Here is a 106666-nt window from a genome sequence, read left to right as displayed (position 1 = left end):
TGTTTACTTTGTTCCAAATGCCACGTTTTCATCTTTTATCCTTTACACGAGGGTCTATCCGTCCGTTCAGGCAAAAAAGGCAGTTTTCGCTGTCGAGCACGGACCTCGGACATGTCAACAGTCATATCTTTAAAATACAAAGTGGTGATAATTTATCTCCATGCATTTCCACTGAGTATTAGCCACAAATAAGAATTTTGAGCCAAAAGTAGGTAGCTGTATGACGGCCAATGAGAATCGAAATATACAGTCATCTGAGACAATATGAAAAGAAGGAGGTAAACCCTGAAAAGGACTGTTGTGCCGGCAAAGGACCTGTCTTTCAAGCAGGTATTCTGTGCTAGAGACATATGCACCCTAGCACTCCTCGTCGTCCCTGCCTACTTTTTAGAGTCACTTCCCGGACATCGGCAAAGCGGACTGTCTGTTTTCGAAACAAAAATATCAAAATATGAAATTTCAAAAGCGACATTACGATTTCTTGCAATAATATACAGCGATAAACATACTGGGTCTACCGTAAAAAATCCCTAGTTCTGCAATATTCAAAATATACGATAACGTGTTTAGATTATTATAAGCATTACAACCTTAAATCAATTATGCTTAAACTTCCCATAATGCTGGAAGACGAAGCATTATGATGCCCTGAAACTTGTCACACCCATCCTTTCATAGGCCTTAATTTGTTTTTCCCGAGTCAAAAATAACATTATTAGAAGATCTCCACAAAATATATGTGTAACTATTTACAATACATCGGACCTATCACCCTTCATCTTATACTTTGGCGCAGCTTCCCCACTGATGTAAAATTTCACTTAAAAAATGCTTTACTAGTCGTATCTATTTACAGCATAAAATATGAAATCTTTTCTCTCTTTCAATGTTCTAATTAAACTCATTAAACGTACAGGTGGTTGAGATCATTTGAAAATCAGCCCAAGCTATGTATACATGCAATGTATGTCACGTCGCTTTATACACGAGACACCTTTGTTATTATAGCAACTTGCAGTCATAATATGTCATTTAAAATGTATTTTAAATGTACCGTATGATATTAATGATATGCATGACACCATGTCGGGAGACATTTAGTCCGGACAATGACATGGTCAAATGACCCTTGTCTGACCTTTCTGAAATTTAACACTACGGTATTGTCAAACTAGAAAATGATTAAAAAGTTATTACCGTATAAAGGAAAAAATATGAATATCAAATATGGATCAACTGTTTAGTTCGGTTAAAATATTTTTGTGCGTTTATTTACAAATGAATCTCTACACTAATTTTTGCAAACTTATTCTGACGCGAACGGGCATATTACAATTTAACAACCAGTACTTTTGTAACTAGATTTAACGTGTGTAAGCATTTAACGTCAGTGGTATAATTTGGACCCACGTAACTATCAGTTGGTAGCGTTGATTTTGATTAAATTGATTGATAAGTTATCGATACCTTATCAATCATAAGGTAAGATATGTAGCTTGGATGCGATAATAGTTTGAAGTGCCGCATGCCTTGCTGGAATATTTGTCAGAATATTACCTGCGGTCCTATGCCCTAACAGAGGTGTACGGATATAATCCCCTTCGGACAAAATCCCATCCGTGTATTTTTGTATATCTGGTCATAATCCCCTCCATGGGTGGACATAATCCCCTTCATGTGTGAAATTTTGAAGTGGACAAAATCCCCTTCATAAAATTGCTTCCTAGGACAAAATCCCCCTCGGAGGAATTTTCGGTTTATAAAGTGGGCACGATAGCGACACTGCATTATGCTGTGTGTAAAAATCTTTATGTATAAATAAGTAGAAAATATTTCAGCAGAAAAGCACATTGAATTAGCATTCAATTAGCACATTTTAATCACATTAAAATTGCTTTGTTAAAGCATTCATAACAATCAATCAAGTAGTGCAGTGATCTTGGTTTGATTAAATTATCACTCTTTCATCAATAGAAATTGTAACAATGGATAGTATATATCTATTAGAATTATCAACTTATACAATCAATGAAACAATTATTGGCTAATAAAAATGTTTTTCATACAAAAAAATTAATTAAAGAAATTGCCTTATCAAAAAAGTGTTATGCAGTTGATAGGATACCTTAATTTTAATGAAAGCTTCTAAATTAAATAAAGGTTAACTATTGATACATAATTATAAAAAAAAAGTTCATTATTCATCAATTTTTAGGGAGTATAATACTACATTATTCATCCATTTTTGTGGAGCATTATAATACATTAGAAACCTATGAAAAAGGGGGATTTTGTCCGTGTAGTGAAGGGGATTTTGTCCGGCCTTGCAGAAAAATGAAGGGGATTATGTCCACCCATGAAGGGGATTTTGTCCGGGTAGGCGAAGGGGATTTGTCCGAAGGGGATTATGTCTGACATTCCCTAACAGAAGCTAGGCAGAGACAACGTGGGAGGGTACTAGGTTTCGCGGGCCTTAAGAACGATTTATAGACGGTTTGAACGCCGGCCCTTTGTTTGCAACAAAATCCCTTTTCAGGACTACCTGACTTCATATTTTCTCGGGTTATTGACCACTAAAAAGTTACCTACTTTCTGCTCAAAATTCATCTCTTTGGCTTATACTCCATGGAAATTGCACGGAGGTAAATTATCACCACTTTGGGCTATAAAATTTCGCCATTACAAAGTCATTTATCTTATTGACAAGCGAAGCAAATAACAGCCATAATTGCATGATATTCTTAAATTGAATTTTGTATTTGTCCTTAACAGGTTAGCGTTGTTATCGCATGAGGGACTCTTGTTTAAAGATACTTCTTCTCTTTGTTGTTCTCTTATTCATTTTTGCAGACACATATTTGTTCCAGCCTTTAGTTTTACGAAATACTATATTTTATCATAGCAATTTACAAAAACAAAACATATTTTGGTATATTTTAACAAGCCACGATGTCATCAAAAAGTTCATCATTTCTAACTCCATAAAGACCAAAATAACATAACACGTTTCAAATATTAAATATATTCATAAAATAATGAAACAATTTCAATTTCTAGCGTAAATTTTATTCTGTGAAATAAATATCAGAAGAACAAATTAATTATGTTAAAAATACATATCTCATACATAATTAAAACAAAATTTTATAACAGTGCTTAATATGAAGGATATATAACATATATTGTTATAAACAAACAGCAGTGCTGATTTTTTACTATAATACATGTATATACAATAACACGATGATATAAGACATTACATGCCCTTCACAACTGAGACATAGAATTATGTGCATTCGAGTAAATATATCACAAAAATGTTTCATATTATTGCATATGCCTATTCATGCAGACGTTAGATAAACATGAAAACGGATAAGACATCATTTGATTTTGTTAAACAATGTCATCATATCTTCCGCCCTTTAAGCTCTTACATAAATAATCAGGTTTAAAATCAATAATCGATGAGACAAATGAAATATTTTCAGGTGATTATGCAATATTTACCAACAACAGTACATAAAGACCATCGCAGTGTAAAAAGTATTTTCACAGTGTAAGAAATAGTTCGTTGCAGATTGAGAAATAGTTCGTTACTGCCATAGAAATAGTTCGTCACTGCCATAGAAATAGTTCGTCATAACGTGAGAAATAGATCTTCAAATGGGAGAAATAGATCGTCAAAACGTGAGAAATAGATCGTCTCTGCGTAAGAAATAGTTCGAAACATATTCCTTTGCATTAAGTACGTATGTTGCATATTATTTGGCTCACATGTAACTGCAATGTAAATGCTTCGTTTCGACGCACTTCAATATCTCCAAAAGTAGCGACTTCGTCACGCAGTTTTGTCATTCCCGTTTTGTGGTTTTCTGCAAAGCGATTTCATAAACAAAGAGTTTATTCGGCTAAATAAACTCACATGATAACCATACAGAAGAACAAGAAAAAGACAAAAGCGAGGAAGAAGTAAGACGTAAGATATTTTGGTACCGAAATCACAAATTTATCTACAGATTCAGGTAAGCAGGAGTTCTTTGGCAGTAGCCTCGTTTTCATTGGTGCTAATGACCTTGACATCGTGCCTGTAATGGCGGTTTTCGCGCCTTCCCATTTTCCGGGGCCTTGTAAACGGTACTGTGTTGGAACACATGGACCGAAGAGACATCTAAGGGCCAGCATCGGGTCCTCAATAAACATTTCCTTTAATTTTGGTTTTACACCAATTTCGGTCGCAATGTCGTCCATATATTGAATCCAGAAACACTGCAAGTAAAAAACCCGTCTTTTTAAAAGATAACAAGAAATTTAAAACATAATTCAAGACAAGGACAAGGAATACCAACAGCAAAAGCTTAACCAGCACTAGCAACAGCAGCAGCAACAATACCAATATCAGGTTTTAATATTTCAGCTATTAAAAGTTAAAATTCTAAAATTATTCGTACTTAACTCAAAGAACATATGAAATGAAAGAGACGTCACAGACGTGAGTATAAGACTTTTTGGATTTTTTATCAAGGCTGTAACAACTAGAGTGCAATCTGAAGAAATTAAGTATGTAGTGTAATATTTTATTGCGTAGTTAACACGTTTTTTGTAACAGTTTTTAAAACAATCACGTTTTTTTGCGCCTGTGAAGTCTGGGGAAATATTTCGGGGTCAGAGCGCTGACCGCTACTAACCTGTAAAGTATGACGTTGAGAGGAAACGTATGTGCTAGCCATGGTCACTCGTTTGTCTTCTATGTCTGCCATCATTACGTCTTCAGGCGGCAATTTGTTTTCACCTGACAAATATTAATGCTGATGTCACTATATCAAAGTTACAAGTATGTTTCGATATTGATTTTCGTGCATTAGGAACACATGAAAAAGGAGGGCATCATTGTATGTATTCTGTAGTTCGTTTTAAATAAATGAAGAAACTATATTTAGCAATGAAGGCTACATAAAAATTCTTAGCAACCATTAAACAGTCTGATAAAAATACATTCAACGCCTCTAAAGCCTAGCAAAATAGCTGAAACTATCAAGATTTTAGGCAGATAGGTACATGTACATTTCTTTCTGATAACCGTAAATTGGAAATCGTTTTTCCCACTAGGAGCAAGGTCACCATAATTCTATTTGAAGACCTTCTGTGCGATACATAGACCAATGAAAGTGTCTACCATATCCATGTACCACGCGGTCTAAAATAATTCTTAAGTTGTTATAAGACAAAATATTTAATGATATTGATGCTAAAGAAAATGTCTGTTTACCAGCCATTTCGTTACCTTTAATTATTCTAGTAAACCATCTGCATTGCATTTCTGAGATAGGCATTACGGCGCCTATTGCCTGGACGAGACCAACTACTGCCAAGGTAGGATGGGATAGGTGTGGCGGAAACATATACTTGTACAATGACGTTTTGTTTCCCTCTACTCTCGTGATTGACTCGTCTACGATTCCAATTTTATATTCATATCCGGTAGCAAATATCACAGCATCTACTTCCTGTAAAGAATGAAAACCATCTGACTCAGTCAAACGCTTGTAATGCTAATCAAACTTCCGGTTTTTCTTGGTGATATATTTAGTCATTTCCTGTCAGATAAGTCTAAGTTCATTCAACTGAAGCATGCAAGTTAACTTTTTATTTGTTATGGAATAAGGGTGTGCATGCTTATTTCAATGTTGAATATTTACGGTTTGATCGTGATTATTTATTGAGCTTGCTCTACGTCACTTGTTCGATTTGATAAATATCAGATCCGTTTATGATAAGTCAGTGAGTCAATGAAACAGCTCGTTTCTAAAACGTTTTGTTTGTGATAAGCAACATTAAAACATCATAAAAATAGCTTGTTTATCAGTTTATTTACCTCGACGGAGCCGTCATCAAACTGGACTGAGTTTTCGTTGAAATGATGAATGTTAGGTTTGACTCGTAGACCGCCTGTCATTATTCGATATGGAAGCTCGTCATTTATTGTAGGGTGCGCCTGTAGAGCTCTGAAAGAAAGTAGTTCAAATATGGCGTAGTGATACAATGCTGAGAAAGGGCGTTTGAAATAAAAAAAGAGAGCAAAAGTCATATCAACATCTAAATCCGATCTTTCTATTACTAATGCACTTATCAAATGTTTTGAACTTATTTACATTTTAAGCTGCATACCTATGTCTTGGTTTTATTCCGTAGCTTTCATGATCGAATCTAAAGTTGGCCATCTTTTCAACGCTCCATTCGAGTGCAGAGTGCGGAAGTGAGAACAGGAAGCGATTATTTGCCATGGCATCCGCCGGAAGTCCCCAGAATCCCATTCTGCTGATAACCCACGCGCCTCGACGTGTCGACAAATACACCTGAGACGCAACGTGACTAAGATCAACGGCAATGTCAACTGCAGAATTACCAATACCTGAAAGTAAATATATATTTTCATTTAATTATACTCGTCCATATCAACAAGATGCACCACTATCATCATCATCATTATTATCATCATCATCACCACCACCATCATCATCATCATCATCATCATCATCATCATCATCATCATCATCATCATCACCACCACCATCATCATCTTCATCATCATTATCATCATCATTATCTTCATGATTATCATCGTCATCATTGTTACTATCAAACTCATCTGAAGCATTACTTTGTTTTTACTAATAATTATCATCATCTCATCATCACTATCATTTTATCATCATCATGATCATCATCATCACCATCATCATCACCACCACCACCATCACCACAGTATCCTCGTTTGCACCACTGCATAAAATGATTATTCATTAAAAATAAAAATACAATTTCTTATACTTTTTATTATTTGGTTATTTGGTTATTTCATAATTAATTCTTACATCATTATACTTTTCATATTTGGTACACAAAGTTATTTTTTCTTTAACTAAACCCCGTTTAATAAAAACCATTATGTTTAATCTGTTGTATTAATGTTGAGATTTTTATATCAAAAATCTAACAAAGAAAGAAGTATAAAATTTCAGAACGAGCGTCTGCCCCCGTCCATCATCCGGTTCATTACAAGCCGGACAAAAGTGACTGGCCTTCAGTATTGTCATGTTAATGAGAATTGGCTAGCTATCAAGGACAACTTGTCTAAACCGGTGGCCTTGGCATATTTTCTTTTTCTTCTGCTGAACAATCGGTCAACTCGATTGAATGAGACGCTTCGCAAAATTTTTTTTATAAAGAACACAGTAAACTTGATTGCTGATGATTTATTTTCTTCTGTTTGAAATTTTCGATTAAGAGATATTCGGAGTCAGTGGGGGAATAGGTCAGTCAATACCGCCCCCACACGCTGATGATAATTTGGAACAGTAAAGTATTAGACATTACATATTGCACAGATTAAGAGCATGATTTCTGTTGGGCAAATTCCCCGAGAGCCGGCTATAAAACACCATATAATTGCAGCTGTTGTCCGGTCAGCTGTGATATGGCTCATGGCTCATCTACTAAGCTGTCGCCCGACACCCCACCATTATTGCCGACCAAGGTCATATTGACGGTTGCATATATAACGACTGTTTGGGTAATGTTATGCCCAATGCATTAAGAAAGATGTGTCATTTATATTATACACATGTACATGGTGTGACTGACCAACTGGCCGACATACAACAGACGATTTATCTCTCAAAATTTAGGTCAACGTTTGACCCATTTGATTATGAAAATAGAGACTTGCATATTTTTATTGCATAATAAATAGCTTTTTAATAGATAAAAACTGCGAAATATATATTAATACTTATGGCGTTGGCATAAAAATTAATACAAGACAAGATGTATATTTTCAGATGTATTTCTCAAAACTTTTAACTTGCCGAATTAATAAACATGTACGTATTTGCCCAACATTGAAATTTAAACAGCTCATTCAAAATTATCAAGATTCATAACAAAGAGTTACCAGGAGTCGAGTCTAGTAAAGCTTATCGCTTTCGACTGGCAATGTGGAAAGAAACAAGTGTTATGGTAAAAATGGTTATCGGGAATAAATGATGAAAAGTTTTAAGTTTAATACTTTAACAATTATTAGCATTACCAAAAATGCTTGGAATCGCCGTTTAGCCATGAATATAGACATAATTATGAGTAAAATTACGTATTTTTTAGTCCTCGGGTCCTGGCACCGCTTGAAACAACAAACAAACAATCGCACGCACGCATGCACGCAACAAATCCGCTTTCTTCCTTCAAAAACAATACAATATTTTTAACCGCAAATGGGCTCTTAATAGGTTAACGACATTGTGGGTTTCCGGTTATGTGCGTAAGAAAATGTAATAAAAATCCTTTTCTTGATAAACAACAATCGTATTTAAATGGTACAACAACAAAAAACAATAAATTGCAAATTTTAATTGCCAAAGAATGTCTTATTTCTTTATTTATTCAGGTTTTTAACCTTGTTTTCATCCATTCGTGGTCAAAAATGTTTTAAAAATAAAAAATAATGATTAACCAATAATTTTATTATTAAAGGGACTCGACTGAGGTTTTCCTTTTAATACGAAGGGACTTGACATATTTTCACAAGACTTGTATATACCATTTAATGTAGGTCTGGACTTATAATTTTTTTGCATAACCTCATTCCGTTTTCTCAGAATAAATATATTTATTGTGCAAAATGACCAAAAAATAATAATAAGTAATAAAATGAAATAAATTAAAAGCGTTGCACCCTTCAATCAAACCGTGTTAAAATTCTTGCAAATATAGATTTGTTTTAGCTAAATATACTGAGTATATTTTTACATACATTAATTCTCTTTGGCAGATTTTTCCGTAATTTAATCGGTGAAAGAATTTCATTTATTTGCATCAGTGGAACTCCTTGAAATGTTATATTCCGGATGTTTGACGTTTGATAATTTGTTTTAATTAATATTATTTTGATAACCATAGTTTCATCATTGACGCTACAACGATTTGAATAAAGAAAACAACAAAAAAGAAAACGCACACTACACACTTAAAATCAAAGACATCCACTAAACACACACATCAACACATCAATAGAGCAGCATAACAATATCTCATAACATAACTGCTTGAGAATGCCTCCCTTTTTCTTACCACCTACAAGGTATTTTACTAGATAGAAAGATTCAGTCCTTTTTTAAATCTTGGAATAGTTTATTGATAAGTCATGCCTACTTCTATTCATGAATTTTCATCATACAAATTTGACAACACACATTACTGCTATCCTGTCGGGTTATGGATTGATAGGCAAGTTGTGCCGCGAATCGGACAACGCATCAGTCTTAAGATGATGTTTCCTTAATGCTGCATGCCTCCAGATGAGACAAAATATTTCAAGAATATGAAAAAAAAGATTTTCAGAAAAATATTCAAGTAATAAAAATTTACTTGCGGTAAATGGCTGATTTTCCAGTATTTATCACCATATTTTTCTGTGTGACTAAAACAGTAAGGGAAATTTTGCATATTTTGACTCTTTTTGTAATTGACATGGATTGTAAGTGGTGTTTGCAATGTGTAAATTACTTTCTTTGCTCACTTCATAATATTTTACTTTTAAATACATTTTCAAAACTTTCATGAAAATTAGCCGGAATCTGGGGAACATGCTGCTTTAACCATAAACAGTTTGTTGACGATCAAAGACTTAAAAGTTTATTAAGCCGGTTCTATAGATATACTATTTATGACACACAATAAAACTTGTCTGGATGAAAAGTTTAAGCATTATGATTTAACATTTCTTTTTAGTGTAAGTCGATCATTGTTAAAACTCAAAATAAAATGTTTTCATTACAAGAAGTCTACTGACTAAAGTTTTCTTACACTAAAGCTGTCCTAATATCACTTTGTTAACTATATGAGAATAATAGTTATAGAATCATATGTGACATTGATAGTTATATTAATTAATTTGTTAACTATATGAGAATACTAGTTTTAGAATCACTTTGTTAATTTTATGAGAATAATAATGATAGAATTTTTTAAAATATATGAGTATCATATAGTTATAGAATCACTTTGTTAACTATATGATAATAATAGTTATAATCACTTTGTTAACTATATGAGAATAATAGGTATATAATCACTTTGTTAACTTTATGAACATAATGGTTATATAATCACTTTGTAAACTTTATGAGAATAATAATTATATAATCACTTTGTTAACTGTATGGTAATAATAGTTATAGAATAATTTTGTTAAATATATTAGTATAAAAGCTATAGAATCACTTTGTTAACTTTATGAGAATAAAAGTTATATAATCAATTTGTTAACTTTATGATAATAATAGTTATATAATCACTTAGTTATATGAATAATAATTATGTAAGAAATTATTCTAGCATGACAATTACAGTTACTTACCTACGACAACGACCCTCTTGCCGATGAACTGAGAATTTTCCTTGTATCCATGGGAATGTAGTGTTGTGCCTTCAAATCGACTTAAACCCGAGAAGTTTGGTTGATAGGGAAATGTATGATGTCCAGTGCATATTAACACTCCGTCGAATGTTTCTGTCTTTATGTCTCCACCTTCCCGACGAACAGTGATGTCCCAACTTCCGTCAGATTCGTATTTATCTGATTGCACAACCCGCAGCACTGATGTGTTGAATTGAATATGTTTTAACAGTCCGAATTTATCAGCGTACATTCTAAAATACTGTAGTACGTATTTGTGAGGCATGAACATAGGGAAATGTTCCGGCGGCGGAAAATCGCTAAATGCCATCATTTCTTTACTGGTATTAATCACACATGATTTATAGATGCTGCCCTTTCCGACCTTAGCATCGTCTGAATAGTTCCATAGACCGCCTATGTCCGGTTCCGTTTCGAAGCAGACGGGTTTTAAACCGTCCTCAAGACAACTTTTTACCGCCGCTAAGCCACTGCAACCGGCGCCAACAATTGCAATTCTCTTCATACCTGATAAAAAATAAATTTATTTCAATTTGAAAATACAAACTCTCGACTGTATAAACTAGAAAAGATTTATTATCAAAATTACAGCGCGTGAATATTTTTTTCACATCGACTCTGGTCGCATTATGCGGACAATGACTGGCTTGCTGTATTTATACGCATATTTTACATGTGACCATTTTGACAAAACAGCTGACCAAAATTTGAATATTCATGAAGCAAAACGAAAGAAAACATTTCAGATTTACATGAGAAACTTTATAACGGCTAAGCATTGGATAAGAATTATGCTCCGCCCTCTGAAATTCGGGTTCCCCTGATAAACTGACGGGTATGATAACGTTTCGTAAGTTTTCTTTTTTTCTTTTTTTTTTAAGATGACGTTGTATTTGAAGTATCAGTTTCGTAATAAATTAGTTTTTAAAACTCTGACGTAAATCTTTGAAATTTCGGATAAATCATATTTGGATTTGTTGCTAAACTCTAAATTTGATAGTTTGTATCTCTTGAAGTTGATAGGTAATATATATTTATATATATAATGATTTCAAATTCGTCCCACTGACCTACTACCACACTGCCATAGTGACACGTTTAAGTAAATAAATCCTTAGATACTCGTTATATTCAAGGGTGCAAGTTAAATATATGATATTATAAGTATACGAAAAATAGATTTAAGCTTCCCAATAAGGTGCCGAGATATATACCATATACCATGTATTAGAATTGATTTAAAGCTACATGCCTCCAGATGAGCCAAAATATCTCAAGAAAATTAAACTTGAGAAAAATGTACTGAGATTTTAAGAAAATTTAACAGATTAAAGCTTAAAAAAATATTTATTTACATGTTAAATGCGACTGATTTTCAGTATTTATCATTATATATCTATTGCGTTACTAACGCAGTACTTAACGTCTCCTTCGTTACTAACGCTGTAAGAGCTATTTTTGCTTATTTTGACCTCTTTTTGTGTTTTATTTTGATTGCAAGTGCTGTTTGAAATGTGTTAATTATTTTCTTTATTCGCTTTATAATGTTTTACTTTAATTCTTTTTTTATAATATTCATAAAATTTAACTCGTGTAACCTGCGCTGTAATTCACAGTAACCTACGGATACAAGTAGATCATTTTGTTAGTACAATGCGGGAAGGAAGCACCCTCCCTAACAGAGATATTTCATGCAAAACATATATTTTAAGCGAAATAATAATAATAATAATAATAATAATAATAATAATAATAATAATATTATGATAATAACAAAAACAACAACAACAACAAAAACAATAATGATAAAATTAATAATAATAATAATAATGATGATGATGTTGATGGTGGTGGTAGTGATGATGATGATGATATTAATAGAACTGAACAGAATAAATACATGTAGTACAGCTTGAGGATAACAATGCATCTTAAATCATTTGTTCGAAAAAAATAATTGCACAAAAAGTTTCATTCTAAAACAATTTTTGTTATTTTTTATATAAAAAGATACAACGGACCAGCTTAATTATGTCATTATATAGATATATACAAAACACTAAACTATTTTTTATTATTCTGGGAAATGGTCAGGATTGAGGGCAATGTTTTTAACTTTCACTCTTTTTTCCCCATCTAGACACATTTTTCAAAATGTCAATGAATTCGGTCGAAGGACTTGGCAGTTACGGTATTCCGAAAGAATTCATAATTTATTAAACGAATCATCTTTCGTAACACCCATTTATAACTGACCACTGGTCACTAATGTACGCAATTACTTAAACACAAGGCACGTACGTTATAATTTGCCACTGATGTGTATGTATTTTATGTAATAAACCCTCTATGCGGTGGATGTATATACATGGATATTTTTATGTTCCTTCCTTCCTTCCTTCCTTCCTTCCTTCCTTCCTTCCTTCCTTCCTTCCCTTCCTTCCTTCCCTCCTTTCCTTCCTTCCCTTCCTTCCTTCCTTCCTTCCTTCCTTCCTTCCTTCCTTCCTTCCTTCCTTCCTTCCTTCCTTCCTTCCTTCCTTCCTTCCTTCCTTCCTTCCTTCCTTCCTTCCTTCTTAATTACTTAAGTCGTCTAATAACGAATAATGCTCTATTTTCAGAATTTAGATATTTAGCCAAGCCACCGGATAGCGTGAGATAATTTTTGAAACAATTTCGGGTAATGTTATATACATTTGTGTAATACGAATCAAAATGATTTCAGTGATAATTAAATTATTATATGATTATCTTACAAGATGCTCATACAGAACCGATGACTGGAAGCTCGAGTTGCCACTTTCAAGATAATTTGAGCCGTGTCACGACAAAACCAACATAGTGGGTTTGCGACCAGCATGGATCAAGACCAGCCTGTCCATCCGCGCAGTCTGATCAGGATCCATGCTGTTCGCTGTCAGTTTCTCTACTTGTAATGCGGGTCAATTATTTTGTTCGAGAACTGTAAAGTACGAATACCTTTTTAAAGTTAAGCGCTATACCGTTCTACAAGTTTAGGGGCCACCAGAGCAGTACTTGTGCTATACACTTGGAGCAGCAACTTAGAGACATCGTCTTCATATTAAAAGGTTAATAAGTACACATTTTTTATTCCTTTACTAAAACATCAGACATACAAGTCGACAAACACGACACTATTTTCAATGATAATTAAAATCATCAAATAAAAAATTAAAGAAAGCAGAAGAATTCAATAACGTTTCTGTTTCCTTATTGCCGAGGTCGTGTAGTGTTAATAAACAAGAGGGCTTTGATGGCCTGGTCTGGATCCATGCTGGTCGCAAACCCATTATGTTGGTTTTGTCGTGACGCGGCTCATTTATACATGTATAATACACAGATATGCTAATTATTATGATGTCCTTGATAAGTGTTCTAGTTCTACCTATGACATTCAGACATTATACAACTTAGGTAAGTATGATACTGCGTAAGTACATCTTGGACAATAATAAATTGTTTACTTTTGAAAGAGAAATATTAGGGTCAGACAAAGTCTGGACACTGACCATTAAAATAATTAATGGTTCACGAATTAAATATGTGATACATAATGTTACTGCATTTGTCAAGGTTAGAGGAATTTTGAAACATTATTTCGCGAGTGCTGTGCGGTTACAGGTCAAGCTCTCGTTTTGTAACATGGCCAGCGATTGGCTTTAAAAAAATACAGGAAAACCCGTAAGATTCAATTGGACATGAGGTGATTGGATGAAAATGGAGTATTTTTAAGTATGAAACATAATTAAGAGACTAACACTATATTGTTTTCTGAAGAAAATTGAATTTTTCATAAGTCTCTATGATAAGTTGTGACTTGGATATTTGTATTCACAAAAAGTGTACGTCAGTCCTGTGATCAGCAGAAAATTTCAATGAAAAAGTGTGTGGGGTCGGGGGTTGGGGTGATCCTCTTAGAAGTCATTATGCGGAAAAAATGGTTGGCTACCTTTATATAATATGATCATTTTTATGTGTCAGGCATTTCAATCTGCAAGAAAAATCACTTCATCAGGATGAAAACTCGATTTTAAGGTAGGATTAGGGACCATTTCTTTTATTGTAAGTCAATGGGAAAATCAATGTGAGTGTCTGACGTACAGTGGAGGTAAACGTTCAGGTAGTGTGATTTTGGAAAGGCATTTTGTGCCTAGCTTGTAAGGAAATGAAGACGGCATCCAGTCATGTGTTTATTCAGGGTTTCAGACTCTGACACATGATATGATCTCTATATTGGTACATTCATGTGTTTCATTTGAATCAAGAGAACGTTGCATTCTTTTACCTTTTAGTATGGATGCCTTCAAAATATAAAACCACTAAGTATATTACTGTAAATGGCCAGAGAAACGTATTTTCCTACTCATCAAAAGCATTTAATGAAAATATATAATGTTACAGAATAGAAACAGGAGATTAAATTAAGCCGGGGTAATAGATAAGGCCCTGCGCCTTTGTGCCAGTTTTGTTATAGAATATACCACGTATCTTAATTACATCCGAGAATATACCAAGACTGTGGTTCCAGTTGAAGTATTTGCCAAATTTGCAAGAAAATCTTTTAGTATTAAACTCCCCGGTCTTTACTACTTACATTGGCAACAGACCGCTTTTGCTCCAATTTACTTAACCAAATAACAGATCGCTTTGGCCTTCATATAATTACTTGACAAATAGACTGGTTATCTTTGAACACAAACCCTTTTGGTCTATTAGTTAACTTGACACATAAACCTCTTTTGCATCTATAAGTAGACTTTACTCATATATCACTATCATCCATTAGTTAACTTTACACACAGACATTTTTTTGTAGACTTCAAGCTTAATCATCATCATCGTCATCATCGTCGTCGTCGTCGTAATCGTCATCATCAGAATTATCATCAATCAATAAAAATAAAGATGTGGATGCATGCCGTGGTCACAGACTGTGAATTATCTCCCTTGTACTTTTTGATGATTTTCCTCTCGTCTATAGAGCAAATATGTGCATATTATATATGATATCTAGGGGAAAATAATCATCCATTTTTATTAAAGGTCTTCGCGGTACAATATCTTAGGTTTTACTTATTTGGACGCATTATTCAGAGTTACCTGTTATCTCCCGATAAAAATATAAACGCAAGTTTAAAAATACCGGTAACGTTATAAATGTTTTGTCTTATATGTTAAAACATAAGACACTCATTAAGGCCTTTAATTACATTTTAAACGTTTTCTCTTACATATAAATGTTTTTAAAAATTCGTCATTCTTGTCCGCTTCTAGCTCACCAGTGCAAAGATGTTAAACATGTCACTGATGTGATGCAGCGTTGTTTCATATGTTACCGATCTAAACAAAGTTAACAAACAAACAAACAAACAAATAAAAAAAGAACAAAAAAGAGCTGTCGGTAGGACAGCAACGCTCGACTATTCTCAGTGCTTGATAGTAAAAAAGATGCTTGATACAGTTACCCCCTCCTGTTTACAGGTTGGGGTAATGATGGTGAACAAGTGTGCAAAGTTTCAAAGCCATATGTCAATGAACTTTGAAAATATTTGGGGTATTACAAAAACTTTAACATAAATTTTAAGTCGAAAAAGGGGCATAATTCTGTCAAAATGCTTGATAGAGTTATCTCCTCCTGTCTACAGGTTGGGTCATGATGGTGAACAAGTGTGCAAAGTTTCAAAGCCATATGTCAATGGCTCTACTTATTCTTATCAAATAGTCGAGCTAACAAAAGAACAAACAAACAAAAGAATATATAGAGTATATAGTCTGCAAAACTTAAAAATGACGTAGACTAATGGAGAAAGGCAAGGCCATGTGTAACGCTGTTAATTAAATTTTGTAAAATGCCCATCCACGAAGAATTATGTTTTGATATACAAAAAAAAAATGTTTCACAATTCAGCAAGTATATGCTATCACTATTGATTATGTCCCGAAACACGTCCCCAGCTTGTAAGTAGTGAAAGTGTTTGACGCATCGTGGACAATCTTACTCTGTAGATCTATAAGGTGTGTCAAGAATTGTTCATAATTATAATCATGCTAACATGAAATTAAACAATCAATATTCAGTTCTTCCGCCAAACAATGTGTCATTTTTATAGCAAGCTCAAAGAGCAGACCTGCTCGCAAAGTGAGCTTTACGGTGCTAGATAGTGATGGTTTTGAAAGGTAGCACAACATAGTAATGTAAGCCACAGTTTCGAATGACTAGGATTTCTTGGATATTGTGACTATTATTTAAATGACTGGTTTTCTTTAACCCATTAAGCGATATAGACGCCTTTTAACGCCTTTTTCATCCCCCTTTTTTGTTGTCTCAAATGGTGAAAAAATGCATTATTTGGGCCATCAACACTTGTTTTTGTTTGAGAAATGTTGTTTAAAACAGTGACCACTTTTTCGCTCCCCCAATCAAAAGATACACCAAGGGCTTGCCATAACTCAGAAGGGGGATGTGTCCCCTTCTGTTTGGGTGGTTTGAAAGGGGCGGCAGTCCCCCTCATCGCCACGATAATTTTGGACTTGTGAGAGGCAAAAAATGACCCCAGATCGATCATAAGATAACGTGTAACCAACGCGGAAATGCATTTGACTCTTTCTCAATCCATTGAGAAGTTGCACCACTTTAATCAATTTTGATGGAAAAAAACAACGCAAAAGCGTGATTTTTTTGGCAATTTTGAGATGTCCCTCGTTGCCATGGTAACAGGAAATTTAAGCCTGAGCATATTGTTACAAAATCAATGGTCCAGTCAACATGTGTGCCAAGTTTGATTAGTATTGAAGCAGGTTTTATAACAATTTTTATATTACAGTAAGAGACTTTTCAATGACAACAGCCATTTTTCACAAAATGCTCATGAAGTAATAGGCAAAAGTGCATTTTCAGCATGATTTTTTTAGTTAAATCTAATTAATCATTGGCAAATTCGAAAACATGGTTAGAAACCACATCAATTTTCGTAAACATTGCTTTTAAACAGGATGCGCGGTAAAACAAATAATTTTACAGGGGGTACAAACTTTAAGCAGTAGCAAAAAGTCTGCACGGTTGAGCACCAGTCCTGTTTCTTTGTGATAGTTTGCATGTATTAAGAAGTTGCCAAAGCAGAGGTATTTCTTTAGCCTGTATATTCGCAGGTAATTTTTGCCAGAGGGACGAAACGTGTTGTGTTTGGTCTCGGTCCTCCGTAGATTTTGGGCTTCAATAAAATGAATTGCAACTTTTTTGACTGCCTGACTATTGTAGTTGGAATAATTTCATTGTAGATTTGCAATCTTATGTCATATTTGTTCTCAACAAAATGTGTTTTCTTTTTCCAAGTTGTGATATCAGAAATATTAAACATATTGCTTGTATGACAATGACGGCAGGAACTTAAAATTTACTGTGGAGTGCTACCTTAAAACTTTCTCCAGTACTGCACTATTATGGGTAATAGATCAGTCGCAACTTTTCGACTTACAAGATAAGGATAAAAGCCATGGAATTCGTATTAATAACGGATGCGTAGACTTGTCTCCTATGTGCTTCAATGGGAACCATATTAGGACGGGGAATCAGAATAAACGGAAGGAGTGATGACAATTTTAATATGGAAAAAACGAATGATTATTTTAACCGACTTCCCCGTTCATAGGCTTTGACTAATTTCATATTACCACACCTATTATCTGGTTCCCTGTCCTATTATGATTCCCTTGGAGGTAGGAAATGGGTCTTGGACGTGACACGTCATCTTGATGTGGTAGACGAATCCGTGGTAGACATATATGCTAGATAATAAATCCTTACATGCATGACAAAGTTACAGTCCGGACTCGATTTTGTGTACCTTTAAACTCTTATTGTGAGAAAGTAACCCTTCAAACGGTACGTGTGACTTCGACTTTTGAAGAAAGGACATGGGTCTTAGACGCGACATATCATTATGCTGTGGTAGAACTTTCAATGCATGACAAAGTTACAGTCCGGACATAAATCTGTGTATGTGGGAACCCACAGAAAGAAAGCAGGACGGACAGACGGTACGATTTTAATATGCTGCCCTTTGGGACATAAAAATAGAATACACGTAATTAGAAACTTTGTTTTAGAGGAAAGCAAAACTAATTTGCAAAATGCCTTAAATGCTATTCAGTGTTTACTGTAATGTATGGAATCTTGTTGTTAATGAAGCTAAGACTAATAGATAGTGGGTTTTAGTGAGTCAAAAACTTAGGAGGATTTTGATTTTATGTATAATGGTAAAAGCTTGATTTAGTAGATAACTATACTTACATTGGAGTACTATTAAATTTTTGAAATCAAAACAAATTCTTGTTGATGATGCTAAAAGAGCAATGTTTTCTGTGATCTAAAAAGTCCCGTAAATAATGTTTACTAATTTCTGTGCAACTGCATTTATTTAACGATATAGTTGAACATATCCTTATTTGTGGAGGTGAAGTTTGGTGATTCAAACAAGTTCAATTTTAGAGAAAATTTAGTTGTATTGTTGTAAGTTTATTTGCATTTATAAGCTTCCACGCCTAATTGTTTATGCTTTATGGTGAATTTTGCAAATTTCTATTAGTCTTGCAATGGAAAGCAAGAGTTTTGTAGTGTTTCTGGAGTAAAATTATTAATGCTTTTCTGGAGTAAAAATATTAATGCTAAGGAATATGTACACTTCTATATAAAACAATGTTGTCTTTGTCCTCTAGGAATATTGTCATTCTAAATGGAAAAGATTTGTGAAAAAAAAAAGCTCTTAGTAATCTTGGTATGTCAGAATATTTTCATCTACATAAGTAGAAAATATTAATGACCTTAAAAATATTGTGAAGATCAATTTTTACAAGATTGGCATAGTACTATTGATACATTTTCTAAGTGCTAAGTGCATCGTACATAAAAAATACTCATTGTTTTGAAAAATATCTAGATGTACTTCCATTTGACTTAGGCAAATATTTATGTAAATTTAGAATAATGAATCACCTTTTACCAATTGAAAAAGGCCGACAATTGGCTATTGATCATTATAATAGGTTCCGTTCTTTATGTCCGTGTCAAGCTATTGGTGATGAATTTCACTACTTATTTGGGTGTTCGTATTTTAATGACGTAAGACGTAAATCTCTTATTCCCAGTTTTTTATATTCATCCCAATATTTTTAAATTTGACAGATTAATGAATAGTTAATTATGATCTTTATTTTGTAAAAAACATCATGTTAAATTTTAGATTATTAATACTCCCATTTGTTACAATGTAAAATACATGTAGTACTGAATTGAACAATATGATCTCCTTTTTTGTTTATTTATCTAGTCATAATTGTTTTCTTTTATTGTGATATCAGTTGATTGTTTACCGTTATTTTTCTGTTTGTTTGTTTGTTATAACCAGTTGCATATTATATGCCTTGGTTTAATAAAAACTGAAACTGAAACTGTTTTTGCACCGTCTCACGAGTTCGCCTAACTAAAGATTTTGTGTAACTATAACTAATCATGACGGAGAAGTATTGTATTTCTTGTACGTGGGAAATTTCATGCCCTGCAAACCCACTGACTTATTAATGATGAAATATAATTAACATTGACACACTAACCCTAATGTGAAAATAAATTTAGTAACGAAAAATAAAAAAACCCGGTTGATTTATTACATTTAAAAGTCATATTAAATTTCAAACTTCAGTCGAAAACCTTTACATGTTTTCCTCATTCATCTGTCAGTTAGGCACTTAGTCATAATGCAGGGGCATGGGTCCTAAAAATGAACATTGGTCGAACACACATATTATAATATTAAGGAATATTTTCACACAAGCAGTTGCTCAGCATTGTCAGGATAGAGGTCATACAGATATTATTTTTAAATTATTATTTACATTCATTGCTCCTTTATATAAAACTGACAGCAAATTTAATTGACTCCACCCATACACAATCATAGCTGTAATATAGTAATATGGGCTTTCTCCAATAAGGTGCAAAATATTTCAGAACTTGTCCCACTCCCCTGAACTAAATACATGTAGCGACCCGTCTTCCAATCACTGCCGATTATATATTCATTAAACTTTTCCAAGAAAATGTCAGCTCTAGATTTGTTAAGGCGATTCAAAGTATGTACATGTTTGTGAAAGCGGCAATTAAATACAAAAACTCTGTATCCAACTTTTTCGAATCTAACATAGGCGCAAAACAAGGGGATCCCAGCTCTAGCTTACTTTTTCTCTATTTCGTAAATGATTTAGTTAATAATATAAATAATAACATTGAAGGATTGTTTACCATCGATGAGATAAAACTTTTTGTTATTTTGTTTGCAGACGACGCAGTATTTTTTGCGCACACACCGGTAGCCTTACAGTCAATGCTCAATGATTTACAACTTTATTGTTTCAATTGGGGTATGAAAATTAATACAAAAGAAGACAAAAATAAAGACATTCTTCTTACGATTTCAAACTAAATAACGAATCATTAGAAATTGTAACACAATTCAAATATTAAGGACTGACTCCATTCAAGAACGGTCATTGGAATCGCACCCAAAAAACTCTTGCGCAACATTCCCTTTACGTTCTCCATAATTTATTTATTGTATTCAATCAGTTAGAATTAAAAGTCGTGGATAAATGCAAGCTTTTCGACAGTCTTGTAAGTTCTATTCTTAATTACGGGGCAGAAGTATTTGGATATGACGAAGCAAAGGATATTGTATTAGTTCATTGTAAATTTTTACGAAAAGTACTTAATGTTAGGAAGTCAACAAATTTAGAGGGTCTATACGGAGAGCTTGGCCGACATTCAATGAGAATTCAAAGAAAAATTATACTTGTTAAATATTGGTTAAAGATTATAAATCTCGAAGAAAATTGTTAACTTAAACAAATGTACAACATACTTAAAATTGACGCTGACAACGAAAATTCATATAGAGGGAAAAATTGGGCCTATCATATCAAATCTATTCTTCAGGAGATAGGGATGTCTAATTTATGGTTAACTCAGTATGCTAATCAAAATAATTTCATTTCTATAAAAAAACAGAATTTTGGACATATATAAACAAGACTGGTATAGAAAAATAAATAATTCAAATCGATTATCTTCCTGTTGTACTTTCAAACATGAATTTAATCAAGACTTATATCTAAGTGTTATAAATACGAATAAATTCAGAATAGCTTTAACAAAATTTAGACTGTCAGCACATAATCTTGCCATTGAAACAGGTAGACATCAAGGAACGCCTAGGGAAGAAAGAAAATGCCAAAAATTTACCATGAATGTAACTGAAAATGAGTTTCATTTCCTCCTTATATGCCCAAATTATTGTAACTTAAGGAAACAATATCTAAAACCATATATTTGTAGGTGGCCTACTATTAAAAAATTCGAATTACTGATGACAAATAGAAATCTGAGAGAAATTATCAATTTATCAAAATATTTATACTTTGCATTTCAAAAAAGAGAATTAAAAAATAGTTAGAATGAAATAAACTGAAAATATATAACTTTTAAGAGGTAAATTTATTGTTCTATTCTGTTCTTTATTAATTTTTGTTTTGTACCATTCTTCTGTAAATTTTTAAATATTGTACAATGTTTGTAACACGTTTATCCCTTTTCATATGTAATTGAAAGTATATTGGCTATATGTATGCTCATGCTATTTTATGCCAAATGAAGATTATGTTATATTATGTTATGTTATGTTATGTTATGTTATGTTATGTTATGTTATGATTAAAAAAGCCCAATGAAATATTAGCCATACGTTTATTGGTTTTTCAGGAAGGGAAATAATTGACCAAAATTACATTATCTACCTCTTTTTATTTATTCATTGTTTTTGATACTTTGGGGAAGAATTATAATTGAATGTCTATGATACATTTTGAATAGTAAAAATAATAATTATAAAAAAAAGATTGACTATGAGCTTGTTATTTAGGATCAGAAAAAAAGGGCATAGCAGGGTATAGATGATCACATGGTCACCTACACTTTTGAAATACATTCTATTTTTTTTATATATTATATATGTATAAACAAGTAATATATTAAAGTTGCATATTACGTTTAAAAGTTTTTGAGAAATGTACATTAGGAAAAACTATTTATTAGCAACAATGGCAAAGGTTTAATTGCCCTTTCAACATAACGTAGGACAAGTGTGAAGTGATACATGTATGAATACATATATTTCATAAAAAAAAAAGACAATAAAAATTTAAAAAAAAAAAACAAAAAAAAAACAACAACAAAAACAAAAACTATTCTTAACAAAAATGTATTCCAGGTTCCAGGGACAAAAAAGCAAGAAAAAAAGCATAAATTTGCTGAAAGAAATTCAAGAATTATCTACCTTTTTGATGACACAATTTTATATTGAACATAATTATATGAAAAACATCAGTTTCTGAGAGAACTGACATTATTGAAAAGGTCATTTATTATTTAAGGTCAAATTCAGTCTGGTCTACACGAAAGTCTAGTCAAAGGTCTAGTCCAAAGGAAGTATGAGGACAATAAAAAAGGAAAATTAATGGCCAACGTTAAATTTTCCGGACGGCAACGGCAACTTTAGCTTCACAGAAAAAGATATAAACGTGTTTTCAATGTCTATATAAACTAAGTGACCCAAGCGGTTGGGCTAATTTTGACCCCATGCACATTATCTAAATAATTATTAAAGAAGACAAAAAATATGATGCTACAAGCCAAATGTCTAAGCTCTACACATTGTAGTTTCTGAGAATAAGTTTTTCAAAGATTTCATTTTTAAAATCTATGATAGCTCTTGTGACCGACTTAACAAGAGCAAAGTTTAAAACTTTTGTAAAATGCCATTCTAGGATCAATCCTGGGAAAGTCTGGCTAAAGTACATCTTGTTGTATTAGTGAAATAATGGACAAACGACGTCTGTCGACGAAAAAAGGACACACTAACATCACAATAACTAACCTCTGAGCACTTTATTCTCAGGTGTGCTAAAACACTTGTATTACATAAAACCTGTATAATACCATGAGGACATTTTAAGTACATATTAATCATGTAATACTATAACATGACCGAGAAGTTCGTTCATTTTTACACGTTATACAGTTTTTATTACGTAACGAATATTTTACCTATACTCAAATTATTAACAGGTTAGGTTTTTTTCCCTATGTCTACGTAGCCGGTGTACACACATGATACACAACTCAAAACAACGAAAACACAAACGGTGAAAAGTTGAAATAACGAACGAAACCACGATGGTGAAGAGCCGAGGATGGTGAAATGCCGAGGATGGTGAAATGCCGAGGATGATAAAATGCCGGGGGTACGATGATGGAAAGCAGGAAGCACGATAGTGAAAAGTCGATATAACAAAACCACGGTGGTTAACTCTATATAATTCGTGTGTTCATCAACGTACTTTCAATTTTTCACCATCGTTATTTCTTGTCTGGCATGCACACAGAGATCATAACAATGGATATACCAAGGATAATATAAGACAAGATATTCTTTATTTGAGCCGTGTCATGACAAAACCAACATAATGGGTTTGCGACCAGCATGGATCAAGACCAGCCTGCGCATCCACGCAGTCTGATCAGGATTTACAGACCCTATAACAAGTAAAGAAACTGCTAGCGAACAACATGGATCCTGATCAGACTGCGCGGATGCGTAGGCTGGTCTGGATCCATGCTGGTCGCAAACGCATTACGTTGGTTTTGTCATGACACGGCTCATTTATAGTCGGTTACATCAAACATATAAACATTAGCTATTTAAGACTATCCTTTACAATTACAAAGAGATAATAATGTTAATGGCTTTGGTTGGAACATGAAGTTATCATAAGATTTGTACATTAATTGGTGAAAATCCGGAATAACGAAACAATGAAACCAGAAAGGTCGAAAGTACAATGGTGAAAACATGAAATTATATCGAGTTTTCACCATTTCGACTTTCACTATCGAATGCCCGTAATTTCGTTATTTTTTTAACTTTTCACCATCGTTATTTCGTGTTTTCGTTGTTTCGAGTACGTAAAGTGTCGCAGTGGCCCTTACCGCACATCGCACATTTGTAATGCTGGAGTCGGCTTGACAATAATACCACCCTTGGACCAAAAAAACGACACATAAACCAACAAATAAAAAGCAAGGACGGAAATTATGTCAGTTTGTCATTGAATGACTTTGTCCTAAAAGTTCAAAAATAAAATAAATTTTACAAACGTCTTTTAACAGCATGTTTTGTATTGTGTTACAGATTCATTTTATTGAAGTTTGTAACTTAATAAATTTGTCCCAGTGACATACTAGTACACATATAAAAGCTATATCATTTGTGACATATTTGGTTCAAGTTTGAAGCAACCTGATCACCGTTTAGGTTTCCTTTTTCGTGTTTTTGTATGGCCTGACTAATAAGAAAACAATTAGTGATGGATTTTATTTACTTATTTCATTGCTGTTTTGTTCATGACTTTAAGTGGATAGGTCTACAACGAGCACATTTTCCATAATTATTTCAAATATTGATTAAAACAATATAAATGTATCATTTGGATATTCTTATGAAATGCTGCTTGAGTAAGTGATATAGAATGAACAATTATACGATAAATAATAATATTTTGTTCGGATACATTTTAATATCCCCCTTAATAAATATCACATCTTTTATCTCACACTTGCCAAAAAGTTCCAAATATAATTCTTTCGCGGTTTGTTGTTATGTCTAATACAAAATACTTTCAGAGTAAATCATTCGTTGTATTAACAAACCTTCAATTATAAACCAGTTCTCTTTAATTAAAGAATAAAGACAATTCTTGTTTTCATTAACCAAACATTTTCCTAACTCTTATTTTTTCTATGGTCCTATTTTTTATGTAGATATGTTGACAATAACGCCATGATTTCAGTATTTTATATTTTTACTGTTTGCTTAAAAAGAGAAATTTAACAAGAAGCGAAAAACTGTGCTATTTCAAAAGATTGAGGTAATTGGATCTGGACTTTCAGTGCAAAATCTTGATCAATGCTAGAGCTGCATATGCAAGTAACAATAAATTCACAAAAGAAAAAGAATGAAATAACTCCTGTGTATGTTTCAACCAGCAGTCAACCATAACTTTAATATATTATATATTGTTGGCAGAGGCTATTTAATCACCAGATCCTGCAGGTTATAGGTTAAAGTAGAATGCATCTATCTTCTGTTAACTTACTACTGTTACACATACAAACACACCACGAACACTGTTTATATTTCAATTTCATATATTTCACAAATATTGCATTTATTTATGAACAGTATTTCAATATTATGACATATCAAAGTTTGGATTTTCTAAAGCACATTTTGTAAAACTAACCAATCAGTTAACACCATTTGGGGTGTTACATTGTTCTGGTGTCTTATAATAAATACATTACAAAACATAAAGTTATCACAGACTATTGTTTTTCATTCTGAAATACATTATTTTACATATATACGTGTATTCTTTACAAGTATACAATAATACACTAGTAAAGTATCACTAATGTTTGAGTTCAAAAGTCTTAACATTGAACAAGATGTGCCTTAAAGTGGATTGGTCTATAACGAGTATAATTGAGCCGTGTCATGACAAAACCAACATAGTGCGTTTGCGACCAGAATGGATCCAGACCAGCCTGCGCGTCCACGCAGTCTGATCAGGATCCATACTGTTCGCTTACAAAACCCTATAACACATAGAGAAACTGATAGCAAACAGCATGGATCCTGATCAGACTGTGCGGATGTGCAGGCTGGTCTGGATCCATGCAGGTTGCAAATCCATTATGTTGGTTTTGTCATGATGCGGCTTATATCTTTATAAAGTTATTTTTTCAATATTGATAAAATGTTAAATCTTAAAACAATAAGTGTATAATTTGGATATTCTTATAAAAATATTTCTTAGGAAAAAATGTTGATAAAGCTCTTCAGTTGTTTAGTATGAACAACACATGAAGAATGATAATGTTTGGTTCCAGAACAACCGATGGGACTTCATCAAAGTGGACTATCACTACTATTGGATCATGCATATCACAGTTACCAAACCATTCATATTTCCTATTTTGTTATCATTTATGGCATTGTAATCATATATGGCATTATAATCATTTATGGCAAACAACCATCCATAGTGGGCAAATCCACTTTAAGACTGTTAAAATTCAAGAATTTTGAAAACTTGTTATTTTGGAAACGTCTGAAAACTGATTACCAAATTTATAAAAGCTCTTTACCAAAAGTAAAAAAGCTCTTTACCAAAGGTATAAAAGCTCTATACAAAAGGTATAAGTGCTCTTTACCAAAAGATATAAAAGCTCTTTACCAAAAGTATAAAAGCTCTTTACCAAAGTTATAAAAGTTCTTTAGCAAAGTTATAAAAGATCTTTACCAAAGGTATCAAAACTCTATACCAAAAGTAAAAAAGCTCTTTACCAAAAGTAAAAAAGCTCTTTACCAAAAGTAAAAAAGCTCTTTACCAAAGGTATAAAAAGCTCTTTACCAAAGGTATAATGAGTCAAATATCATGGCTAAGATTAATGTAATCTGCAGACAGACAGGTGGACAAACAAGAGGTACAAATCATCACACACCCATCTATGAATACATTTACAGGCATATAAATAATATATTTTGTTACTGAAAATGCAAAATAAGAAACATTTGTGATATAGATGGCTGTTTAGAGTATTTAACAATGTACCAAAACTATGTGAAAAAAGAAGACAAGAGGGCCATGATGGCCCTGAAGTCGCTCACCTGTATATAGGCCCCCCGGAGCGGGGCAAGTTTAAACCCCAGGGCTTTTATTTGAATAAACTTGGTAGACACCCATTAGAAGATGTTTCATGCTAAACATCTGATAAGGTCTAGCTTGATGGGTTTTTTAAAAAAAAGATTTTTTAAGTTTTTTCTTTACACATATACTAGTATTTTTAAACAAGAGGGCCATGATGGCCCTGAGGTCGCTCACCTGTATATAGGCCCCCCAACCCCCCCCCCCCCCCCCAACGTTGCAGGGCCAATTTAACCCAAGGGCTTTTATTTGCACAAACTTGGTAGAATAATAAGATGTTTCATGCTAAACATCTAAGCTCTTGCTCATTGGGCTTTTTAAAAGAAGATTTTTTTAAAAGTTTTTACTATACACATATAGTTAAAAACAATGACACCCCTGGGGCCGGGCCAGTTTTGACCCCAGGGCTTTTATTTGAACAATCTTTGTAGACACTTACTAGAAGATGTTTCATGCTAAATATCTAAACTCTAGCTATTTTGGTTTTTTCAAAGAAGATTTTAAGTTTTTGCTATACACATATAAAGAAAATCAATGACCCCCGGGGCTGGGCCAATTTTGACCCCAGGTCTTTTATTTGAACAAACTTTGTAGACACTCACTAAAAGATGTTTCATGCTTAATATCTTAACTCTAGCTATTTGGATTTTTTCAAAGAAGATTTTTTAAGTTTTTGCTATACACATATAAGGAAAATCAATGACCCCCTGGGGCGGAGCCAATTTTGACCCAAGGGCACTTATTTGAACAAACTTGGTAGACATCCATTACAACATGTTTCATGCCAAATATCTTAGCTCTAGCTCTTTGGGTTCTTTAAAAGAAGATTTTTAAGTTTTTACTATATGCATATAGGAAAAATCAATGACCCCCTGGGGCAGGGCCAATTTTGACCCCAGGGCTTTTATTTGAACAAACTTGGTAGACACCCATTAGAAGATGTTTCATGCTAAATATCTTAGCTCTAGCTCTTTGGGTTCTTTAAAAGAAGATTTTTTAAGTTTTTACTATATGCATATAGGGAAAATCAATGACCCCCTGGGGCGGGGCCAATTTTGACCCCAGGGCTTTTATTTGAACAAACTTGGTAGACACTTACTAGAAGATGTTTCATGCCAAATATCTAAGCTCTAGCTCTTTTGGTTTTATAGAAGATGATATTTAAAGTTTTTTCTTTTGGTTGCCATGGCAACCAGAGTTCTGCATGGAATTAAATTCTTTGAACAATTTTCAAAGGTGACCACCAAAGGAACATTCCTGTGAAGTTTGGATGAAATTGGCTCAGTGGTTTATGAGAAGATGTCATTTAAAGTAAAAGTTTACGGACGACGGACGGACGCCGGACGAAAAGCGATCACAAAAGCTCACCCTGTCACAAAGTGACAGGTGAGCTAAAAAAATTTACTCACTAATATTTACCAATTTACAGTAAATCACCTGTTCAATAGACATTTGTGTAAAATGCTAAAAATCAGGACAAAAACAAGAAACATTTCAGTAACATAAATAATGAAATGGTATGCAAATACAATCCTTACATTTAACCTAATAAAAACACACAACTTACAATTTGCTAAAAAAATATTTCTTTGAAGAAATTTGAACTTTTGACAAAAATAAAATTTCATCAAATTGTTTCAATGGTATTTGAATTTTCACAAAATATTTAAAAAATATGTGCTTGAAAAAAATGCTTTTCATAACAAGTTTTAACATTCAATAACATTTGACATGAATTGTAGACATTTTTCTTATTTTTTTTATATAAAATACAATACATTTGTTAATATAAAGTATCATGGAATGCATTTATAACATTACAAGAGAGTCATGACAGTCTTGCATTGCTCATCAAAATCAATGTATTAATTTTGTGCCCAAAATTTTATATCTCTTTGATTATGATGTTTTTTTTTAAATGGATTTTACAGTCTAAGTTTGATTGTAACAATAGTATATCTAATGGTTCACAAGTAAAATTTGTTATGTTTTTCTACTAGCAGTCCCTAAATGTGGCCAACAAAAAATGCATAAATTTGGCAGAGAACAATCTTATGATGTCACATACCAACTAAAACTATGATCTAAAACTTGATATCTTTAAAGTTTAATCGAAAAAAATTGTGTTAAAGTTTCTCTATCTTTAGCTTTGGTGACCTATAACAAGGGTCAATTGCTAAAATTGCAATAAGAGGGTCACATGGATGCTTCACAGCAAATTTGAAGAAAATGTCAACATTAATTTCAGAGAAAACCATTGTTGAACCAGGACAGGATAGCAGACTAAAGTATCCCCCTTTCATACTCAAAGCTCATCTTTGGTTCTGGTGAGTAATAAATAACAACCAAGTTTAAAAATAAATAACAATTTATAAAAACTCTATTTTATGGTATATCAATGTCAGGACACTAACATGACAACACTTATGATGTTTTAAGCATAAAATTATATGTATATGGTGCATGGTGGCTAACTTAGGCCAGGTCATATTTTCCCCCCTTGAAAAATGGCAAAAATACAAAGATACAGCAAAGCTCAACTTTTTTGTATCTATGTCTTTTGACATTTTTGCATTTTAGAACAGCAAGATTAGGCTTTTGAAAATTCTGGGAATGCTTCATACTTTTTTTAAATATATAATTCCTTAGTATTCAAAAGCAAATAACAGGGAAAGAATTCTTGCATCATATTTCATCTACACGATTACAGCATCCTATCTCCAACTGCCTTCACTAAACAGGTACAAGTATATCGATCTACCAAAATATGAAGATTATAATATAAATGTAATGAAATTGTTCCCCTTTTTTAATATAAACCGGTCATGTGAAATTTTGAACAACAATCATTGTGTCAATAATATACATGTATATATATATATATATCTCTATGGCACATAAAAAGCAACAATATTTATCAAAATAACAACACAACAAACAAATATGAGTAAAATTTACAACAGATATGGGATGACATAAAATCTCTAAGCCTCTCTCACCAAAACCTCTCTCTCTTTTAAATATTTAACATTGAACTTCCAGCACCACACTAAATACTGTATTCCGGTATTTACCGGACAAGGTGCTTGAATGATTTAATCTTTCCTTTTTGCCCACTGAAATGCACTTTAAGATCCTTACCCATCTGTTCACACCTATTTATATAATTATGTTAATAAATAAATATTGTAAGAATTAGCAAAATAAAGTGATTTTTTTTTTCTACACTGTGATCAGGTTTTCTGTAAGCATCTGCTTTGCTTAACAGTTACTCGAGAGCTAGATATTCCCATCTGTACTGACAGCCAGTGTTTGATTCTTTTTCTTGCTTATTATATATCAATTATTTTCAGAACAGAAATTAAGAAAACTGATATTCTCATTAATGTCTTAACTTCATCTAACAAACAATATGTTCCGTTCAATTTTGGTATACATGTACTTGACATTTTCAGTAAATTTAAATGCCAGCAAAAAACACAACTGGATTATGAACAAGAGTCAGATCTAGATTAGAGATATTTATACTATTAGAATCTTACATTGGCTGCCCTTACAGACTGGAAGGTAACTGTTTACTGCGGTAACGATGCTCTGCAAAGTTAGGCTCTGCAAAGTTTCTGCTAAATAATTACCCTAGAGCTAGATATTCCTGTCTGTGACAACAGCTGGTACATGATTCTTTTATTGCATTATTACATATCAATTATCTTCAGAATGGAAATTACGAAAACTGATATTCTCATTACCCACTTACATTTTACAATAGCGTATGAACTTACAACTTCACATTTATTACAGTAAAATGACGACATCCTTAGAAAGCTCTTTATTTATAAAAGGTGCGCAGCAATGTCATTTAAAGCACGCAACTTGTCTTTCATTGGGGTTGTAAGACAGCTTTTTCTAGCACTGGTGTAAACGGTCGATAATCCTGTCGGATATGCAAGAAATCACTGAACATAATTGAATGACATTGTAACATGTTAAAAGACACTTTAACATCTGGAAACATTCTTAAATATGCTCTGTCTGGAAAATCATATGAAGCTTCGACAAGAAAAAATAGCTCTGCCTAGAAAAAATGAAGCTCAGCTCTGAAAAAAGAATAGCTCTACCAAGAAAAAAAACAAAACAACAAAATCATACCTAATATAATAAATAAGAAGTTAGTTCTTTACTAAAGTCAAAATTTAAAAATTAAAGAAATGATTGGACAGTTGCTATCTGACTTGTTGCTGTAACATTTAATTCTTACTTGTGAAAATTTCAACATTGTTTTAAAATTAATAGTAAATTTCCTTTTTTAGTGAATAAAAGTTAAGGGATATAAGGCACTTTAATCAACATAAACCATTCACTAAACTTTGAAATCATAGGAAAAGATAGCATTTTCTATTTTCATAAATGTGCAGATAAAGTTAGTAAATTCACCATATTTTTGCACATTAACCAAGCTGCAAATACATTGCATGGATAAAGAGTAATATTTTTCATTTTTTTAAATTTTCATACATAATTGTTAGATAAATTTGATTTCTCAAAAATTTACTTGCTAATCTAAAGGCGGGTCATCAAACATCAACAAAAACTTTTTCATACTAGTGCATATTAACATTGTGTTATAATAATGAAACTAAACCCCTTACAAACATATCAAAGTGATTTTAAATATTTTTTTTTACACAAAATGTTTGCTAACTTTCATCATCTTCATTGTCCATTCCCTGAAATTAAAAAAGTAAAATCTATGAATCAAGTACATTCAGCACTCCTAAGAAATACTTGATTAAAATTCTTGCAAATTTCATCTGCAGAACATATCTGCAAACTTTTCAAAATTCTTATACTTATAGGAAACAATAAATCATGCGTAATTATTTTCTAGATAACTTTTCATTTATGTTTTAACTTCAAGGCTTGAGCAGAACTATGATGTTCAGAAAACTAGTATGTGTGTTTCCTATTAATGTTTACATAAAATTTACTAGCAGTAACTAATATTTCGGTAACATGTTCCATCTCAAAGCAGTAAAAAGCAGCAAAAATAATTTTTTTGACACAACAGTAATTAAAGCCTTGGTTTTGATAATCAGATTTTAAGTTAAATTATATACAGAGTTTCAATGATATGAATGCTAAACTGATTTCTAAAGGTAACGATCTCTGTGCAAATAAATGAGTTTGAAAGTGTTCAAAAGGTACACTAGTCTATTTGTTACATATGGGAATGGTTTCAAAAGTGCAACAGAGACCAGACTAGGAATAAACTCTAGCGATTGGTCAATTCAATATGCTTTAAATCAATATATCAAATACAAGTTATCTTTCTCTAGCATGATATTGCAAAATCAAGGACAAAAGTGTCGATATGGTGCAATAATAAAAGCATGGATGAATTATTCGGGTAATACATGTATGTGCTATTTTCTGCTTACATAAATAGCACTGTTCAACTATGTTAATCCCTAAAATGGAAAGAAGCTTGCTATTTTGAAAACAATTCTATTCATGAATTTATTTTTGCGAAAAGGCAACATTAAATATGACAAATAATTAAAATGGTTTTGTCCAGATTAAAAAATGGACAAGTTCATTTAAGATTTTAAGCACAATTATTAGGGCAAAGAGTGGCCTCAGTCTTATAGAACTCTGTCATATGCCTAGGTCACAAATAAAACGGGCGCCGTCCGATTAAACGATTTTTATAAAATCGGCAGATTTTTTGATGTCCGTGAACGCCGGGCGATTTTAAATCTGATACCTTGCGTGGTCATGAATGAAACGGTCGTCGGGCGATTTTTGCCGATTGGATTTTACAGAAAGAATTGAACGGATCGGGCGGTCACCGCCCGATGTCCGTACGGCGCCAGTGCGATTTAAAAGTGAATCGGACGGTTGCCGCGCGGGCGCCGGGCGACAATGACTTTACATTTAATGACATCCTAGATAAATCAGCCAGCTGTAATTATGCCAGCAAAGAAGTCAGCTGCCAAAGCCAAGGGGAAGGCCAAGGAGTTGGTCCGTGTTGTTGACAACGAGTCACCAACGGCCAGTATCGAGGCCGTAGAAGGCGAAAATCAATCAGACATTCGCATGGACATTGAAGAAAAAATTCATGTTTACTAGTATTCAAAAGAAATTCACAAATATATTTTTGAGGCAATTACAACTTTTTCAAGCTGAAATTACAACAAATTCAAGCAGCCCGGTCGCCGGATGACAAAACGATGACCGCCCGGTGCCTGTACATGAATCGTCCGGGTACCGGGCGATAATCGTTTGACTACTTAGCTCTATTCAGGGGCCCGGCCGATGTCCGCCCGGACGCCTTTTAAATCGGACGATGTTTTAGTAGAACAAAAAATCGCCCGATCAAAAAAATCATCGCCCGGTCGCCGCCCGGCGACCGAACGATGTCCGCTCGATGATATTTATACTCAGTGACCCCAAAAATTATCGTCCGGCCGCCGTTAGCTTTTAAGTATTACTTAAAACTCGAAGGTGCCCGCCCGATGAGCAAAATTTTCAGCTGCTGCCGTCCGATAGTCACTGCCGCCGGACGGACGCCGGCCGATATTGCGATTTTTTGGAGAAACAGACGCCGCCCGGCGGCATTTTTTTATTTGTGACCTAGGCTATAGGTAAGTTATTCTAGCAGCCATATAACTAAGGTGGGGTTTCTGTGATTAATGATCAAGATGAATTATACAGAATATGTTCATTTGAAAAACAATACTTGAAATTTTATTTAGAAAACTGGTGCTTATTTGGTATCCAATCATATAGAAGAAGAAAATAAGAATTAAAAATCCCATTAATTAAAGACACATTAACATTGTTTTATTATTGAAAAAGCACTTTATTTCTGGTATTTCGTTGCAGTTTCCAAACTATGACTCATTGGGCATATAAGTGAAATATGATTTGCTTCTTTTTTGCTAACTGGAAATTGGTATAGATATAGTAAATGGAAGTCAAAATGCTTCTTTGTATATTTTTTATTTTTTGTTTAAAACATTTAATTCTTTTTTCTCATTTGAGTATTTGGTAAAATTGGTCTTTGACTGAGAAAGCATTATACAGTAACAACAAGGTCAAATTTTCTTTTTAGATTTATCCGAAAATAAGTTGAGTTTTTTTTTATACCAGGTGTTTTGTACAACAGTTGATTACCATTTAATACAAACATTTTGACATTTTGAATAGTGTCTCTCAAATGAAAACAATTTCATAATATGATTTATACCATGACAAAAAAATTATGCTCAATAAAGATCTCTTATTTCTTTTAGAGATTTTATGAACTTGTTTACAAATTGTAAATATTTAAGCACACAAAAAAATCCAAAAAAGAAAAGAATTCCACTCCCAAGGTAATTGTTTTGTCACAAATAAAGTCCATCGACAGTATACTTATGAGAAATTTGAACAAACATTCTATTTTAAAGTACATTTTGTTACAGTATCCACTTGCTGCTTTATTTCTTTGTTTATAAAAAGACCTAATAAATTGTTTATAAAAAGACCTAACAAAATATCAGGGATATATTTGTGCCTTTTGAAGTCTGATATCATTTTCAAGACGAAAATACTCCACAATTGCTATGATATCAAAGGTAAAGACCTTATAAAATATCAGGTATATACATTGTATTTGCCTTTTGAAATCTAATATTATTTTTCAAATGAAAATACCCTACAACTGCTAGATATCAAAGTTTTACCTAACGGGGCTGGATTTCAACACTGGTATTCTCTTACAGTAAGTACTGTTTTTCACCGTGCTAAAGAGTACATAAAATTATTTTAAATCTCACATTTTGGCCTAAATATAAGCGTTGTCACATTTTTCTGTTTTAACATGCCTTTTCCCCCCCCCTAAAACCAGTTATAAATTTTAACTAGAACTGCCACTGTCATGGCGTGAATACCCCCGCATACCACTTTGTAAGAATCAACAGAGGCCATTTAGAACTCAAGGACAACCACCCAGCCAAATCTTAGGTTACTAAGCCAGTGCATTGCTAAGATATGTATTCTCCATGCTTCAAATGTGAAAATTTTAAAATCAAGTGTTTTTAGTCAAGGCCCCTGTGACCTTGACCTTTGACCCAGTGACCTCAAAATCAATAGGGGTCATTTACCAATCATGACTAACCTCCATGCCAAATATGACAACTGTGGGTCAAAGGAATCTCAAGTTATTGGGAGGACAAGGTTTTTTTAGGCCCCTGTGACTATGATAAAAAAAAATATGCTCAATAAACATCTCTTATTTCTTTTAGAGATTTTATTAACTTGTTTACAAATTGTAAATAGACCTATATAAGCACAAAAAAAATCCATAAAAAAAGAATTCCACTCCCAAGGTAATTGTTTTGTCACAAATAAAGTCCATTGACAGTAAACTTATGAGAAATTTGAACAAACATTCTATTTTAAAGTACATTTTGATACAGTATCATTACCCACTTGCTGGTTTATTTCTTTGTTTATAAAAAGACCTAATAAAATATCAGGGATATATTTGTGCCTTTTGAAGTCTGATATCATTTTCAAGACGAAAATACTCCACAATTGCTATAATATCAAAGGTAAAGAACTAATAAAATATCAGGTATATACATTGTATTTGCCTTTTAATCTGATATTATTTTCCAAATGAAAATACCCTACAAATTCTATAATATCAAAGTTTTACCTAACAGGGCTGTATTTCAACACTGGTATTCTCTGACAGTAAGTACTGTTTTTCACCATGCTAAAGAGTACATACTAATTTTAAATCTCACATTTTGGCCTAAATATTAGCGCTGTCACATTTTTCCCTTTAAACATGCCTGGTCATTTTTTTCCCCAAAAACCAGTTATAAATTTCAATAACAGGTGAGGCTAGCTATTAACATTAGAAGCTTTAGATTGATCTAAAGTTTTAAACATACATTTCTTTATTTATGTCAAGATATGACATTTTGTTTTTTTTTAAATCTGTTTTTTTACGATTGCATGCTATCATATCTTTTACAGTCTAGTCCTTACTAACAACAGTCACGCCATAATAGAATATGTTGTTAAAAAATATGTACCTGTTGTTGAGTACAACAAAATAAAAGCAAAATGTGCTATCTACATTTCAATAAAACTTGTTAATGTCAAAAACCCTATGTTCCAACTCGGTCTAAATCCTTAAAAGACACAGTCAAGTACTTGATAGCTGCAGGGAAATGGTTTGACCAATCAAATAAACTTCAAACTTTTATCAAATTCACACAAAACTTCACCAAAGAGTGACACCAATGCATGGGTGAGTATATAGCTCTCATAATTCTTCGAAAAGTCATACTAAAAATCAAGTGCAGCAACAAGTCCTCAGCAGGTCAAATTGAATTAAATGAAATACAAAATTCATTAGGATGACCTAAACATTTAAAATGTAAACAATGTCACAGTACATTACCTTGTATGCGTCATCACCAACAACTTGAAGATATTTCTTTTGACGATATGTTTGTCTAGCTTTTAATACATATAATACCATAATATCACACAAAACAGTTGCCTGCAATAACAAATATATATATACTCTAAATATTTATACTCTAATAATAAATATCCCTCCCCTTATAAATGCCCAAATGGTTTGCTAATTTCCTAAGTTTAAAACTGCTTTTGGAAATTGTAATGCCCTCTATATTATTTTTAGAGAATAACTAGAAATTATAACATTATATAACATATGAGTGCACCAGTGACTCAATCTCTATAACTGAAACAAGAGAGATCAGTGATCACATGTGTCACATTTTTGTGACAGACGGACAGACAGATAGACAGTGCACAACTAGATTTGGTACTGATCATTCCTGTAAAGTTTGGATAAAATTGCACCAGTAGTTTATGAGGAGTAGTCCGGACAAGCTTTTGTGTATCTGGCAACACACAGAAAAAAACACCTTTTTATCAAAGGGCCATAACTCGGCCAAAAATCATTCAACTGGAAAGCCCGTGCAATATGCGCAAGGACTTGAGCTATAGATCAATCCTGTAAAGTTTCATTGAAATTGCATTAGTGGTATAAGAGAAGTAGTCAGGACAAACTTTAAACATAAAAATTATTAAAGGGCCATAACTCTGAAAACAAGAGCCGGTTGAACCGGGTGATGCTCCCCGAATAGGTTTTGGACACAGGAAGGTATACCTCTTGTAGTGTCAGAGTTATGTCACAGACAAAGTTCAAAGTGTAAAAACAACCCAAATGTTGTGCACGACACATTGTCTCAATATGGTGATTGGCGTCCGCGCCGAAGCGCGGCGCCTATTGGAATGAAATGAGATTTTGTGAAAGGGCGACAGCAACTTCTCGAGCCTTTTATAGTTGCCAATAATAAAAGCCGATCATTCCGATCGGTATGAGGGTGCTTGATTATTAATAAGTCGCGATATGTACAATGAATGGCGAACTGGAGAATTTTCGCAATGCAAACATTTTCAAATTAAATAACCTTTTCCGTCAATAAATCGCGCTCTTCGGGGTATTTTTGCTTATCATTTTGTAGTACACAGCTGGGTTATTATGGTATGTTATTCCGAAAGCTGTTAATAGAATGATGAGTTGATGACCTAAATATTCCGAAAATCTATTTATAGAGGGATGTACTCCTATTGGTAATTCCCGGTCTCCTCCGGGATTTACTAATGACTGGCGAATAGTACCACACGTTTATTGTCCGGTCTCTCCCGGTTTTGGAGTAGATGTTTGATATCGTTACAGAACAGAACAAATATTTTACAGATAAATAAGCTTTTTTTCAAAATGAATGTTTGTCACTTAGTTTGGTTACAATAATTAATAAACACAGATCAACTCTCGAATTGATTGATTATTATTATACATAAACATACAATTCGAAAAAAAAACAAAAAACAACAACACAAATCGCATGTTATATTTTATCTATATGAGATAAAAACAATAAATATGTACAATAATTGAGAAAAAATGTACATTTTTATGGCATTAATATGACACTATCAACTTTAAAACATTTTATTTAATTTGTTATTCGTGTTTAGTAAAGATTCCGAGGAATTATTCAAAGTTACAAATCAGATTTTATGAATTATTCAATTGATTGATAATTTAAAAAATGATAAAGAAAAATACAAATCTACATGTATATGGTTTAAGAATAAACAATATTATATATTGAAAGTTTAACCATGAATTACTGACTTTTTCCAGTTAAGTTTTGACTTATAATCGTCGATCATTATGACAATTGAATTCTTAAAATAGAAGTAAACGTAAAAACTCAGTATTAAAATAGCGCATAAAACACACACAAAAAAAGAAAAGAAAACAATATTCATAAAATCTGTATTTTTTTATTAAAATAGAAATTACATTTATTGAATAATAAACAATTATGCTCAACATGATCAACATGGTAATATAACAAGTGTCATATTGTTACTTAGTGTGAACAGATACCTTAAGAGGGGGTCCTCGCTAATAGCGATAACATAATAAGGGACAATTACACAAGTATGGTGTTGATCATGCGTTACACATATGGATTATAAATGATTGTATACATGTATATCCGTTGCTATTAATAACCACGATCATAAAGAAATAACAAGTAATATTCTAATTTCTAGCATGCCGATCAAAGTTATAAATAATGAACAATGTCTTTCGTCCGTTCATTCAAAAGTGATATACAATTCTGGTAAAACCCAATGAACCATTGAAAAGTTTATAAGAATATCTTGTCATCATATATCTACTAGTTCATCTGCACCTGCTGTTTGGACGCCCTTTGATGCTTTGCATCAATGCTTTTCTTGTCATTTCTGTGAAATAGTTGTAAAATCAGACTTCAAATAAGGAAGTTATGGGCTAGACACGATTTTGCTGCAAGGTCATGCTGTGACCTTGACCTTCAAGGTAGCGCCCCAAATATTGCATGTGACACGTCGATTCAATATGGTGATCATCCCTGTGTGAAATAGTTGTTAAATCCGACTTCAAGGAACGAAGTTACTGGCCGAACGCGATTTTGCTGCAAGGTCATGCTGTGACCTTGACCTTCAAGATAGCGACCCAAATGTTGCGCGCGACACATCATCTCAATATTGTGATCATTTCTGTAAAAAAAATTTAAAATCTGACTTCAAATAACGATGTTATGGGTTGGACAAGATTTTGCAGCAAGGTCATGCTGTAACCTTGACCTTCAAAGTAGCGACCCAAATGTTGGGCGCGACACGTTGTCTTAATATGGTGATCATTTCTGTGAAATAGTTTTAAAATCTGACTTCAAATAACAAAGTTATGGGCTGGACATGATTTTGCTGCAAGGTCATGCTGTGACCTTGACCTTCAAAGTAGCGACCCAAATGTTGCGTGCGACACGAAGTCTACATATGGTGATCATTTCTGTGAAATAGTTTTAAAATCCGACTTCAAATAAAGAAGTTATGGGCCGGACACAATTTTGCTGCAAGGTCATGCTGTGACTTTGACCTTCAGGGTAGCGACCCAAATGTTGCATGCGACACATCGTCTCAATATGGTGATCATTTCTGTGAAATAGTTTTAAAATCCGACTTCAAATAAAGAAGTTATGGGCCGGACACGATTTTGCTGCAAGGTCATGCTGTGACCTTGACCTTCAAGGTAGCGACCCAAATGATACGCGCGACACGTTGTCTCAATATGGTGATCATTTCTGTGAAATATTTTTAAAATCTGACTTCAAATAAAGAAGTTATGGACCGGACACGATTTTGATGCAAGGTCATGCTGTGACCTTGACCTTCAAGGTAGCGACCCAAATGTTGCGCGCGACACGTCGTCTCAATATGGTGATCATTTCTGTGAAATAGTTTTAAAATCCGACTTCAAATAAAGAAGTTATGGACCGGACACAATTTTGATGCAAGGTCATGCTGTGACCTTGACCTTCAAGGTAGCGACCCAAATGTTGCGCGGGACATGTCGTCTCAATATGGTGATCATTTCTGTGAAATAGTTTTAAAATCTGACTTCAAATAACTAAGTTATGGGCCGGACACGAATTGGGACGTACGGACAGACTGACGGACGGACGGACAACCCGACGACTATATGCTCCCTCGAAATTTTTCGGGGAGCATAAAAATCATTGAACCAGAAAATGCTGACAATATGCACATCTATACTTGGTACTGATCATTCCTGTAAAGTTTGGATAAAATTGCACCAGTAGTTTATGAGGAGTAGTGCGGACAAGCTTTTGTGTATCTGGCAACACACAGAAAAAAACACCTTTTTATCAAAGGGCCATAACTCGGCCAACAATCATTCAACCGGAAAACCTGTGCAATATGCCCAAGGACTTGAGCTACAGATCAATCCTGTAAAGTTTCATTGAAATTGCATTTGTGGTATAAGAGACGTAGTACGGACAAACTTTAAAAATAAAAATTATTAAAGGGCCATAACTCTGACAAAAATGATTGAACTGTAAAATGCTGACAATATGCACAACTATACTTGGTACTGATCATTCCTGTAAAGTTTTGATGAAATTGCACCTGTAGTTTATGAGGAGTAGTCCGGACAAGTTTTGTGACGGACTGACTGACGGACGGACAGACAGACAACAGAGAAGTGATCCCTATATGTCGCCACTACTCAGTAGAGGGGACACAAAAATACTTCGGCTTAATGACTTTCTATCATGCTGTAGTAAAGTGTGGCATAAAATGAGCCAAGATATACTAGTACCTGGGACTTAAAATTAATATTGTTAGTTGCAGAGGAAACTCACTTCAGAACTCACGTTATTAAAGTGACCTCCAAGTCAGCCCTCAAATATTATAGAAATTCAGTCACCGGCTTGGGTATGTTAATGACAGAGTTGTTATTATAATGCTAGGCCCTTAGTGTTGAGTGTAATTTCATAAATAATTGACCTTGCCTTCCAGTGAGCCCAAACACTGAACAGTCTTCAGTCTGTGGCGAAAGCCTGTTAAATATTTGTGTGCTGACTGACCTATTACCATAATACTTGAAGGTCCTGAATACTGTGAAATATTTCTTTTAAAACAGTAACTAATAAATTAACAGTATAATATATAATAACTTACAACTGATAATATGGCTACACCGCTGCCGATGTTCAGAATGAGAGGCACTGGACTGAATTTTCCCGCTCTGCCTTGTAATGTCAAGATAAACTTTATACCATAGGCTTTATATAAGGTTCTGGTTTCTATACCATTTTCATCCTTGTAATATTTTGCATACCTGAAATTAGATTAATTTACATAAAGATAGATTTAATCTGCATAACTAAAAATAGATTAAATTTGCATACCTAAAAATAGAATAATTTGCATACCTAAATATAGATGTGTGCTGGATTACAAAATTGTTTAAAAATCATAAACATTAACTTATATAACAACAAACATACTAGGCAAAGTATAAGTGTATTGACTTAAAGGAGCTCCATTAAGGTCCAAATGACTATTTAAATTAACCAATTCTTTGTTAACATGACAATTTTAATGATTATCATTTAACTTAACTCATTTTATTATTTGATATCATTTTTTTGTCCGATAAATTTGCAGTATTTCAAATAAATCGTCACACCATTACTTTAGTAAATGGCTAAAAAAGTCACTAACTTTCAATCATTTGGTAAATAACTTTAAATCAGTTTAAAATAGGCTTAAATTTGGCCCCATATGTATTAAGTAACCTTGACACCATCAACCTTAAATGACCTTGACACCATCATCGTTAAGTAACCTGGACACCATCAACCTTAAATGACCTTGACACCATCAACCTTAATTGACCTTGACAACATCAGCCTTAACTGACCATGACAACATCAACCTTAAGTGACCTTGACAACATTAGCCTTATTGACCATGACAACATCAACCTTAAGTGACCTTGACAACATCAACCTTAAGTGGCCTTGCAAAATCAACCTTAATTGACCTTGACACCATCAACCTTAATTGACCTTGACACCATCAGCCTTAATTGACGTTGATAACATCAACCTTAAGTGACCTTGACAACATCAACCTTAAGTGGCCTTGCAACATCAACCTTAAATAACCTTGACACCATCAACCGTAAGTGACCTTGACACCATCAACTGTAAGTGACCTTGACACCATCAACCGTAAGTGACCTTGACACCATCAACCATGAATAACCTTGCAACATCAACCTTTTGTGGCCTTAGTCCCATCAATCTTTAGCGACTCTGACACCATCAACATTAAATTTTGTTATTACTATATCTTTAATTAATCACAGAAAATATCACATGAACTTTTAATTTGATCCATAACTGAGGTAATCATGTATATGACGAGCAAGACATGGCCCGTCCTTTCACATTTACACCTTCCTGTGTGAAAATATCAATAATTAAAGAAAATGAATCAAGTAAGGTAACCTAAATATTGCAATTCAATATTTTAGGTAGTCTATAACTTCAAGACTAGTTTCGATGGAGGGAGACTTAACAAAATCTGTTATTATTACAGACTTGAAATTACAGGTGTCATGTGATATTGAGTGGTTGTTATCTTATATGGCTCTAACCACACAATCTTTAGCATGAGATATTCAATAGGATCTAATTAGGCCAACTCTCAACTGTATGATACATAACTTAACCTTATTAAACTCAACATTCATTTTATGATATACAACTTAATCTTATTTAAGCCATAAAAATGATAAAAGACAAACACACTGTCACCTCTGAGCACTATGCTCAGGGGAGATAAAACAAATTAAAGCCTTTGGACAGTAATTTTTACAGTCTCATGCTTATCTTATGTTGTAGCCTTTGGACAGTAATTTCTAATGTCACACTTACCTTTGAACAGTAATTTCTAATGTCACACTTACCTTTGAACAGTAATTTCTAATGTCACACTTACCTATGGACAGTTATTTCTAATGTCACACTTACCTTTGGACAGTAATTTTTAATGTCACACTTACCTTTGGACAGTTATTTCTAATGTCACACTTACCTTTGGGCAGTAATTTCTAATGTCACACTTACCTTTGAACAGTAATTTCTAATGTCACACTTACCTATGGACAGTTATTTCTAATGTCACACTTACCTTTGGACAGTAATTTTTAATGTCACACTTACCTTTGGACAGTTATTTCTAATGTCACACTTACCTTTGGACAGTAATTTCTAATGTCACACTTACCTTTGGACAGTAATTTCTAATGTCACACTTACCTTTGGACAGTAATTTCTAATGTCACACTTACCTTTGGACAGTAATTTCTAATGTCACACTTACCTTTGGACAGTAATTTCTAATGTCACACTTACCTTTGGACAGTAATTTCTAATGTCACACTTACCTTTGGACAGTTATTTCTAATGTCACACTTACCTTTGGACAGTTATTTCTAATGTACACACTTACCTTTGGACAGTTATTTCTAATGTCACACTTACCTTTGGACAGTTATTTCTAATGTCACACTTACCTTTGGACAGTTATTTCTAATGTCGCACTTACCTTTGGACAGTTATTTCTAATGTCACACTTACCTTTGGACAGTTATTTCTAATGTCACACTTACCTTTGGACAGTAATTTCTAATGTCACACTTACCTTTGGACAGTTATTTCTAATGTCACACTTACCTTTGAACAGTAATTTCTAATGTCACACTTACCTTTGGACAGTTATTTCTAATGTCACACTTACCTTTGGACAGTTATTTCTAATGTCACACTTACCTTTGGACAGTAATTTCTAATGTCACACTTACCTTTGGACAGTTATTTCTAATGTCACACTTACCTTTGAACAGTAATTTCTAATGTCACACTTACCTTTGGACAGTTATTTCTAATGTCACACTTACCTTTGAACAGTAATTTCTAATGTCACACTTACCTTTGGACAGTTATTTCTAATGTCACACTTACCTTTGGACAGTTATTTCTAATGTCACACTTACCTTTGGACAGTAATTTCTAATGTCACACTTACCTTTGGACAGTTATTTCTAATGTCACACTTACCTTTGAACAGTAATTTCTAATGTCACACTTACCTTTTAATTTCTAATGAACAGTAATTTCTAATGTCACACTTACCTTTGGACAGTTATTTCTAATGTCACACTTACCTTTGAACAGTAATTTCTAATGTCACACTTACCTTTGGACAGTTATTTCTAATGTCACACTTACCTTTGGACAGTTATTTCTAATGTCACACTTACCTTTGGACAGTTATTTCTAATGTCACACTTACCTTTGGACAGTTATTTCTAATGTCACACTTACCTTTGAACAGTAATTTCTAATGTCACACTTACCTTTGGACAGTTATTTCTAATGTCACACTTACCTTTGAACAGTAATTTCTAATGTCACACTTACCTTTGGACAGTTATTTCTAATGTCACACTTACCTTTGGACAGTAATTTCTAATGTCACACTTACCTTTGGACAGTTATTTCTAGTGTCACACTTACCTATGGACAGTTATTTCTAATGTCACACTTACCTTTGGACAGTAATTTTTAATGTCACACTTACCTTTGGACAGTTATTTCTAATGTCACACTTACCTTTGGGCAGTAATTTCTAATGTCACACTTACCTTTGAACAGTAATTTCTAATGTCACACTTACCTATGGACAGTTATTTCTAATGTCACACTTACCTTTGGACAGTAATTTTTAATGTCACACTTACCTTTGGACAGTTATTTCTAATGTCACACTTACCTATGGACAGTAATTTCTAATGTCACACTTACCTTTGGACAGTTATTTCTAATGTCACACTTACCTTTGGACAGTTATTTCTAATGTCACACTTACCTTTGGACAGTAATTTCTAATGTCACACTTACCTTTGGACAGTTATTTCTAATGTCACACTTACCTTTGAACAGTAATTTCTAATGTCACACTTACCTTTGGACAGTTATTTCTAATGTCACACTTACCTTTGGACAGTTATTTCTAATGTCACACTTACCTTTGGACAGTTATTTCTAATGTCACACTTACCTTTGGACAGTTATTTCTAATGTCACACTTACCTTTGGACAGTTATTTCTAATGTCGCACTTACCTTTGGACAGTTATTTCTAATGTCACACTTACCTTTGGACAGTTATTTCTAATGTCACACTTACCTTTGGACAGTAATTTCTAATGTCACACTTACCTTTGGACAGTTATTTCTAATGTCACACTTACCTTTGAACAGTAATTTCTAATGTCACACTTACCTTTGGACAGTTATTTCTAATGTCACACTTACCTTTGGACAGTTATTTCTAATGTCACACTTACCTTTGGACAGTAATTTCTAATGTCACACTTACCTTTGGACAGTTATTTCTAATGTCACACTTACCTTTGAACAGTAATTTCTAATGTCACACTTACCTTTGGACAGTTATTTCTAATGTCACACTTACCTTTGAACAGTAATTTCTAATGTCACACTTACCTTTGGACAGTTATTTCTAATGTCACACTTACCTTTGGACAGTTATTTCTAATGTCACACTTACCTTTGGACAGTAATTTCTAATGTCACACTTACCTTTGGACAGTTATTTCTAATGTCACACTTACCTTTGAACAGTAATTTCTAATGTCACACTTACCTTTGAACAGTAATTTCTAATGTCACACTTACCTTTGGACAGTTATTTCTAATGTCACACTTACCTTTGAACAGTAATTTCTAATGTCACACTTACCTTTGGACAGTTATTTCTAATGTCACACTTACCTTTGCGACAGTTATTTCTAATGTCACACTTACCTTTGGACAGTTATTTCTAATGTCACACTTACCTTTGGACAGTTATTTCTAATGTCACACTTACCTTTGAACAGTAAATTTCTAATGTCACACTTACCTTTGGACAGTTATTTCTAATGTCACACTTACCTTTGAACAGTAATTTCTAATGTCACACTTACCTTTGGACAGTTATTTCTAATGTCACACTTACCTTTGGACAGTTATTTCTAATGTCACACTTACCTTTGGACAGTTATTTCTAGTGTCACACTTACCTTTGGACAGTAATTTCTAATGTCACACTTACCTTTGGACAGTTATTTCTAATGTCACACTTACCTTTGAACAGTAATTTCTAATGTCACACTTACCTTTGGACAGTAATTTTTAATGTCACTCTTACACCTTTGGACAGTTATTCTTAATGGCACACTTACCTTTGGATAGTTATTTCTAGTGTCACACTTACTGGAAGTCTTAGCCTTTGGACAGTCATCTCTTTAAGTGTCACACTTACTTGAAATTTAAGCCTTTGGACAGAAATTTCTAAACAGTCACACTTACCGGAAGTTGTAGCCTTTTGACAGAATGTCTTGATCACTGTCCAATCTACGGAATGAATACTCTGGTATACAGTCTTCAACATTATAGTCTAAATTACAGTCCCAGTTGATTATTATCTGAACAACACCACCCTACAATATTGACAATATCAAAGTTATATTATAATAAGTTATAAATATTTTTGACAGGTTAATAACATTATCTTATAAACTGTTGTTTTCATATACCTTACTCTAATCTTTGTTTTTGAATTATATTGCAAATAACTTTATTTATGGCCATAAAACCTGTCAAGAATATTTATCATGAATTTATAATATAGAAACTTCCTTATTAGAGAGAAAAAATAAATTTTCTTAATATTTAATTAACAAAGTCGTATATATTAAGTTAAGAATATCCAGTAAAAAACTATGTTACAAATGTGTAGTACATTTGTTTTACAAATTTAAATAAAATGGTTATATTTTCATCATAATAATTATTATAACCCAATAACTCAATGACTCTATGCAGATACTTAAGGTATCTCTTGACTACCTTAAGACTTAGTATCTGCAAAGAGTCCTTTTTTTTACAATTTTCTTAGTTTGGAAACAAGTGACCCAGAGGACACTGAACAAAAAAACAATAAAATCTATACATTCTAAAATATCATAAACAAGAGCCGGTTGAACTGGGTGATGCTCCCCGACTAGGTTTTGGACACTGAAAGTATATCTTTTGTAGTTTCAGAGCTATGTCCCAGACAAAGTTCAATTTAGTGTGATAAATCCAAACTTAGGCAGGGCAGAGTTACTTTTCTGCACTTCTACTCAATGAGGTCTATCTACCGACTTGCACGTGACACACCATCTCAATATGGTGATCAAGTTATGGGCCGGACACGATTTTGCTGCCAGGTCAAGCTGTGACCTTGACCTTTCAGGTAGCAACCCAAATGTTGAGCGTGACACCTCGTCTAAATATGGTGATCATTTCTGTGAAATAGTTGTAAAATCCAACTTCAAGTAACAAAGTGATGGACCGGACACGATTTTGCTGCAAGGTCATGCTGTGACCTTGACCTTCAAGGTAGCTACCCAAATGTTGCGCGTGACATGTTGTCTGAATATGATGATCATTTCTGTGAAATAGTTGTAAAATCTGACTTCAAATAACGAAGTTATGGGCAGGACACGAATTTGGGATGTAGGGACAGACTGACAACCCAGTGACTATACGCTCCCCCCAAATTTTTTTCGGGGGCATAATAAATAATTTCATTGTCAGCATTTAGTTCATCTACAAATACTTGAATTAAGACAAAAATGCTGACTGATAATTAGTAAAGTTTTTTCACAGGAATTTCATGCTGATATTATATTTAACATGTTGCCAATATAAACAGTCATGCTTATGTGTTTTATGGTTTAAAAAGCAGTAAAAGGTTATATATTTATTACAAGAGTATAATACTGGTTTCAAACAATATATTCAAAAGTATTTCATGCTTGTGTGTACATAATTATTCCCAGTTTAGCAGTATTTCATGTTTGAACTGTATTTCATACTTTTTGTCCATTTTTGTATTCTTTGTATAACAGCATAACCAAATCATATGTATTTCACTTTTAACAGTATTTTATACACTAGTGCCTTTTTGTACTCTATTATAACAGCATAACAATAATGCATGTATATGTATTTCAATTTTAACCATATTTCATACTTTTTTTTCCTAAATATAACAGTATAACCAAATCATATGTATGTATTTCAATTTTAGCAGTATTTCATACTGTTGGTGCATTTTTGTTTTCTAAATTTAACAATATAACAATAATATATGCATTTCAATTTTAACTGTATTTCATACATTTAGTGCATTTTAACAGTACAAGAAGTATTTCATCCTAATGTATTAATTCTTTTTTCAACAGCAATACCTATTATTTTTATTCCCATTTTAACTGTATTTTATGTTTGTACGAATTTTCATTTTAACAGCAATACACGAGTTTATATGTTTATTACTTGTTTTTCCCTATTAACAGTACAGAATGTATTTCATGCCTGTATAAATTCTTATTTCAACAGCAATACAGGAATAGTTATTTCTTTTTCCATTTTAACAGTATTGTAATTAATATTACATTTATGCTTGTATGAATTTTCATTTTAACAGAAATACAAGAGTTTATAATTGTTTATAATATTGACGTAATCCTCTCTTAACAGTATAATTCATGCTTGTGCAATTATATTTCATTTTTAACAGCAATACAGGTCTATACATACATGACTCAGGCTGCTCCGTGATTGTAAGCTCACTAAGTCTTTACATTAAATTTTCATCTTGATATCCCCAAACATGATAATGGAACAGTCCCAAATATGGAAGCTGAACAAGTCCATTTACAAAATTTAGCAGATGAAGGGGTTAAACAAAATTAGAGTATGCAAACATGAGTGCAGAAATGCAGGTCATTTAGCAGACAAATCAGATCACTGAGACACCTTCACCGCCTAGTTGATTCATTAACTCCAGTAATCTTATATCGTATGCTTCATATTACTTGGAAACTAAAACTGTTGCTTTTTTCTTCTATAATTTCACTGACGCAACTATCACAATCCTAAAATTTGCATCTAATAACAACAATATATTCGATTCAGGTATAGTATTTCTATATAACAACAATTTTCTATTTGGCCTTTGTTTGTTTGGTGGTTTTTAGAACACAATTAGCCGATTTAAAATAGGGTATGTCTTGATCAGCCAAAGTTCCTAAACATATGAAAGATAAAAAGATAATTTAATTCAGTTATTCTAATTTTTGACAAATTTTAACACTTTATTTTATTTGTATCTCTATGGTAAGTCTTCTTGACAGGGTTTACATTTTTATGTTAGACAACAGAAGTGCCAACAAAAACAATCAATTTGGACAATGGTCAATGGGGAAATTTTAATCTACACTGAGGCTGAAAATACAATCGATTTCAACAGCATTTCAAGCAATGATACGGATCAACAATCTGTTAATAATTGAAAACCCTGCTTGACCAGCTATCCAGGTTAACTTACCAGTAATAAGTACTAATAACAAATTTCTCTGCAAATGAACTAAGTTAACTACTTTTTACATGATTTTTCAATCAACAGTGAGAGACAAATGACCATAATTATTAGATTCAATTGTCCGAGTTCACGATTGTCATGGAAGAAAGTTTCACCTCGCTCAAGGATCAAAACTACAATCCCTGCATTACAAAACAAAGCTTCTCCATAGAACTAAGTTCAGGCAAACCAATCCTTTCATCCAGGACTAATATTTTCTATTTCCAATTGAATTTTAAACATTTCAATAAAACATTTAAATATTAAACCACCTTGAAACTTATTGCTGGCTTTAATCTATCAATTCATAAAAGATAAATTAATCACAAAGTTAGTACAAAAAGTGACAGACAATCCCAAAGAATAAACAGCAATTAATGTAAGGATGGTGGCCGTATTTCCTCATATAATAAAAACATTTTATATTTCTTAAAAGCATTATTGCTTATTTAATAAAGTTTTCCTTTCATATTAATTTCATTTATTAACCAGTCATATAGTTTTGTGATTAAGCGCTGCCACGAAATTTTAAATAACATTTAAAATAGACAAACCAGTCATGATTTATATTACAACCCAACCTTAAGTGTTTATTCATATTAATAAAAAGAATTTCCTTTAATTTAAATATTCTGACCTTTTGCTGGTTACGCTCTTTATGATTAAATGAACAAGACGTTGGAATTTTTATGTTTAAAAATAGACTCTTCAAGAAGTTATAACAAATGAAGTATCTAAAAATAAGAAGTAACAAGAGCCACCGCCGGGCGGGGGCAACGCTCGACTTTTTCTTAAAGCAAACAAAGAAAGGTTTGAACAAATCTTAACGTTTCCTTTTTATAAATTTAATCGGTCTGTCTTGTCACATTAGTTTTGTCTCTATATTTTGTATAATATATAAATATACTCATATACCGTATATATATAATTATAGAAACACGCAATTCTATAAATTGAAAAAACGCAATTCTATAAATAGAAACACGCAATTCTAAAAATAGAAACACGCAATTCTATTAATAGAAACTCGCAATTCTACGCCGCTGTCGAGCTAATAAAAATATTTATATAAGAAGGATCACAAACATGTGATTAATTAAAGCCTGTTTTTTTTAGTTACATACAAAATGTAATGTTATTTTAAGGTATAAATGCCATGGTCTTAAATATAAAGCCAGATGCCTCCACCTGGTAGAATGAAAAAAAAGAAAAGAAAAAAAAAGGTTTTAATAGTACAACATGCTTTTTTGCATAACCTACAGCCTTACTTAAACAGTCACTGATTTTTATTTTGTTCAACATGGCTTTGTGTCACAACAATGATGTGAAAAAACGTGGGATCCGTTAGTCACCTGGGATTCTAGATCATTTAATTCAATTACTTAATTGGTAGGCTGGTAAATAAATCCAATCATATTCTAAACTTGAGTTTAAATCAATAAACTTGTCTATATATATATATATGATGTACAGTATTAATAAATTATAACTTTTTATTGCCACAAATTACCACAAAATTAATATCAAAACCAAAGCAGTTTATTCTTTTTCCTATTTTTTTTTTGAAACATTACTTTTGATCCTGTACACCTAGGATCTGAGGAATTCTGAGAATTATTCCTCTACCATCACTCTGTACTACGAGTATATCCTTGATAAAAGACTTCTGTTATTTAATAAAAGAAGGTATATGATTGACCTGAAAACTGATAAGCAGACTATCTGAATTCCAGGCAAAATTTACAAGATATGAACGTTTTAAAGCAACATTTTGATTTATTTCAACTACATACTCTTGAAGAGAGCTTTTGATATATTTGTACTGTAGTAGAATTTGTTATCTGTTCTGGAGACACGTACATGCTGCTTTAATATGCAAGTAAGTAATACTTTCATTTTTTGTGAACAATTTTCCCCTTTCATTTTCTTCTTCTTGTAACTTATAAAGATCAAATGCTATGACAAAACCAACATAATGAGTTTGCAACCAGCATGGATCCAGACCGCGCAGTCTGATCAGGATCCATGCTGTTCACTATCAGTTTCTCTACTTGTTATACAGTTTGTAAGCCCTGATCAGACTGCACGGATGCGCAGGCTGGTCTGGATCCATGCTGGTCACAAACTCATTACGGCTCAAATAACATATTAAATTATTTAACCTTTACCAAATAACCATGACTCGAGGGACAAAAACGAGTAGCCATATACCTTTGTACAAGGATATTTATTACAGGCTCAGGCCTGACACTATATCCTTGTGTAAGGCCTGACACTATATCCTTGTGTAAGGCCTGACACTATATCCTTGTGTAAGGCCTGACACTATATCCTTGTGTAAGGCCTGACACTATATCCTTGTGTAAGGCCTGACACTATATCCTTGTGTAAGGCCTGACACTATATCCTTGTGTCTAGCCTGACACTATATCCTTGTGTCTAGCCTGACACTATATCCTTGTGTCTAGCCTGACACTATATCCTTGTGTCTAGCCTGACACTATATCCTTGTGTCTGGCCTGACACTATATCCTTGTGTCTGGCCTGACACTATATCCTTGTGTCAGGCCTGAGCCTGTACTAATTATCTAAACAGACTCTCTCCGGGCTCTATCATAACTTTTGGCTGACAAACTTTGAATATTCACCTTGATATCCCTAAAATTGATAATGCACTTTTCAAAAAATACTGAAGTTAAATGAATCCATCTAACAAATTCAATAGCTTAAGGGGTTGATTTAAATAAAAGTGTTCCTAACAATCTATTGATATTCAGCTGCAGAGCCCTGAATTATGAATATGTTTTCATGCATATCAGACTGGATCGTTTCTGCTAGTCTTACCCATGCAAGAAATCAGAAATTTCATTTGACAATGAGGGGCGGTGGGGGTGGTGGTGGTGGGGGCATCATTTTAGTGATTTATAAACAAATTGGGTTAAAATTATGTCATTTCAGTGCATTTTAGAACAAAAATTATTTGCCTTGGAAGGTTCAATTTCCCCCTATCATGAATTGATTAATGTAAAAAAAAATAGTAAGAGGTTCAGATTGGAATATCAATCACTTGGGCACCTGCCCATGGGTGGCAACTCGGTAAACCTCTTAAATTCTGCCCAATGGGCGAGTTCCCTTAATACAATACGCATTAGAAAACTAGAAGTATTTCCCCATAAGAAGCTCATTTTATAAATTACAATTTTTACATTTACAATTTCTAGGAAACAGGAATACAGACTGAAGAAAATTAGCTTATTAATGGCAGAGTTAATATCCAATTAACTTTTAAATGAAATCCAGTACTAATATTAAAATGTCAACTTCGTTAATATAATGTATAAGTATAGCAAATAACAAATTTTAAGGGAATTTTAACCAGCAAGCTATTTTAATAAGATTTGTGATTCTGTAAAGCTCTGATATAACCATGTAATTGTTTTAAATATTAAAATGCTTTTTTGATTTAAAAGTCTAGGTTTAAAGTTAATAATATAATATAGCAACAGATGTGCCTTTTATTAAAAGGCATTTGTGCAATATTAAAACATTATCTATCATGTACTAAAGTCACGACAATATACTTTTACAGGTCATACTTGGAGACCTTCAAGTTTCTTAAAGTAAGATTATACTGGTAGGTAAGGTTTATAGATGTTATTAAATGAGCAGCGTCATGACAAAACCAACATAGTGCGCATCCTCACAGTCTGATCAGGATCCATGCTGTTGGCTATCAGTTTCTCTAGTTGTAAAAGAGTTTGTAAGTGAACAGCATGGATCCTGATCAGACTGCAAGGATGGGCAGGCTGTGTGGATGCGCAGGCTGGTTTGGATCCATGCTGGTCACAAACGCACTATGTTGGTTTTGTCATGACGCGACTCAAATTATTGTACTTTAATGGTGGATATTGAAATGAAAAGTGTTGACTACTGTTGCACTATTTGGGGAAACTGCAGTAGTGAATTACTTTCGCAAATTGTCAACTTTCAAAAAAGAGCTGCAAGAATTATTTTAGACAAAAGTTTTGATACCCCATCAAATATTCTATTTAAAGAATTAAATTGGATGTCCTTTTTGATCAAAGAATTATGTACAAAAGGCAATCCTCATGTTGTATAAATCTATAAATGAACCATCCTTTCCTATTTATATGAAAAATAAATTCCAAACAATAAATGACAAACATGACTTTAACTTAAGATCTATACAAAATGAAAAACTAACTGTACCCAAACCAAAAACAGAATTTTTTAGAAAATCATTTAATTACTCTGTCTGTGGTATGGAACAGCATACCAATCCATATTCGAAATTCTGATTACCCTGAGGAAATTTCAATCCTCCTATATCCAGTGGCAATTTTCTAACTAAAGTGTTTGTAAATATTGTTTCAAAAACATATACTTTCCATGCTGGAAGTTATGAAAATGTCACTTCTCTATGTAAGAAGAAAAAATTGTTACTTATTTTATTGTATTGATATGATGTATAATGTACATATTTATGTTGTCTAAATGTTGATTGTGATTGTATTTTATGTTGTTTTGTATATACTGAGGCCCGCATGGAAGATCGGGAAACTGAATGTGTTAGCCTCATAAAATAAAGTCGTTACTTACTTACTTACTTACTTACTTACTTACTAAAAGTTTTTTTCAAATGTTCATATAATATGGTTTTTAATGTTAATGAGTATTCAAATGATTTGAGCAGAAAAGTTGGCAGTTGACTTCAACTTGCTTCAACACAGTGTTCAAAAATATTTAAGTAATACACAAAGCCTATGTACAATTGTTACATTGTAGGTTACTGTACTGTACGGCTTACCTATAAGCAATTGTCTTGATTGATTCATGTAATTCCATATTATCAGAAAGATTATATGTTAATGATCATCATAAATTAAGTCTACAATCAATTTAAACAAATGTTTAAGACACACACTTCAAGAGGCCAGCACTTGGAGAAAAAACAACAAGTTGACTTTATCAGTACTTCGTTAATTCCACCCTCCTTTAAGTCTTGAACTGACCTTTCCTGTGACCGTCTACCTAAACATCATTATTACAAGGTCTTTCACACTCACGCTAAGATTTTATCCAGAACTCAGCAAATGAGGGTTTTTCCCAGATAATCAGTAGGTACAAACAACATTTTACCTTTACAGCTTCCTCGGTGATTTTCCCTTCACAATAGATTAGTCAGCCTGTGCACTTATTTTGGAAGCTGTAACTGTGAAACTTTGTTTGTACATACGGATAAGCTATGTTCTTATTTTGGGAGATAGTATATTTCAAGAGAATAATGTAAAATCCAAACATTGAGCAGACGGCATTTTAGCAGACGAAAAATTTTCCCATCATGCAAAAGTTTATCATGCATGGCTGTTTTAAGATGCTAAAGAGTTACCTTCTTAGCTAACTCTGAGAACTGAACTCCTGCATATTCTGTGAGGTCTTTCAGAACAAAAATTGGACAGAAGACATATTTTGCATGGTCCTTTGTAAATCGGCAATTTTTCAACTCATTGTCATCGTTATAACCCAGTATATTTCTCCTGAAATATACAAAATTTCAGGAATTGCATAACAAAAACCAGAACTAAATGAAGACTATAAAATGAGATTCTCAGCTGTCCATTAAAGCTGCACACTGTTTCACTTTTCTCCATTGCTGGATAGTAGGATAAAAGCATAAAGCAGTAATAGGTGGGTGGGGGGAATATTTCTGCAAAACTTTGCATCAGAATTATCTGCCCTTGATAGTGAACAAATATTTCAAGTTTGTAGTTCTGTGATTGTTTTGTCCAAAATATTAGGAAAATATAAAAAAAGAAACATAATTAACAAAAACTACTTTTAGAGTTCTCTGCCCTTTAGAAATGCATTCCAAATTTAAAAGTTATTGAGAATATTCCAAGTTTAAAGTGAATATCTTTGATACGTTTTCTTTTCATAAAATTTTCTTTGGTACAAAATGGCTGTAATTAAGTAGAAATCCATACCAGAGTTATTGACCTTGGACAGTGACCTCCTCTTATAATCCCAAATAGATCATGTATAAAGTTTCAAGCGAAAACCTGTAGTAGTTTTGAAGACCAATGTTGCATACAAAACTTTAATCAAGAAATTAAAAGTTCTCATAAAGCCATGCAGGAAATTGACCTTATGATCTCAAACAATGTATAAATGTGCTAAATGACAGGCAAATAACTCTATTGGTCCATGAATGATGTTGTACAAGAAGACATTAAACTTTACTCAAAGTGTTAAACTACCCGGATGCCAACATCCAGGACATGTATTTAGGTTAGTTTATTCAGAAATTAATTCAGATTGATAGTGTAGAAAAGCTACATGCTTAGAGACACACTCTTGAATGATCTGTTCCTGGAACCAACAAGTATTTAGCAATGAGTGTAGAATTTCTTGTTTCAGGAAACCACAGTCTGCACCTGAGGGGGTTCTAACTAAAGCCACTAGAGATCCTTAGATTACCAGTCAAACAGCCATTCTTTAAGATATTACCAGTCAAACAAGTTATTACCAATCAGCCATGCCAGCACTTTTAAGTTTCAAGTGAATATCTTCAGTTGAGTAGAATAACCTATTATTATTGAATAGTCTAAGCTAAAAAACTTCACCATAAAGGTTAACCAACATCAATGCTGCAGCTTCAATTTATATATTAATCAACTTTCACTGCTGCTGCCAATAAGATTCAATTTATATGCTAATGAGCTTTCTCAATTTAGCTTTGCCACCAGGATTACCTTGAAACTTGAAGTTTTGACACCAATAGAATTTGATCAGCCTGAGGAATACAAGAAGTGCAGATCTTCTTACTGTCTGGAGGTATTCCTTAATATTATACCTAGTTCTTCATCCCAGAATTTGTATGAATGTATATATCAAAGTAAATTAATAATCTGTTCGGGTTATTTGTCTAGTGTAGGCCATGACAATCCTTGTTATTTAAAACTGTTATAATAAGTACAGTTATCTACTAGGAACAGGTCACAATTTGTGTACTTTAATACAGGAATAATTATTAACCTTCAACTGTGAACTGATTTTGCCTGTAAACTGTTCACCACTTCATTTAGCCTGCTTAGCTCAACAGTGAGAGCATCAGCTTAGTAATCCACATGTCCCTGGTATGATCCTTAGGCCATGCGACTACAGATCTCAGACATTGAGTTAAATGGTCATTAATGAGCAGCGTCATGACAAACCAACATAATGGGTTTGCGACCAGCATGGATCCAAACCAGCCTGCGCATCCTCGCAGTCTGATCAGGATCCATGATGTTCGCTTACCAACCATATCACAAGTAGAGAAACTGATAACGAACAGCATGGATCCTGATCAGACTGCGCGGATGATTAGGTAGTCATTTTGTCTAAAAATTTGTAATAACTGGCTAGTTCTCCAGGAAATAAGGTTAGGTGGATTGGCCACTGGGATATGGCCAAAAATTGTGTTAAAATCCACATGAAAAATCAGAAAAACAAACAAACGATCAACAAGAAACAAACTAAAGTTCCACTTCCTAACACCAATATAGTATTACAGACTCACCAATATATTATGGACTGAAAAAAAGTTTTCTGCTTGGTTAATGTTCCTCATTATTGCCATCAGCTTTAATTAATTGGCTAGTTTAGCCTGATCAATGATTCATGTTTACATTTCCCATTTAATTTTTTTTTCAACAAAGTCTGGTGATTTTCTATGTAGTTCAATGGTTTTCTTAATAATTCAATGATCTTGTCAATATTTTACAGATTTCCTCAATTATCACCAATGTTCTCAATTATTAATTTTCTCAATTATTCATTGATTTTCTCAATTATTCATTAATTTTCTCAATTATTCATTTATTTTCTCAATTATTCATTTATTTTCTCAATCATTCATAAAATTTATTTTCTCAATTATTCATTTATTTTCTCAACTATTCATTTATTTTCTCAATTATTCATTTATTTTCTCAATTATTTATTGATTTTCTCAATTATTCATTGATTTTCTCAATTATTCATTGATTTTCTCAATTATTCATTTATTTTCTTAATAATTCAGAGATTTTGTCAATAATTCACAGATTTTCTCAATTATTCACTAAAAGGAACATCAGTCTATCAAATCCAAAAGCATATCCTTATTTCCTGAATCCTCATTCATAACTGTATTAACCTTGAAACAAGCTTTTTTACTTCTCTAAATCACAATGCTCTCACAAATAGCTACAGATTAAGGTGAAAGTAGTTTCAATTTATACTCAAGTGAACTGTACAAGGGTCATAATGGCACTCTTGTAATTTAAAAAAAAAATCAAGTAGTTTCTTGAATATTACTTAATCTACAGAAGCTGTCACATGGACAGCATTCTCAACCATTCTCAGTGTTAACCCTTTACCTCATATATACGCGAAACAACGCACTTTTGACCCCCACCCCTCTATTGGGCCTCAAATAGTGAAAAAATGTCCTATTTGGGCCCCAAACACATGTTTTCGTTTGAGAAATGTTGCTAAAAAAAGTGAGAACTTTTTCGGCGCCGCCCCCCATCCAAAAGATACATCAGGGGGTTGCCAGAAGGGGCAGTCCCCCTCATCGCCAAGAAAATTTTGGACTTGTGAGAGGCTAAAAATGACCCCAAGTTGATCCTAGGGTAACCTGTAACCAACGCTGAAAAGCCTTTGACTCTATCTCAATCCCTTGAGATGTTGCAGCACTTTGAATCAAATTTTAATGGAAAAAATCAAGGCAAAATAGTGATTTTCGGCAATTTTGAGATGTCCCCTCATTGCCATGGTAACAGGAAATTTAAGACTGAGCATGTGGTTACAAAGGCAATGGTCCAGTCAACATTTGTGCCAAGTTTGATTAGTATTGAAGCATTTTTCATAGTTTCATAGTTACTTGTAACAGTAGGCTTTTCAATGAAAACGGCCATTTTTCACAATATGCTCATGAGGGAAAGGGTTAAAGAGTAAATAATATAGAATTTTAAAGTTTTCAATAAGGGCCATAATTCTGTCAAAATCAATGACAGAGCTATGGGTCTTGAATAATGTTATTTATTAACATTAATTTAATATTATTATTATGCTTCAAATAAGTTTCAAGCCATTCCCTCCAGTAGATGAGGAGATACTTACTTGGCCAAACAACTTAACCGATGTGTGACAACATCTCCTGTGTGAATACAATAGCTATCACTATTCTTCGAACAGTCAAGCTAAAAAATCTTTTACATTTTAGTGCTATAGTAATACAAGTATTTTCCTTGATATTTGTAACAGAATTTGACAAACTACTTATATCTGCTGCTAATAACGCTTTTTTCTTATCTATATCTTATCTTTTTTCTTATATATATTAATATATTGAATTCTGACCACAACAATGGCTGCCAATTATGACAAGGAAGGCAAATATTGTAAAAATCTGAACTATCAATTATGAAGCTAAGCACTTTACGCTAATAGTACACAGAGCCTCCAGAATGTTAATAACCTCTAAATGAATAAACCTGAATATAAAATGAAAAACCAGTACTATATTGTATTAAAAAGTAGGTATAAATGAACTAAATGCCTGGCAATTTAGATTCTGATAACAATTTTTTAGTTCCTGGAGATAAATAAAATTGATTGGTAATAAAAGTTGTGTTTTTTTTCTCCCACACAGAGTCTCAGGACATTAACACAAGTAATTAGTTGAAAAAAAAGAAGAAAAGATTGATAGATTAAACTTATTTCAAAACAAGGTAGTTATTACAGAATAAATGTATTATATATGTCCACGTTCATCATATACCTTCAATGCAATGGACTTGAAATCAGGTGTACCAGTATTGAAAACTATTGTGTCAAGACGAAAGATGGGACAAAGGTTGTTGCCATTAAAATCAAATCTGCAGCTTTTAAGATATGTTTCATTGTTCACACTCTTTGGAATATTCCTCCTAGAAAAGTACAAATATATCATATCACATATTACAACAAGAGCTGTTGCTAGGACAATGTGCTCGACTATTCCTAGAGCTTTATAGTAAAACAAGAGCCTCGATAATGTAGAAATATCTAAGTTCAAAAAGGGCCATAATTCTGTCAAAATTTATGTTAGAAATATGGGCCTTTGATAGTGACATCTTATAATGCTCTCAAATAAGTGTGTGTAGTCTCAACTCATGTCCTTCAGTAGTTTTGGAGATACCAACTTGCACCCAAAAACTTATCCAAAGTGTGAGTGAGTACAATAACTCTCCCTATTCTTTGAATAGTTAAGCTAAAAATTGAGATCTTAAAGGAACTCCAATGATGTCCAATGTCCTACAAACATAAAATTTGAGTTTCTTACATATATACAAGGGGCACATTTTAATAAGTGGCAACAGCAGAGAATTTTATAAATAAGTAATATGTGTGAAAAATATTTAGTAGAGTCCCTGGACCCCTACACACTTTTCCTGTCTCGGAATCCATTTCGAAAAAAGCATTTTTGCACTGTTCTTTGGGTATAATGTTTATACACTTATACAGCAAATCCGATGGCGCTACAGGTTTCGAACCGGCAAACACGAGGGCAAGATTTAATACATGGATTGAACTCAAAGTCACAATGAGAGAGGTCAGGACTATAAGCGAAATGTTGCCAAACCACAATTCTCTGCTTCTCTAATTAAACTTGAACCAAGGCTGACCAGGGCCCAGGTGCAATACCATGGACTAACTTGATCCTGTGCAGGCCCGACCTTGGGTTCTTTGTAATGTAGTGATTAAACACAGCAGTGAGAACATGGTCACAGTAAAATGCTCCATTGACACTACCCAGCACAGGCACAGCGACATGGGCCACTATTCCATCACTGTCAAAAATAGAGTGTATATAACTCTTTTAACGCATCAGCTATAAAATACAATAACTGGGCAATTGCTGTTTTCACCTAACCACATTTTGTTACCGAGTTTATTATCAGGCTCAAAAAAATAAAGCCAGGTTTCATCCCCTGTGACAATTTCTCTCAGGTGTCTAGGGTCTCGATCTTTGCGCCTACTCAATAAGGCTGAGGCTTTTTCAACCTGCTCCCTTTTCTGGTCAGAAGTAAGCAAATGCAGGATCCAAAGGGTGCACACTTTCCTTAACTTATAACTTTTCTTTCAAGATAGAAAAGATATAATTACGACTCACTAAGGCCCAATATGTCGCTTATCTCCTCCATGGAATATCTACATTCACCTGGCAATTGTTGGATAAGGAAGGACATTTTCTCCATAAGCTAAATCCAGATATGTTTTCATTTCTGACGCGCATTTACTCAATAACCCTCTCTCAATTCACGATGCAACTCAGCCATGTTTACAACCAGTATATAAAGCCACATGTATTTAAATGACCTGCTAAAATTTTATTGCAAGTGCAAATCGTGCAAAAATAGACTGTTGGTTAGAAAACTCAATGATCTTTTCAATGGTATATTATGCCAAAATAATTGTTAAATTTAATTGTTGCCACTAATTAAAATATGCCCCTCCTAGATATAAGAAAGATAGTAAAGAATGTTACAAATATTTTCTCAGAATTAAATGCGTGAGACTAAAAAAAGGATTGGAGCACCACACTAAATACTGTATTCCTGTATATACCGGGCATGGCGCTTGAATCATAAAATGCTAAAATCTTGCCTTTTTACCCAACGGAATCAACTTAAATAGGTCTAATTCATCTTTTCACACCGATTAATGTATGAAAATAAATGAAAAATGTAAAAAATCGGCAAAAAAAACCACATGATTTCTGCAAGCGTCTAGAGGTACTGCTCCAATCCTGTTTTTAGTTAAATCCAAATTAAATATGTTGTTCGGATGCAAAGCATTATAGCAGTCAGGCTATGTCCTCATCAGAACTGCATACAGTGAATTTATTTAGCGATAAAATCACTGAACTTGGGATTTCTTACATGACAATTGATTATATTATTTCTTATTATAAATAAATGACCATTTCTAGAATGATTTTAATTAAATTAATAATGACCATTACCAAAGTGATACAATTGATTATTATAATTAGCAAATAGTTGGCCATAACTAATTACATCAATGTTTATTATTACTTCACAAACTGTAATAAAATCATGTGCTATAACTTGACTGACTGTTATAAAATCAAGGGTCATAACTTGACTCACTGTAATAAAATCATGGGCTATAACCTGACTGACTGTTATAAAATCAAGGGTCATAACTTGACTCACTGTAATAAAATCATGGGCTATAACCTGACTGACTGTTATAAAATCAAGGGTCATAACTTGACTCACTGTAATAAAATCATGGGCTATAACCTGACTGACTGTTATAAAATCAAGGGTCATAACTTGACTCACTGTAATAAAATCATGGGCTATAACCTGACTGACTGTTATAAAATCAAGGGTCATAACTTGACTCACTGTAATAAAATCATGGGCTATAACCTGACTGACTGTTATAAAATCAAGGGTCATAACTTGACTCACTGTTATAAAATTATAGGCTATAACCTGACTGACTGTTATAAAATCAAGGTCATAACTTGACTGACTGTAATAAAATCATGGGCTATAACCTGACTGACTGTTATAAAATCAAGGGTCATAACTTGACTGACTGTAATAAAATCATGGGCTATAACCTGACTGACTGTTATAAAATCAAGGGTCATAACTTGACTGGCTGTAATAAAATCATGGGCTATAACTTGACTCACTGTAATAAAATTATAGGCTATAACCTGACTGACTGTTATAAAATCAAGGGTCATAACTTGACTGACTGTGTAATAAAATCATGGGCTATAACCTGACTGACTGTTATAAAATCAAGGGTCATAACTTGACTCACTGTAATAAAATCATGGGCTATAACCTGACTGACTGTTATAAAATCAAGGGTCATAACTTGACTGACTGTAATAAAATCAAGGGTCATAACTTGACTCACTGTAATAAAATCATGGGCTATAACCTGACTGACTGTTATAAAATCAAGGGTCATAACTTGACTGACTGTAATAAAATCATGGGCTATAACCTGACTGACTGTTATAAAATCAAGGGTCATAACTTGACTGACTGTAATAAAATCAAGGGTCATAACTTGACTCACTGTAATAAAATCATGGGCTATAACCTACTGACTGTTTAAAATCAAGGGTCTAACTTGACTGACTGAATAAATCTGACTGTTATAAAATCTAAGGACTGTCATAACTTGACTGACTGTAATAAAATCATGGCTATAACTGACTGACTGTTATAAAATCATCAAACTTGACTCACTGTAATAAAATCATGGGCTATAACCTGACTGACTGTTATAAAATCAAGGGTCATAACTTGACTGACTGTAATAAAATCATGGGCTATAACCTGACTGACTGTTATAAAATCAAGGGTCATAACTTGACTACTGTAATAAATCAAGGGTTATAAATCAAGGGTCATAACTTGACTGACTGTAATAAAATCATGGGCTATAACCTGACTGACTGTTATAAAATCAAGGGTCATAACTTGACTGACTGTAATAAAATCATGGGCTATAACTTGACTCACTGTAATAAAATTATAGGCTGTAACCTGACTGACTGTTATAAAAATCAAGGGTCATAACTTGACTGACTGTAATAAAATCATGGGCTATAACCTGACTGACTGTTATAAAAATCAAGGGTCATAACTTGACTCACTGTAATAAAATCATGGGCTATAACCTGACTGACTGTTATAAAAATCAAGGGTCATAACTTAACTCACTGTAATAAAATTATAGGCTATAACCTGACTGACTGTTATAAAATCAAGGGTCATAACTTGACTGACTGTAATAAAATCATGGGCTATAACCTGACTGACTGTTATAAAATCAAGGGTCATAACTTGACTGACTGTAATAAAATCATGGGCTATAACTTGACTCACTGTAATAAAATTATAGGCTATAACCTGACTGACTGTTATAAAATCAAGGGTCATAACTTGACTGACTGTAATAAAATCATGGGCTATAACCTGACTGACTGTTATAAAATCAAGGGTCATAACTTGACTCACTGTAATAAAATCATGGGCTATAACCTGACTGACTGTTATAAAATCAAGGGTCATAACTTGACTCACTGTAATAAAATTATAGGCTATAACCTGACTGACTGTTATAAAATCAAGGGTCATAACTTGACTGACTGTAATAAAATCATGGGCTATAACCTGACTGACTGTTATAAAATCAAGGGTCATAACTTGACTCACTGTAATAAAATTATAGGCTATAACCTGACTGACTGTTATAAAATCAAGGGTCATAACTTGACTCACTGTAATAAAATTATAGGCTATAACCTGACTGACTGTTATAAAATCAAGGGTCATAACTTGACTGACTGTAATAAAATCATGGGCTATAACCTGACTGACTGTTATAAAATCAAGGGTCATAACTTGACTCACTGTAATAAAATCATGGGCTATAACCTGACTGACTGTTATAAAATCAAGGGTCATAACTTGACTCACTGTAATAAAATTATAGGCTATAACCTGACTGACTGTTATAAAATCAAGGGTCATAACTTGACTGACTGTAATAAAATCATGTGCTATAACTTGACTGACTGTTATAAAATCAAGGGTCATAACATGACTGACTGTTTTAAAATCAAGGAACTTGACTGACAGTTATAAAATCAAGGGTCATAACTTGACTGACTGTTATAAAATCAAGGGTCATAACTTGACTGAAGGGTCATAACTTGACTGACTGTAATAAAATCTAGGGCCCATTACTTAGCTGTCACTTCTGGTATTTTAGGTTAACATGAACTTTTTAAAATGATGACATTATTTTGACACTATGAATCTTCATGATAATATCATTGTATAATAAAGCAGTGTAAGACAAATGGTCAGGGACTATCTTGTTCATTTTTCCATACAGATTTCACAATTTGAGTACCTGAAATCTTGACACAGCATTGCTTTGTTTGTAATATATATTGTATATTATTGTAACATAAGGTAAGAAAGATATGAGGTCCATTAGTGCAAAAAAATGTGGCACCAGTGCAATAGTAGTGTAGTGGTGAGTACACTCAAGCATCCTGTAAAACTTGCTGAATATTCATGACCTTTATCTTGGGAAAGCTGTTAATTGAACCACATTCAGTTACATTCCATACATTCAATATATCTCAAAACAAGAAATAATCTCATACTCTATCAATACCCATCAAACCATACATTCATGTAATAAATTAGAAATAAGTTTATGTAATGAATTTATTCATTAAAATTAATATATAACTATAACAATTTATTGCAAACTTACCTCTTTACATTAAACTTTGGAAACTCGATGTTATTCTTAATGAAAACAGTAAAATTTTCTGCTATTCCCAATGCCGGAGGATTTGGTCTGTAAGATATAAAGAAATAATGTTTTGGATAATTATGTAATGAAAACACGTGTAATACACTTGTACCCAGCTAGCGTGCAGAATGACAAAAGTTATACAGTCATGCAGTGGTATGTTACTGATTTTCACTTTACATTTGTAAATAAGCACCTAGCACAAGTTTCAATTGTTGTTGTTTAAAAGCTTAAGTGAGATTACTTGGAAAATAAAATCATTCTTTGTTAAGCTTTCAAATTACTGTTAAGTACAACTGTTAATTTTAATCTAGTTACCAACAAAGATTTGATTTTCTAGGGTTATTATTCGAAGTAATAGCATTCTTGTTCATTTGAATAATATAATACTGGACATTTGTAAGGCTTATTTTCATTGGATAACCAAAAAACTGTAAATTTACTAATCATGTCCTTAATAAATGCAAGAAAATGTTCAGTATTACTTGTTTGTTATAAAGACATTTGATATAAAAATTATAATGTGGCCATGTATAAAAGGTTGAGTAATGAAGGATACAGTCCAACCTGTGTGAAAGGCCAAATCCATATAAAGATCATCCCGTCAATTAGACACTCGTCAATAACCCTTCATTGATTCAATTTAACAGAATTAATCCTCCATAAAGATAACATCTCTAATAAGGCCATGTGTGGTCCCTCCCTTGGATGGCCTTAGTTCACTAGTTTGAATGTACACCAACAGAAATTTGCCTCTTCAACAGTAGAAATAAGCACCCCCCACTCCCCCACCCCTGGCCTCCTACAACTCACACATCTGTATATCAAGTAGAACAAAGCATTCCTTGTATCCCCCTCTCCTTTTTGTAAAACTAATCAAAACTTGATTCCCTGGATTGTAATTATATACAACATATTATTGTTAAATACCATTCTGATAAAATGTCCAATCCCTAGCTTGAATTAAATACAACATATCACTGTTACAATATACTATAAACATGATACTCTATTTGTTTTAAGCATATGATTGATAATTAACAATCTATGTAAGTATTAATTTCAAATTTGTAATCAGCTTCGCATAATTTGATACAAATATGGCAATTATGCAACATGATTTTTGGCACATATTATTTTCATCATGTTTGTCCTTGAATGAAATTGATCTAAAATGAACACAAATTATATTCCTGAAGTAAGCCCAACCTTAAATTTAGCAAAGTTTCCCATTCCGCTATCTAGGCCAGTCACTGAGTAGGTATAGGTTGGTAGGTAAACACATTTTTAATCCCAAAAGATTTTGTTTTTGTTTAAAACATCAATAATTAAATACCCCTCAAAGAGTTCCATGGTTCATGCAATCATACCACTTACAGAGTTCCATTGATCCTGCCACTATACCCCTTACAGAGTTCCATGGTTCCTGCCACTATACCCCTTACAGAGTTCCATGGTTCCTGCCACTATACCCCTTACAGAGTTCAATGGATCCTGTCACTATATGCCTCACAGAGTTCCATGGTTCCTGCCACTATACCCCTTACAGAGTTCCATTGATCCTGCCACTATACCCCTTACAGAGTTCCATGGTTCCTGCCACTATACCCCTTACAGAGTTCCATGGATTCTGCCACTATACACCTTTCCGAGCTCCATTGTTCCTGCCAATATAACCCTTACAAAGTTCCATTGTTCCTGCCACTTTACACCTTACAGAGCCACTATACCCCTTACTGAGTTCCATTGATCTTGCCACCATACCCCTTACAGAGTTCCATGGTTCCTACCACTATACACCTTAGATAGTTCCATGGTTCCTGCCACTTTACCCCTTACAAAGTTCCATGGTTCCTGCCACTAAACCATTTACAGAGTTCCATGGTTCCTGCCACCATATCACTTTCATAGTTCAATGAAATCTGCCACTTTACCCCTTACAGAGTTCCATGGATCCTGCCATCATACCCCTAACAGAGTTCAATGGATCTGGCCACCATACCCCTTACAGAGTTCCATGGATCCTGCTACCATACCCCTAACAGAGTTCAATGGATACTGCCACCATACCCCTAACAGAGTTCAATGGATCCTGCCATCATACCCCTAACAGAGTTCAATGGATCCGACCACCATACCCCTTACAGAGGAAACAATCACTGAATCCATGCCTTTCAATTAAGGTAACATTAAAAACATTAATATAGGGCTTTATGAAAAAGAGATGAGCAAGCTTGAAAATCTTTTATATCATTTAACAATTTTCAACAACTTTCCATTCAAATGGTAAAATGTCTATAATTCAGCCTTTTTTAAGCACATTTTATCACTGTATACGACTTTTGACCTTTGTCTGGGAGTGGTCATGAGCACAAGTTAGACTGTATGTTTAAATTACAATATTATACCTCATTTGCATACGCCCTTCTATATTTAATATGACGTCACCCGGTCCATAAACCGCATACAGACCGGGGGCGGTCCATAATTCTTATATGGACTGGATGACGTCATATCAAATCTTAAAGTTCGTTTTCTGCCTGTTTAATTTGATTTTTAAAAATTGAATAACTAAAGAAGAGCATGATTTTTTTGCTGTATCGCTTTAAAATTATAATAATAATTCCCTCTAGGATTTGAAATATTTCACACACTGAACAAAAAAATTATTATTTGAAAGTAAATTATAGTAAAAATGTCAGCAACAAAAGGGATGAAATGATTTAGATTCGGTATAATATAACAAATAAAACATGGCCTTTCGGGCAAAATGCAAGTTAACGGACTGGTTGGTCATACCTCGGAAGGTATATGTCCCTCAGCTGCGCTTCGGCCATATACCTTCCTCAGTCTGACCAACCAGTCCGTAAACTTGCATATTGCCCTCAAGGCCATGTTTTATTTATTAAATTAAGTTGTGGGTTTTAATTTTCAACAAAAAAAAAAAAATATTCTTAAAACAATATTTTAGATAAAAAATTATATACTCACGCAGACCGTTTACCATCTTCTGTTGGACACCATGCTTGTACTTCGCATGATTTCATTCCAGGATCTCTACTAGAGTTGAGGCAAACCCCAGTCATGAAACCTGATATAAATATTGTAAAATGATGTACATTTTTTGTAATATCACAACAGAGAAAAGGCTTACAATGATGTACTTGAAATAAGCAACAACATTGTTATAGTAGTTGTGTTCAAGTACAAAGACAATTCTTTCATAAATTATAAGCAAAGTTATAGCCTATTGTATAAAAAATCAAGAAAAAATCAATACATTGTAATTTGACATTCAAGGTCAAAGCCATTGAGGATCTTGTCCAAAGGATTGTTGTGTCCATTCTAAGTATAATAGCAAAAATCAAGCAAAATTAAACCATTTGACCTTGAAGGTTAAGGTCATTTTTGAGTAAAGGTCAAGTTCAGTCTGGTTTATTTTTAGGTCTTATTCAAAGGGTAATTCTGTCCAAATATGAAGACAATCCTTTCAGAAATTCAAAAAAAAAAACAACAACTAACACATTATGACCAAGATCAAGAATTTTAGACGGAAACCGGCAACAGATGATATGACTGTAGATCGAAAGAGCCAAATTTTTTTCTTCAAAAAAAGTGGATCTAATAAAATAATTTAATACCAAGTCCCTTAACACTCAATTGGCAGGTGCAATACTACATGATTATGTAACATGATATTTGTATGTTCTTAAACATGTTTTGTTTGTACAAAACAAAACACAAAACAAATGAAAATAGCCACGTCAAAAACTTCTTAGAGCGTATAAAAAAAAAAAACCAAAAAAACTTTATCTCCCAAAAGGTTTTTCTGTTTTGTTTCACCAACACATGTGGCCATCACCTTATGATATGACACCATATACCGGTATATTGTTTTACCAATCTATTATAAAGAATCATGACATAAATGAATCCAAGTTATACAACTGAATTCCAACAAGATGATATGTTATTCATTGGTGGTAAAATAAACCTTTCATCCTACTTCATTATTATTTGGATTACTTGGATTTCTAGGATAGAAAAAACCCTGATGAAAATAATTACACCTTCAGATATTAGACATGCTAATATCTGAAGGTGTAATTATTTTCATCAGGGTTTTTTCCCTCAGAACATGAACCCGAACCCAAGAATTGAGAATTTTCATAATGTTTCAAACAAATTGGGAAAAACTAATGTCATATTGTATACAATACATGTATACATTGTATATCAAAAAAGAGAAAGAAATTAAATATTTGGTTAATTAAACTTCTTTTAATTTATTCACTTATAAGCACATACATGTATAACAATTTAGAATGCAAAATTACAATTTTCAATGGCACAGTGCAGTTAAAAGTAACAATATGACAATAATTTTGACTTATTTTATTTTTTGCTACTTAAATTCAAAATTTTCTTTTTGACATTAGGAAAAACAAGAGCCCGGTTTGAGCCGGGTGATGCTCCCCGAATAGGTTTTGGACACATGAGGAAAGTACACCTCTTGTAGTTTCAGAGTTATGTCCGTGGAAAAAGTTCAAAGTGCAATAATTCCAAAATTAGGCAAGGCTGTTACAGTTTTTTGCACTGCACTTCTAATCAATGTGATCTATCAACTTACAAAGTTTCTTGATGATATCTCTTATGATTTCCGAGTTATGTCCTGGACAATTCAAAAAGTAATAAGAAAGGGCAATAACTCCAGAATTAGGCAAGGTAGAGTTATGATTCTTGTGCACTGCACATCTACCCATTGAGATTTATCTACCTACAAAGTTTCATGTTGATATCTCTTATAGTTTTACAGCTATGTCCTGGACAAGATTTTTCTAAAAGGGGAGATTATTAAAAAATAAGGCTTAACAGAGTTATGGTTCTTTTGCACTGCACATCTATCCATTGAGATCTATTCACCTACAAAGTTTCATGTTGATATCTCTTATAGTTTTAGAGTTATGCCCCGGACAAGATTTTTCTACAAGGGGAGATAATTCAAAAACCGGGCAAAATAGAGTTATGGTTCTTTGACACTGCACTCCCCCTCGATGCCCTCTACCACTGTATGAAGTTTCAACAAATTATCTCCAAGGGTTTTCAAGTTATGTTCCGGACAAAGTTTCAAAGTATTAAAATAAACAAAGGGCAATAACTCCAAAATTAGGATAAAAAGAGTTATTGTTCTTATGCAATGCACATCTATGCATTGAGATCTATTCACCTACAAAGTTTCATGTTGATATCTCTTATAGTTTTAGAGTTATGCCCCGGACAAGATTTTTCTATAAGGGGAGATAATTCAAAAACTGGGAAAAGTAGAGTTATGGTTCTTTGACACTGCACTCCCCCTCGATGCCCTCTACCACTGTATGAAGTTTCAACAAATTATCTCCAAGGGTTTTCAAGTTATGTTCCGGACAAAGTTCAAAGTATTAAAATTAACAAGGGCAATAACTCCAAAATTAGGACAAAAAGAGTTATTGTTCTTATGCACTGCACATCTACCCATTGAGATCTATTCACCTACAAAGTTTCATGTTGATATCTCTTATAGTTTTAGAGTAATGCCCCGGACAAGATTTTTCTATAAGGGGAGATAATTCAAAAACCGGGCAAAATAGAGTTATGGTTCTTTGACACTGCACTCCCCCTTGATGCCCTCTACCACTGTATGAAGTTTCAACAAATTATCTCCAAGGGTTTTCAAGTTATGCTCCGGACAAGACAACGGACGGACAGACGGACGGACGGACAGACGGCAGACGGACAAGGCGCCGACTATATGCTCCCCCGAAATTTTTCGGGGAGCATAATAAAAACACATACATTTTTTCATCTTTAACATGACCTTATATCGGTCATCAAAATGGGCAAGAAAAAAATCCCTGTCTATATAGCAGATCATATAGTTTAAAGGCGCATAAAGCCTAAAAAAACATAATTTTTATTTTTAGAAATATCAAACAGGAGTTTAATAATGTTTCAACAATGAATTTAGAGCATGTTACATGTTTAAATTCTAAAGAGAGTAGTGCTGAACATGCAGTAATGTGTTGTAAAGGTAGCAAAATGTAAACAAATTAGTATTTTGACTTTCATACAAAATACTTATTCACTATAATTATACTAATGTCTAACATAGCAACAGAAGCAAAACTTAAGTTATGTAGATGAACAATGAGTATATTTTTGGAAACTGTAACAAGATGCAAAAAAATAAGGTTTTAAGAAATAAAATGATAGCATTTCTGAGGCTTAATGGGCTTTACATGAAAAAAAAAATCATACAATTTGATGAAAAAGATCATTATATTCTCATGAAAAAGGTAATACTGTAGAACTTCAGTAAGTCGAAGCTGACATGACTTGCGTAAAAATACTTCTAGACAACAGAACTTCGACTCATGTATCGGTGTCTTCATTGATAAAATTTTGAGTTGTTGACATTTACAAGTGACACTAAAGGCGTAACAAAAGGCAATAACTTAATCAGCTTTTAGTAAATATATTCTGTGTAATTATCACCAGACACTAGGTCTAGGATATAAAAAGTCATAAAAATTCAACTCAAATATAGGTTTTAATAAAGAATATATACTGAATAAAATCTGAACTTTAATTTACATTGACATTTTGAGAAAAAATTGGCACTTTCATTTACTTTGATACATCGAGAAAATTGACTTATCTAAGTTCAACACAGATGTACTCTGTATGTATTACTGTATTTTAAAATAAAAAGAACTCTTCTTATGACCTTTTAAGATTTTAATATCGTTTAGTAAACCGACCACATTTATGCCTTTTTCTAATATTTAACTATTTATGAATATAACTGAACTGTTGCCTTGTGGAAAAAGGAAAAAATGTTTGTGATAATCACAAGGGATACAACAAGTTGTTTCCTTTTGTTATGCCTTTTTGTGAATCACTTGTACATGCTGATAAAACTGGTCATAAAATTGAGGCTGATACAGGTGTTGAAGTCCCAATGTTTTGGAGTTCTTATGTAAGATCGTTCAACTTCAACTTATCGAAGTTATCCTGCTTTTTAATGACCAATAGGCAGAGTTTCTCATATTAACAGAAATTGTACTTATGATTTTGCCACAATGATGTTGCAGATATTTAGGCTTATAAAACTCATTTTAGTCATCTGGACACCAAAATAAGAACTAGAGATTTCATATGAAACCAATTTTCATAACGAAATGTAGCTATTTCTGTCTTTTTTTATGAAATTTATAAAATGCAGCTTTAAAGTGATGAATACTGGGCTACATTGAAGTTTTTGCACACCCACGACAATGACACCACGGAAATCATCACAATAGCTTGACATTTCCTTTGAAACTGACCAGCTAAAAATCATTTTCTAATATTTAGCCATATATTTTTCAAGGACAGTAAGCTTTTGCATGATTTCAGAGGCAGAACAAAAATATGAGCCGTGCCATGACAAAACCAACATAATGGGTTTGCGACCAGCATGGATCCAGACCAGCCTGTGCATCCGCACAGTCTGATCAGGATCCATGCTGTTCGCTGACAGTTTTTCTACTTGTTACTGGGTTTGTTAGCGAACAGCATGGATCCCGATCAGACAGCGTGGATGCGCAGGCTAGTCTGGATTCATGCTGGTCGCAAACCCGTTATGTTGGTTTTGTCATGACGCAGCTCATATGTTGTACTGATATAATTAATTTGCGATCCTACTTACCATCCCCTGCTAGAAGTGGCTCTCCCTTTTTACAAACATCAGGTGAGCTTGTACAATTAGCCCCTGGAATTCTTATATCCTGTTGAATATCAAATACAATTATATAAAGAGGATATTGATTGAGTGAAGGTTTCATACAAAATTTATTGAACGAGTTGCATAAAATCGTATTATTATGCAAGGCTCTGGCTTGAATCTACACAAATGTAATATTCTATTTATCACATATTCAAAACAAAAACCAATTAAAATTACAGAGTCATTTTTAGCTTTGAATGAGTGAAGGATTCATACTGAATTTATTGAACGAGTTGCATAAAATCGTATCATTATGCAAGGCTCTGGCTTGAATCTACACAAATGTATTTTTCTATTTATCACATATTCAAAACAAAAACCAATTAAAATTACAGAGTCATTTTTAGCTTGCTTGAATGCTATGTTTGCATTTACTAAGAAAGCAAATGATGTCACACCAAAATGTTAATACACTAGTTTAATATTGTTTTTATTAAATGGCGTATTACACTCCTGCGCCGTGGTTTATGTGATATACACATGTATTGTTTAATGTTATAATATAATGTTTCAACTGACTGACCTTTGATTCAACTTTGAGACCGAAAATTATATTTCTTATATGTAATTGATAGTATCGTGTATTAAAAATAAGCTTACAGTCATGTATCTTGAAACTCCTGATAGGGATTGTAATTTCTACGATCTTGAATAATTCAAAACTGAAGCTTTAGGTCACAAGGTTAGTCTATTTAACACTGACATATTTAGAATGAGAGCTATCGCAGGAGTGACAAATACTTCCTCATCTCTACAAAGGTTGGTCGCCTAAGTTCATATCCCACATGGAGCTTGCAAGCTCTTGTTTCCTTGAGTAAGAAACTTTTACACTTATTGCTTAGTACTGGTTGGTTCAAGGAATGGATCCGAGAGTGTTTCAATTAGCTTAAAGCTTCCAACACAATCAAGCTAAAATAAATTTGTATAAACAAATGGTACATGTACAAAAAGAAGACAACAAAAAGAAGACGTACCTCTTCACAAGTTCCATTTTTCTGGTCAGGGGTGATAATCAGGTTTGTAATTACAAAGAAAGCATTGTTCTCCTAAAGAAACAAAGACAAAAAAATACTGAGATACATGTAAGTAATACAAATCCAAACTTGTTTTCATTCCATACAATATTTTAATAGATAAAAACAATGATGGGGACACATCTGAATCCCTACACTGTTTTACATACCTTTTTAATAACAATGTTTAAAGGCCCATCCAAGTATTTCTCTCTGAGGCATAATGTATGGTAAATTTTCTGTGTATTTAAGAAACAAATTTTTCTTTATATAATGGCTAGATATATTATATAAAAGCATAGAAAACTCCATCATTTGAAAACTTTAGTCAATTTACTAAATAATTAAAATACAAGATTTTTTGTAAATTTGATTTATAACAAGAGGATAATGATTGTTGATTCAACCCACAGATATCGTTGCTTGCAAAAGGGGATAATTATTCAAAACATATAATTCAACCAGCTTCTTACCATGTGATCAAAAGAAATAAATAAACTCAGTTGGCTCTCTATGCTTTGTGAGGGTCCATCCACCCTTTCAGGCACTGAAGTATAACACTAACAGATCTATATATTTTAATCACTGTTAATATTAGGTCAGGTGTAATTAAGTTGATGTGGTAAAAATGAATATTCTATGACAGTACGGCAGAGTGATTAACACATTGGACCAGTAATCTAAGGATTACTGACTGCATGGATTAAAACCCTGTCAGGGGCAAGCCGTTGTTTCCTTGAGTAAGAAACTTTTTGTTCATTGCTGAGTACTGGTTGGTTCCAGGAACAGAGTGTGGTTTGAGAGTGTTTTGAAAAAGCTGATAGTTTCCAACACAATCATACTAAAACTTATAAATTCTAACCTGTGGAGGGACTATATAGTCTGCCACGTCCCAGATTTTTCCATCATAGTCTGCAACACCTTTCACCTTCGTCGTTATTGCTCCTTGAACATTATCAAATTCTTGATACCCTTTCTTAAATATAATTGCAAATCTGTAAAGAAAAGGAAATATTGGAGGAGTTAATTGAACCGTCGGGTTTTGACCCATTCTATACCATTTATTTGTTCATATAATGCTGTTTAAACTTATAAGCATTACAACAAAATATAAACAAGAGCTGTCACACAAAAGTAACAAATGCCCCCAAAGAGGTTTCTTAAGCATTGCAAAAAGGTATTATGAAAAGAAAAGAGAATGAAAGTAACTAATTGCTTACTATTGTTCTTGTGAAATTAAGTGCTATTTACAGCAAACTTACCACCTTGGAACATAGGTCTTGGAAGCCACACAATGTAGTGAGGTAGACATTTGTGCCAAGTTATTTCAAAGGCCCTAAATGCATGGCAAGTTTACAGTCTGGATAAGATTGTTGTGTAGGTAGGGATGGATATACCGACATGAGCCTTAGCTGCAACACATCGTCTTGATGTGGTAGACACCATTTTATCAATCATGTAGGCCAACTTAATGATAGCCAATTTGTTATATTACATTAGACCTTGAGATGTGTACACCAAAAGCATTTTTAGTTTAATAAAAAACATCAACCAAGGCAACTTGAGTTATTTGTCGGAAACTTATGTACATGGTCAATGTGACTTTGACCTTTGACCCTTAAATCAATAGGGGTTATCAACTGGCCAAGACCAATGCACTCATGTGTTGTCAATATATTGATCAGAAAGTGTTTTACCTAAAAGGTCAATATGATCTTGACCTCTGACCCCTTAACCCCAAAAGTTAATTGAGGTCATCTGACCAAAAGCAATGTATCTGTAAAGGTTGAAGGTCAAGGGTTAATGGGTTGTCCAGTTATTGATAGGAAACCATTTTGACATAAAAGGTCAATGTGACCTAAACCTTTGACCCCTTGACCCAAAAATCAATAGGGGTCATTGACTGGCTGAAACTAATGCAACTATGCAGTTCGAAGGCCAATGGCCAATGGGTTGTCAAGTTAATGATCAGAAACAGTTTTTACCCACCAGGTCAAGACTACCTTGACCTTTGACACAATTTTAATAGGGGCCATCTACTGACCAATACCAATGCACCTATGCAGTTTGAGGGCAAATGGCCCATGGGTTGTGAAATAATTGATAGGAAATCTTACCTACAAGCTCAATATGACCTTGACCTTTGACCCCTTTACATCAAAATCAATAGGGGTCATCTACCTGCCAAGAACAATTCACCTACGAAGTTAGAGGGCTTACAGCCCATGGGTTGTCAAGTTATTGATAGGAAATGGTTTTTACCTACAAAGTCAAAGTGACCTTGACCCCAAAATCAAAAGGGGTCATCTACTTGCCAAGACCAATGAACTTATGAAGTTTGAGGGCCAAAGACCCATGTATTGTCAAGTTATTGATCGGAAACCATTTTTACCTACAAGGTCAAGGTGGCCTTGACCTTTGACCCCAAAATCAATGGGGTCATCTACCTACCAGAGACCAATCCATCTACAAAGTTTAAAGGCCAACAGCCCATGGGTTGTGAAGTTAATAATAGGAAACAGTTTTTACCTAAAAGGTCATTGTAACCTTTACCTTTGACCCCAAAATCAATAGGGCTCATCTACTGGTCATGAACAATCCTCATCTCAAGTTTGAATTTCCTTGGGGTACGTGTTCTTTAGTTATTGATCGGAACGCTTTTACCTACAAGGTCAATGTGATTTGACCCCAAAATCAATAGGGGTCCTCTACCTGCCAAGACCATCGCACCTATGAAGTTTGAAATTCCTAGGCCTAAGCTTTCTTTAGTTATTAATCTGAAACCATTTTCTACTTAGAAGGTCAATGTGACCTTAATATTTGATCCCTTTACCTCAAAATAAATAGGGGTCATTTACTGGTCATGAACAATCCTCATACCAAGTTTGAAGTTCCTAGGCCTAATTGTTCTTAAAATTTAGTTATTGATTGGAAACTATTTGACCTACGGACAGATCAACAGACCAACACACAAATGCAAAGCAATATATCCCCTTTTCTTTGAAGGGGCATAATTATGGCGGGATAATGTCTCTTGCAGGCAGGTATTAAGGTAAGCAGGTAGATCAGCAATCAGACAGACCTTAATGTAGACAGATTAGCAAGCAGTCAGGGCCAGCATGTAGGAAGTACTATACAAGCAATCCCGACATCTGTATCACTATACTGATATACTTATCTGTATTTCTGCACAAATGATGCTCTTAACATTGATCAAATCTGCAGAGGTGGAGCAATGTCTTATATACATGCACACACCTTGCCTGAAACTTTGATGTCTTGAAATTAACTAGATGCGGAAAGTAGAAAAAATGATTTCATTACTTATATACATGTATTATTAAATCTCCTGACAATATCAATGCTAAGAGCAATATTGTTCAAACAATTTCTTATTATATTTCATCATGTCAGATTGTCACGATTCATCAATAATGCAATAAAATATGTGAAATAACACAACAATAGAGTAAAGAGGGAAAAAATGCTTGTCTTGGACCTTAGATGATACAGTGAAATGGAATTGACTTACACAACAAAGCTTTAATGAAATTGTTGAAGATATTTTTAGATTGAACCATAATTATCTTTCCATTACTATAATACATAATTATTATTATCTATGAAATTCAGCTTGAACTCCGCTTTCTTTATTTTGTTCAGTTCTTAAGAAATATGATCCTTTTATTATTAAAAATCATCAGACTGTTAGTATGTTACAATCAATGTCAAAAACTTTTGAGAAAATTATAAATGAACAATTAAGCTACCATTTTGAAAATATATTTCATAACTATCTAGCCGCTTTCAGACCAGACTACGGATGTCAGACAACTCTTTTGGGTCTGGTTGAGGACTGGAAGATGGTATTAGATAGAAATGAGCATGTGGCAGCAATCCTAATGGACCTGTCCAAGGCTTTTGACTGTCTTACAGTCCAAAAGCTAGAGGCATATAGGTTGTCTGAAAATTCATGTGCTCTAGTTTCAAACTACATTATATCTATCAAACAGAAAACAAACAGTTAAAATAGGAGAATATCATAGCACTTGGCTTAAAACAATTAAGGGAGTGCCTCAAGGCTCTATTCTTGGACCTATGACCTTCAACATCTTCATGAATGATATTTTTTTACTATTTTTAAGTTTTAATTCTTGATAAATGTAAAGTAGGCATATTTACTTTTTTTAATAGTGTGTCATAATGTAGAATTAAAATCATTGAATACTATTCTTATTTTTATTATTATTTTTTTATTTATTTCACATTGCTACATGTATCCAGGGGTTTATTTAAACGGACACCCGCTTGCCTGCTTTGGGTAGAAATCGCCGGGGCAAGTGTAATTTGAAAGCAAATTGCCTGGTGGGCAAGTGAATTATTTTATTATTTTTAATAAGTTCCAAAAAATAAGAGGTATGTATAAAACTTTTATACAAATAATTCTATGTAAATAGATTTAAACATCTTCATGTAAAACCTTTTTAACAAATTACTTTTATAAATATATTTGAAAGGGAAACCCCAAACAAGACTGGTAAATCTGTGAAACAGTTCTTTCGTTTTAAAGAAAAATTGAGTACTCTATTTGATATGGCCCAGCAAATAAATTCAGCCATGTCGTAAGAAAGAAATCAGTCATTTGTTCTAGTTTGACAATATTTTGCTTGCAAACTTGTTATTTTTGGAACTTGTTAAAAATAATTTTAATAAATATTATTCTCCTCGAATCAATATCCAGTGACGTCACAAAATGGAGTCGGCGACAAACTCAGATCGTGGGAAATAATCAGAAAATGTTGAATTATTCCTACATAGCTACGTAATTAAAAAAAGTTATCGGTGGTATTTGATGCATTTATGTATTGTTTATCGAAATGGCCAGATAAATTATTTTGATCCGTCACAATGTTTTGTTGATTTGTTCGGCGTAATTTATGTTGGGGTGGGGAAAAGGTGTTTCATTCCTTGTGTTTATTTATACTGTATAGGGGGTATATTTTGGATATTATCAGTAATATTGATAGAATTTCAAGTTCCTGTGGTAAACCCCTGATGTATCATACTTAAACTATCAGCTCATTTTTTATACTACAGTCATTTATTATTTTAAACTGTTATTACCTTTAATACAATATGTACTGTATGTGCGTGTCATCATACTTTGCTTTAATTTCTTGCTACTTTTACAAAATGTATTTCATGCCTAAAGTTGCTACTAGTTTTAAATGTTTTTACTTTTCAGATCTGTTAAATGTTCAGTGTTTGAAATTAGCAGTAGTCCTATGGCCCCTGACAAATTAATTTCTCCTCGGGCTACCAACTTTTCATGGTAACAAGCCCGACCAGGCTACTGTATTTTCAGAGGCAATATAAACAACTGTTTTGAACAAATGAATTGTGCTAGTGAAATGTCTTTTGGGCTAGTGAATATTTCAATCTGGTAGTCCGACCAGCCTAGTGGATTCAAATCCTAATTTCTTACACTCAGAGCAACAGATAAGCGTATAAGCGTATTTGCGTATTTACGCAATTAATTTTATAAAATACGCAATTGATTTTTTAAGAATGCGTATCAAAACCCATTAAAAAAAATAAAATACACAATTGTCTTAAAAACCTGTGCGTATTGTCATTTTTATCACTGCAAAATTAATCTGTCGTACACTCGTAGTTTTGGACAAATTATATCGATATGCATGATATCCGAATATTCCCGAATCAATGCTAACTAATCAATGGTCTCCGGTCTTCGACGGTCCCCGGTCTCCAAAGCCAGACTAAGTAGGAGACCGTCGATTTGTCTACTCAGGTTGACGGTCTTTACAGACCGGCAGAGACCGTTGATTTTGCGGAGACCGTCAATAAGTAGGTCCCAGCTGTATCAATAGACACTTTGAAAAGCAATATGGCGTCGTACAAAGTGAAAATGATTTGGAACAAAACAGTCGCAAATAATCAAAAATCAGTCAGAAAATGAACTTGTTAAAAATATTATGAAATTTAACATGAGCATTTTATATATAAAAAATAAAACAATTGTGAAAAGTTCTAGTAAATTGTTAATCCTATTTTCTTTTTAAAACAGTTAAGATATATAAATTTAATTTTATTGATATTGAAACCATAAAATTCATATCTTCATAATTGAATACCCAATTGATCTTGAAATCAAAGGGTATCGAGTTTTGGGATACCCAATTAAATGGAGCCAATACCCAATTCCAATGGAAATGATGGAGTAATACCTAATTCACTTTTAAAGCTTATCTGTTGCTCTGTACACTGAATGTTAGCAAATATGTTTTATGTATCTAGTATTGTCGGTAAATAGCTTATTAGCCAATGTTTCTTGTAACATGTAAACCGACTTAAAATAAAGTTTCTTGTATCAGTTTATCATGTTTATAATCAGTATAATGGTAAAGTGAAACCAAAAATTTCTATGAAAACCACGCAATGTCATTTACACTGACTTACCCTATAATATAGCCAATAATACAAAGTTGAAGAAATCTGTTAGTGACACCAACTTTTTTGCTTTTAATATGTACAATTCTTGGAGTATCATACTCGAAAAACACACCAACAACGGCGCTACAAAAAGCCCCCATTTTGTCTGTCACATGATCGTGATTAGCATTCGGAACAACTCGAAGTTTTTCTATATTCGTAACTTTTCGGTCCTTCCCGTCAGTCATCGGCCCTTATCGTCAAAATTTTGACGAGACTTTTAAATTAAATAAACCCCAATTAAAGCGTAAAATCAAAAAATTTTAATGAAATGGCCCCATTTTTTTTTAAATTTTAACTTTAGGGGAAAAATCAAAAGTAACCAGTTTTGACGGCTTTTCATCCCTTTGAGGCCTGCAATAGTTAAAAAAATTGCCCAATACGAACAGGCCCAAAAACCAATCGTAACCAACTTCGGCAATCTCCGTCAAGTTCGGATTCTTGAAGTCGCCCGAGTGTTCCGATTGGGCCCAAAACATCACTTTTTCATCAAGGGGGTGTCAAGGGGGTGGTGCGTCCTGCCTGCTTGGGGTTTGATGGGGATCACAGACCCCCCCCCTCAAAAAAAAAAATCCCCTCCAAAAAGAAAAAAAAATTTAAGTGGGGTAATAGCAAATCAAGAGCTTTTAATAAATTTGATATAAAATTTATAAACCCGCACTCTGTTGTACTGAATAAGCCCGCGTCCTGCCTAGCCTCTGCATGCATGTTGAAAATGGCTCACTGATAATAAGGGAACATAATAATTCGTTACATATTTGGAAAAGACAGAGTCCATTTAAATTTGCATCTTAACCAAGACTTAGGTCATGTGATCAAATTTTATTATTGTAAGTAACAAAACATGCAGCAATTGGAAAGCTCCGCGCTAAAATAGCCTAATAACAGAACTTAAACCAAATCATTCCTACCTCCCACAGGCATTTATAGCTATCAATTTAATACTATTAAAGTACATTTTGAAGTTGATGAGACATAAGGCTTGAGTACAGATGGCTTTAAGTATGATGAAGTGGAAAAAAGTCTTACAGATTAGTTTATGCTGAAAAGAAACAGAGAATTCGAGAGATATGAATTTCGGAACATATTAAACAACAGGACAATTCATATGTAGATCAATTGTACACAAGACTCTGCCAAAAAGCAGAAACTTGCGAATTTACCAATAAAGAAGACGAAATCAAAAACCAAATAATTCAAGGCTGTACTTCAAGAAAACTTAGAACAAATATCTGGAAGAAGACACGCCTCTAAAAGATATGGTGACAATGGCAAGAATTAACAATGGGGATTGCGGAAAAACAAGCAAAAGCAATGAAGCCACAATAGAGGAGATAAATAAAATTAAAGCCGCGACAGATACAAATTACAGTTATCAACGTCAAGCACAAGTTAACGGTAACAATTATTATACAATCTAAACAAAAATGTAGAATCTGTGGTGACAAATACCCAAATCAAAACAAGTGTCCAGCATATGGAGCGACATGTAATTATTGTCACAAGGAAAACCACTTCAAAGCAGTATGCCGGAAAACGTACGCGTAAAAGAGCTCAGGTTCATTGAATTGAGCAGAACAAAATGACCAATCGTCGTGCGACCCAAAGCCATTATATAGAGTGAATGTTTTGACAAATGACAAAGTTCCGAAGTTAAATTTATCAATAAATTGTATTAAAAGACAAACCTTCATTGACACAGGAAGGTTAATAAATATTATCAGTCAGAATGTCGTTGACACCAGTAGAAAAACGCTACAGCCAAACAGAATGAGAAATGCTTGCATGTGTTTGGGGCTGCAAACATTTTTACATTTATTTGTACGGAAAGGCATTTAAAAAAGTTACAGATTGCCGACCACTGCTCTCAGTATGCACGAACTCAAAACTAATACAGTCTGCTAGACTTGAACACTGGCGATTAGGACTACCACTTACAACTTTACTGTCAAGCAATACCTGGGAATAAAATATTACTGTTCCTGACATCCAGTAAATAACTACTCTCAAGAACATATAGCATAGGACTACGTGAATTTTATTGCCAATTCCGCAGATCCCAGTTCATCAAATCTGCAAGCAAGTACTATTTATATGCAGCCCAAGATTGTGTTTTGACATGCATTATTTCGGCGCTTCAAATGAACACATGGACTAAAACATGTGCCGGTGATGGCAGAAACAACCGTTAACAGCTGACAGACTACTACTTGGAAATATGGTATCCTAAAAGATCTAAAGGATGCTGGACTTAAAGGCAGACTTCCTCATTTCATTTCTGGATTTTTAAACGGTAGGCACTTTAAAGTAAGACTTGGTTCAACTTTTTCTGAGGATCACTAACAAGAACAAGGTATTCCTCAAGGAAGCATACTTTCTGTTACACTTTTTGGCCTTAAAATAAACAATATTGCTAGCGCTCTTACACCAGGCATAGATTGTTCTCTATATGTAGATGATTTTCGTATCTGCTATCGATCGAAAAGTATGAGAACAATTGAAGGGCAACTTCAACAAAATTTAGATTAAATCCAAATGTGGGCAATAGAAAATGGTTTTAAATTTTCAAAGTCAAAAACTCAATGTGTTCATTTTTGTCGATTGCGGAAACACTATAATGACCCTGAACTTTACATATCTGGTTCTAAAATTCCAGTAGTTGATGAAGCTAAGTTTTTTAGGAATTATATTTGACAAAAAACTTTCTTTTATGCCACATATTAAACATTTGAAAACTAAATGCCTTAAAGCTTTAAATTTACTAAAGGTTTTTTCAAGTACAAATTGGGGATCAAATTCTTCCACATTACTGAAATTATACAGAAGTCTTATCCGATCAAAATTAGATTATGGTTCTGTTGTATATGGGTCTGCAAGAAAATCATATCTTCAAATGCTAGATACCATACATCACCAGGGTTTATGGTTAGCTTTAGGTGCATTTCGCGCCTCACCTGTAGAAAGTCTATATGCGGAAGCTTGGGAACCATCGCTTCAACTTCGTCGAAAAAAGCTATCACTTCAATATGCAACTAGAATTTCATCAAATAGCAAAAATCCAGCCAAAAATATTATTTTCAAATCAAGTTATGTTGAAAAATTTGTTAACAAACCAAAGGAAATTAAACCATTAGGCCTTCGTTTAAAAGATGATTTAGATAAACTTAAAATTAATCCAGACAATATCCTTCAAAATGACGATGGGGATGTTTCACCTTGGACTTATAATTCCCCTGAAATAAATATTAACCTTTCAAATATAAAAAAGTCATCAAATTTACATGAACATTTCAAAGAGAAGTTTCTAGCATTTAAGGAAGAACATGAAGATTTTATACATATTTATACGGACGGTTCAAAGGAAGGTTGCAAAGTAGGTGCGGCTGTGTTTGAAAATAATTTTACATCTAGTATGAGGTTACCAGATAATGCATCAATTTTTACTGCTGAAGACAAAGCTATAGATTTAGCATTTTCATACATAGAACAGCATACCCATGATAAATTTGTGATATTTTCTGACTCGCTTTCTGTTTTAATATCCATTAAAAATAAAAAATCTGACAATATCATGATAAAAAACTTTCTATTACGATTTCATGATATACTTAAAAAAATAAAATCTGTTAAATTATATTGGATTCCAAGTCATGTAGGTATACGAGGAAATGAAAAAGTAGATGCTTTAGCTAAACAATCATTAAATTTTCAAAAAACTGACTTATTGTTACCGGCTTCTGATTTTAGAACGGCTATAAATAAACTCGTTTTATCTGAATGGAAAAAAATTGGGACAATGCCGTCTTTAATAAACTCCATGATATAAACCCATCTCTTGATGTGTCACCATCTCTGTCTTTGTCAAACCGCCATGATCAAACAGTTCTTCTTCGATGCCGAATTGGACATACTAAAGTTACCCATTCTTATCTCCTCACGAATGAAAATGCCCCTTTCTGTGTAGCTTGCAATGAAAATTTTACTGTCAAGCATTTTCTTCTGGAATGTCATGATTTTTCACAAGCCCGTAATAGATTTTATAATGTAAATTCACTCAAAGAACTCTTTAATACAATTCCATCAAAAAACATCATCGATTATTTGAAAGAGATAAACTTGTATTCAATGATCTAATTGGCTCTTTTTTTATTATCATTTGCAAAGTTTTAGCATATTATAGCATTCGGCAGGATATGGCCATTTATGTGTTGACATGCCGTAAAATCCAAACAAACAAATAAACAAACAATTAAGATTAATCTTAATATTGTGACATAAAAATTATCATATTTCACTTGTGACTACCTCGAAAAGACGAGAATTAACAAGTTAAAATGGCGGTGGGTGCGGAGTAAAAACACGCTTATTAGCGCCCCCGCCATTTTTACTTGTTAAATCTCGACTTTTCGCTTGACGGGGTCTCGGGGCGAAACACAAGACTAGTGGCACAAGTCAGCCACCATACGTAGTAGCTTCCTTATGATAGCATTTTGGCATGTTCATATTGATTAATAGTTCCCAATAGGAGATTTTATCTTCTAGATTTTAACAAAGTATTTTTGACAACGCGGGATCATCTACCCAGTATTCGTCATATGACATTTGTAAGGTTAATGTGACTTACAACCCGACGAAATAATATTAACGATGAAATTATATTAATTTAGAGGTTTATAAATAAAAGCTCACAAGCCGATATTAACAGTCGAAATGTTAGGTAATATAATTACCACCTGAACCTTCTTCAATGCGAAGTAAGTTTGGATATTAGAATATTTAAACCTCGAAATCTATAAAGAAGTAACGATAAAGGATCTAAAACCTCAGAAATGAAATTGTTAGAGTACATTGACAGAAAAAATGTTAATTATAGGGAAATATACGACCACTTGAGGAAATACCGTACACCACTTTCTTAAAGTCGTAATAAATTTTGATTAAATGAATATTAACTCCCGTATGAGGATTGTCAATGATGTATACATGTATTTCCATATTAGTTTTTATGTCAATGTCGTTTGTTTGGTCAAGATTTTCAAGACATTTTTTGTAGCGTTTTCATAAATATATCATTTAATATAATCTTAAAAATATTTTGACAAATATTTCTAATATTTTAATAGATATTCATCATGAAATACATAAAAATACATATTTTTTCTTTATTTTTGTCTATAAAATGTTGTCCTACCAAAAACAATGTATTCTTTTTTGAAATTCCAGTCAGATTATGTTTCATTTAGTTTATAATTGGAATTTATTCCGATAGGATTTATTTCCAATAAAACATACAGGAAGAAAATCCAATTGGAATCAAATCCATTTGTGGAAAACACAAATCGAATTTTAGTTCAGTTATTAAATAAGATAAATGGAAAATTCAAATTAAATTCAATGAAATTTTCCGAAAAAAATGCTGTACTCAACGTTGTTTCAACGGGAAAATACACGAAAATGTGCATACGCTGACGCATATCATTAGAAAAATCCGTTTGGAAAAATACGTAATGCAGGAAAAATTCCGATCGGAATTATATTTTTTTTCTCCCAGACATTATTTTTAGCAAAAAAAATTAAATTAGCGTAAATTAAAGTCAAAATATTATAGTTAACTATCTTGTGAAATTATTTTCATATGATATAAGGACACTTACATGGTACAAATTATGTGCCGGTGAGTGTTTAATATGATACATGTATATCGGCATATCGAAATTATTTTGCACCGATGCAATTATAAAGACTAATGCTAGAGGATGTTTTACACTATGGTTTAGATTTATATAATATATTTCTTTTTTATTTGCAAGTTTTATTTGATAAAAGTTCATGAAAAAATATTTTGTTGATGAAGACACTGACTGGCAATGTCTTCACGACAAATGTACTGATAGAGTTTTTCTCTTCCATTCTTAAGCAGAACTGCGAGTGTATCTGTGTCACATTTGTTAACAATTGACAATATATTGAGAAGTATGCTCTTGAAATGGTCCATAACGGAAGGTCTGTAATAACATCAATAATATAGTTTATGTATGTAATAAGCGACAACAAACCGCGAAAGAAGTATACACGAATATTTTTGATAAGTTTGAGCTGCATGATTCGTCATATAAATGTTCATACTTTATCACTTTGAACTTTACCAACATATTGTTTTTCAAGAAATATTTTATAAGAATATCCACAATGATACATTTCTATTGTTTTCATCAATAGTTTGTAGACATATCCTTTTTAAAGGTCAGACTTAAATGTATACAAATACCGTTGCCATCAGTTTCAAAACCAACCCTTAAGGCAACATGCCCTTAGATTCATGCTAATTTTCATGAACATTAGGCATGCTGCATTAAAAATATGTGAATTGAAACGCGATATACATGTAGCAATATTTTAGCGTGTGGATAGAGACCCCCTGTGCAATCGTCGGACAGTTTCCGAACAAGTGCGGGAATACAAACCTTTCAAAAGCTAGACGGACACTTTCCCCCGACAAAATAGTTAGTATTGCTTATTGAGATTTTTACACATAACGTTAAGAATTCGAAAGATATCAGCTAACTGGCTACGGAGGTCAATAGTTAAGGGAAGTGGGTGAACGGATGCAAAGTTGTGATTAGTTAATTTGATATACCTTCTTGTGTTTCAAAACTTTTGTGTTAAGTCACACGTCATAAGTATAATGATATTGTTTTTTCTTTCTCAGGTAAATTTTCTGTCACAGATTGGAGTCATATTGACAATGTAAAATAAGATATTCCAGTCGGTTTCTGGTATCGTATAAAATGAACAAATCTCGCTCAGAAAGTGGTATTCGCTGTCTGGTTTCAAAGTATTCGGAATGAAAACTATACGATTCAAACTTTTAATGGAGGTTTGCTAATTTTTTTCTATTTTAAACAATTAGCTATAGCGTACGATTTTCATATGTAATGTTCAATCTTTAAATTTTAATAATTAATATTCATAAATAAATTTGATTATTCTAAATATATATTGAATCTTTGCATTTATTTGAGTTAAATTCATATGCATGGATAATCTTTTTTAGATAATAATGATTTTTTTATAAATGTAGTAAAATATTTTACAATTCATTCATGCTATATTAATTATTGAAAAATCATTACATCAACATGACACTCAACAATTGAAGGGAACATTGAAAAAAAATCTTAACGATTTGATTAGTATCATCAGTTGATATATCAATCTTAAATAAATACTTTATATTAGTTTTCACAATATTACAAGGCTTTTCAACACAGGGTCACAGCAATAGTGCAATTGAAATCTCAGACTGAAATCTGGAAATCTGCCCGTGAGCTTTAAAATTACATTACGTCACATTGCTTTAACGGCAAGACTCGAACCGGGTTTACTTTGTTTTTCTTTAATCTTTAAAACACTACGATCTTTCAATCTGGACAGAACCATCAAATCATTTCTTAGGGGAAAATTTAAAAATATATTTACTGACTAAATTAAAAACAGTGTAGACCATGACCAGATTGTATGGATTCAGCCCCTGGTCTTTGACTACACTGGTCACATGACCTGGTTTGATTACCTCCAGAAGGGTATAGGTTAGATAACCCCTTTTATTAAAAATAACGCTGAATTCCATCGATCATGTAATGTATTATCAAAGGCATATGGTTGACTCACACCTTTCATCGTGCAAGAACATGCAATATATAAATGTTGGGACAATAATTTACTTTTTGAAGAAATTGTTTTGTTTTAACAATGCCAAAGTAACATTCAAACAAGTTTTATAATATTATCAAAATATATAAACATGTTTTATTTCTACCTTTGCAGCCTGGCCTTGTAATCCTCGTTTCTTCTATGCTTATCATTTTATGTGCAATACTTCCAAGTGTTTCAACACGACCAGCAGACACGGATAATGGGGATAACATTAAACTTAGAAAGCGCCCTTCACTTGCTAATATCAGACATAGTATTCACGAATTAGAACAAATTGAAAGATACTACCAGCAACTTCTTATTCGAGGATATCTTCCAGAAAGTGATGCTCGTCGATTAGGTAAAGTTTGGATTTTTTTATGTAAAAATAAAAAATATTAATCTGAACTGTTGTGTAAACCAATTTCGTCAAGATTTACGTTTATCCTAATATTCTGATATCAGTTCTGATTTTATTGACATTGACTCTGATGTAACATAAAATGTAAATGATTTTGCAATTCAATTCATTGAAAAAAAGAACGCTGAATATGACCCTTAAATACCATAGGAAATCTTTCTAATATGGTAAAATTAGCACTTTTACAATAAGGAAAATCATCAAAATTGTTTTGTTGTCTCAGTTGATTTTGTCACATCTTTTGTTTATCTAAATCCTACTGTAGTAAAGTCTGATCTTACTGATCTCAAATCTTGAATAAGAATTTAATTGATTCATAAAGAATTTTCTTTTCAAAAGAAAAAGAAAAAAAGGAGGAAATCTTTCTTTATCGGAAAAAAACCCCACAATAACTTGTGTTTAAAAGATTTGCCTGGTGTTAACCATTATCTCGTCATGAACGTATTTCTCTCTGAATTTTGAATATTTCAAAAATATTTAATAAATTGAATTTTTAGAGGAATGAATAAAAACGTCATTGAATTCTTAAGCCACTGTTTTTTTAGAGAAGAAAAAACACTCTTGTTCTGCCAACTGATATCTCAAACCAAATTCTTACATAAATAATTATTACCTATTATTGCAATTAATCATGCGAACCGTTAAAGTAATCTGATGTTTTCTTTTTCCAGAACTTTTGCAAGAATTCATCGAGCAGTTGAGGAATCGTTTACACGCCCTTACTACTCAAGAACACACCTAACATGAATGCTTTCAAAGAACGTAAAGACAGAATTTAATATATTATTTAGCTAATCATTGTGATACTTGTATATACTCATAAGTTTTCTTATGTGAACTGTTTAAGATGTAAAGATATATTTCACATATCCATTGCCTCAGTAGGGTATTGAATATTATATGTATTGTAGACATGTGATGAATGATTCAAACACGCCTGCAGAATCATCTTTTTTATTAAAAAATAAAGTTCTGTTTTTTGTTAAATTGTTATGACCAAGAGTAAACGTTATGTAAGTAGCGTAAAAACTATGCTTATGTGAAATAGCAAACGGCTTGCCGTCATATTTATAGTACGTAATATTTATTTAATTTGGCCTCATTTTTTGCATATTTATTTTTTTGTATATTTTGTTTCTTTGATTTGTTTCAAGTAACGATATCTTTCCATTTCTGATATGCTGATTGTTTGAATAAAATTATTCATTTTCTTGTAATACATTCATTCTTTGTCCATTTCTTTTGTTTTGTTGTTGTAATTTTCATGCCACCGCAGCATCTGTGATGCAGTGGCATATAGCGATTCACCTGTGTGTATGTGTGTGTGTTTGTGTGTGTGTTATAAAGATTATATAGTGAAATTAATAAATCTTCTTTTAAAAACCACTAGTCCAATTTCAACCAAACTTGGCAGGATTGTTCCTTGGGTAAAGGGCTTCCAAAGTTGTTCAAAGAATTTCATTCCATGCAGAAATCTGGTTGCCATGGCAACCAAAAGGAATTATAAGAATAAATTTTAATTTCTTGTAAAGACCCATAAGGCATTAGATATTTTGCATAAGGCATCATCTGGTAGACCCTTACCAAGATTGTTCAAATTATATCCCTTGGGTCAAAATTGGCCCCGCCCGGGGGTCATTGATTTTCGCTATATGTACATATAGTAAAAACTTAAAACACCTTCTTGTAAAGACCCAAAATGCCTAGAGCTTAGATATTTTGCATAAGGCATTGTCTGGTAGACCTCTACCCAGATTGTTCAAATTATAGCCCTGGGGTCAAAATCGGCCCGCCCCAGGGGTCATTGGTTTTCCCTAAATGTATATAGTAAAAACTTAAAAAAAATCTTCTAGCAATTGACAAATGCTAGAGGTTTGATATTTTGCATGAAACATTGTGTTGTAAAACTCTAGCAAGATTGTTCAAATTATAGCCCTGGGGTCAAAATTGCCTCCGCCCTGGGGGTCATTGATTTCAATATATACATATAGTAAAAAATAAAAAAATCTTATTGTCTGAAGGTACAAGGCTTAGAGCTTTAATATTTGTTAAATAATATCATCTAAAGGTACTCTACCAAAGTTGTTCAAATTTTTGCCTCTTATGTCAAAATTAGCCCCGCCCCTGGGAGCCATAGGTTTATCTTATATGTATATAGTTAAAACTTAAAAAATCATCTTCTCTAAATTTACAAAGGATAGAGTTAAGATATTTTGCATGAAACATTGTGTAGTGAACCTCTAGCAAGATTGTCCTGCGGTCAAAATTGGTTCCGCCACGGGGTCATTGATTTTTATTATGTACATATAGTGAAAAAAAATTGTCTGAAGGTTCAAGGCATAGAGCTTTGATGTTTGATATATAATATCATCTATAGGTCCTCTACCAAAAGTGTTCAAATGTCAAAAATTGGCCCTGCCCGGGGGCAGTGATTCTCATTATGTACACGTAGTAAAAACAGAAAATAAAACAAATGTTTTCTGAATGGGAGAAAGCTATAGCTTAGATATTTGACTTGAAATGTTGTTTGGTGGACCTGTATCAAGATTTTTATTAAACCCTTGGGTCAAAATTATGCCTTGCCCAAGAGGACAGTGCCCTACTTTCTTGTCCTTTGATGTACAGCATTGACATTTTGACCATGTGCACAGTTTTAGTTGTAAAATTGAACTTTGACCTAGATTTTGATGATGTGACCTACTTTCTTGTCCTTTGATGTACATCTATGAAATTTTAACCACTAGTCCAATTTCAACCAAACTTGGCAGGATTGTTCCTTGGGTGAAGGGCTTCTAAAGTTGTTCAAAGAATTTCATTCCATGAAGAAATCTGGTTGCCATGGCAACCAAAAGGAATTAAAAGAATAAATTTAAAAAAGCTTCTTGTAAAGACCCAAAAGGCCTAGAGCTTAGATATTTTGCATAAGGCATTGTCTGGTAGACCTCTAACAAGATTGTTCAAATTATAGCACTGGGGTCAAAATTGGCCCCGCCCCGGGGGTCATTGATTTTCACTATGTACAGACAGTGTTTTAGTTGTAAAATTGAACTTTGACCTAGATTTTGATGATGTGACCTACTTTCTTGTCCTTTGATGTACAGCTATGAAATTTGAACCATGCGGTGGCATAGTATTTTTCTCAAATGCAATCTTGTTTGTTAAATGCCTATTTTGGCCGGGTTTTAAAAGAATTCTTTTCCTTATTTAATCTATATTTTTTTATCCATAAAATATGAAAGGAAAACACAGAAGAACATTGCCGAATTGAAAAGGTTGCAGGTTCGGCGTGATTGAGCAAAATCACAGCATCGTTCGAGCCTTTTTCATGGTAACTAGAAGCTTCCGTCCTCAGCCCCAGATACCGAGTTAAGTAAAACTCAACATTTAATCATAATTCTCAGTTGAGTTTTTACTGCCGTATTCATTGAAAATTTTTAATGTGACAAATTTGTGTCATTCTAAGAAAATTGGCGTATTACGGTACAAACCGAAGATTCCTTGCTTGAGAGGCAGGCGCATAAACCACCAAGAAAAAATTTCCCCTTGTTTTAATTTTCAAACCAGAAAAAAAATATGATGACCACATGCTTCAGGAACTGAAATATAATAGTTCCTGCAATTATCTATTTTCCGGGCGACATTAATATTTACACCATTTTTTTTTCATGATGTCATTTCAACAAAATAGTGTGATAATTGCTAGAGGTACTTGTTTTAACTTCCACCTTGTCGGAGTGAGTTTAATGTTTCTACCCCAGTATCCATTTACATGTAACAGTAATATATGAAAAGTACAAATGTATGGCGACATGACATTATTATGTATGTTAAAGTTTTACTATTGTAAGAAATTGCTTGCTAATCTGTTTGCTACTTGACCTATGTTTTATATTGCTTTTAACCTGAGTGCATTTAGTTCTTTTTTCCATAAATAGTATCAGTTACCCCTGGTAATGCTGCATAGTAAACATGGATTATCTAACCTTTTTTGTTAAATATTGGGTGTAGGACTGTTGTAAAAGTCCGTACTTTTCGACTTTACAATTCGATTTGAGAACGGCAATGTTTTTTATGTATAGATGTTATAAATAGTACAATAATGATACTTATAAAATGTTTTTTTCGAATACTATTCAAAGCTATTTGAGAAATATTTGTCAAGAAAATTTACTTATGCAATAAGCAAATTTTACGATACTTTGGTTTGCTTGTTCAAACTCTCATAGAATCTCGAATCGAAATCAATAAGTTCAATCTTACAAAATATTTGACACTTTTTAAAATAGTAAACATTCAGAATAAAGGAATCTAATTAATGTCTTCATACCAATTTCATTTTTCTAATCCTTTATATGTGGCTCGTTTAGTTATCGTATTTAGCGATGCTGCTCGACATTCTGTACGATACACTTCTTTAAAAAAATCTTAATAAGTGAGAGCAATTTAGTTTTTTTCAATAGGAAATTAACACAATATTTATGACATTGTAATATAAAAACTGAGCTATAAAATAAGTCAGATAATATTGAATGAAATTTTCATAACTAATCCGACATTACACCGTAAACAGCATTCGTTTTACTTGGATCCCAAGCTAGAGAACATGAACATTATATAATCAGCCTTCTAGAATTTATTCTTTTTACTATCTGCTACCAGTTATATGGGATCACACCTTTTTTACTTTCTGTCTCTAGTTATATGGATTCACACATTTTAATCACATTCTGCCTGCAGTTATATGGATTCACACCTTTCACATTCTGCCTACAGTTTTATGGGTTCACATCTTTATTTTATAAGCCTCCAGTTATATGGCTTCACACCTTTCACATTCTGCCTCCAGTTATATGGGTTCACATCTTTTTTATTATCTGCCTCGAGTTATATGGACTAATACCTTTTCACATTCTGCCTCCAGTTAAATGGATCTACACCTTTTCACATTCTGCCTCCAGTTATATGGGTTCACATCATTTTTTACTATCTGCCTCCAGTTAGATGGATTCACACCTATTCCACATTCTGCTTCCAGTTATATGAGTTCACAGATTTTTACTATCAACCCCCAGTTATATTGGTTCACACATTTTTCACATTCTGCCTCTTGTCGGGTTCACATCTTTTAACTATCTGGCTCCAATTATATGGGTTCAAACCTTTTTAATCCCTGCCTCCAGTTTTATAGGTTGACACCTCACACGAAATATTCTAAACGATGAATACATGTTAGCACATTAAATACACGCTTGATGCAATGAAATGTTTATTTGGTCCCTTTGAAGTTTTTCACATTGCATACATTAGCAAAGTTTCAGTTTAGCTGTCTTACTTTTGAAAATATATATTTACAGTATTTTCTAAAACAATGCATAACCGGTATGTTTGTGCTAGACAGACCTTTGACATGGAATACTATATGAATCTTACACCGGCTGCCGGTACAGACCGGAATATCTAGCTCGAGGGTGACTGTTTTCGGCGGTAACGAGGCTCTGCCGAGTTTCCGCTAAACAGTTACCCGAGAGCTAGATATTCCCATCTGTACCGACAGCCGGTGTTTGATTCTTTTTCTTGCATATTACATATCAATTATTTTCAGAACAGAAATTACGAAAACTGATATTCTCATTAGGCACTTTTTTCTTATAGTAGCTTATGAACTTACTAACTTCATTCATAACGATTAAGTGACGTCATCCTAAGAACGCAATTCATTCATAAAAGACGCGCAGCGATGACGTCATTTAAAGCACGCGGCATGTCTTACATGGGGCTGTAAGACAGGATTTTCTAGCACTGGTGTAAACGATAGATAATCCTGTCTGATATACAAGAAATCTTTGAGATTTATGAACAAAAAAGTAGAGACTTAAAAGTGAATTGAAAGGGGAAGGTATGTTATACAAGTTATACAAGAAATAATAGCGTTGACAGTAATAAGTATCAGACATAACTACAAACCACGAAAGAGTTATACCGGTATATGGATGTGTCTGGCAAGTGTGACATACCAGATCCAATATTACATACATCTATATCTATATAGTATATTATAACTCGAACAAATAGAACAAAAATTATTATTCATCAAATAAATATTAAAACAAAATCACTTGGAACTTTATCAACATTTTTTAAAGTTATATTTTTATAAGAATATCCAAATGATACATTTTTATTGTTTTATTTTTTCAACAACAGAAATACTAACGTATTGTACTAATTGCAGACCAATTTTGTTTTATGTGAAAATATAATTGTCGTTCAATTAAAAGTAATTAAATGGAATAACAGAAAAAGGAAACTTTTTGTTTATTTCAAAGTTGTTTCCTTAGATCGTTTTGCCTAAGCATAAATATTATATTACGTTCAATTATTATACGAGAGTGGGTCAATATGTACCGCAATATGGTCAATCAATTCAACAAAAGAGCAAATAATTTACATCTTTTTATTTTAACACTTTATTCAATTCAGTTTTTAAATGTTTGAACATCGTTTTCTAAAAAACAGCAAAAAAAAACAACAATAAAAAACAAAAAAAAAAAACAAAAAAACAAAAACAACAAACAAACAACAATTTTTTAAAACAAACATCAATTACAGTATCTTCTTCGTGTGCAGAATTTTCGATTGCATTTAACTATCTCCTTCTTCTGGTCGGTTGTTAGCAAAAATGATATCCATCTGGCAGATATACGCCTAACTTTCAACTTATTCTTTGGAATCGTATGACTTTTGTTATCCATGTGATATGGGCCGTCTGGGTAAGAGAAAGCCTGGCATCTTTGTCAATGATAAGCTTGATCTTCTAAATGTTTTTTTTGTCAGTATCTATGGCGCGTTTTCTACCAGACTTAAAGCATCTTTAATCAACTTGTGTCCATTTTTGAATTGATACATTCACCTGGAGATACTACATTGTTGTCATAAATATTACCGACAACATTATAAACATTAAGAAACATATTTTGCAGCGTCTCCTAATTTTGCTCGACCCTTTTTATAAGCCCGCATTTCAGCACTTCTAACTGAGCGTTTACCAGTGATATTTTACATGAAGTTAGTGTATTTTTAAATTTAAATACAATTTTAATTAATTGACTACTATTTTCTTTTCGTTACTTTTATGTACATTTCTCGGCGATGAATTTTCAAATTCATGAATTCTCTGGTGTCTGTCATTGTATTGACCAGAGTTATCTTGAATTCTATCATTTGTCTGAAACATTTCTATTTTCATGGTGTACTTTAGCGTATGTGTTTTTTTTTCAAGCAGATTAAATTGAATAAGGTATGTATCATAACTTTATTGTGCATTTTATAATTTATTGTCATGAAATAATGATCGTTTCAACCTATTGTTCTAAGTTTGAATAAAGTATGTTAGGTAGAAATGTATTATATTATCCAGTTTATTATTTTTTTTTCATTTTTATTCAGTTGATCTACAGACAACAAAGCAAAATAAAATATTGTAAAAAATGATGCTGAAGAAATAACAACTATTTTCTATTTCTTTAAAAAAATAAATAAAATAAACCTTAGACCCTAATCAATGTTGTTTTTTAACATAAATATAAAATCTTTTGTTAGTTCTCATCTGTTTTTATTTAGATGCATATCTGAGACACATCAGTTCAAGGATTGTAACATTGTCACCAGTGTCATCATAATGTTAAGTAACAATAATTAATTAGTCGCAATTTGAATATGGAATTTTATATACGATCATTACGGAAGCGTATCAGGGCCTACAATCGGTGAGATGTTTTGCGCCAAGTCAACTTATTTTTATTCGCATTGCTAAGATGTTTTTGCATTTCTCAATAAAATTTACTGACAAATATGAGAAGCTTTTAGGCATTGCAACTGATTTTTTCTCGATTTGCTTGCAGCTTTTGTCTCTTCGACAAAATCCTGTCGAAACTTCTTGATTTCACGACTTTGCTGAAATATTTAGTAACACGCAAAGACGTAACTCGCATTGACAAATAGCTCACGTAATTCAACAAAGCGTTTTTTGCAATGATTAAAAATTTCTACGTATTGCGTATAAATCATAACGTCTTCACGGAATGTTTTATGTTTGACGTATTAATCATAACGTCTTCATGGAATGTTTTTGGTCAAAACGAGAAGAGACAAGTTGACATGACGTGAAACTTTTAGATAAGTGGAGGCCCTGATAAGCTTCCGTAGATCATGGCTAAATACCTTTTCATGTAACCTAAGTGAAAAAAAAATCATGGAGAGGATGGACATAAAGTAATACGACATTCAAGTGAGAATGTGCTTATAATATGAATCCAGCTGATTAATTTCTAATTAAATTATAATTTCTAAGGGAGTAATCGGTCGCACACCCGTCTCCAATATATTCGTTCATGTTCAGTTTAACACTAAAATATACACGTAAATATAATCAGTTTTTAAGAGTCATTTAAATGTAAATTTATTGTCATGAAATAATGATCGTTTCAACCTATTGTTCTAAGTTTGAATAAAGTATGTTAGGTAGAAAAGTAATAACATGTAAATAATCTTTTTTCTGTTATTTTGTTGATTTTTTTTTCAAATGCTCATACTATTTGTATGTAAGTACAAGATCGTATATTCATTCGTAAACTGTACGAAAAATTGTATCATTCATTTACTATTAAATTGTAGAAGTTTTATTTTATTTTATAGCAACAAAAACTGAAAAGCAGATAGCTAATAAATAATTTTTTTAAAGAAGATCTCCTGATTTTCTTGTCGGTAGTCGTGCGTTGCTAGGTTTTGTGGGCGTTGTGTTTTCTGATTCGTTGATGATCTTGCTTATCACTTTTTATTGTTATTTTGGCGTTAGTATTATAACCAAGAAACTTAATCCATTTCTCTGTACACATATTCGTTTTACTAAAATAAATGTTTTTGTCCATCAAATGATAGTAACGTAATAAAGTGAATATTTAATAAATAATTAATAAATTGATGTCAAAACATGTAATGAATAATAATAAATTTATTATTTGATAATTAAATAATGCGTTTTTATTGATTATTTTACTGTATAGATGTCTCAATTTAATTATAAATATACTCGCAAAACTTCGTTATATATAAGGACTCATCTGTCATAAAAAATGGCTGGGTGAACATGATATAGCAAAATTCGCTAGTTCGTGTTGGAAGACCTTATGTACATCTGGAATATCCTCCGGAAATTAATTCAGGCAAAAGCGGGCATACTAGTAAAGATACTGATCAAATTCTAGGCGGGTAGCTTATTAACGTCAAAGAGTCCAAAGTATCGTGCGGGGTTTAAAATCAAAGAAATAAGAGGCGAGCGATCCAAATTAAGTGTCAAAATTAATTGACTTCGGTGGTCCCTATTTAAAGGAATTGAGAGTTAAACCCGTCGCTAATAGGGGTGAGAGTCTTTTTTCTTTTTAAATTTGATTTTCACCTCCCGATTTTAACTGTATGTAATCTTGATAACCCCAAATTTAGATATGTTTTCTAAAGGTAAATTGTCGTATTCCTCATCTAACAGTGGTGTTTAAAAATATGACTATTCAACGTAAGGACCTAATAGTATTAAAATGCGTTTCTCATGCTTAGAGGGAAATTCACCTTGGTTCATTCCCAAAAGTATTCGAAGCCATGGAAAACTTAAAATTCAAAAAACCATCAATGGGCAGGTTTGTATTTAAATTTAAATTTAAATCTAAAACATTTTCATAATAGGCATTTTAAAAAAGAATGTAAAATTTTAAATTTGATATAATATAGTTTAAACTTTTTCAATAATTCAATTTGATGATGCTAAATATATGGAAGTTTTGTATATATGCAATATGTTGATGGAATATGGAATTGACGTGTGTTGATCTATCTTAAAATTATTTTTGTTGTTACAAGTAACGTAAAAATGTACGATTTACTCATATGACAAATATGCTGATATTTAATGCTTTTCTAATATGATTAAAAAAAATAATTCTATAACAAATTATCTATTTGACATACGAATGTATACATAGTTTGTGGCGACAATCAAATCGCAAAGATGTAAAATTTGTTGTTTTTTTGTTGTTTTTTTATAAAAAGTCATGAATTGAAGTTTATTTTATCATTTAAAATTAGCTGTGTGCTTTTAATATAGAAAATATCAAGTAATACGATACATACTATCTTGTTAAATGGTAGAAAGAGGACCGATAACTTTGTTAATGACACATGTTTCTAAGTTTGTATTGTATTAAATTATAAAGATTTTATTGCCTTAAAATATAAAGATGGGGTTTGGGCCAAAAACAAAAAAATTTTAAAAAAGTTTCCCAAATAACAAAAACGTACGTTTTCATTTTTTCTAAAAACAAAAATATAAAGTTTTTTAATTGGGTGAAACGAAAAAAGGTTTAAATTTTGTATTTTTTTTAAATTAAAATAAAAACTTTATTGCCTATTGAAAAAAATGGGATATGTTTTCCCTTATTGAAAAAAAAAAAATAAAAAAAAGCCCCGTTTTGCCTAAACAAAACTATCAATATTGTTTTGCCTAAACAAAGAATATATATATATTGCATTGTACATGTTTTACCAAATTGTAATTGCTTGAACAAACTAAGAAAACAATTGCAATGAATTTCAAAAAAATATAAAAGATGTCTTTTTGCCTTAACAAAAACATAAATATGCTTTTTGCCTTAATACATTATAAATATTTATCATTAATTGTATCATCTAAACCAAAATATAATATAAATGATACTTGCAATCATTAAATAAATAAATCTTTTTGAATATTGCAAAACTTGGCTTTGGATAGTTCTTTCAACAAGTTTTATTTCAGAATCCTTATTCTATAGACATTGGTTCGCCCTAACACCATGTAATTTTTTTTAAAGAAAAAATTCATGATTTCATCTTTGATTCTTGTTTTAAATTAAAAAAAATTTTTTTAAAAAATAATACTTGTTTGAATTTTCTTTTTTTTTTTTAAAAATTTTCTCAAAACGGGGTTTTAAACATTTTAAAATTTGGGCCTTTTTGGGCGTTTTTTAAGGACCGGGTTTTTCTTTTTTATTTTGTAGATGAGAAAACCCATATTAAAATTTGAAAAGGAAGTTTTAATTGACAATTTAAAACCTTTTTTTTAAATTTTAGGAAAAACCCGGGAAAAAAAATTTTTAAAAATTCCGTGTGATCTAATATTTTTTCCCTATAAATAAGTTAAAAAACAGAAAAAATACAACCCTTTTTCAAAAAAGAAAAGATTCTTTTCCCTTTTTAAAAATGCACAAGAGAATGGCCATGAAAACCCTTTTGAAAATGTCTGATGAATATCTTGTTTGAATTTGAAAAAAAATGACAAAAAAAATGTTGTAATTATTTATTTTTTATAAAAAAGGGACCCAGTCGAATCTATTTTACAAATCTATTTTTTAAAATTTTTTTTTTTAATTAATTTTTTAAATAAAAAAAAGGGTTTTTTTTAATGGGGAACCAATTTTAAAACAACAAAATGATTCGGGGTTAAATTTTTCTTTTTAAGAAATTAGGGTTTTTTAAAAACTTTAAAAACTATTTTTTTTTTTAGACAAAAAACAAAAGGGTTTTTTGGTTTCTTTTTGTCTTTTAAAATTTTTAAAAATTTTAAATTTTTTAAAACTTTAACAGTAACATTCTTTTCATTTGAAAAATGTTTTTTTAAAATTGATATAAAAAAAATTTTGGGGTTTTTTTTTTTTTAAATTGGGGCAGGAAATAATTTTAAATTTCCTCTTTTCCCTTCTAGGTTATAAATTTTAATGTGAAAAGGATTAAAAATGTATCAACACGACCAACAGACACGGATAATGGGGATAACATTAAACTTAGAAAACGCCCTTCCGTTGCTGATATCAGACATAGTATTCACGAATTAGAACAAATTGAAAGATACTACCAGCAACTTCTTATACGAGGATATCTTCAGGATAGTGATCTTCGTCGATTAGGTAAAGTCAGCAAATTATGAAAGTAAAAAAAAAGAGAACTGTTTTATCAATTCATTTCTTTGTACCTGGTTGGATTTCTTTTTTTGTAGAGGATACTGAACAAAAGTTATGAAATTTAAAAAGAAATCAAAAGATAAAAAACTAGGGAAACTATCTTATGCATAACTTATTTCTAAACAATATGCTTAGGAAGAAAAAACCTCAAGGTAACTTTAATACAGACATAGTTATCATGAAACTTACCCGAACCACTGTTATCTAAGCCACATATTTTGAATATTCTGGCCTTAGCTTGCATAAATTACCAAAAATTTTCCTTTTTAACTTTTTTAAAAATCAAAAAAGTTTCCAACAGTTTTTAATTTTTGGGGTTGTTTTGGTGCTTTCCAAAAAGGCCCTATTTTAAATTTTTTAGCTTTAAAAAAACCATTCTTCCCAAAACCTCTTAATTTTAAAATTAAAATTCCTGAAAATGTTGACGGTAAAGCCTTTTCCAATTTTAAAACCCCCAAACTACCTTCCGAACATGGGGGACGGATTAACTTTCCCAAATTTTAACACTTCCTTTTAAAACCCCAAATGTTGACTTAGCTTAAATTTAAAAAACTACGCCCGGGGCAGGGTTTGAGAGTATTTTCCACCTAATACGGGGCCGGTCCCCCGGGTCCGAACATTTTTGGAGGGTGGGTTTCCCCCTTAAAAAACCCCTACGCCCAAAAACATTTTAAAGGAAAAGCTTTTTTTAACAAAACCTTCCAAACCATGTTAACGGAAGCTTCCATTTACCGCTTCTATTCATACAACAGGCTTATTCAAACTATCGCTTTTCTTTATAAATATGTTACTTATTATTATCACAAATAACAAGCAGTATTTGTTTTGTTTTTCAGAACTTTTGCAAGAATTTATCGAGCTATTGAGGAATCGTTTACGTGCTCTTACTATCCAGGAACAAAACTAACATTGATGTACGCAAATAGTGAAATCAATGAAACGTCGACAGAAAATTTAGATTATATAGTAGCCAATTATTGTGATATTTGTATCATAGTGCAATCATTTCATATGTGATCTATTTCAGTCAAGTGTTTCGCAAATCTCATGTTATGGAATACGATACCATTATACTTTGTAATAGAGTTAGGCATATGCCGGTTGTAATCTCCATGAATATGAAGAAGATATGATGGTAAAAGCAGCATGCCTCCATAATTGTAATGGTTATGAAATATTTCAACTTTGTTTTTCATTAAATCAATTATACACAGTATTTTTGCTTAAGATCAAGAGTCGATAAGCATTCAAAGATCTAGAGTCGATTAGCATTCAAATAAGTGATAATACAAAAGTTGTTCTTTTGTGTGTGTAAACTGATCTTCTATGATGTAAGAAACGGCTTTTCACTATGTTTGCAGTATGCACTATTTACTTTCCATTGCTTCGTTCATTGCTCCATATTTATTTCTCTTATTTTTCTTTTGGTTTAATTTATTCAGTTCATTTCATCCATATTAAAGCTTTATTTAATTTGGTTGTTGATGATGATTAATTGATTAAACTCTTCGCAATACATCCTATTGTTCATTTTCTTTCCTTAACATACTTAAAAACACAGTGCATGTAAGGGATCATGTAGAACAACCTTTGTATATCTGTAAGGTAAACCGACACCGCCTTCTTACATCTGCCAACAGCAAGAAACATATTACATAGCTCTTTTCTATGTGGACGGAGTAGAATATTTCAAGGCGTCATCAAAGTATTGTTTGCAAAACTCTCATAATTATAAATGTTTATGTATATTGCACAATATGTGTCATGTTTCGCACAACACAGTATTCGTCCTATTTTTGCTTTTGAATCATATTATAGAAATAATCATTATTTGAATAAATATTAATTTGGCTCAATTGGTACGATTAAATACTAACAAGTCGAAAAAAGGGGAAATATTTTTTTTTAAGAAAAAGCATTCTCCATCTAGTTTTCGCTTTAACCTGAATTTCATGATTATAAGAAATAGAGGATATTGAATGAGTGTAAGTTCAATATTGAATTTATTGCACGAGTTGAATAAAATTATATTATGCGAGCCTCTGGCGAGCATAATATTATTTTATTCAACGAGTGCAATAAATTCAGTAATGAACTTACACGAATTTAATATTCTATTTATCACATACTCAAAATAAAGACCGTTTAAAGTGAAATAAGAGTCTTTTCCGTTAACGCGCCTACAGTAGAACGCTAACATTTAGCGCGTCTTTACACTATGTTTGTATAACGCTAATGACGTCACGTCAAAATATATGCACGGCCGTGCAATACCATATTTACGGAGTCGCAAAATCGGCACGGGTGTGTGATAAAATGTCTTATAGTCATTACAATGTTGAAATGTTTATTTTCTTTCCATAGTTACAAGAAACATTAACTAGACATAGTTGAGGCTCGGACTGTATGTCTTCGCAGCGCTGCGCTTCATGGAAATTCCTTAATGTATCCTAAGCCATAGGGCGTAAGATCAACCTAAGGACTAACCTTAAACAGTTTTATGAGCATTTTTATCTTAAGTCGACGGCTTGAGACTTTAATTGCATTGATTTTCCTGAGAACAATTAAGAAATACATTGGCACGTGCTTTAACCACAAGATGTTCATGTTCAGCTTCATTGCTTGAATATTCATTTTTTCATTACAAAAGATGAAGTTTATTTGTTTATAAATATTCTTATATAATGTTTAGCATCAATTCACATCGTTAGCATTTTTATATCTATAACTAGAATGTTCTGCTCATTATGCCCAATCACTTGATATAGATTATATTTGAGTTTCAATTAAAAACAAGAGCAATCACATGTATCGCCTGATGATAACCAGTTAAACAATTGTATTTAGGAGTGATTGGACAGTTTATGCCCTATATGTAGCAGGTTCTTTGTTGCATGTTGTTGCTACTGTGCAAAAAGAGACACAAAATTATTAACAAGCCAAATCGCTTTTTTTATTCAAGGGTCATAAATCAGCCAAAATTATTTAACTGAAAACCCATTAAATATGCACAACTACTTGAGGTAGCTATCAATCATTTTAAGTTTCATTCAAATTGCTTTAATTGTATAAAAGTAGTATTTCCGGAATTTAAAAAAAATAAACCATTAAAAGACTATTACTCTAAAAAAACATTGCTTACGATTTGCACAACTAGACTCGATACCGAAGAGTTGGATGAAATTGCACCAGTGGTTCTTTAGGAAAAGTCTGGACAAGTTTTGTGATAAATGGACACACAGATGACAAAGAAATGGTCCCTATATGTCGACAAGCGACACAAAAACAATCGAAAAAACGAAAACAATAAATCAAAATACATTTATTTCAATAAATAAGTATGTGCTAAGAAAACAAATAAAGTACATATGTAAATGTGTAATGTTATTTTATCACTTTAACTCGTTGCAACATACAACGAATAAAATAGTCCCAAAGCTCATGTACTTAGAGAGAGAGATGAAAACTTATAATTTCGAAAATGTCAACTTATCACTTTGGTTCGTTGTAAAAGACGATGAACAAAATTTCACAATGCGATTATCTACTTGGAGGAAAATGAAAAAAGAAAAAAATAATAATGAAGATATGAATTATGTAATTACAAAAATCTAAAAGCGGCCTCCACCTTTCCTAAAGGTTAAATATGTTATTCAATTGTTGTTTATATCATTCTTATGATAATATGTGAGAATATCAAGATTTTCATTAATAAAATTCTGTATAATCATGATTCATTTAGGATATCGATAGGATTTTCTGATGATTAAGAAGATAATTCATCATTTGTGTGAATTAAAACCCTCCGTTTACACTCCTATCAGCATAATGCCACTTAAACACATTTTTTTAAGATAAGGATTCAAGGAAACTGTAAGATTGCCAAACGCATAATTATTCTATCAACAAAATGGTCATTCTTCGCCAAACCACTGTGAATTATTATAATATTTTCCATTAATAAATGTCTTTTTTAGAGAATAAATTGAGAATAAGAAATATTAGCCAAGACTTTCATTAACGAGATTGATCACGACCTATCAAAAATACACCTTTTTTACTATACAACTTCTTTTGTAGGTACGACCATTTTTAGTTTTAAAACGTAAATTTTAAATTGAAACTTTAAAACAAGCCAATATATTTATTTATAAAACGAACAAACACAACAATACTAACTCGCGTAAAAATACCACAAGCAGGAATTTAGTATAAAAAACAATAAAAATGAAATAAATACATATGAAAGGAATAACTAATAAGATTTGAGTATATCTTTTGCATAATGTTTTAGCCCATCAGGTGTGTTTTACTACCGTCATAGGCACTGAAAACAGGTAAACGAGTAATACATGTAATATGTTATATGGCATATCATGTCACTTTACCTTTAACCTTTTAATGTAACATATGGTTTGAAATAATTCACCGTTCTTTTTTTTTTTGGCTTCCTCATAACTGTAAATTGGAATATATCCCAAGTTTCCAGCGGTACTTTCATATCTATTATATACTTTTGATATGACGCTGAGGATCAAATACAGAATGTATAATAAGTTGATAAAAAAAAAACAAAAACAAAAAACACATCTCAGTCCCGGACACCAGGTTAAGTAAAACTCAACATTTATTTGAGTTTTTACTGCCGTATTCATGGAATATTCAATGTTAAAAATTTGTGTCATTCCAGGAAAAACGGCTTATTACGGTAAAAACCTAAGATTCTTTGCTCGAAAGGAGGTAGGCGCATAAACCTTCAAGAACAGAAATTCAAAAGTTCCTGTGGTTATTTATTTTCCTGGCGACAATAATATTAACACCATGTTTTTGTATGACGCCATTAATTGGAAATAATGTAATAATTGCTAGAACCACTCGTTCTTACTTCAGAGTGATTGTAAGGTATCTACCAGTATCCATTTACATAATTATAACACTAATATATTGACAAGTACAAATTTATGGCGACATGACATTTACATGTATGTTGAGGTTTTACACTGTGTTAGAAATTGTTATCTAATCTGTTTTCTACTAGTGTTATGTGGTGATACAACTTTTATGCTGCTTTCAACTCGAGTGCATTTAGTGTTTTTCTTAAATAACCTGTATCAGTTACCCCTGGTAATTTAAATATTTGGTTTAGAAATGTTGTTTAAGTCTGTACATAATGCTTAGTAGTCTCTTAAAATTCGGCTTTAGAAAGGCTATGTGCAATGTATATTATGTATAGATGTTATGAATTGTACAACAATGAGACTTAAATAAAATATTAAATAAAATGTTTCTCGAAAACTATTTAAAGCTGTTATCAAGGTAATTTACTGATGTAATAAGCATAATTTGAGATACTCTGGTTTGGTTGTAAGAACTCTCACAGAATCTCGACTCGAAAACAATAAGTTGTATTGTATAAAATATGTAACAATTTTTTAAAAGGAAAACATTCAGAACAAAGGAATCTAATTTATGTCTTCATGCCAATTTCATTTTCCTAATCTTAATTATATAACTCGTTAAGTTATCGTATTTAGCGATGCTGCTCGACATCCTGTACGATACACGTCTTTCAAAAAATCTTTATAAGTGATAGCAATTTAGTTTTTTTCAACAGGAAATTAACACAATATTTATGACATTGTTAGATATGAAATGAGCTGTAAAATAAGTCACATAATATTGATTGCAAATTTCATTAATAATCCGATATTCAGCCGTAAAAAGCATACGTTTTTCTTAGATCCCCTGTAAAAGAACATGAACCTTTTATAATCTGCCTTCTGGAATTTCTTATTTTTACTATCTGCCTTCAGTTAAATGGGTTCACACCTTTTTACTATCTGCCACCAGCTGCCCCCAATTATATTGATTCATG

At 32.7% G+C, this 106666-nt stretch overlaps 3 protein-coding genes across 7 annotated transcripts; 1 reads left to right on the top strand and 2 right to left on the bottom strand.

Moving 5' to 3' along the window:
* Positions 1-3074: 3074 nt before the first annotated feature.
* LOC132759428 (flavin-containing monooxygenase 5-like) lies at positions 3075-11085 on the bottom strand. Its single transcript, XM_060751195.1, has 6 exons — positions 10415-11085; positions 6169-6412; positions 5876-6005; positions 5285-5507; positions 4689-4792; positions 3075-4269 (listed from the first exon to the last, which is right to left on the bottom strand). The coding sequence occupies exons 1-6, from the start codon at positions 10977-10979 to the stop codon at positions 3922-3924; spliced, it is 1614 nt and encodes a 537-aa protein (XP_060607178.1). The 5' UTR covers positions 10980-11085; the 3' UTR covers positions 3075-3921.
* Positions 11086-25787: 14702 nt separating this feature from the next.
* Positions 25788-80769, bottom strand: LOC132759421 (P2X purinoceptor 4-like). 5 transcript variants are annotated; one of them, XM_060751183.1, is made up of 12 exons: positions 80599-80769; positions 74981-75113; positions 74080-74151; positions 73028-73106; positions 68293-68392; positions 65260-65346; positions 55289-55436; positions 46776-46906; positions 41507-41666; positions 36828-36929; positions 36072-36131; positions 25788-32094 (listed from the first exon to the last, which is right to left on the bottom strand). In XM_060751183.1, exons 1-11 carry the CDS (start codon positions 80730-80732, stop codon positions 36072-36074), a joined length of 1206 nt encoding a protein of 401 aa, XP_060607166.1. In that variant the 5' UTR covers positions 80733-80769; the 3' UTR covers positions 25788-32094. The 5 variants fall into 5 exon arrangements, with proteins under 5 accessions (XP_060607166.1, XP_060607167.1, XP_060607169.1 ...); XM_060751184.1 differs by lacking the exon at positions 55289-55436 and adding an exon at positions 59708-59855 and having other exon boundaries at positions 80599-80767; XM_060751186.1 differs by lacking the exons at positions 36072-36131; positions 55289-55436 and adding exons at positions 35095-35154; positions 59708-59855 and having other exon boundaries at positions 80599-80767.
* Positions 80770-87237: 6468 nt separating this feature from the next.
* LOC132759427 (uncharacterized) lies at positions 87238-89894 on the top strand. Its single transcript, XM_060751194.1, has 3 exons — positions 87238-87508; positions 88459-88687; positions 89419-89894. The coding sequence occupies exons 1-3, from the start codon at positions 87476-87478 to the stop codon at positions 89487-89489; spliced, it is 333 nt and encodes a 110-aa protein (XP_060607177.1). The 5' UTR covers positions 87238-87475; the 3' UTR covers positions 89490-89894.
* The last annotated feature ends 16772 nt before the right edge of the window (positions 89895-106666 follow it).

Source organism: Ruditapes philippinarum, unplaced genomic scaffold, assembly GCF_026571515.1.
Source record: "Ruditapes philippinarum isolate M1 unplaced genomic scaffold, ASM2657151v2 ctg2377_1_1_1_1, whole genome shotgun sequence".
Taxonomy (NCBI): domain Eukaryota; kingdom Metazoa; phylum Mollusca; class Bivalvia; order Venerida; family Veneridae; genus Ruditapes; species Ruditapes philippinarum.
This window is presented reverse-complemented; position numbering and strand designations above follow the sequence as displayed.

What these genes read in the sequence shown, in the direction of transcription:
- LOC132759428 (XM_060751195.1), bottom strand. Translation starts at nt 10,979, where the DNA reads ATGAAGAGAATTGCAATTGTTGGCGCCGGTTGCAGTGGCTTAGCGGCG. An exon ending in TTGATGACGGCTCCGTCGAG is followed by an intron (nt 5,508 to 5,875) that starts GTAAATAAACTG and finishes CATTCTTTACAG; the next exon opens with GAAGTAGATGCTGTGATATT. An exon ending in CTCAACGTCATACTTTACAG is followed by an intron (nt 4,270 to 4,688) that starts GTTAGTAGCGGT and finishes TTTTACTTGCAG; the next exon opens with TGTTTCTGGATTCAATATAT.
- LOC132759421 (XM_060751183.1), bottom strand. Translation starts at nt 80,732, where the DNA reads ATGGGGGCTTTTTGTAGCGCCGTTGTTGGTGTGTTTTTCGAGTATGAT. An exon ending in GCCACTTCTAGCAGGGGATG is followed by an intron (nt 68,393 to 73,027) that starts GTAAGTAGGATC and finishes TATTTATATCAG; the next exon opens with GTTTCATGACTGGGGTTTGC. An exon ending in TCTCAGAGTTAGCTAAGAAG is followed by an intron (nt 46,907 to 55,288) that starts GTAACTCTTTAG and finishes TCAATATTGTAG; the next exon opens with GGTGGTGTTGTTCAGATAAT.
- LOC132759427 (XM_060751194.1), top strand. Translation starts at nt 87,476, where the DNA reads ATGAAAACTATACGATTCAAACTTTTAATGGAG. An exon ending in GATTCAAACTTTTAATGGAG is followed by an intron (nt 87,509 to 88,458) that starts GTTTGCTAATTT and finishes CTACCTTTGCAG; the next exon opens with CCTGGCCTTGTAATCCTCGT. An exon ending in AAGTGATGCTCGTCGATTAG is followed by an intron (nt 88,688 to 89,418) that starts GTAAAGTTTGGA and finishes TTCTTTTTCCAG; the next exon opens with AACTTTTGCAAGAATTCATC.